This window comes from Aquila chrysaetos, chromosome 2, assembly GCF_900496995.4.
Source record: "Aquila chrysaetos chrysaetos chromosome 2, bAquChr1.4, whole genome shotgun sequence".
Lineage (NCBI taxonomy): Eukaryota > Metazoa > Chordata > Aves > Accipitriformes > Accipitridae > Aquila > Aquila chrysaetos.
The window spans coordinates 75,890,585-76,034,763 of record NC_044005.1 but is presented as its reverse complement, the minus strand read 5'-3'; the positions used below and the strand labels follow the sequence as shown (position 1 = coordinate 76,034,763).

At 41.2% G+C, this 144,179-nt stretch overlaps 3 protein-coding genes and 1 long non-coding RNA gene across 9 annotated transcripts; 1 reads left to right on the top strand and 3 right to left on the bottom strand.

The window, feature by feature from the left end:
- Positions 1–23: 23 nt before the first annotated feature.
- LOC115337704 (cytochrome c oxidase subunit 7A2, mitochondrial) lies at positions 24–4,172 on the bottom strand. Its single transcript, XM_030006116.2, has 4 exons — positions 4,020–4,172; positions 2,708–2,797; positions 1,118–1,202; positions 24–239 (listed from the first exon to the last, which is right to left on the bottom strand). Exons 1-4 carry the CDS (start codon positions 4,035–4,037, stop codon positions 181–183), a joined length of 252 nt encoding a protein of 83 aa, XP_029861976.1. The 5' UTR covers positions 4,038–4,172; the 3' UTR covers positions 24–180.
- A 5,718-nt stretch (positions 4,173–9,890) lies between these two features.
- On the bottom strand, positions 9,891–22,786 carry TMEM30A (transmembrane protein 30A). Its single transcript, XM_030006073.2, has 7 exons — positions 22,370–22,786; positions 16,742–16,858; positions 15,994–16,101; positions 14,814–14,901; positions 14,204–14,347; positions 12,302–12,508; positions 9,891–11,409 (listed from the first exon to the last, which is right to left on the bottom strand). The coding sequence occupies exons 1-7, from the start codon at positions 22,667–22,669 to the stop codon at positions 11,216–11,218; spliced, it is 1,158 nt and encodes a 385-aa protein (XP_029861933.1). The 5' UTR covers positions 22,670–22,786; the 3' UTR covers positions 9,891–11,215.
- Positions 22,787–23,026: 240 nt separating this feature from the next.
- On the top strand, positions 23,027–25,326 carry LOC121232523. The gene is made up of 3 exons (XR_005931116.1): positions 23,027–23,349; positions 24,330–24,476; positions 24,746–25,326. It is a non-coding gene; the product is annotated as an uncharacterized LOC121232523 (long non-coding RNA).
- A 4,310-nt stretch (positions 25,327–29,636) lies between these two features.
- FILIP1 (filamin A interacting protein 1) lies at positions 29,637–139,425 on the bottom strand. 6 transcript variants are annotated; one of them, XM_030005979.2, is made up of 9 exons: positions 139,055–139,423; positions 110,891–110,959; positions 110,612–110,752; positions 94,315–94,593; positions 75,898–76,071; positions 73,600–73,778; positions 45,567–48,372; positions 38,291–38,514; positions 29,637–30,462 (listed from the first exon to the last, which is right to left on the bottom strand). In XM_030005979.2, the coding sequence occupies exons 4-8, from the start codon at positions 94,585–94,587 to the stop codon at positions 38,308–38,310; spliced, it is 3,639 nt and encodes a 1,212-aa protein (XP_029861839.1). In that variant the 5' UTR covers positions 94,588–94,593; positions 110,612–110,752; positions 110,891–110,959; positions 139,055–139,423; the 3' UTR covers positions 29,637–30,462; positions 38,291–38,307. The 6 variants fall into 6 exon arrangements, with proteins under 6 accessions (XP_029861839.1, XP_029861844.1, XP_029861834.1 ...); XM_030005984.2 differs by lacking the exon at positions 110,891–110,959 and having other exon boundaries at positions 38,457–38,514; positions 139,055–139,424; XM_030005974.2 differs by lacking the exon at positions 110,891–110,959.
- Between the last annotated feature and the right edge of the window lie 4,754 nt (positions 139,426–144,179).

The following is a 144,179-nucleotide window of genomic DNA, read 5'->3' as shown; positions in this document are numbered from 1 at the left end:
ATGATACAGTACAGACCACAACACAACGTAAAAACTGCTTTATTGATTGCAGTTAACATGTTACAATTAAATCATTATTCCAAGCATTAAGCTAGCTGCTTATAATAAGTATAAGCTGCCACTGGAGTCACATGGAATTGGACGAAGAGATGCTAGTCACTGAGGCGTCTTGAACTGGAATCATTTCTGCTTCTTGGGCATTGAAGCGACAAGCAGCTCGTAAACAACATAGGCTGTTCCTGAATTAACAGACAGAAAAGAAGTTTTCAGAATGGTAAACAGAATTCCTTTCAAGTCAGCTTGCCTTTCCCAGTTCATTCCAGAAGAAATATTGACAATAAGCAGCTGCAATTCAGTCACAACACATTTCCATAGCCACATCTCAATGATTATTTTTTTTTGGCAATTCATATTTTAGAGAAAAAAATCCTTAAATACCTCTCCATAGACTGCATAAAAATAAAGAAACAGGAAAAAAAAAGGGGAGAGGCATGTTTGTAGAACCTACACAAATGATCATAAATTAACGGTTACTCATTCTCAAAGTAACTGAACTGAAAATCCATTAGATCAACATATTTAAACTAGAGGCTATTACAAAATTATGTCACAAGCAACGTAAAGGTTAAACATATACAGTATCATGAAGTTTGGATATATTCTGCTAGATTTCACAGTACGCAAAACCTCAGCACAGCAAGTATCACCTAGCACTAAAAGGAGTCAGGCTAGTGAGAAAACTGGTATATGTATGTGCTATAATTACATTTTAGTCCTTTTCAGAGTAAGCTTTCTAAGTAGTTCTAGTTTTCTCTCACATCATACATGAATTCTGAACGAGTATTCAGCCCATAGTACAATTAGTCAGGGGGAAAAAAGCCATCTGAAGAGCTAAATTTGAGAAAGCACAAATAAATACATAGTACGTCCAAATGTGGGGTTTTTTCCCCCACTCTATGTGCATTTTGCATGTTCTAAAGAACAGACTAAAGGAACTGCATAACTAATTTACAGAGGAAACACCAGTCATGTTGGAGATTGCACCAAAGAAAAAGTATTTTAATATTAGCACATTGGAAATTGTACCAAAGCATAAATATTTTAGTATTAGCCTTACCAAAAACTGTAAGACCCATGGTGAGTCTATACAACAGAGCATCCCTTAAACCACCTTTAAGATGCACCGGAATGCCATTATCCTCCTAATGGAAACAAGTGACAAAAAGAAACTATTTAAATACAGTTCTTGCAATATTGTGTTAATACAACTAGAATTACGCAGAACAAGAATTACTTCCCCAAAGTATTTCCCCAACTTACAAAAGATACTGAACCTTATTTAGATTCCACTTTTTCAAGCTTTCACTCTGGAATCAGGTGATACTAGGGTATCAAGTGATATACTAGGGAAGTATAGTAAATGATGTGCACATTCATTTCTAAAGCAGTGACTGGCAGATGCCTAATCACTTCTGACACCAGTTGCCAGCCCCCTCGGCTGTACAGGATATAATTACCATCCCTAGAAACTTCCCATCCGTCTCCAGCATAGTCAATCCCTGCTATAGGGAGCGACAAGGGGAGGAGCCTCTACTGCCAGCTGGTGTCGTACAGGAAATTGTTTTGCTCCACCTGAAGTAAAACTCCTAGACACAGACCCACACGATCTTTACCCTTGTCAGCAAGTTCACGCTGCTCTGGAATTCAAGCTGGCCTCCAGTGCTGGTGACCCGCAACCCAGCCCAGCTTAACTTGCTGCCCCACAAGAAAGGAATGGGAGGAAGAAGAGATACGCCTAGAGATCTCCACCAGCAGAAACAAAACCTCTGACCTCACCCATCACCAACATCCCATTTCCCCTTGGCTCGCAATGAACGCTGTCCTCCTTAGGCAGTGTCCCAAAAAGACTGGCTTTCTCTTTCAGGGGAAAGGAAAGCAACAAGACACAAACACTATTAAACTGGGGCTTCTAATATATTTTTTCCCTTTCACATCACTGAAGTCCAGGCTAATCTATCCTCAGTATGAAGCTACTGCTCCAGGTTATGGCTCACAGTTGGGAGTATGTTCTTGAGTATCCACTGCTTTGGCATCTGAAGAACCACTAGTTCTCACTAGGTGGCCCTATCAATCAGGAAGAGAGTAATTCAGAAATTATTTTTAAAGATTCAATAATTTTCTACTAGTGAATCCAATCCCTTAAGACCTTTACTGTTTTCATAACTGAGAAGTACAATAATATCACATCCTCATTAAGAATTATGGGGGTCATCTATGAGCTATGAATATAACTGTAACATTGCAGGTTTAACTGTTCACTGTACTTCTGACCTCTCACTTGCTGTTTTTCTCTATTTGGTCTTAGGACATACTCCCCCATCTCATCTCATCTCATTTCAGAGTACTTTGTCTTTATCTTTGTACAGTATCTACTACTCATAAGAAACTCAGGTACAAATCATTTCACAGGGTAAAAAAAACCCCTAAAGAGTCAGCAAGTCAAGTATGCATGTACAAATACTCTTAATCTCTGTAGAAAATAACTGCCGATTTCAAACATCGTAGTCATACAACTTATTTCAAGAGCTCACCTCAGATGTAAAGAGGACTTTCACCAGTTCTTTAGAAACAAAATGTATGCAATTGTGATCTACTAAAACCTTATTACTCTACTAACATCATTCTACTGTCAGTGCTCACTCAATACCTGAAAAAGCTTCTGCTTCTCATGAACTCTATTTTCAAATTGCCTGCGTGAAGCAGTGCTTATGGTCCTCTGGGAAATTTGGCGAAGACCCTGAAATAAAAGATAAACAGTGTTTTTAAAAGGTGACATTTTTCAGCTATATCCACACTGGGTAGAAACAGTTTCTTTTATAAGTAAGATAGAAGTGGAAGGTACAGGAAGAAAGGAAAGTCTTTAAAAAACAAACAAACAAAAGTTCACCAAAGCCCACTGGTTTTGAATTCAGTCAATCTTTCAACAGACTATGTAAAAGACTGACTGACTGGTTACCTAAAAAGGAAAAACTCAGGAAAATTACTTTCAGTAAGATACAACAGATTTATGGATCTGCAGCATAACCATCACGACTAGCATCCTTTGGGGGGAAATCTTGACCTCTGCCCCTTAGATCTCAGTTTTAGTCACCATTTGCCGTGTCTGGCTCTAGCGATGGGGACAATAATATTTAAGACAAACATGCTTGTGCAGACAAGGATCTTCTGCCATAGCTGCAGTTCACCTGCTAGCCACCAGCACAGGAACTTCACAGGGCTGAAGAAGGCACCCCCCCACACACACACAGAGTTTAAAGACACATACAGAGTTTAAAGACACCCTGCTGTGTCCTAAGCTAGGATCTGTTTCCATAGTCAGATCATACGGGTGCTCCTTAGCACAGGTCAGGCCACCAAAACCAACGATCTATAATTCTTCCGATGGCTCCAAGTCTGCCTTCGCTGACACGCCAAGTCTCAGAGTGAAGAACCATCCGCACCTCTAAGCTGCCAGCAGTCTCCTTCAAGCAACACTGATAACATTGATTCTCTCCCCCAGAATTACCACCGCTAAAAACGCAGCCACGGGGCAAACATCCAGATGACGCAAGCTGCAGGTAACAGAACCCCATACCCCCTCCCCTCACCCACTCCCCCAAAAAACACGGTATAAAATTTATCTCCTCACAGACGGGCTCAGCGCACCCCGGACCCCCTGACTCAGCTCTCACCCCTTCAAGTACCTAACGCTCAGCACTAGGTGGAGCGAGTGGGCCAGGACCTGAAATGTAACACTGTCGTGTGTGTGTCCCCACACACACACCCCCGCAGCCCCTTCAGCAGCACCCGCCGTTAGCGGGGCCTGCAAGGGAGTCACCGGGCGGCCGAATCCCGCAGCCCGGCCGGGCACCGACAGCCCCCGAGGGACCCCCGCCCGGCTCGGCAGCCCCGCGGCGGGCTGACACAGCGGTAGCGGGCTCCTCTCCCCTCCTCTCCCCGGCCCGGCCCGGCGGCCTCACCAGCAGGTTCCGCCACATCGCTGCTCTTGGTCCCCTCACCTCCCGCCGGCAACAAGGGCAGCGGAAGCGGAAGCAGCTCCCCCCCCACCGACGGTACCACAGAGGCAGGTGCCCAGAGCGCCGCCGCAAAGCCTACAGCGCCGCCTCACCCCGCCAGCCGCGTCAGTCCTCCCGGCGGGGGAGGGGAGAAGATGGCGGCGGGGTGGGCGGAGAAAATGGCGGCGGGGGCGGGGGGGAGAAGATGGCGGCGGTGTGCACCGGCGAGGAGCGGGCTGGTGGGTGAGGGCGTACCGGCCGCTCTAAGGCAGGCTATTCCCCTCCTCACGCTCCTGCCACAGTCTTTCGCGGTGCCGCAGCGCAGAAGGGTCCCCGGCCCGAGGCGGGGGAAGGCAGCGGGAGGGGGCCGCTGCGCAAGGAGCCGTCTGCGGGCGGGTGAGGGGGGTCAGCGCAGGCCCCGCACCCCCTGCGAGGCAGGAGTTTTGTCCGGTGGTCGGTCCGATGGGGCGTTCGTCCCGTTTGGGACGCCCGGGAACCAGAGACGAGCTCCCCACAGAACCGCGGGATCCTGTGGCTGCCGGCCGCTTCCCTGCCTCCAGAGGAAATCCCTGAAAGAAACATCCCTCCGAGCTGCTGCGTACAGATTTTAACATCACCTTTCATTAAAAACTTTCAGAGGTGCGGGGGAGGGCTGGAAGGGTGTCCCGGGAGGGTACCACGGTGGGTGGATTCTGTTGACATGGACTCCCCCGAGGTCCCCTTTGGCCATCACTGAGGCTGGACGCTGAACGGGGCAGAGCCTGGGTCTGACCCAGCCGAGGGGTCTTGGACCCTTGGGAGAGATGTGGCATCCCTGGTTGAGGCACTACACAGAAAAAAAAAACAAAGCTGAAACGTGCACCTGCCCCCAGCTCTGTTAGTAGCAGCGATACGGAGCACTGGGCCTGTGAAAAGAAGAAACCCCAACTTCAGTTTTGTGTTTTACAATATATAATTGCAGACGGTGAAGTAATGCCAGATTTGTATGAAATGCAAGCCCGCTTGATTCTAAACGAAGATTCTATTTGACCTTCAGGAAAGTGCTCTGAGAAACCTGTATTTCTTCTGCATTGCAGATCTAGCCCCGTAATTGTGTCTTCTTGTGCTTCAACCTTAGGCTGAAATACAATGCTGTCAGGAACACTATTTCCCGGCTTTGCTGCAGTTGCAGTGCACTCAGTTTTTGGCATTACGCTGCTTTTGCACTGATGCCAAACCTCATGATGAATAATGTGTGTCAAACACAGCAAATTAGTGCTCAATCTAGTATGGAAATAACAAGGATCGCATCTCAAAGCACAGCACTTCTCAATCTGATGAGCTGCCCCAGAAAAAAACTAAAAATGCAAAGATGAAGAGGTATTTATAGGTATAGTCTTAGCTGAGTAGAATATTAAAAATTCCATTTAGAAAGCATAGTCATGGAGAAATATGTGTTGTAACAAAGGAGGAAATTGGATGCATTATTTAACAAATAGTTTTCAAACACTCAAGCAGTGCTATTACAGAGTAACACTTAGAATACATTACTACTACTGCAAGATAGATTTCCATTCATTCCTCTTGCAATCTTTCATCTTACAAGTGCATATAATATTCCTATTCTGATTTTTATATGCTCAGTTGTATTCAGATACTGGTAAAAGGATCATAATCCCCAGAGAAATTATTATTGCTTCATTTCTGCTGTGTGGACTATTTCCTGATAGAGCTGAATCTGAGCTTCAGTGCTATTGTTTGTCAAAACACACTTTACAACAGAAAGGCCATACTTAAAAGTTGTCATGTGGGTTACATACCAATCAAAGCTACAAGATGCCTACTCAGAGCAAGCACAGCTGGGGTCTTCAGTGTTGATTAATTTATGAAGAAATGAAAACTTGAGGGAAAGGGAAGTGGCAACTTGCCACCTCAGGGTAAGGGTATTTCACTAGAAACAAACTCAGACTGCTTTTTCCTAACTAGATAGAGTAACTTTTGCATGTATTGTATTGAAGAATAATAAAATTGTTAATCAAAACTCATCATTAAACAGTTTTGTTTACGCCAGAATGAAAACAGGGCTGTTAATCTATATGTTAAAAAGCATTCAACACAAAAAAAACCATTTTACCTCTTAAACCAATAACAGCAGGGTACACAAACCCTGCTAAAGAGATCACAGAAACAACTGAGTTAACATTCAACCCAACTGTGGAAGTGGAAACCCTTGGTGCAGCAGGAAAGCTGAAAATGAGAATTTTTTAAACCTCCTCCTGAGTCTTGCCTGCCCACTGGTTTAATTTTTTTCTTGCAAACAAAATAATTGACTAACCCAGTTAAAACCTATATTGTGTCTGAAGAGAAAACACACTGTATTCTATCTTAGTATAACCATTTTCCAAGTTGAGTTGTATAATACACTGAAGTTGCATTAAAAGAATGTGCTGACAGAAAGAACAAAGATTTCTTCTGAAGTTTACAAGCGTCTATTGTGAAGCATACACTAACTTCAACCACGTAACTCCAGTCCTCAGTAGGTAAGCCTGGGGACAATCATATTTTCATTTATTCCAAGAATATCACAGTCCAATCTTTCCCATTTTCATAACAGAATTGATGAGGTCATTAATTACATTCCTGGCCCTCCAACACTACTTAAAACATCTCACCATTTTATTTGGCAAAATTTAGGCACAATCTTGGGTACAAACTCAATTAATTTGTATATAACTCCAGTATTCAGTTTGCTTGAATTGTTTCTTTCACGTCATCTTTATCTGAAATCAGGCTCTGGTGAGAAAGAACTCCACCTACTTTCTTTCAAAATTCTTTTTTTAAACTTCTTGAGCTTCATTTATTGTTGACTTATGCTTTTATTCCTCTTTATTTTATTCCCAACAGGAAATGAGAAAGATAATTTTCCAACTTCAGACCTTCTAGCAGCAGTTGGTATAACTCAAGGGATGGACAGTATTACTTTATTTTCAAATGCAAGCTGAGCATGTTTGGAATAGGAGGCTTACAGGAAGGTAGTTTCTTATTTGAGACTTAGGTCATGTAAGGATCTGCTAATTCTTATCAGGCCATTTCATAATGGACTTTAGTCTTAATTGAAACTGTCAAGTAAGATTAGACTTCACATTCAGGCACAGAAGGCAATACCGTGATCAGAACAGATTCCGTGAGCTAGAACATAGGGTATTTCTACATGAAAATACTTCTGCTGATCTGAGGAAAATTTACTACTACTACAAAAAAAAAAAAAAAAAAAAAAAAAAAACTTTTGCAGCTGGGCTTTATACCTCAGAGTCCATTTTCACACTGCTAGAAGCAACCTTTTCCATATACTGGCCACATTGCTAAGAAGAGAGCAGGAATAAAATTGGCTAAGATTTTCACATTTTTTCTCCTACTTTGAAAGTGAGAATTTTTGGCAGGCTGTTCAATAAATACAGACAAGTATTTGATATGTGGAACATTATGGGGTGTTGGTTATTTTTGGGTTTGGTTTGTTGTATTTATTTTTAAACTCACTGACTAGGTCAATACAAAACCCTCATGAGACTGGCTTCGTTTTAAGATTGACATCGCAGACCTTCCTGAAGGCCTTTGCATTGTTGCCCTCTTCATTTCTAACTCATTATAGCAAGTTAGTTCAGTTACAGGGAACAACCCCAGGCAACACAAATATCAAACTTCTACAAAAAACTAACTTACGAGGTACCAAGCATAGATCACAAATTTTTCAGGCAAGATCAGAAACCACATTCTTGTCATGGGAACTTTGAGGATCGGAATCATTTGCAATGCATCCAGATTACTCTATGGTTACACCCTGTTCTTTGTCTTCAGCGGTTGCATTCCAATCAGTAACTTTTTTTTTTTTTGTAAAGTAACTGTAGGTACATTCTCCTTTAGACTTAGTCACGTTTTTCCACCAGACACTCACTCACTTCAACTCAGTCTTGGACATCTGTCCGTCTACAGACATTGTAACCCTTACTTTCGCACTGCAAGTAGGGCATCAGAGAGAAGTAACGCCTCCTGTGAATCCAGTCCAAACGCCAGCCATGTTCATCGCTCTGTTTGATGGATTCAAGCAGATACATACGCTTGCAGATGTTACTTGACCCTAGACTGTCATGGCCTTTCCTCCCACAGAGATTTCTATAAAAAAAAGACAAGGCTTGCATTCTTCAAGGTTTAATTAAAGCAAAACCATGCTGCTGAGAACCTAGTTTCAATACCAGTGTGACCTTGGAAGGCAAAGGCTGTGAAGGATCCTTCACATTCCAGTTATAAACTGGTAACTCTTCCCTCTGACTCAGCAAAGCACAATTGACAGCTCCCCAAATAGCCCGATGCAGTTAAAAAAAATACCTGAGATGACAATCTGCTTTGTTACAGGGATGTAGATTTTTTATGAGAAACCATAAGGAAGTTGGTTTCACACTAGAGAATTTGTTTGGAGAGCTCTTGCATAAGACAGGGACATACCCTAGTTGCCCAAATTTCTGTCTCCAGGAAAGATTCATTAATAAGCAGACCCTCGTAACAGCAGCAGCCTCCAGAAAACTTGCAGTCTCTCACACTTTGGGCACTGCCTCAGTTGGGTAAGACCTGGAAAACACCTAACCGGCACTCAGAAAGCAGAGGCATTGCTCTCTGTGTTTTTGAGCCTGGTAGTGAATACCTGTGAAGGATGCCACTGAAGTACCAGGTCACAGGTGGTCAAATCCAAATTCAACACATGACACTGAACACTAGGACAGTGACACTGCCCTGAGAAGTGTCAGACAGGGACGCCGTGGTTTCATCTTTCAACACGGCATATATGGGCAACTTGTAAGAAATACAAAATCTAAGGATCTCCGTAGTTCTCAATGTGACATCAAGACAAACGAGCGTGAGTGAAGGAAGAGTTTACAAATTTGACCTAGTATTTTAAGCTCTTATAAGCATTTTAAGCTCCTCAGGCACACTGTCCATCAGGCATAGTGCCTGAGAAGTATTTACTGCTACAGGCTCTCAGAGAAAAAGCTTAATTGTAACAAAAACCAGACAGCAATTCTCATCCTGGTGTACTTGATTAAGAAGATCAAAGCAGCACTGACAGCTATAGTCAGTAGAAAAAAGGTAAGGCACTGAAAAATATTTTAAGGTAAAGAAGGAAAAATACTTTGTTTTTAATTTTGAACACAGCCCCAAAAGCAGCATTTCCTACTTGGAAAAAGATAAGGATTATGAATGAAGCAGAATATATTTGCAATTCAAGTGACAAAGTTTAAAACTCTAAAATATTTTAATAACCAGTAATTGGGAGACATCCCCTTGCTCACTTACTGCATTCTGGACTAGCAGCTACTCTACAGGTGAAAGCCAGTTTAACAGTTTGTGTGAGTTTTCTGCCTTGCAACATACAAAGGTACATACCCTTATTCTATAATTCCAGCAACACAGATACAACACTGTAAATAAAATCTTAAAATCTTTTGATATTTAAAAGCCCTGGGCTGCCACGCTATACTATGCTAACAAATTATTATATGGAGTTACAGAAAGCTAGCACACTGGAAATGTTGCCTCATTCCATAGTTTATACAGACTTGAACTGCTAGTTTAAAAAGATTACACAACTAATTCAGTAAAAACGGTCATGTGTTTATGTGATAAATCAGTAGTGTTGTTTAGAGCTGCCTACAGATTAAGCTACTGGACCATGAATAAACAACTTGTAACAAATACGCAATCCCAGAATACAACTCACTTAAACTGCATTCACACTTAATAAGAATACATCTTTTCATTCAGACGAAAATAAATGTACATTCAAGAACAAAATAAAATCTCTTATTAAACGGTTTGCAGAATTTATTAGGTCTTTTTTAATATACTCAATACTTTATCAAGCTAGTTGCATATAAAGTGATCTCCACCATATACATTACAATTTCTGTGCATCATCTAAAAAAAAAAGTAACCAAAAAGTAATATTTTACAGGTTACAGTTAACTTTTAATTAACCTAAAAGTGAACCCTTCTGTAATTTGATTTAAGACACTAACCCGCACATTGCTTCTAACTGCAATATTTAAATTAGGTTTCACAGCAAGCTCAACCTGCATTTCAGTAAAAAGAGGTCACTGCCATCTCAAATTTTGAATTTCTATAGTTTACTATCTTAACACCGCAAAAAATTAATGTGGTGTTCACTCCAAATAAGGAAAAAGTATATGACAATTCCTTTACAACAAAGCCTGCTCAGAATACACATGCCTCAAGAAAAATAGGAAACTCCTTCAGTAAAAGGAATTCACCCAAATTTGTGAACAGAAAAAACATTTTAGGTTCTTCTTGACTAATGCTTGGAGCTGCTCACAAAAAGCAAACCCAGCAAGGTAAACCAGTACTGGATATGATTTAAAGCAAAGAAAATTAGAAAAAAGCAGATTCTACCTGCAACAAACATTTCCCAATTTAAAACAATCTTTAAAAGGGACTCACACAGATAATTAACCAACAGGTTTTCTAGTATTTTCATAGGATGCTAGTTTACTGGCCAGGCACATATATTGTAAATATACAAAGAATCCAGAGTGCTGAAATTTACACAGCACTTAAAGGATTTAACATAACAGAGGTGGGTAGGACACAGGAAAAATATTTAACAACTTATATAAATATATTAAAATCTCACCAAGAAGAGTAAGAGCCCATGCACACAAGACAGTAAATTGAAAAAACAAGTATTTAAGACTTGACTTTTCCTTTCAACAGCACTGACACCTGAATTCCAGAAAGTTAACAATTTACAGTATCTTATAACAGTCTTTCTCCACACAATCTATATGTACTGAATCATACCGACATTACACAGCACATGAACAAGCAGCAGATGCATCAAGGGAAGAGGAGCTATATGCATCATGGGGCCTGCCCAGTTAGAGGCAAGTATCAGAAAAATTGTTTCTGACATAGGCAGAGATACAATCAATATAGCTAATTGTATACCCGTCATTTTCAAGAGTTAATCCACAGTATGGGAAAGGGGAGCTTTAGATAAAAATTATGTACCCAGTCTCGGAAGTGACGGAAGCAGAGATTTATCTTTCAAAAACTGCGTCCATTCTGGACTGGCCTTGATGCACATGCAGTACATTTGTTTTCAGAATGCAAGATTAATTGGGAATGTCTGCACTAGTGTTTCGATTTCCATATTTGTGATGGATGATCAGCAATACAACTCCTAAGAAGAAGCATATGGACCCAACAGTGATATAAGCAATTCCCAGAAAGGGATTTTTGCCTCCCATCCACGAGATGGTGCTTAGAATCATTCTTTTTCGTCCATCAAAACTGTGTACAGGATAATCTGAAAAACATTTAGGAAAACAAGCAGCACGTTTCCAAATCTAGCTTTATGTGGTCAGGCACATTAAAATCTTGGGTCATTTCACTCGGGTTCCAAATACAAACTGCTGCCTTTGAATACTGGAAGTGCAAATATGAAACTTTTAGGCTAAGACTAATCTGGGCACTGTCAGCCACTCCAAGAAAAATGCCATGTTAGGAGATGTTAACCCCTTTTTAAGGGAAGAGTAAACGCAAGATTTTGTGGGTTTTTGAAAGCACCTTCAATAAAGTGAGGGAAATCTAAATTTTAATTCTTGAATATATTTTAGTAGAAAATTTTATGTTCATTCAGTTTTATATGCACTCCCCACAGTTTTGCAGCAAAAGAAAATACTGCAGTAGCTATTTAAAAATTATCATTAAGTGCTTTTGAATTTTAAGAACTCAGTAACTATGACAACCCTCCTCCTCTTGTCTCCTGCACTTCTACCTAGTCTTTAGTTTGTCCAAAATAGAATGACAGACCCCCACCTGATCCATAGCTCTGGCATTTTTCTGACCTCCAAAGTCAGTCTGCCCTTGATTACGTATTGTCATTACACCCTGAAGCTAAAGTTCTCAATTTCTAGGCTACCAACTACCTCTGTTTTTTCCCCTTTTCCTATGCTTCTCTCAATTCCTTTACAGCACCCAAGCAATCTGGTTTCCCTCTCACTATGAAGGTAATAATTCTATAAAAACTTGCACAGAAGTAAAAGATTCTCACTACTAGTTTTCAACCACAGCTCAATACCATCTTTTTTTAGTGACGGTAAGAAAAAAGGCTAGTTCAATTTGAACTTGCACAAATACATGCCCATGCAATCCAGCTAAGGCCCTTAGCCGCTTTCAAAGGTTTTTTCAAAGGATACTGTATGCAATATCCAAGGAATATTTTCCAGCCTGTAAGGTAGGCTGTAAGTTATCCTTCCTTTCAATGAGACGATACAGCTTGCGAAACGTTGGCAGAGCAGCAGTACGCATCCACACAATGAAGTCTTCATTGATAAAGCCATTGTTGTCAGGCTCTGAGTCCAGCATATACACTGGCTTGGGCCAGTTTACAGGTTTTGTTGTGCCTAGGATTAAACAAAAATAACAACAATAGGTATTTCAAATACAGGACTAAGTAACACACTGGGTCATCAGAATTCATTCTAACTCTACAAAAAAACATATTAACTTCTAAACAGTATGAACAGACAGGTTGGCTCACTACTATTGCAAGACACTGGGCTGTTGAAGAACATTTTATTTTACAGCATTTAAATAGTAGCACATATCCATTTATTCGCATGACAGCACTGTCCATTTGTTTAAACAAATTTGCCTCCCCTACATATTTATATAAATAGGAAGTCTTGTCTCAAAACATTACTTAGTGAGCTAGTTCTCCATTATGATGGTAGCTCCTCTGCTCACTTGCTCGAGTTTGACTACCACTTCCTGGACCATGAGCAAATAAAGTTACGTACAATATTTTAGATGATGCCATACTAATGCTTTTGCCAGTTTTATTGGAAATACAACTCTACACTGTATTAGGATAAGGTATCTGCTTTTCCAAGGGTAGCATCACATTGGTAACATGTAATTTGGCTGTGACCAAGCAAGAAACCCACATCAGGTTTAACCTGAAATTATTATATACCTTGCATAAACACACACACACCCCTTAGAGCCCTGAGGAAGATTCTTTTCAGACACTAGTAGCCAAAGAAAATTTTGATTTACCAAACTGTATTTAACCTAATAAGTGAGAGACATCAGTCACTTCTAATCACAAAAAAGAATCCGATTTTCAGAAAACTTTGCACAATCTAGCAGTAGAAACATTTAAATGAAAACTCTGTATGAAGAGTTTGATTAAACAACTGCAGGATTTCTTTTCAAGTTAAATCCAAGCATTATAGCACTTGTGCTGGTGTTGGCTGGGATAGAGTTAAATTTCTTCAGAGTAGCTTGTATCCTGCTATGTTTTGAGTTTGTGATAAAAACAGTGTTGCTAACACACCCATGTTTTATTTACGGCTGAGCAGTGCTTACACAGCTTCAAGCCCTTTTCTGCTCCTCAGGCTGCCCTGCCAGCAAGTAGGCTGCGGGTGGGTTAAGAGCCTGGGACGGGACACAGCCGGGACAGCTGACCCCAACTGAACAAAGGGATATTCCAGACCATACAACATCATGTTCAGCAATAAAACTGGGCAGGTAAAGGTAGGCAGGGGCTGCCATTGCTCAGGGACTTGGTGGTGAGCAATTGTTTTGTTTTGCATCACTTGTTTTTGGGAGTTTTATTTTCCTCTCGCTTTGTTGGTTGGGTTTTTTTTTTTTTTTTTCCCCTTACTTTTTTTTTTTTTTAAATTGTTAAACTGTCTTTATCTCAACCCACAAGTTTTCTCACATTTACTCTTCTGATTCTCCCCCGCATCCCACTGGGAGGAGGCACGGTTAGTGGTGAGCGGCTGTGTGATGCTTAGTTGCCAGCTGGGGTTAAACCACGACAGCAGTGCACATATTAGGCTTTTCTCAGTATTCAAGGCGGGGAAAAAAAAAAATTAATTATTACAGTAAAGGTAAAAACCAAACACTTTCACATGAAATTTGCAGCTTTCATTATTTAAAGACAACCTTTCTAGATAGCAGAGTAGTCCTTAGCTTGGATTTCTTCAGAGAACCACAATATTTTTAATTAGCATGTTCAGTAAAATGTTGTCAGTGAGGTAAAACTCACTGGAATCAGAATGTGTTTGAAGTGGTTTGTTTCTTTTTTTTACCTTGGAAAAGTGCAGTTAAGTTGTTTCCATCCCCTGTAGGATTCCTGAACTTTACATTTTTATCTGTCCACCACGCAATGCCTTTTTTAATCAAAGTAATAGGAGTCCTTGTGTCATTATCAATGCGGTATAATTCCAATGTATCTAAAGAGAAAGTCAAATTAGAAAACCAGCTGAAGAAACTTTCATTAGACAGATGATCCTGATAGGCAGTGAAACAATTACCTTCAGGAGAAACAAAACAAAAAAACTCGACAAGGCATTTATTACCTGCCTGCCACAATCAGAAGCTGTTCTGTAAGAATCAATGTATATCAGATAGCAGCGTATTATCCATACATGCTATCTATGTTTCTACTCCACACCAGTAACAGCTTCTCACAACAGGTATTTCCATCCTTTGTACACTATCAGCTTAAATTAATTCTCATAGCAATTTTGAAAAAAGCAACAGCAGTACAAGATATTTATTTTATTCTGAACAATGAAAAAGTGTTAATTCAAAACAAAATGCCCATGACATCTTTACTCAGAAAAATTTGCAACTCAACACAAAACATACACGAGATCACAAAAACACCTAAGTGATAGCTTAGAAGTGTTACCATACCATTAAACATACTGTTGGCAATAGCTCCACAAGGAGCAATGGGCTTGTCCTCATTTGTGCGGTAAGGCTCACATTCCTTACTTGGATTCTGATAGTTAGAAAGAAAAAACGCAGATGAGTCTGTGTAAAAAACCTGCTTTTTACTACAGTACCTCAGTAACATGCTCATCCTAAATGTACCACAAAATAATCTTTTCACAAGTCAGGTTATTTACAACTACTTCAGCATTCGATACCAGTTAGCATGATTGATTTTTCTTTTACAAGCAGGAATAAAATCTAAATAAAACATGAATAAAGTCAGAATCCCATCATGGTCATACTAAAAATAAGGCTTTTCTTGGAAGGTATTAGAACTTTTTTTCTTTTATCTTTTAATAGAAACAGTTTTCCAACATGAAGTACTCAAGTATTCTTTTATTGAAGGGTTGTTTTTTTTAAGTATGCATCAGTGTTATAGAAAATAAGACTATAATATGAAACCAAGCATAACATAAAAGGCAAGAGGTTGCAAGGACTCCAACAGCACATCAAAAATGCAAGCAAGAAAAAGCACCCCCCCAGAACCCTGTGTCAGTCATCAGATGTAGCCTCCTGAAACTTGCCCCTTTTTTAAAGTTTACAGGTGAAAAGGGAGAATCATTCTTGCTGAGGCAAGAACTTAACTGTATTTCCACTCCTCATAAAAATTAGGAAAAGGAGAGGTTTGGCCCTAAACATTACAGAGTGCCTTGAACAGAATACACAGTACTGATATTTTCCAATATCGCTGATGTTCAATATTGAACAAGAGTCTACAAAAATGGATGCATTTAGCTGCAATATCCAAACCAGGTGCTAGGTAACCAAGTATTATTTTATACTGAAAATGAAAACTTCAGACAGAATGGATACAGATAGATACTACTGACTGAAGATAACATGGCAGTTTAAAACTATTCAAATTTGAGAAGTGACTGAAGTGGTGCATTGCTGTCTGCTTAATGAAATGACTGACATGAAATTTTACAGTATTTTACACAGTTATTTTCTGTAAACAAAATATGAATTCCTTATGGTTGTCTTCTGTTATGCAGAAATTCTAGTACCTCGTTATTATTAAAATAAATACTCTGCTATGTGGCAATTTATGCAGCATCAGAAGTTAGTTGCTTATTAATATCCAAGCATGAATACCTACAAGTAGCGAACTGTTATCTCCATTTAGTTGGCTGTCATCTCGAGATTTCACATAACGACGATGGTTTTGATAGAAGTTGGAAAGTCCGTAATACATGAATACATTGCTCTACAAGAAGCAAGATGGGGCAAGCAGGGTTTTAATTCACACAAAACTAAAATTTTAACCTCTTAAACTCTGTATTTACTTTACAGCAACATCCATAAAGTAGGAGCCTCAATTCTTTCTTCACACTGATATGTAAGAGTACTATCCTAATATAAGCTGGCATCCTGAAGTCCAACACTGTAAACATACCATAAGCTATATGAATGATACTCACCAGCACTAATACCAATGCCTATCTCGTCCGATGTTAAGCACATAAGCCTCATTATTTGCCTCCAATTTGTCAGAAACCACTTATCTGGCATTTCCAACTCTTGCTGAACTGAGTTTTTCCAAGTCAGGCAGGAATAGCTGACCTACTCACCAGCTATAGGACACATACAGTAAATCTAAATGTGTAAAACACAAGCATTCCATTTAATGTTGTACATTTCCAGATAAACAGAGGCATTAAAACCCATTTCATCCCTGCTACTGAAAAGGCACACAAAAATCAGATCCATGTTCATAGGAAAACTAGAAATAATCCTTTAAAATAGAAAAAAAAAAAGTTATGACTTAAGTGACACAGCTTTCCTATCAATTATTAAATAAACCAGATAAACTGTTCTAATTTCACTTTGCATACAGGATAGCATACCTCAAATGAATGTTCCAGTGTGAAATTGATGGTGCAAGTACAAGGTGGTGTGCTGTCCCAGGATACATTTAAACATTTGTTGCAGGGACTAGAAGGCTCCGTTCCTGTATAGTCAATCTATAACAGAAAAAAAAAGTCATTAATTTACAATGGAAGAGTAAAGAAAATTGATTAATAAGCCAAAGAGTTGATGTGGCATTTATTTTGCAATCTTACACCTCAACTCCAAAAGCCCATTCAGGATGATCTCAAGAGGTCACTTCCAACCTAAATGATTTTGTGATTCTGTCTATATGCTCGATTTCAGCCTCAAACAAATTTTAACACTGAGGTGGGCCATTACTGCTGGGGGAAAACAAAACAAAACAAAAAACAGAACAAACAAACAAACAAAACAAAAAACCACACCAAAACACAAGCAGCAGATACTCCTGACAACATGATGTTTCCAAAAACACACACACACCATATGACAAGCAGATCTGAGCTTTTACATGCTTTCCAGAGAGGTCAAATTCTTAAAAGTCTAGATACTTAATAAAAAAGGTTTGCATCTGAAAACTTGCTTTGCTGACCATTTTAGCCATCTAATTAGTCATAAGATTAAAAAAATAAAAATTTTTCTAAAGAAATTAAAATCACTTAATGCCCAAGAAATGTCCTAAAATAGGGAAGATGAAGACACTAGTACTGTTTTAACAGGAATGGTAAAATACCAGTAGATGGACAGGAAAGATCATCAGTGTTAATCTGGCTTATACAATATTATCTGTCTTGAATAGTGTAGCTCAAAAAAAGCCAGTATTTGAAATCTGTACATACAGGCTACGTGGACAGTATGCATAGCATATCCTTAGCAGCCATGAGCTCACCCTACGGCCCAAGCCAACTGAAGTCGCTTGACCACATTAGCTCGCTCACATGTGTAGCTCCAGCATGTGAATGGCAGGAAATAATTAACTTGGGCTCAGCAGGCTAGCTCCAAGTGTAGGAGGAGAAAGCTTCCATCTGCCTATAAACTATGTATTTCAACACTTACTGTGAACTTCCTATTTAGAATTTAGACTCAAATTGGTGCAACATACACCAAGTTATGGCAACAAAACGTTTAACAGCAGTATCATTTAAACTACAACACCTGTATAGTTTTATGAAAGGCTGCTGCAAATGGTTTGCCCTGATTTATGCTTGTAGTGAAATGCATTATCAAGCATTAAGAGTGATTTATGATCTGTCCCAATACCTGTATTAAGGTTAGCTAAAACAAACATGCAGTTTCAAGGATTCAGGGAACAACTGAAGCCTCTTTTCCTCTGGATCTTCTTCAAGGTCTCTCTTCCTGCGACTTCTTCGATATCTATTAAGCAGCAACCCTTCTCTCAGCACTTTTATTAGTACCTGCTCTGCTGCCAGATTTCTGACAGATGAGACCTACACCTTAACGAGCCTAGCTGAGACAAGTCAGCTTCAGAAGCTATTAGCTTGCAGAGAAAGAGGATCACATAATCTTTGCTTCCTTTGCTGAACAAGATATTGAGTTTATGCTGATCTAGAAATAGCACTGCTGCAGCAGTCCTGAACAGTTCTGTTTAGCTACAGCAGACAGACAGACCACCACTGCTCTCAACAAACAATGCACCTCATTTGTTCAAGGCTGACTCAGTGAGGTTTTCTTCCTGCTAAAGTAAGCTTAAGCAAGCACTTCCTTCAGAAAGAACATAAACCTCCATATTCTGAGCCAGTTCTCCAGTGTGTAGAGAAGTTTTATATCAAGAACAAACTCAAATACTCCAAGGCTGCAAAAGATCTAAAGACTTCAATTTTAAAAATATAATTGACTAAATTCAGTGGAGCATGAAACTGACGTATGTTGAAACAGAATCATGCTTTTGACCACTGCTATCAGCGTCAATGCTATCCAAGAGCTTTCCTGTACAGTAACTGCCAACGCAAGTGGTTTTTTTCTGCATCCACATTTATGGGTTACATTCAAGAGAGAGCTTATTTAAAGGGATAGAGGGATCTGTCTTCATCTCTCGACAAAATAACGAAACCAGGACTTTGAGAACTGAAGGACTGACTTTGGGGTCCGTGGCAGGAGCCCACCTGACCCAGCGTTCTGTCCACATGGATGGGCCAGCAGCTGAGTATGACAAACGCACACAGGGTGAGCCCTTCCCAATAACCCCTGATCTAAGGACATTGGGTATATCCAAGTTATCCGGCACCAATGGCTTTTCAGGCTGTTGATGTCTTTCCCAGTTGATTTACGTGTTCGCAGTACAGAAATAACGTAACTATTGCATCTACATATTCTCCAAACAATTTATGATTTTGTAGAGTTCATATGCTGTCACATATTTATAACATACACACTACTTGGCCACTTCTTGTATAAAAGGCATCCCGTAACTCTGGTCCTCTTTGCTATCCCTCTCTGTAGGTTTTAAGTTTTGTTATCATTTTTGAGATGGGGTTACTGGAACTGCACACAACACTGAAGATGCATGCAACAGTCATGTACTTGCTTTCCCTTCTTCATTCCTAGTCAAGCCTTAAAGTCTATCCGGCTTTTTAACTACGACTGTGCATTTCACAGCAGCAGCCGTAGCACAAAGCCCTCTTTCCTACACAATTAATGTTCCAGATATTCCTCAATTTTTATCACATATTAATACGCTCTGTCAATGCTTCTTATCCATTCTAAAAAAAAAAAAGAAAATAAAAAACCAGGAAATACAGAACTCTCTCACATTTACACAGCTGATTCTCATTTTTCACCCAAATGAACTATTTTCATGATAGACCCAAGATAAATGGCTGTTTATACCCTTTGAAACAGTGAGAAAATGCTAGAGAAAAAACAACACAAAAAACCTATAATTCTAGTACACTTAAGTTGTTGGAAATCTTCCACATTTGAATTCAAGAGAGCTTATAACGGAAATCAATGGAAAAGCTACACTTTGCTGCTCAGTCCTTGCACCTGTATGAGAACAGCAGAGTTCACAGAGATACTAATGGCTGCAATATCTAGTTCCAGGAAAGGATAATGTGAACTGTAGATAAATATGTATTTCAGGGGCTTAAATTATACATCCTATTCAATTCCAATACACTAAGTTTACAGGCAGCTATATATATATATATGTGTGCGTGCATGTATGCACACACGCACACATATATATGTGTGTGTGTGTATGCACACACGCACACACTTAACAAGTATGCTGCTGTCTAGAAGGTAGGTGTAAATAACTACCTCTGCTTCCTCCCCCGATTACATTTTTAAAAGAGCTTAGTCACTGCACCTAGCTTCTAAATGTCTTGTCTCCCAGAGCTAAATTTACAGCTATTGGTGAATAACATTTGGAGGTTACTAACAAAAGCCAGCATACTAAGCTGGGACATATCTCAGCTAAGCATATAGGTGATAGCAGTGTCTTAAAGTGCATCCCTCAGTAGTGTTCACAGCCCAAATGTTGATCTGTAAAATGCTACATCTACGTTTTGTTGCTGCAACTGTAAAGCCTTTTTTGACTGAAACTTTTTTCTTCCAAAATTCAGCTGCCATTAAAATGATAACCTCACTCGCAGAACTTCTGCATTGTAACACTTGATAAAACACCTGTGCAGATCAGAGAACAGAAGCCAGGTTTCCCCATTCTCACCTGCATACCCCGACTGGCTAATCATACTCTCTCGTAAGTCAAGAACTCTGTCCCTCCTGCCCTCACAAAAGCCTAATGATCTGACTAAGGAGAGCTTAACGCGAGGTGGATGATACCAGACTGAACCCACACAGTAAAACAAGCAAACGAACAAAACGCTTTCCAATCCTGAGTATCTTGAAATTAGAAAGGGTAGAAGGCCAGCACCTGCCAGCTGGTTTCCAAATATATATGGCTATGACTGCCTTACATATGCAATCTGATCGCATAGGGGAGCATCAGTCATGCTCCCAGCTCACCTATGGATTTTCATACTGCATGTTAGGTGGGAACATCTGGTTTTTGGCTCCTACTGGAACTTATCAGGAGTACATGACTGAGCTGCTAAGGAACAATAGCGTATAAAAATTCTGTATACGCATACAGCAGCAATATAGGCATAAGAAGTTGCTTACATTTTTGGACTCATGAAACTCTCTTACAATCATTATGTTCTAAGACTTTATATTGCTTTACTATGGAAATGGCTATTATAAACACCATTGTCAAAAAAAAAAAAAAAATCAGAGTTAGCACAGATTTTTTTTTTACTTCTCTCCACTGGGTGTCCCGTTGAAAATATGTGATTGTATTTACCTTAAATATGACTATAACATGACAATTTAAAAGTCTATATGTCCATGACAACTTGGCAATGTTCTCTGAAGCACTAGTGTCAATCTTCAGATGTTCTGCATACCCTCAAACCTTGACACAAGAAGCAGTTGCTTTTCAAAAATACGCTTATGTACAACCTTTGGACACTGTAAAATACACTTCAGCTTTGTTTTTTTTCACTTCTGCTTTTCTCCTTGACTGGAATTTTAGTTCTTAACATAAAAGGAAAGTGAACCTTAAAATGGTTTTCTTATAACATTGTTTGCATCTTAACAGAAATATGAAAATATAACAGCATTCACTGTCTGCCTCAGGATTTCTTTAGTTAATTGGGCTTCACTGCCACATTGCTCCCACTACCCAAGCCACTGTCTTGAACACTACTTATCTGAAAGTGACAGCTTACTCTGATAACTAGAATGACTTGATCCACAAAAATTCATATTCTCCAATATAGCAATTCAGCAAACCACCACGCATTTTTTTTTTTGCTACAGTCAGCCTTGGTCACATTAGCTCACTGAAACTAACCATAGCCATCAATTTGCTTTTCAAGGCTGTCCCTAAGCCCTTTGGGTTGCTTCCTTACAACACAAAGCGATTCTGTTAACGAATGGGCCTACGTGTGACAGTTTAGTTTTCAGTTAACGCTCAGCAACTTTTCACAGCAGCGGTGTGGCTGATTATCAGATGTAAATGATTCAGTTTTTGTAAGTATAATTAGAAAAAGCCACGCTCTTCCACCTTTCTTTCCAAGTTCACTCTGGTCTCCCACAGAGCACCTAAAACGTTAAATCCCTACTGCACTCAAGAGTTATGGCAATACCTTCGCCACAGAGTTTTGCCCTGAAACTACAGCCGCTCTGGAAGATTTAAAGGCGTCTAATTCACTGCCACAAAGCGATCCCAAGGGTGATGCGCCTACTTTCAGAGAACGAAGCTTGCACCGGGCCGTGCCGGTTAACTTCCCTGGCAGCTGGCTCAGGAGCGCCGGCAAGGCTGACAGGAGGGCTACGAGCTACGCGGAGGATACTCCGTGTCTCCTGGGGGTCGCTGAGGGATGGTTCGGTAAAGACTACCGGCGTCACACCGGGGACCGGCGGGAAGAGACGGCGGCAGATTTCCCAAGGGGGAGCCGCCCGCCGACTCGCGAACGCCGGCCCGGCCCGGTTCAGCTCGGCTCCCGCCGGGGCGGCCTCCGCGGGCTCCCAAACCTCCGCCCCGGCCCGGGCAAACCCCCCCCGCGGCCCGCCGCTGCCCTCCGGCGGGGGAAGCCCGTGTGGGTGTCCCCGCCGCCCACCTCGTACTCGCGGATGTTGTTGGAGGTGACGAAGATGCCGATGCCGATGGGGATGAAGATGAGGCCGATGATGAAGAAGGCCGGCAGCACCGTCCCCGCCGTCAGGATGGGCTGCCAGGCCGGCAGCCGCTGCTGCTTGAACGCCGTGTTATCGGGCTTGCGGGTCTTCACGGCACCCCCCCCGCCGCCGCCACCACCGCCGCCGCCGCTGCCGCCGCCCACGGCCCCGCCGCCCGGCACCCCGACTCCCCCCGAGGGGTGCCCGTCCGCCTCCTCCTTGGCGCTGTAGTTGACCGCCATGACACCGCCCCGGCCCCGGCGCCGCCGGCGACACCAGCAACCCCCGCCTCACAGGCGACGCCCGGCACGTGACCGGGGGCCACCGCGCCTGCGCGCTGGGTCCGCGGCGGGCGGGCGGGCGGGCAACGGGGAGGACGCGCGCCTGACGAAGCCCCTCGAGGCGCGCGGCTGATGACGCGAGCCCCCCCGTGGCCCCGCCCTACCTTTCCCGGTGGCGGCGGCGGCGGCGCCGCGCGTGCGCAGAAAGGCGGCTGGGGAGGGCGAGCTGCGCCTGCGCGTTTCGCCTCTCTCCGCCGGCCCGCGGCGGGGGCGGGGCCAGAGTCGGGGGGCGCATGCGCAGTAGCGCTGGGCGGGAAGGGAGCGGGCGGGGGCGCGGTGCCGCTGAGGGGCCGAGGGCTGCCCCGCTCCCCGTCAGCGTCCCCGTGGCTCCGGCACCGGTGCCGTCACTTTCCAGCTCCCGCGTCTCCTGCCTCTGGTGAGGCAGCTAGGTGCCCGCCGGCTTTCCGGCTCTTTGCGCCCCGGGCGGCGGCCATCTCTGAGGGGAGAAGGCCCGGGCCTGCAGCCTTGTCACCCCCGGTCAGTGCTTGAGGGGCTGCCTCCCCCCCCGCCGCCGTCTTCTCACGGCGTCAGAAGAGGGTTGCTGGAAAAAAAGCGGCATCCGTTGGATCGAAAATGGAGAAGTGAGCTTAAGCTTCCCGCTCTCCTGGGTAGAAACAGCATCAGTGCCACTGTAGAGGTGTAATAATACAGGGCAATCTCTCAGCAGTTTTAAGAGCTTATCTTAATGAAGCCACTCATACTGACCCTCCCTTCTGGGAGTTGTTTTGCACTGCCTTCCTCCTCCATTGCCAGGAGGTGCGTGAGTGAATCGGTGCAGTGCAGATATGGATGTTGCTGTCGGAGTTGCTGTCGGAGTTGTTACTTTTCGTTTCCCATAGGAGCTAATCTGACTTCATTAAATAGTCACCTTGCGGAAAGCAGTGTGGGAGTGTTTGTATCCCAGAATACCTGCTTTATCAGGCATTGCTCAAGCCAATGCAACATTGCAAGTCCGTATTTCTCATTTTAGTGGCACTTTTACATTAAAGCATGTTTTGCGAGGATTGTGTAGTCCTTCCTGTATAGAGTGTGGACAAAATCCACTTTCAGCAACTATTTATGTATTCACTTGCTTTTAGGAAAAAACAATTAAAACTATTTAATTAAGTAACTTCATAAGCATGTAATCCAGTCTTAAGACTTTTTAGCTGCCTGTGGAAGTTTCCCTAAAATAAATGCCTTTTAGTTCTCTGAAGAATCGAGAGTATGAACAAAGACCACTGGGGGGAGCAAATGACTTGTGCAAACGCGGTTTGGCTGCGGAGATCCAAAAGACCTCTTCATGGACAGCATAGGAAATTTGGACATTTGAGCATCTAAAATTTAAGAACGAATTTGGTGCCTAAATAATTATACAGGGTTCAAAAATTAACCGTATTCCTTGTGCTAAAGCTATATCTCATTCCTAATTTAATTAATAATCCTTTCCATTATCTTGTGTGCTCTACCTTCTGCCTGTCATTCCCCCTAGCTAAGTCCCTCGTCCCTATTATCACCCTTTTCTTTATTAGCATTTGTTTTCAGTTGCCACCTTCAGCTACAGTAACTTTTACTCCCACAGCCTCACAGAAAATCCAGTGAGGTGCAGCCTGGGATCCCAAGGGAACAAGACTGCTTGTAAACCTGTGCTGTGAGATGGCAAGGAATTTCTCTGGCAGCAGGAGAACCGAGGGGCAGGATCGGGAAGTTGCAAACCTGATGCTGCCAGGTATGAGACGACTGGCAAGAAAGAGCATGTTAAATTTGTGTGGGAATCCGTTCTGCAATGATTAACTGGGCACAGGCACTGTCTGCTGTTGGGGAATAGCCACGGTGGTGGTGCGGGGCTGTGGGCCAGGTGGTGGAGATGCTGATGTGGTACTAGCATTTGTGTGAAACAGGCAGAAGAACAGTGGGGTGCTTCCTAGGGGATCTTGCCGAGAGGGCCTCAGTCAAGCAAACAGGTTGATGTGAAAGTTTTCCTTCAAAAAATTTCAGAATGACCTGCAGGGGAGACATTTCACCGGGGGGGCCAGACTAAATCCAGTCCAGGAAAACCTCAGATTCTGTCCAATGGAGATGCGAAGAGCCCCAGAACTTTTTATGTGCTGACCTGCTCCGTTTGTATCAAACGATGTGCTAATGTAGCCGTAGCCAAAAAGGCCTAGGATAAATCTGGGAAATGTGGAAAAAAAGGAGAGAACAGGAGAATTTCCTCCTTTCCACCCAGTGTAATCAGCTGCTGTCCGATTGTGAACTGGACAAGGGGTGGTACGGTACTCATCCTCGTGGCCAGGTCCTGGTGCGGCGATACGTGTTGCCATATTGACAAAGCAACAACTGAAGTGAGGTGTCTGAACTGATCTCTGCTTGCTATTCTGCGTGATGTGAAACAGAAAAAAAACTATTTAACACATACAGATCAGATCCACTATTAGCTTTCTTCAATTAGTTGTATCTCAGGCCGTATGTTCGTCTGTAAGCTTGGCCTACGTATACATGTTGCACTGTAACAACCAGATTAATTAGAAGCATGATTTTTCTATTTACCAAAATAATTACTTCCTCGGTAACATAACTGGGTGCAATTGCAGAGTATATCTTGCTTCCGTTCTTCAGAGAAATAAAGAATATCAGCATAAATACTTCAATATATTGGTTTTACTTTTTCACTGGTAAGCTAAGGCCTTGGTTGGATATTATTTCACAGTTTTACACTAAGGCAAACTCATTTATATCCAGGCAAGTGCAACCAACAAATTTCATGTTAATGAAATAATACAATGGGGTGCTGTGCGATGTAGTGCACTTCACATTGGTTTGTGCAGTTATAAGACAAATGGGTACAGAAAAAAAAGAAAAATACTTATCAAAACATACTTTTATAATGTTCCTTTTTTAATATGTGGAATGGCAAACTGATTTATTAGGCATTCACCTAGGAACGAGTGCTACACGGACATATTACATAGTCAAGGCCTCAGTGTGTTACATTTTTAAGGCAAGGAAGAAGCAAATATGTATCAGACTACCCAAGAATAAATGCTAAAATTACAAAATTTTAAATTGAAAACTGAAGTCTGATTTCAGGCAATAAAATGAGCCTTAAAATTGTACAAAAATTAATGTATTGTAGTTAATCTAAAAGACCACCAATTGGCATTTACTTTTTAATTGTATTCCATTAAGCCCCCAAACTGATCTTCTTCTGGCGGTTAGCTCTATCACATTGTCCACTTATTTCTAGGAACGATGTAAATAATGAATGCTTTTTAAAATAAAATCTAAAGAAATAAAACGTTTTGCGGTTAAAACCCCTAATATTTAGAACAGGCAAGGCAAATAAAATGCATTAAGTGCCAAATAGATCATTTCAGGGAGCAAATCTACATAACTTAAAGCATTAAATACGAAGTTTTCAACTGAAATGTTACTGTTCAGAAGAAGAGATAAACCCCAGTGATTCACAGTAGGAGGTGGCACAGTCAGGGCAGTAACCTCCATGTTGTCGGTTGTTTGCTACATTAGAGATGGTTCTACAAAACAGGCAGTTTTGTCTCCTCTTTGGTCCAATTATGTTTCACAATGAGGCAAAATGAAAACTCACTGGCTCTAGAGATCAAAGCGTTTGAGATTTTTTTTAATAGATTGAAACGTATTTTATCACCTGTAGTTATACTAACAAACAGAAGTCTTTCAATCTTCTTTAGACAGTAAAACATCTCTTTCACTGGTTTTCAATTGCTTAAAAGCTACTGATCTTTGTGGAATTATTGCTGGAGGTGTCTTATCGATATGTCCTGTCCCCCCCGTTAAGGGAAGGTAAACCTCCAGGGTGCAATGCAGTGAATATGCAAGGAATCTGTTCCATAATAATTCCCTAAGCAACACGGAGGGTGGAGCAGAGGGGAGATGTTGCGGCCAGGCTCTGTCATATCACGGCAGGGATGGGGAACTGGAACTACTGGAACAAGACTGGTAGGTCCCTGCATTGAATCCACTGAAGCAAGGAGGTGAAATAATGGGGGTCCTGTCAACCTACTGCCCTACTTCTGATTTATGTCGTAAGTGCCCCATTCTGGAGTGGTGACATGCAAAACCATGTCCTCTGGGTGAACTTCGCTCATTATAATCTCATCATAATACCAAAACACACCTCCGTCCCAAAAACTACCTGCCTCCGAGGTGTGACCACCCCTCACTGAGCATGCGCTCTGAATTTTCTCTAGCATATACCTTTAAAAGTAAAGTGAGGCGATTTTACACCAATCATAATAAAGGTATGTATGACTAGAGTCACTCAAGCTCCACCTTGAAATAAGAAAATAGTATAAAAGGGCTTAAGGGAGGAGGAATGTTAGGGAAGACACCATCATGGACGAGTCAGGAGGACATCGCTGACTTCTGGGATCAGGCAACGGGTTGAACGTCTCTCCCCCAGCAAAGGGACGCCGATTGGGTAAGACTCAAACCCTTGGTTATACCGAGTGCTTCCCCGGGAAACTTAGAAACCTCTATAGAGTTTTTCCATCATTCAGTGTGCTTGTAGTCGACCATATTATTTGGACGTGCTTTGCAGCCTGTATTTATCACCGGCAATCCAAAAGAACCTGTACTCCCGTTGCTTTAATATACCATACTGTTCATTAATCTACCCATGATAGTTCATTGAACGCAACCAAACTCCTTAAGTCTGGCCATTCTAGTGCGTTCAACGTGACTAAATTGAAAGTACAGTGCGCTATTTGTGCATCCGTAATTGTGATAGTTCAATATATTGAATGTGACCAGACTTACAGTGCCGAATTGGGCATCACTCAGAATCTGAGCCTAGCCACCCCCAGCCCCTCTGACACCTGAGGGCGTTTATTTTCTGCCAAACTTGTTTACGCCTTAACACAGCAATGTCTGTAGCCCAAGGTAGCCTCTACGTTGTCTTAGTCTGAAGGCAATTCCTGATTACTTCCTTTAAAATGACAATACTTGTAGAAATTAATCACATCTTTATATTAATAGATTTCTTCCTGAGTGTCCCCAAAATACAGGCTAATTATGTGGCTAATGCACTTTCTTTACTTACTTGCTTTAGATTCATATCCAGATTAGGTAATGTAAAAAATTGACCAGGAACATAAATGCACTGAAGATGAAATACACCTGTCAAAGCACCCTTTGCACACGTGAGTTTTACCCTCCAGGCATTTCCATGAAATACTTCAGCTGCTTGCCATGTGTCAGATCAGAATTTATTATTCTACCTGTATAAACCATTATCAGCGATGAAATAGTGTATATCACCATGGAGCTTTTATGACCAGCGTTGCCAGACTCCTACTCCAAAGTGCTGCAGTTCATCAAAAATATTTTAAAATCTAAATGATTTCAAATACACCACGACTGTATTTATGCTTTAAACAAACCTTTATTTTGTAAAGCTTATGAACTTAATGTACTTGTGAAACCGTAAATGTTTATTTGTTTAGGAATCGTAAACCAGAAGGGGACAACTTATACATATACTCATACTGAATCAGCTTTATATTAAAATCTATACAAGGAAAAATATTTTCTACTTTGATCGGGACCTTTTAAACCTAGACTCAATTTCAGAATAATATTTTATTTATATCTTACTCATATTTAAAAGCTGAAGTTTATTTCAGGCGTGTCACTGTCACTTTCAAATAGCTGGCAATTTTATTCCAGATGAGCTCAATGTAGTTCTTAACATGGATAGGTTTTGATTCCCAAGTAACGCTTTGAAAATAGAAGATCTGGGTCATTACAATGTTCATTCTACTGCGCAGTAAATTGAAATGTGGCACATACTAAACTTAATTCACCTCAGCTGTATTACGCTCTGAAAGCTGGAATTCTCGCCTCACTCTAAAATATGATCTACAGACACAGCTATGTTATTGGCATACACTGTCTGCCATAAGAAAGAAAAAACCCCACTCCTTAAAAAACTGGATGTACCAGCTGAAGTATAAGCTGTACTGACAAAATGACTCCTTTGCAAGGGTAAGCAGCATTTATTTTGATTACTCAGTATAGCTGTATTAGCAAACTCTTTATAATGCAGATCAACTCCAAGAAAGTTTATACAGGTCCCAGAATATCCTGCTTCTCTACCATGTCAGCGTTTGCTGCAGAACTCCTATCTAGAAGGAAAAGCGGCTCCCATGAAGATCAACTTGACTACAGAGCAGTGCGATATTACAGCTTCAAAGATGAACTGACCTCATCATCGCAGTGGGACGCCGAATTAATGCACTCATTCTGGTGTCTCACAGCGTATGTCCTGCAAGCAACACCTTTTTCCCTTCCAAAAAGTAGCTTCTCCCAGTAGCTTCTGCAATTAAACAATCTGCAGGATTTTAAATATGTGCCAATGACTTAGATTAAAAATAATTCATTATGAAATGTATAAGAAAAAAGACCCTGCCTGGCCCGTATCCAGCTTTATATGTAATTCATTCAAAAATCATTTTAAGTGTAGCTGCCACAGAACTCTCTGGATGCTATTTGCAAAGCTACAGCCACCAGTGTAAAATGGGCCCTTCAGGGTATGGCAGAGTGTGCGGCCTCTCTTTGACACAGTGCTACCAGCCCAGGGCTGTTCCTTCTTTCTGATGGTACCAGTCAGACCTCTCTGCCAACGCAGCGGAAGCACAAGGTTAGAAGCTTGAAGCCGTCAGGGCCTTGGCGATAGATCCCTCTCCGCATCTGAACATCTGCACCAGTTTTACTCTGTACAGCACTGGGATACCGCAGTGAGACACCAGTCAGAAGAAGGAACTTCAAAGCCATACATTCTGTCCCTATAAACAAATACATACGAGTACTGTCAACCTTAGGAAACTGGAGTTAAAATTCAAACACTTGATTACATTTGCATAGTTGTGAAAATTTATTAGTTACAGTGTAATGAAAATCAACTTTTTTGGTACAGGCAGAAGTAAAAACATACATTATATAGAAAAAAATCACAGCTTTAAAAACTGGCTTACATTGTTTAAAATGAGTAAATCTGGTTGTATTTCAAGGCATTGGACTTTAATACTTAATTTTATGCCAAACCATCACACAGTGCAAGAAATATTCTGCAATAGTACAAATTCCATACAGCAGTCTTCAGAGTATTTAGTCTCACAGAATCTCATGGTGGCAAAAAAATGTGCTGAATATTTTTCCATTTAAACACAAAACATTGCCGAAGTTAGTTTTTTCTTTCTTTACATACTCTCTATTACAAAAATATCAAATTGCGAATTTGACAGTGTATTCTACAAATAAATGCGCCATGGACGACAGGAATTGCAACTTTGGGACAGTTACTTTACAAAGTGTATTATAAAAATAAATTATATGGCAAACATCAAACAAAATCAAGCACGCGCCTTAGGCTTTGCAAATAAAAGTGAAATTCAGCTGGCAGAAAGACTGCTTCTCCCTCTCTGACTATGCACTTTCAAAGTATCAGCAAGGCTCTTCATTCTTAAAGCTCTACCAAGAAAAAAATATATAAAACCTAATGGAGGCAATAAATACTTCCACGAATAATCAGTAGCACAAGTGACCCTGGTGTTGATGGTAGAAAGCTTCTACAGTGATCCGTCCAACTGGCGAGGAGGGTAGTGCACACGGAGAGCATATAGTGGAGGCGGTAACTCATCTGGAGTTCATGCGTAACTGGTGAATGATGACACTCTCTAAAAGAAAAGATAGCAAAACATTTGGTTTTATGAAACTGCAAATACGTTACAAGTTACTTTAAAGAAGAACAATTACAATGGGAGTGCAAAGCATTTTTCTTCTAGAAATGTCTCACAGACTTACTCTCACATCACTGGTCGATAAAAACTGTCCTGGCTAATGCTACAAAGGGAAACCAAATTAGTACCAGGCTAGGGCTCAGAGGCCCTTGGCTTCCACTTCAACGTCAAGACCATCATTTGGTCGTCCACGGGGAAAAAGAATAATACAGCTGAATGGATTAAACCACAGGGACACCAACGTTCCCATCCCACGCCAGAATCAGGTAGAGGAAGACCTGGAGTTGGGTCTCTTGTATCCTGTCTGCGCAAATCCATCATGGATCTGCTGGCAATTCTGAAAAGGGGATGAGGAAGAGGTATGGGGTCATTCCTCATTTCTTACTTAAATGTGGCTTAGAAACCTATGCTGGGTTTATTCAGCAAGTCTGCTTGAATTTTGCTAATGACTTCAATGGGGATAAATTTCAGCCACAGCGTGCAAAACTGAGAGTTGGCATTGTCTTTGAAAGGCTGGGTTTAACTTTGTCCTGTGTGTAATGTAGATCTCTGATCCTGATTAATCTCTGGGCTCTTCTGAAATACTAATGATTTGGTCTTATGTTCTTCTATCTATATATACTGCTCTTGCAGGCAACTTTGTTAATATAGGAATTTAGCTATCAATGACATTTTTCTCTGAAAAGGTGTATTTTATGCATTTCAAATAATATAACTGTACCAATGCTAACTCAAAACATACAATTATACATTTTCAGAAATACTCATTTTCTTAATCGAAATTATTTTTCTTAAGATTCCTTCCTAATTGTCTGAAGATTTTTCAAAATTTACATGACCCAAGAAATGACACTAATCCCGTCATTATTCCCTTTTACATTTTTATTGACTTCTGCCTTTGTCTGCTTCCTAACTAATATTTGCAAGATGTTTGGTTAAGTTACACTGTAAGAAGAAAGAAAAATCAAAATGTTTTCCATGTATTCTTAATGCCAGAACTTTGCCACTAGATGGCAGATTCCAGCGATGCTCTTCATAGTGAATCACAAAAGCAGGGCTCAGGCAACATGCAAGAAAATATGTTAAGGCAAATGAACTAATAGAATTTCCCAAATAGAAAGTATTTCTTTTCCATATCATTTATCAATAACAAAGGATTTTCAACAAGATATGTATACCAGTTCTACCAAATGTGAGCACCGAATGTGAAAGAACCAAAAACTACAGTAAGATTTTACCTTACAACCAGTGCTGTTGTCTAACTTTAAGCTCTTGCGGTATATGATGTAAAAAGCTGCATTTACTTAATATCAGATTGTAACCTCAGGCCAACTCTCCCATTAACTTCAAGGGGAGTCACATGAACTCCATCTGGAACAATTTTTTTCTTAAATTCACTATGCACTTTATATATTAATACGGAGTTTAGATACAAAATTCTAAAAGCTGAATGGGTAGCAGAAAAATATCATGCTCCTTGTAAAGACTCAGTCACTGAATGAACAGCAAAACTATAGCAGGTTTCTGAATCAGTCTTCCTCCTACAGACCAAATATAGCAATTATGCAGAAAAGAGTAGGAGAAATAATTAAAAAATCAAATATTATTTCCACTTCTAGTATTCATTTGTTCATTCATTTCGCACACATGTATACATATGCTCTTAGTTTGTCCATCAGTTGTTTTTATTTGAAATGCTTATATATATATATAAAAATATATATATTATATACACACACATATACACACACACACACACTCTAGTTACTAAAAGAGGTGTCTGAGCAGTTATTAAGCTAAAATTATAGTAGGGCAGATTTTGTCAGAGTTCTGTCGGACCACCCTCTGTAGGAATATGATTATATCTGTAGGATATGATTACATAAATTTTTCTAGGGTTACAGATGTGAATATTTCAAGGACCTATGAATTCACTTAAACAAAACTATTTTAATGACAGGAAAAGAAAACAAAGTTAATGTAAAACTGCTAATTCTGCTTTCAGTCCCACTGATGTAAATCAGAACTTCTCCAGGAAACACATCATTAACAGCTGGTCTATGAAAAATACTCGTTTATATAATGAAGCACGTCAACTGACATTTTAACACATGAAGTTTAATTTCTTCTTACAATATAGAAAAATGCATGTACCACAGACAATGCGCGCCCAAGCAACAGAGGAGAATCATGTATCAGTATTTCTATTTTTAAAATCCTGAAGAGAGTTTTTAAAGCTAAGACCCATTCATACCTGAGTGATTCATACCTGACCCTCAGAGCTGATAGCTCTGCATGTGAGAATAGTTAACCCCGATTGCATCTTCCAAAAAGCCAAGTAAGAGCAGTGTGTAGGGAGTAAGATTCAAAGTGAAGTTAACATCTGTAATGAGAAATGTTGCATGTAGTTTTGCCTGAGCGAGCTCAGGCAAAATTAAGGGAAAGAGGGTAACTCACACTGACATAGGGGAGAAAAACATTCCCCTAAATGAAAACAAGTTCGAAAGATGAGCTCACAGAAACTCCTGCCAGCAAACTACAGGTTTCAAAGCGACTCAATGAAATCGGCCACTGATGTGTGATGGGAACATATAATTGGTCTGAAAATTGTCCTCACTCTTGCAGCTTATGCCAAGCACCTAAAACCCAGCAGGACAGTAGCTTGGTCTCTTTAAAGACATGCTCTTCCACATCTGATCAGAATTACTGAATATTCATGTAAATATTGAGGATGTTTTAGAACACGTGTAGCATATGTCAGGCAGTAACATATGACTTGGCATCCAACTGGCATGAATCAACATATTAACGTGACTTTAGAGATTACTCACATGATGCTAATTACTGTGTGCTGTAAGTGGTTTGAGATTTACATATGGTAACATGCATATTCTATGGGCATATTCTTGAGAGTCACACAGTGTTATTTGTTTTTTAAAAAATCACACTAATGGGTGTCACGAAAGGAATAAAAGGTGGGCAAAATAAGTCAAAATCTCTGTTTTTCTTCTATTATTTACTTAGCATGTTTACTGATCTGAGAAGCTCCCCCCCAGCCATTAGGATTGAAGTTCTGTGCTCCCTCATTTTCAGTCACACTTACTTAAATGTACTGCTGTGCTAATGACTACATTAGCAATACGCACATTTAACAGTAATTCAGGTGATGGGTTCTAGTCTGGGGAACACAGTGGAAAACTTAGTAGGAACTAGATTTAAAATCACAGAGATCATCTGGAGAACTGAGGGTGCACCTTCTCAGTCCACGTGTGCTGCTCATGAGTGGGTTGGCATTTTCCTCGGTCTTCCCCCTCTCCACCTTACTGCTGGCCTAAGCCAGATGTTCCAACTGCTGGGCTTGAGTTATCACGACTGCTTATATGGTCACGCAGTCAGCCAGAACAAAGCATCTCTCCAGCTGACACTGAATCCTACCAAAAATACAAAGATCGGTTCTCAGCCAGCTCGGTTCCTGATGAAGCACTGTAACTATCATTATTACTCTGAGTTGCATGCATTTTGCTACTGAAACTGTTCCACCTTGTTAAAAAAAAAAAAATCAACACAGAGAAAAAGGTAAGAGAGAGAAAGCAAGAGGATGACTCATTCTAGATGATGACCTGCGCAGAGGAAGGCTTGGTTTCTGCATTATAATCCAGTAATGTAGAATACACAAAAACCCCTGTAAGTAAAGGCCCTAATATTTTCCTACGGATTGGTGTATCAGAGTTTGATTCTTTGGTGCCTAGTAAAATCTGAGGTCTGAACAAGGCTTGTCCTTGTGGTACCTCTGACATCAGTCTCTTGTGTTCATTCTTTGATGTTGTATGAAGGTGTATGTAGCTCAAGCTACATTCTTCTGCGCAGTGGGGCACTGCTAAGGTTCTTGCTCCTCTTCCCTGTTGCCTTTTCATTACACTGGAAGAAATTCTTATTCTGGAGACCCCTATTGCTTTGTCAGATTTGGGTGAAATTGGGTGATGTGTTCAATGTTATTCATCAACGAAGGACAGATGGAGGGATGGATGAACACAGACACTTCATCTTACAAGCCTTCTTTTCACAAAAGGCCAGGCTCAAAGGCAGCCTTTGGAAGAAGGACCAGAATCCGGGGGGTCTCCCTCCTCCTCTTTCGATATCCTGACCACTCAACCACCCTATTGTTTCTGCTCAGTGAGTACTGAAGCCCTCCACGCAGAACAGCACAGCCTTTACAGGAGGGAATGAGAATGCCACCTTCTTCCCCCTCAGCTGTCAGTGCCATTGGTGAACCTGGCTGGAGCTGATGTCGGTTTGAGTCTCCTCAGATACCGGTGAGAAGGGGGCACTCGTCTCCTGCCGTTGAAGAAAGGTTTCACTCAAATGTTTTTAAAACAAGCAGCACTACCCCTACATTTGTGTGGTATTTGATCTGCTAAGAGGCATTCATGATTCCACAGTCACTTTAAAACAGCCGCTGGTTTCCTACGCCTGCCTTCTTTCTTTTTCTGCCCCGAGAGCCTGGAACTAAGCTATGTTAAAGCTAGCCTTTCTGCTTTTTGCCAGATTCCTTTTAGTTCAGATCAGTTCCCCAGTTACATTCAAACAAACACTTGTGCCAGCTCAAGGGACAACCACATGGAAGCGAGTACTTTCTTGGCTGGAGGTGACAAAGACAGGACTACAGCTTTTGACTCCAGTGTGGGGTTACATCTTGACTTTAAGTGACCATGAAATTGTGGCTTGACTTAAGGCCCTGAGAAGAAATACAAGAATACCTCGATTATGGATCTTGATTAGGTTCAGAGGCTGCTGTGCTAGTTAAGTCACAACTGAAACACTGACTAGACCAGGGCAGTGGAAGAACTTCAGGAAGATCTTCAGGATGCCTCTGGGGCTTAGGCACCGTCTTTAGACTTGGTTGTCTAAATTGCTTTCTGGAGCTGACCTACTGAACGGAGGACCTTACTGTAGTCACTAAACATAACTGTCTTCAGAGTCAGAGGAAATTCCAATATAATACAGTCACACGTCAACTTTTAAGACTTCTGAACTACAGGCTTTCTTTTTTCTTCATCTTACCCTTCTTCTACCTTTAAGAAACAAGAACCTCGGGTCAGTTAAAACAGATGTTAAAAATGATTAGTACAACTAAATACCTATTTTTAGTTAACGGTTAAACCAGTTGCCTGATTCCAACTGTCTAGGCTTCTGCTATGGAGCAAAAGTTCCTTTCTGTTGTGTTGCCCATGGGAAAAATAACATGACCCTTGGTCTGACCTGTCTGGAATTTCTCGAGTCCGTCTCATGAAATCCTACTGACTACAAGAGTAATCCCTGGCTTGTGCCTGCAGTTCTCGTTCAGTTGCGCTAATTTCTGTGTCCTGGATTTCAGGTACGGTAAGGCTGGCTTGTTTCTCCAGGTGAATTAGCTTCTTAGATCTCAAACAAAACAAACAAATTTTCAACCACAGGCACACATAGAGTATTGCCTTGGGTATAGCAACAGTTAACTAAGGAACTAAGTTTCTTTGAAACAAGGATCTGAAAAGGAAGGCTTAAGGCAGCTGTAGTTCATCACTGTATCAAGCCACATTAGCTTGGGGCTCATGTTCGCAATATTATTTAAATGACTGTTTTGACCTGAAGACTTGCTTCAGTGCCAGTATTTAGAGTGAATATCCAGCAAAAAGCTCTTAATAATGTGTTTTCTTCAAACATCTGTTGAAAAGTCTATGTTACAGTACGAACAGTAAGATCTCGGCAACAATTTATTGACAAATCAAGGCTTTTAAGTGATAACAATTAGTTGAGAGGATCTGATGTATTTCTGGCACAGTAACTCACATTGCTGGCTAATTCTAGTTTCCAAGTTTTATCTGAAATACTGGGAAGTGAGTGTTATGAAAATGCCCCTAATATGAATCTGATTTTCAGATGTCACAGGAACCAGAGTCTTAAAATTAACAGGTATTGCAGGTGTTACACGTGTAAAAATTGAAACCTACTTCTTTTTTGATGCAGCAGCAGCTTTTATACCACAGACAAAATGCCCTTCATGTGAATAATAAAATGCCAGCTTTATGCTGGGATAATGGCCATATCTGGATCTTAAATTGGAGAGCAATGCAAAGTGCAGACTGAAGACTAAACGTTGCTTGGACTGACTATAATTTTGTTGACCTTCTGTGGCAGATTCTTCCATCAAACCTCTTCTCCCAGACAGAAAGCCATTTAATATTTCACCCACTGGTGCATTTTCTTTTCTGTGAATTGTATTTATTATTTATTGGTGGTCTTCCTGCCTCGCCTTCTGAAAGCTATTCCTAATCACTGGGTCCTTTACAGCTTGCTGTGGTGGTTGAGGTATTGTAAAAGCTTTAAAACCCTCATTTATCAGTCTGCTCGGCTCCATTTCTTTTCGTTGTGACTTTCTTCTGTGGAAATTGATCACTTAATAAAGACACCCTTTAATAACTTCACTGTTATTAAATAAACAATCATAACAATCATCAGCATCCACACCATTTCCATGCTGGCACAATTCCGTAAAACATGCTTAAAAATGCAAACATATAAAGGAGGAAATCACAAAGAGGGAGAGAAAAACGATGAATTGTCATGGTATGGTGAGGCAGTCTGTATTTAAAAGAAAATATTTCAAACAACTGAGAATTGAGAGTAACTTCCATACCAAACCCTATCTCTTTCACTGTCTGTACCTGAGCTGTGCCTTTAAATAGCAATTTCTGCCACCAGCAGTCTGTGCTGACTTCCCCTCTAAGACAGAAGGATGCTTGGCAACTAAGGTTTAAATATAGCACAAGTTCATCCAAACAGGAACACTGAAAACCTAGTGAAGTCAATGGAGTGACTTGCTTCAGAGCCTTTAGGGGTCTTTGGAGCAGGCACAGATGGACTATATCGATTTTAGCCAGACCAATGTTTCTCAAGCTTTTTCTAAAGACTAAACACCTTTTGGCTCCCTTGCCTTCATCTGACCCCTGAGCTGGCAGTACGTGTAAGTAAGCTGGCAGTGTGTGTAAGTCAGGGACCTGGTTGTAAGCACTGTCTACAAGTGTTAAGCCCCTCTGGAAGAAATAAGCTGTTGCTTAGCACTGCTGCTGCTGAACACTGTGCAACCTCCCTACCCCCTTGAAATTTGTAACCGCCTTGAGAAAGCAGCTCACCACTGAAAAACACTGATTCGGATGGGAGACTCCTAGAGAGGACTGGTCACACGGTGCCCATCCTTCCTCTCTTCCCCTCCCTCGGTCCCGCACCTGAGGTACTAGCTTTCATTAAAACAGGACCCCAAGTGCGCTGCCTCCTGGCACTGCTTCCCTAGGGATCGCGGCATCTCAATAATGTGATCACAGGCAGGAAGGGAAGTGCCCCGTGCAGTAGTGAAGGTGGAAAGTGATCCGTTAAGGTGGAAGACAATCTAGTAAAAGTGACCAGATTTCCTTCGATCTATTAAAAAGTGACCAAATCTATCATTAAGAATTCCTGAACTACATTAATAAGCTAGTGCAGTTGCCCCATTCTCACTTCCTAGGCTGAAGATCTTCCTGGCGTACAACTGCCTTTTAGATGGCTTTTTTTTTTTTTTCTTTTTTAAACTGCAGTAAGAAGACAAAAGGATGCTGTTACTTAAGTAGTCAGTGCACACACTTATTAGTTTGTTTAAGTGACAGCTGCAGGACTTCATTAGTACGGGCAAACGTGAGCAACTACACAGACAGGGGGCTGACTTCCATGGTAGCAGAAAACCTGCAGAACATACCCCCTGAGCCACCGCCATCAGCCCTGACCCCCGCCCAGGGAGGTAGAGCTGCTGGCTGAAGATTTCTTCAGTTCTATTTTCATAGACTGAGTCTCGGCACGAGGCTCGAATTTTGTCACATTTCCTGCTCCTGGGGCTGTCACTACTGGCTTTCCTGCTTTCATACCTTTTGACACAGGAATGCGAGTGGGTGTAGGTCTCGGGGATGACCCATCCTGTCCTGTCTGCAAAAGAGAGAGAGAGAGAGAGAAAGGACATGAATGGAGGACGTTTTCTTCTCGTATATGCTCATCTTATACTTTTCATCGGTTCTTCATTTACCTCTCAAGCAACAATGTCCCAAATCACGCCTATTAGCAAATTAATGTTCACATTTGGAACCTGGCCATAGCACATACTGCTAGAGTAGGGCCAAAGGTACAGTCGGGGTCAAATGAGTGTCCCAGAGCTGAGGTCCGGTGTTTCGGACCAAGATGTCATAGGGATGGGAATCCCTGCAAAACTCCGATTCCACAGCACGACACAGTGCAGGATGGCTTTAGAGGCTACCGAAATGCTAGCTTAGCTGTCAGACAGGTACAATATTAGCATCTTGCACAGACTAGCATGGGCTCTCAGAACCGTATAGCCACGTAACTGCTGTATTTTCAGAGCTGGGGCAACATTTCTCAGCATTATAGATAAAATAGAACTTTGCTTCCCAAAGTATGCTGGGGCCATGGCTGGCACCACTTATTTCTGTACCGGGAAGCGTAAGGGACTGGGGGAGAGAGACAGAGCATTGGATTTCCTTCTCCTGTGGCTGTGGGAGGAGGGATGTGGGAGAGGGCTCTCCCCCTCCGAGCCCTAGCCACAGCTTGATGAACTCTGGTGAGGGTGAAGCAGGGAGCCCAGATTTCCAGGGATACCTCAAGGCGGTGCAGACACGGTCATTTTACTATCCCTGCCAGTCTGCTGCCCTGGACAACAGCCTACCAAGCACACTTAGCCTCAAGTTTGAGGACTTTAGAATAAAAAAAAAAAAAAAAAAATGGCCTAAGTGGTTGAGGACCCAAGCATGGGGCTGGCAGACCCAGCACAGCTCCTACCAGGCGTCTGTGCCCTTCTGGAGCACCAGCTGGAGGCCAGGCCAGCTATCCTATAGCTTGGGAAATGCAATCAGTACATATGCTTAGGCAACTGAATCCCACTGTGTAAATGCACAAGGAGCACTTGGATATGACAAAAAGATTCAAAAGGGCCAGCTGCTATTTTCTGTCTCCACTGGCCAGATAATGTGGCCCGTACTCTGCAAGGCCAAAACTGGAAGCTACCCCTTATGGACCACAACCTAAAGAAAATACTTACAACCATGACAATTCTGAAAGGAAAATGTGTTTTATCTTCTGCAGTGTACAATACAGACACAAACGTTAACGGTGACAACTTCAGTGTCTCAGCTGAATTTCATATGTGACTTTTTTCTGTTCAGATAATGAATGAAGACTTTGATCTCACAAAAGAGAACACTTCTCATAAGATCCTGGAATCCTAGCTAGACCCATCTGCTAAATCACTAAATTCTGCAACTTACGACATGTAAGCAAAATAAAACTAAACTGCTGAAATAGATTGGATTAGTAGATCGCGTCAACTGCAACATGTATTTGCACATTTACTTAAAAATGCTCTTAAAAAATGCTCCACAAAGGAGCATTTTTCTCTCTCGAAGGATTTCCAGCCAGTAGCATCAGAGCCTTCTGTCTGCATCCTGAGTATTCAAAGCAAAACCATTCCTTAATCTTCTAAGAACAGTTCAAAACCCCATGTGTACACAAAAAAAAATCACAATTGGAAAACTTGAATGCTGTCTGCCTGGCAGGAAGGAAGCCATTTTCAATAACTAAAAGCAACATTTACAATGGCAGTCTAAAGGCTAATATGGAACTCACATGTAGATGTCAAAACAAGTTAGGCCCATACAATTCTGTAGGGCAAAACATGCAAATGCATTCCATCAGCCTTGGAAAATATGTCAACATCCCAGGGAACCCAAATGACAAACATCTTGTACTCCCTGAAAGAGCTCCACAGTGTGTAAACATGAGGCAATCAAATGAAGTAGCTGGAATCTCAGGCATTTCTTCAGCTTTATTCACATGTAAATTATTAACTAAGGATTTGGGCGCTTTCAAGTTACTCATTTCAAGCCTAAATCACTCAAAAGCACTTTGAAAAGAACTCTAACTTGCTTTAAATTTCTTAGTTGCCTTCCTTACGGCATACTAACATGTTGATCATATGGAAGCTAACGCCTGCTTCACACGCAGCTGCGAAAGCGGTTTGTGTTTGCTAAGTGAAATGGCACAAAGGTGGCTCTTCAGCAAGCAGTCCCCTTTGGCGAGAGTGCCGGGGTACGCAGCAGAGGACGCGTCCGTAGCGTCTGTGGCAGAGAACCCACACGACTGTCTGTCTCTTGGTCATTTCGTCCAAGAACCAAGCTCTAAGCAGTTCCCTCCAGCCCCGTTTGTCTGTAGGCTGCTGTCTTCTGGTTGATACAGAAATGCGGCTCCAACCAGAAAGCCAACTCGTAGGCAGCCGGCACGGAGCGCCCGAGACGCGGCCCCGCGGGACACGCAGAGTGACGCTGGCTGGCTCTGAGCTGGCAGGACGTGGTGCTGGAACAGCACAGGGGGCCAAGCGAGGTTAATAAATACATTACTGAGAGTGAGATAAATACATGCAGCCGCTAAGCTGGTTAGGTTGATAATCAACACTCACTGCAGACACTGGCAGATATATTAAGCTGTAAGGTTGGACAGTCCCATTAAAGGAAGAAAAGCAATTTGCATGTACAGAACATTTAGCATGTTTTAGTGGTTTATAAAAGATCCTGCTTAGTGCATTTTATTGACATACAAAAAGCGTGCTTTCACGCACACATTCACTTTTGGAATATTTTAATAACAAAGGTGCTTTTTCAGCACTTGTTCCCGATCAGATGAGGGACCAGCTTGCCCTGGACAGAAATGGTTCGGTTCGGTGGCTGACACAGATATCTAGTGCAATTTGAGATGCCCTGGGCTACTCAAGCTGTCTGCACAGGGCTGGTAGATAAGACAGAGGACCCAAAGAGACCTGCAACCTCTGATAAAGCAGCTGCAAGTTAGGTAGGCTACTTGACAGCACTTAAAATGACACTAAAGAACTATGTTTAGGCTGAAATCCTGAAAGGGTGGGACTTGAGATCTAGTCAATACAGCCAGTGGAGCCCAGTGGGCAATTCAGCTCACACTGAAGCTAGCGGAGTCTCCGCTGAATCACCCTCCAGTCTCCACGGAGCCAGCACACAGGCTCAGTGCTGGCAACGGGACCGATGACTAGGGGCTGACTCAGTTGCCCGCACTGAGGCATCCTGTGCCATCTGAGGTATCCCGTCAGCTTCTGCTGCAGAAAGGTACAGGTCCGTGTTATACGTACCAGCCTGACGCACGTGTCTCAACTGCCACAGGGCATGCAGAGAGCACCGTGCACCTTTATACGGGCAAGTGAGCTGACCCCTGGATCCCTAGTAACTCCAACAGAAGCTTAGAGCATATATGGGACACGTACAAAGAGCTAAATTTAGATGCCGACCTCAAACTAAATGCTGCCCAAATGAAAGTAGCCTTATAGCTGCTTTAACGTGTGCCCAGTTAGCTCTGGCACCCACCAGCCTTTCAGCCGTGCCTTGCTGCCTCCGTCACAGGACGCTCTGCATGGTTGGTGCCGTGCCACTCACCACGCTGGCTCTGCTGCAGCGGGGATTCCCTCTGCTCCCTGCAGATTTGCATGTCACCGGATTCGCTCTGTACCCTGGCAGCATAAACAGCTGGCGCTGGATGCCAGGCTTGTAGGAGGTGGGGAGCACAGGGGTGAAGGGATTAATAGGACTGACACCCATCCTGGTAGCCACAGAAGATCCAAATTCACCAGCAATCCTACAGCCAAATGTAAGGCCTAAATCAAAAAAACAGGATATAGGCACCACAGTTGTTTTTTTTTCCCCAAGAATATTTGCTTTTATTCTGTGGGTTTTTTACTGTAAACTATATGAACTGTCCTGGGAACAGGGACTTGGGCTAATGTGCTAAGGCAAGACTAACAACCAGACTACAGTTTCAGGCTCATTTTGGTCTGCATATCCTCTGGCCTCATAGTCTTGAATTTTTGGCTGTGCTGTGGTCCAACTGTAATAAAAAATTATCTGCTAGGTCTGCTAGGGTAGTCCGAATATTTTCCTGGGAGTGGGTTTGACTCTAAGCAAGCTAAGGAGGACCAAACCCCATTTTTTCCACTTCTGTGGTAAAGACCCAAACCTGTAGACTATCATATAAAAGGCAGTTACCAGCTTACGGTTTGGTTCTTTTTTTTTTTTTTTTTTTTTTTAATCAAAGTGGCAATGGTTCTATTAAATGCTGAATTCAGTCCAGCTAGTCAAACAGTCTCCATCACATCAGCTCCTGCTGTGTAGGCTCCTGTGAGACTGGACTACGCTGGGTGGCAGCGCTGGTGTGACAAAGCCAGCTGCTCGGCAGCTGTGCAGCAGGCAGAACATGAAGTACCTCCAAAACTTTTGGGTCCAGTGATTTCAGGTGCCAGTGGAGACACAGTCACTGACCGGTGCCTTTTTTGGTTCATCTCTCTGGTTAAATGCTCAAAAATTTCCCAAGTTCTCCTTCAGGTGCCTGTGTCTTTCTTTGGATCAGGGTCTCATTTTATCTAAATCAGAACTGCTGCAGACTCAGAAGAGGGCTTCGATCAGGGGAATATAAATCTCTAGCTACTCTAGAGCGTGTGTATGTCAGTATAAATCAACATAACCATTACACCCCTTAATCCATGGATTCATGGGTTTCAAAAATCATGATGGTCCATCTTGAAACTATAGTCTCTGGTTTTGGACTCACATATGCAGGCATACACCACAGTTCAGGCTGAACCTTTAAAAGTGCCGTGTGTGCATCTTAAAATTAACTGCACCTGCAGTACTGAAGATAATTCTATAAACTCAAACTGGAAGAAGAGTTAATGTTCTCCAATATGAAAACAGTGACTGCAAATTTGTTATAGCAACAGATGAGAGCTAGGAGTCTCAGAATTATTTTCCCCTTTGTAGCTTGGCACTGCATTAGTACATTGTACAAAGCATCTTGTATGAAGAGAGTTAAGAAAAAAATTAAAACCAGTGAGCTAAGAAAGCAGCTGTGTATCAGTTTGTCTTTGATTTTATGAACTTAACCCCTCAAAATTATATCAATGTTGGTTTCTTCCAGGTTTATGGAGTAAATGATCACAACTTGTTTTTTCTGACTAGGGGTATTCAAATGTGTTCGTAGGCATTTGCAAAACAGATGGTGGATATACAACTTCTATTTTTTTTCCACGGGGTTACGGAGGATAAGGCACGTTTGGGCTTGTTCGATGTTCCCTGCTCATCTGACTAGGGACCTTAAAAAACAAAGGGAAGCACAAGATGAAGTAAATCTTATGGTTGAACTATTTTCCTTACATTCCAAATCAGGGAGGATGAAGTGAAGAAAGAAGCCACTTTTTAACTAGATGAAAACAAAACAAAAAAATTTCGGCTGCCACGGTTCAGTGCATCATCACAGTAGAGAAAGACATCTAGTAAAAAAGAATGAGGAACTCTTAAAAAAAAAAGCTTCCAAGCTTCTGAGAGACAAAGGAGCTTGTAAATTAATTAATTCAAGACTTTTTAAGAAATGAACAGTTGCCTCTAGTATGTAGGAAAACACTGTACAGTAAAGTATCTACAATACATTATATTTGTGAGGGTAGAGAGAGCGAGCACATGTGCAATCCCAAATAGATCTGTATGACAAATGCAAGTTTTCTTAAGTCAGAGGGCTTAAATGGGAACGGCAGCCTCTCTCCAAAAGTGTGGAAGTGTATCTTAAATACACTTTGACATTTCAGCTTGGAAAGAGATGGCTGAAGAGGCATGTTGTAGGGGTCTGCAGACTCCTGAGCAGCATGGACAAATGAACAGGGGATGACTATTCAGTATTTGTCAAGATACAAGAAAGAGGCTGTAAGCAATGAAGGTATTGCATAAAAGGTATCAAACAAAAGAGCATTTTTCCCAGAGCCCGCAAGTGAATTCACTGCCCCCTGATGTTGTGGAAACAACAGTATAAATGAGTTCAAAAAGCAATTAGAAGAATAAATAGAAGAAAACTCCGCCACGGTCTATTAAACACAAAGATGTGGCTACAGGCCCTGGTTCAGAAAGAAATACCCACCTATTGCCAAAAACTGGGAACAGACGCTGAGGGAAACATTACTGTGTGTTTACCCACTTAAAATAATCTTCCCCTAAGCATCTGCTGCAGGCTCTGTCTAGCTAAATAAGCTTTTGGACTAATAGAGTACTGCTGGTTTTCTATTTTGGTTAAATTCTTCTTTCCAGGGTATTTCCAACTAAAGCAATGCAAAACCATGTCCAATAATAAACCTGGGGGGAGGACTATCAATAAATATTGTCCACTATGTTTAAAGACAGAGGCGAGAGACTGATTTAAGTAAGAAAAAGAAGCTGGGGTACCACCACAGAGGCACAGAGAGAAAGATGCAAAAAATATGTTAGAGGAAGCACTATTGTAATACAGCACTTACAGAAGTTGAGAATTTCAGAGGAACAGAAAGAGCTTTACTACTCCCTGGCTGAAAGAGGCTTGGAGCTGTAAGCAGTGATACCATGTCTGCCTATTTATTCCTTTGGAGTTCAGTATTATAGCAGATATTAACTGAATTATAACTATAATGGGATTATACCACAGAAATACTATCCTGCGTGATCAGACTCTAAAGACCTGCCAGCTGGGCCAAAAATCATTATGAGTTATTTTCAGAAGTCAGAAATTTCACTCACCAAAACCAAAAATAGTTTCCCGCTCTGTCACCTCCATCATTCTTTGTCCCTCTCAGTCTCTCACTTGCAATTTTACAGGATTGTCATTACCAAATTAACTTTAAAGGAACTTTGAAGGGACCTCCTTTGAAAGTTACTCCTTTGGGAGATAATGCCAAAAGTACACCAGCATCCAACACCGGTACAAAAATATATGAATCAGGTAAATTCTGATTTTATAGTTAAGCTTGTATCTGAAACAAATACAGGGAAGTCAAGAGTTCCTCCTCACCCCACCCATTTTCCCTGCTGGTGTCTCAAACCCAAACCATGGTTGCCCTTCTCCTTACCATGAAGACTACATCATGAGGCTACACTGCTTACCACTGACTGTGTTCCTCGGGTGGAAGACGTTGTAACAGGCGTTATAGTGATAGTACTTGTCACCTTGCTTGCTGCCGGTCGCGAGGACAGGTTGTTCCGGGGCGATCGAAGGACGGTACCGGTCACAACTTCTTTCTCTGCTGCTATGTTCACTGGTCTGACTGTTATCACAGGACTCGCACCATCGGGTGCAGCACTGGGAGAACGTTTAAACTGGGAACCCAAGTGGATGTGGATCTTGTTGTCTTCTGTCGTAATAATGTTGGCGTTGGCATTGTACTTGCGGATTGGAGTCGGGACAGTTTGTTTTTCTGGTGTTACTTTGAAGACGGCTCTTCCCATGGTCATATCTTGTGATTGCGGAGAGACAGAGATTTCTGCTGGTGCTGCGGATGTTGATACTGTCATAATCTGAATTGGCGATGTAGGTCTGTCGGTAAAGGGTGCTCTCCCTCCCTCTGGGGACTTTTCCCTGGAGAATGTTGTTATAGTGACTGGAGACATAGAACGATCCGGGCCCATGGGGCTTTCACTGCCTTTTCCCTTTTGTGGCATAACGTTTGGAGAAGGAATGATGGTTATTCGTGGCTTCTGATTTCCCAAAGTAGGAATGACAGTGGTACTTGAAAAAAATTCCTCTGAGGTTGGACTGGTTATCTCCAAAGTAGCTGTGCTGTTCTCATGGTCTGGTGTCACCCGAATATGAAGAGGTTGACCCTGCTTTGGTGAAAGGACAACCTCCCCGGGATGCGCTGGACTACCATGGGTTCGGGCTCCTTTGTCAGGAGTTGCCTGAGCCCCAGTTTCCCTCTTTCTCATCCATGGTATCCAAGATTTCCTCATTGCAAGTTCATTCGCTGCTGGAGGATATCTCTCAAGCACTGAAGAACGCTCCATGGGTTTTTTCAGACCTACCTGTCGCAGATTGCTCATGATGTGATTCTCCTCCTGGAAGGACTTCCTTATAAACACTGCTGGAGTTTCTTCTTCTGCTGCTTCGCTACTTACAGCATCTGTTTGCACGCCAGTGGACGTCACGGGAACATCGACCATTCTTCGTCCATTTATGCTGGGCCTCAAAGCACGGCTGTAACGCTTAGAAAGCTCCAGTTCTCTTGTTAGGTTCAGAACTTCCTGCCCCATGCTCTTGTTTTTGTTTTCTTCTTCCATAAACCTTTGCTGCAGAACTGAATAATCGACTTGGAGCTGAGAAAGCTGGTCTTCTTTGTTCATCAGCTCGTGGATTTTTTCCTTAAGAGCTTGAACTTCTGCTATCAAATCTCTGCTTTTGGCCTCTTCCAGACGAAACCTGTGCCTCAGCTCTGCCTCCTGGCTCACTGCTTCACCTTTTTCTATTGCTTTGGTTTTGGCAATCTGGAGTTTCATCTCCTCCAGCTGTTGAGAAAGAAAGTTAGCTTTATCCTGCTCTGTCCTAAATTTCTGCTCTAGCTGATCATATTCATCTTCTGTCTTCATCAAATCTCCTTCAACCACTTCCAATTGTTTGAGACGTTTCTTCAGTCTTTCAATTTCAATGGTAAGTTCTTTAATCTTGTTGTCCTCATGACAACCATGCTCTGGTCCTTTCCTGGTTCGACCTCTTGTAATTTCTCTTTCTACTTCCTCCATACCATCGATTCTTTTCTTTAACAGATCAACTCTACAGCTTAGTTCAGAGGATTTTTCTTCTTCACTTCTCAGTCTGCCAATTAACTCATCCCTTTCCTTTGTCAAACTAGACACTTTCTCCTCCATTTCAGATTTCAGTTTCAAAAATTTCTTACTTTCTTCTATCAGTTTCTCTGTTACATCCATAACTTTCCCTTGTTCAACTTTAAAATTCTTGTTTAGACCCTCAACCTTTTTTTCCTCCTGTTTTATTTTTTCCATCATATTTTTTCGTTCATCAACCAACATTACAGTAAATGACTTCAGCTTTGTAAGGTCATCTTTTAAGCTTATTTCAGCCTTTTCCAACTTGCTTTCTGATGCCTCAAGGTCTTTCACTCGAGTCTTCACCACCTCCAACTCATTTATCAAATCCTTAGTCAAATTCTTTTCTTTCTCCAAGTTTAAGTGTAGCTGGGTGCATTCAGACTTACTTCTACTGAAAGCCTCTTCCAGCTTCTCTAGTTCTGACATTCTTTTCTGCAGTTTCTCCACTTCAAGTTTCAACTCTTTGCTATGGTGCTCTTCCTCTTGCAGTTTATTTTTCAGCTCTTTACACTGGGATTCAGTTTTTGTGATCTCTTCATCTTTCCCCTCCATTTCGAGCACACGCTTGCGGAGGTTTTCTACTTCTGCCATTAAGCTAGAGTTCCCACATTCCCCTTTCGCTATTTTATCTCTTAGTTCTTGGAGTTCCTCCTCAGCTTTTTGAAGATTTTTGTTAGTTTCTTCTAGCTCCTCTATTCTGCGAGTCAACCCCACTAGCTTAAGTCTTAGCTGTCTATTATGTGACTCTTGATTAGCCAGTTTAGCAGTCATCTCCTCATGTTCTTGAGAAAATGATGATGTTTTGTGTTCCAGTTCCGCCTCTAACTTCATCAGTTTTTGTCCATCTTCTTTTGTTTTTGCACTAATAATTTTAAGCTTTTCTTCTTCTTCCTTTAATTTTTGGTTTAAGTCCTGTATTTTCTGGCTTTGTTGACTAAGTTGTTCAATATGCATTTGTCTTTCATCCACCAGCATGAGTGCAAATGATTTGAGCTTGACTAGTTCTTCTCTTAGTTTATTGAGTCTCTTTGTGTGTTCCTTCTCCTTCCGGGCTTGATAGATCTTCTCCTGCTCAAGAAGTTTCTTCAACCTGAAACAAGTTAGAAGAGATGCATTAAACTAATATATATATATATAGGTGTATTTCTCTATTTTCTAAGTCACCTTCATTTTATCATTTTTTTTTCATTAATAACCCAGGTAGTCTTTCAAGAAATAACTACCTACTACAGTTACGTTCCCAGACCTAGTATTTTAAGTTACAAAAGTTAACTGAAAACTATATAAAATCATCTAGAAATCTGAAAAGCAGTGAAATTTTATACATGTATAGATAGCAAATACATCAGGTTTTAATTCCTTTACATTTATTTCTCTGTTAGGATGATGTTGGTAAAAGTATATAATATCCCAACAGGACAGGTGTATCTACTCACCAATCCATTTATACCAAACCTGTTTTACAAGGTGGATTCCTCCTTATGTCTTGCACACATAAAAATGTGTAAAATCAGATAAAAAAATGAAAACTAATTTTTATATGCAGCCATACATAAATGGATCAATCCTGGTTATAAATAAACCAGCAGGACAGAAGATTACATGAGCACACAACTGATAACCATCTGGGCATCACAGGCATAAGAAATTAGCAGGAAGATAAATTTGCCAGCACAGTGACTATTATGTTAAAAAGTTTCTTCTTCCAGGCATATTTCCATTATCAATAGTAGATTCTGTTGACTGAAAGGGTCAGGCTAATGAAACCTCTGGCTACAGCTAAACTCAGCTGGAAAATGCTCTTCTTTATACAGTCTGTAAAGCTGTATTTTCAGACAATATAAAAGCTCGCAATACACAAATTAGCTGTATCATCAGAAAGATAATGAAGACCTACATTTTCCAGCCTTAGCCATGCAACATTTCAATGGAGAAATTAATAGCAATGTAAGTATTTTATATCTGTGATTTATATTCAGGATATGTTGACATCAGCACAGGAAGTTCCTGCACATGGTGTAAGCACAGATTTATGAGGATGGTGATCCTCAGCTGACAAAAAGGTACAGATAACACAGGGATATATCCCCTACTAATGTAAGAGCCTTATTGTAAAAGCAGCAAATACAACTTAGAAAAGACACAGGTATGCACACTGAATTTACTGTGAAATGACATGTCTTTCAAACCACTGTCAAAGTACTTGCAACTCCCATATCCCCTATCCAGACACATGTGATGATTCAAATCCACTTGCTTTGCTTACCCTATGTCTGAAACTTTTCAACTTCTTTGCAACTGAGACACGCGGTGAAGTGATAATAGCAGAGCAATTTACCACCTGTTAACTAACTTGCAATAACTGGAACATCTATATCTTAGCAAAGATCGACTTTTAGCAGTATTTTTATCTTAAATGCTGGACTGTAGATGGTAGTGGGTGAAGCACCGATCAGCACTCTGCTGACCCAGCAATGAAGTGGCGCAAAGAGCTCCGGGGCACAATGTCGTACAAAAACGATGTCTCCCGGAGCCCTCACCTGAACTCTAAACTCATAACAACAGCCATATTAACTTGGTCCTCCAGCAACTGTTAATGTTTCACTCCTTGCTCCTCGGGGACCAGAACGAACAGGAACTGGAAAGAAAAGCTATAAGAAAAGAGAAGGAAGTCAGAAAGCAGAACACAGGATGCAGTAGGTAGGGAAGGAGAAGGCTGAAGAATGCATTTGAAAACATGAGTCGGATAGGATGTGGGAGTAAGAGAATAGTAGGAACCAGCGGGAGAGAGAAAAACAAACAAACCTTACAGCCAACCTTGCTGGGTCACAGATTATTCTCAAAAAAATCTCTTTAGTTTTGGCAGCTCTTTGGAAAGGACTGAAAAGGCGTGCTGGTGGATGCCTCATTATGGGTCAAGTTAGAATGTCAAAAGGTAAAAAAAGACCCGCTGCCACTCACAAAGCATGCACTTTTCACACTGAAGAAGGAACTTTATTAGCATGCAATATATTCCCTGGCTGCTCTATCACACTGCTTCATGCAAAAGTTTCTGCCAAGAACTCTCCGTCGTCTCCCCCAGGCTACATTTTTAAAGACATAGTGTGCACCTTTCCACAAAGGATTATTTGCCATGACAGAACGGTGTGCCCTAACCTGGTGGTGCTCTAAATGACCCACCTCCCAAAGTCATGAACTTATATACAAGAATAAGAGATCTTCAAAACAGACAATGTTTCCAGCCTCCCTTGTCCCACAGGAAAATTTTAAGGTGGCCCCTATAAATTCAAAAAACAGAAGACAGCATTTTGTTTTCTTTCTAACAAACTTGCCACTTGAAAGCCCATCTAGAGATGCTCAGAAAACTGCCTATGCTTTTGAATTCCTTGGCTGTTCATAAAGGGCACGTGTGATTTTCACCCAGCAGTTGCTACAGGTGGTACACAGCAGCCAGGCTGCTAAGCAGCGTGCAAAACAATTCACTGGCCCCACGATTACCTGAGAGTCTACTGGGGAATACTGCCGAGAAAGCCACTAAAAAAACCCACCCAAATATCTGTTAAACTACGACAAAGAAACGCCAGGGATGAGACTGAGTAACAGGAGAAGAAAGCACGTTAGCACTGTCACTGCCTTGCTGTACCTAGCCTGGCCCTTCTGGGAAAAGCAAAAAGAAAGCACCGTAACTTGGAGGTGAATTTGCTAACATGTCCGTGCTGAACAAGGTAGGAAGCACCGTGCAGCATTTTATCCTGCCTCAGCTTTTACACGGTGAAACTAAACCGGCCTAAGATTTGAAAAGTGAACTTCCACAGAAGATACTTGACAATACTTGTGTTTTCCATGTTCAGGGAAACTGCTTCTAAAATCTGGTTCTGAGAAGGATGGATGGGAAAGCAACATCCAAATCTGTGCAGATGCCAAAGTAATAAACAAAATCTACACCTTTTCAGTGTTACTTCTAAACACTAAAATAAAGCTGAGTTTCAGCTTGCTCCCGCTTTTCCATCCTTGTACAACTCTCATACCTCAGTGGTTAAACTGGAATTTCAGCAGGACTGCAAGGTGGTGATGTCCGCTCTTGACCCTCACAACTGATTTATTATCAGGCTTCTCATGTGACTGCTGCTGCTGATGTTTGCTAAGTAAGGCAGACCTGCATGGGCTCCGATGCAATGCTGAAAGCACGTCAGACTCACAGCACGTGTGTCTTCAATGTGTTATCCAGAGCAACTGCACTCTGGATTGTCAAGAGGTTGAAAGCACCTGCATTCACGGTCAAAATAAGCAAAAAAGAAAAGAAAAACAAACAAACCAAACCCAAACCTTTAATAATGAAATGTGGGGCTAGATACAGCCAAAACGCTGACAAGCCAACAATTTGGTACCGCCGGTCCAGTCCCTATATTTGCTGTCTTGGTTTAGGTTTTTTTTCAGAGATGGGGAGAAATATTTGGATACAATTGGATAATCTGCATTCATCAGTAAGATGGCATCCAGAGCACAGCAGGGAAGCAGGCCGACCCGCTCCAGTTCCCTGTGGAGAGGGGGACCGTACCGCCGCCTCCTCTGCGGACAGCACTGCTGAGGTGTGTGCAGCACCTCTTTTCCCCATGGGTTACCACACGTATCATCACGTCAGAACGTGCAGCCCGCGTCGTTCCCTGAATACATGGTCTTCTGCTGCCACGAGGGTCCAGGTGGTCTCTCCCTCTCCTTGCTATCTGTCCTCCCCACGGTATTTGAAGAACAGGCGCCCTACAGCTGTCCAGCATTAAAGACGATCACACTCCCCCTTGCAGTCCATTGGATAAATGAAATAGCAAACCCGTAGGTATGAGTATGTGCAAACTGTTTACTGCCTCAGTTAAAACCAAGCACCTCAGGACAACGCCGTTCCCTGATTTCGTACCACAAAGGAAGATGCCTGGCTGGCGCGGGGCAGGACGCTGGACTAGAAAAGCTGCTGACGCAACCTTGCGTGGTCCCTGCGGCATCAGGGAGCCGCGTCTCCTGCATCCCTCCACAGAGCGCAGCGCTAGCTGCTCACAGCCACGCCGGGCAGCGCGAGGGAGGCCTGTGGGCAGCCACGCCGGGGAGTTAGGAGCGTGAAAACTTTGAACAGCCCATCTCAGCTTGCAGAGCGGGCAGGCACCGGAGTGGAGGAAGAGCAACTACGGGCTTCGTTTTAACCTCCTTCATCAGTGGCGTGCTGGAAGCAGGAGGAAGGTAACCAGCCCCGCCGTCCTCCTTCCTTTGGGTTCAGTGCTGAAGCATTTCATTGCACAAGGTCTTTGTGCTTCCCCTTCCCTCCTCCAAGCTTTGGACTGATCATCAGGAGCACGACAGGATGCTGATAAGTGCTGAACCCTATCCCTCCAGAGATGTGGCTTGATTTCTTTTATTATGGTTATATTCCTGTGCTTTGTCCTACCAGTTCTGACTGCCTTGCTCAGGCTGGGGCTAATCACTCCTTCGGGTTTGGATGGCAGTTTTTCCTTAAAGCAAACCTGGCCAATGCCATACTTTTTTCTCCCCCCTCAGCTACATGCCAGCTGCCAGAAAGTCCAGTTATCATGTCAGTGTATTTGTAAGAGACAGTTCTGGGTTACGGCATAGACAGAGTTTGTAAAACAGCACATTGGGTATGTTGGGAAGAGGTGTCCAACACAGGCAGGGCTTTGGTCTGCTGCAAGTGAGTCCCTGAGTTTGCCCCGAAGGGCAGGTGACAGAGGACACAGATGGCTGTATCTCCTCCTTCCGATGAGAAATGCAGGGTGGTTGAAGGGCTTCTTGCTGGAGACTGCTGGTTAGCCATCAGTGTGGTTTAACATTCTCTTTAAGGCTGATCAATTCATTGAATCAATAAAGCTACAGACCTCGCTTAACCACATACATACATTGCTTTTCCTGTTTTGTTTCTGCGTATGTCAAGTTCAGTCACTGAAATGCAAAGGAGGAACCCCACAATACCATTTTCACAGCGTCTCTTCTCAGACCAGAGCAAGACTTCAACATGAATTACAACTTACAGCTGGAGAATAATGTTTTCATGTTTTTGAAAGACATCGCAATAGTTTCATACCAGGAAAGCTCCAATGGGCATTACTGGATTTTAGATGGCATTTATTTTATTTGTAAATAGTAAAAGCAGTGGCAGCAGCAAGACCTTAGCTAAAATAAAGCATTAGTTCTTGTCTACATTTGCAAAAGAAATTACAAATAGAGGTGAATAGACATTTTCTTGTCTTCTGAAGGATCATAAACTTCATGACTACATTTGAAATACAATAAATGTAGCAAACTGGGAACTATAAAAAACCTGCTTAGCAATGATAGCTGATAGGAGAAGCTATTCACCAAAGTGGCTTACAACATTTTAAGAAAAAACGAAGAAGCTTCAGTTATCGGGGAAAGATGCTCAGTGATTTCCAAAAACCCACCTCTCCCCTCAAAAAAGCATTCACTTCAGAATGTTTCAAACAGAGCATGAAAAAGTGAAAAGCCCCCAAAACATTTATTGAAAGTTATACTAGTGTTTGCATTGCCCTTTCCATTTATACTTCCATCAAGATGCGAAAACACCACCAACGCTCATGCGACCTTTTCCGTCTCTGGCATAGAAGTGGGCACTCACCTACGCGAGGAAATCCTGGCAAGGCAGGGCAAGCCAGAGGATGACCTGAAAGGACACGAGCTGCCCCTGCGGTTTGCGTACGAGTGAACATTTTGGGACCACATTTCAGCTGCGTTGGCCTGAGTTAGCTCCCTGCTTTGCAGGCTAAGCCAAGCTTCCCAAGGTGTCTCCCAGTGTCTAATGAAGTCCCCTCACAGGAGGGACTAACGTGGAGGACAATCTGGAGAGAGGTGGAGAGCTATTTCCCCTGCTATCCAGACAGGGGCAGCAGGTAGAAGGAAGAGGATGGGAAGGAGGGAAGCAGGTAAGGTCTCTGGAGGACCTTTTAACTAAGTTCGTGTACAGCCTGGAGGTCCACAGAGCTCCTCGTTGCTGCTCTAGGACAAAGCCACGGCAAACGTAATGCTCCTGTGGTACCCTATTTTGCCATTTAAATTCCAAAAAGTTTGTTGCGATTGGATGTAATGACCTCTATCCTATCTTGTGGATGGCCAGTTAGTGGGGCTTAAGAGAAGCACGTCAAGGAGGACTTGGTCACTCTAAGGATGAGCTGATTGATGGCTGATGAAGGCTGCTTCCTCCCTGGGGAGCCAACAGCATTTCTGCCACTCACACAGCAATCCCAAGGAAGCACTGGGAAAGCAAATGCCTTCGGAAGCTCGTCTTTCCACTTCAACCCTAAAGAGTTTGCTACTGCATATGCAGAGTTAGAGAGACTGGACAACTTCCTAGGGGCAGCTAGAAAGCTGCTGCCCATTAAGTGATGTGAGAGGCTGCTTGCTAGAATCTTGGGACAATGAAAACCAGCAAGAGGTGGTTTAACTTAATAAAGGAGTTCCCTCTTCATTTTTTTTTTTCCTGTTTAATGTACAACAGCTGATTTTGAAGATTATTTTTACAGCCGCTGGGAAATCCTGCACATGTCAGGACTATTTCTCACTGCTTCTGTGTTTGGGGCCAGGCTGAGATACCCAGAGGCTGAATTTCACCAATTCTGAGCACTTACAATTTCAGCTAAAATCAAAGAGAGCCAAAAGGCGGTCAGGCTCTCTAGGAAGCAAAACAATCAGGCCTAACACTCAAGTTGGGCAATTCAAAATTAGGTAACACTTTCAAATCATCAGCTTCAGTCCTTCACTCACATCCATCTCAACTGAGAGAAGAAAGATGTAAATGAGATCAGACCCCATGGCAAGAAAAAGGATAAAGCACATCTGTGTTACTTTCTCCTTTCTATCCATTAAACTTTAAAGGCAAGGAACAGAGACAAATGTTTGAATGACCTTGCTACAGAATTCCCGAGTTGCTGTTCAGTTTATCACAGGATCAACTCTGAAAACAAATAAAAACTTGGAAAAAAAAAAAAAGTTATCAGCTCTAGTAACTCTAAAGACAAACTTTTGTGGCTATTTACTATACAAAGTTGAAGTGTAAAAACCTGCCTATTCTTCACTGCTGAATTAACTTTTGAGAAGGGATTGTATCAAATTGTATCAAAAGCAAATTAATATTCTTGCTACTTCAAAACTACATGACAGTTCCCAAATTATACTGAAAGAAAGAAAACATTTTCTTTACTTATGAGGACACATTGCTTGTCTTCTACAACAATTTTTTCTTCCTCCTTTTGTTTCTAGCACTGATTCTGTAAAAGTTAAAATCCACTTAGCTGAAAGTAGTTCATTTGCGTTGAAACTGTCTCACTTCAACTGAACAGTGACTAAAGGCAGTATTTTGGAATAAGAACGCTTATTAGATTCAGTGCCCCAGCACCTTTGCAGCACCTTGTTCACCTAAGAAAAGCACCAAAGATCTTAAAGAACACGAAACACGAGCAAAACCCGTTCAGGCTACAAAACAGCATTACAACGGGACGGGCACTTTTTTCCAGCCCCCCAACTAAGATATCCACATTAATTTCGCAGGTCAGAGGAGGGGAAGGGGGACGAGCAGAAAGCATGCAAACAGCATCTGTGAGAAAAGGAAGCAGCAGCAGCGTTCAGCTGAGAGATGAATTTCGCCAAACCTGTTTCCGAGCTGCGGTTATCCTTCCCTGACCCCTCGATGCGCTGTCCGGGCGAGGAAGCCCAACCCGCAGCACAACCCCACCAGGTGCACCTTCCAGGGCTCCGGCCAAACATTAAAAATCAGCTCCGGGTCTCTCCGGCCCCTTAGCGCTGTTCTGCCCCGTCCAGCCCGGCCGGAGCCGGAGCCGGAGCCGGAGCGGCGGAACGGGGCTGCGGCGGGCGGGCTGGCGGGCGTACGCCGGGCATCCCGGTCCCCCCCCCCCCCCCCGGAGGCAGACCCCGCTCCAGCCTCCCGCCGGCGCCTACGCTTATGCCCAGTCCATTAACTAGTGAAGTGCGCATGTACAAGAACAATTAGCACCGCTCGAATGGAAAATAAATAAATAAGAAAATCCGAATGACCTTACCTTATAATAAAACTTTTTTTTTTTTTTTTAAATCATTAAAAAGGAAAATTTTGCGGCAGGACAGACCCCGCGCCGGCTCAGCGCCCCCCCCCCGCCGGAGGGACGGCTCTCTCCCGTCGCTGCCGTGCCCCCCCCCCGCGCACGGCAAGGTGACGGCTGGGCCCGCCGGGGCGGGGGGGGCCGGGGGCGCAGCGCGGTGCCGGAGCAGGGGGAGGGGTGGAGCCGCCGCCGCCGCCGCCGGCGCGCCTCGGCGGGGCAGGAGGGGTGGGGGGAGTCGGACGGAGGCGGTGGCTCGCTTCTGGCAGCGCTTCCTCTTAGCCCCGCTTTCGCGGAGTTTATTATTGACAGCCCCCTCCGGGGTTACAGTTTATAGGTTAACGATTAAGAGAGAATAATTTGATGGCGGAGAAGCCTTGCGAATTGCTTTCGCTTAACGGAACTAGGATGCACAAAAGCCATGCTTCCCAGCCCGGGCTGCCAATTCGTTCCTCTGACTCAGGAAAAGTTGCTCTTGCTTTTCTCTTGTCCTCCTGGGGTTTGAAGTGACAGTGCTACTGTTGGTGAGCACTGGCTGATCTGAAGATCAGTTGATAAAGGCATGAACACGTGAAGAAAATCCCCTGTGGATTTAATATACCTGCGTATTTGGGTTTGAAAACTCATGCGTAGTAGCAAGGCTAACTCAGAGAGTCTGCGTGAGGTCTGAAAAGCACCATTCTGCTAGCTTCCTGCATTAAAGAAGTCCTAAATCAGCCCTTTTGTTCCCAAACCAACATAAAAGGATTTGGGGATTCCTTCTATTTACCTGACGATTCCCTAGATTGCCCACGGTCACCTTTACAGTCAAGGGGAACTAGAAACCACTCTTTCCTTTCCCTTCTCCTTCCCTTTCTCCTTCCCCTTTTCTTTCCTCTTTCCGTTCCCCTTCCCCTTCCTGATCACCTTCCTCTTTTCTTAAGAAGCTTGTAATATCCAAAAGCACTGAAAGCATATCATGTCAAATATTATTATCCACAAAAAATGGACCAGTGTGTGTTTACATTTTTGAGAAACTATCTAATTTTGTGTTCTTTCATTATTTTTCTTTAGGACCCTCTCCTCATTCAGCATGCAGGCTGGACAGTGCTCATTTGAAAAGCAGGTGCTTAATGATTGATTTTATGCTCTTTATTCAAGGCCCTATTTACCACACACTCTTCAGACTCTGCTGAGAACAAAATTATTCATTTCTGGGTGGGAGAAAGAAGCACAAAGGGACTAGGGTTTTGCTTGGGACCCTGCTCCGGGGTACACAGGATGGGGTTTTCAGAGCGCTGCAGGGTGGGTGCTGCTGCGTGTGCTCAGATCACAGCCCCACTTGCCTCTAGCTCAAGAGCGGATGCTCCAGATTCCTGCACGTCAGAGCCCAGATCTCCAACAAGCTCCCCAGAATGAGAATCAGTCTTAGAGAGAAAAACATTCACAAGCCATGTAAATTAGCTTCACATGACTTAATTAGCACCATGTAGGAAATCCGTCACACAAACTCACAGGGGTAGAGTCACATTTTCCAGGGAAACATATACCAGCCTTAATCATTCTCTCTCTTTTTATATTCCCCTACTCATTTACTAAATACTTTCCAAAAGATGATGTTGGGGTCCTACAGAGAAATTGTTGCCTCCTGTGTGCAAAGCTGGTGCATCTCAATATGTTTCTATTTTTCCAGTGTCAGACGAAAGGTTTCGGTACGAAACTTGTGTTTGATTATGCAATTACAAATGATCACATGCATCAAGCAGACAAATGTTCTGCTTAATCTACTTACCCTGTCCTTTGAAATCCTAATAACTGTTCTGGTAGAGCTACATATTCTTTAAAAAGAGGAGATTGCACGCACAATAGCAAACACTAAAATAGATATCCACCATCAAAATTTAATGATGTGGCATTATATTGGCACTTAGGGAGATTGTTGGAAGAGTTTAGATCCTTTAGATTGCCTGCATAAAAGTCTGCACTCTGAGTTAACAAAATAATTGATAGCAATAGCAGGTTGTCAGCCTCGAGGCAGTTTGATACTAGAAAGGCACAGAGCACTTTGCAAGCGAGTTTCAAAACTATCTGCTGACAGACGGGTTTGACTGTGATCAGCAGCTGAGAGCAAGGCTCTGCCCCGCCAGCGCTGCTGGCTCTGCAGGAGGATATCTGGTCACACACCCCGTCCCAGCTGGCTCTGGGCTCTGAGCTCGTTGTACAGCTCGTCCCAGTCCTGCTGCACCCAGCATTCAGGCCCAGGCTCCTCCTCACCTCTGCACTCTATTTCTAACCCCCACCTCTCCCAAATCCGCAACCCTCCTAGACGTTCCCTCGTATCTGCTCTGGCTCTTCTTTCATCCGTGATGCCACACTTGGGCCAGGCTGGAACTGCAAGCGACACATCTTCCCTCATCTGTGTTTTCATGGTCTTGGCTCAGAGCAGAAATTTCAGGGATGTCAAGAGGATCCTAATATTTATATTAGGAAAGCAACTTTGAGTTTGTAGCAGTCAGCTTGGTACAGATGTGACATGAAGAAGGGAGGGGACACTGGGGGTGCAGGCCAGAAGGGATCACCTGTCTCACAAAGTCCAACCACTCACAACCACAGCAGCTGTGCAGTGGACTCCTGCCCACACCACAGACCTCAGAGGATTACCTCTACCCATCACAAATTTGGCAGCAAAAAACCAGCAGCCAGAACTATGACGTGTCATGAGAAGACCAGAGGGTGACTGAGGGCATTGCCAGTGTCCCTACGTGTCAAGAGATGTGTTAAAGGGAATGCCCGGAGGACGCCACAGAGCCTGGCCCAGTCTAAGCCACTGCCTCTCGCCCTGGTGCAAGCAGAGTCGTCAAGAAATGCGTGGTGTCCTCCAGAGGATGGCACATCATAAAACCACAGAATGGTTGAGGTGTGAAAGGACCTTGGAGATGTCTAGTCCAGCCCTCTCCAGGTCCAGTTAGAGCAGGTTGCCCAGGGCCTGCTCGGCTTGAGTCTTGGACATCTCCAATGACAGAGACATCACAACCTCCCTGGGAAACCTGTTCCAGGGCCTGACCAACCTCACCTTGAAAAAAATCTAAATTAGGCTGGATCACTAAGACAAGGCGATATAAAGTTGCCTCATGATAGTCACCAGCGGCAACTGGGACCACCAGTGATCCCCAGAGGGGACTTATCCCAGACTGCCAGCTCCCTCAGCTTACTCTGCAACTTAGAAATAAAAGCACAGGGAATGTGATCTAGAGTCACTGAAGTTGTCTGGATGTGAGCCAGCAGACAACTGGCTGCAAGACTTGGTAGAGAAAGTGCAGCGTGGTAGTGGTGAGCTTACACACCTTGCACTAGCTGACATACGTCTGTACCACCACCAGACTTCATAATTAAAGTATTCTCCATCACCAGTCCAACCACTCCAGGTACCCACCACTATGGCACTACCAGAGCTATAGAGGACATCACGTAGGATGTCACAGCTAAGGTAAAACACTCCTTTATCAAGAGTATCTTCACTTTTAAGTCACGTTAAAGGCTGGGAAACTCTAACTTGCTCCTCAGAATTTCATTAATCTTTTTGTTTATGCTTTCATTGGGATGAAGTAGTCCAAGAAACACATTCCTAAGTAAAGCAGCACTTGCAACATTGTGAGAACAGATAAGAAAAACACCAAGAAATAAAAGCGGGGAGGGAATAGATAGGAATCTCAAACTCCACCTCACCTCTGAAAGTCAGAAATTGTACTGTGCATCTGGCACAGTTGTCTGCTATAGAGGAGAGTAACCGGGAAGCAAAAGGTGGAATTGGTTTAGCTGTTTAATGATGTGCTAATAGACTACACATTTCTTTGATAAGTTGCTCCCTTTAAAAATTCACTAAACTCTGAACAGCAATGGATTCCTCTTGTGGATCTTAGAGACTTGTAACAAATGATTGCCTGATTATAAAATTCTCTGTAAACAGGGCTTTGTAACCTTTCCAGCAGACCGCCTTGCTCTCTGTTGGCTCTTTATCTTCAGTGCAGAAACATATGTAACGTTTATAGCGAAGGCAGCGCTTGCAACTCTCTCCAAGTTCTCTAACATGTTACGAAAAGCCCAAATATTTCTGTTTTTGCAAAACAAAACTTTTCCTAAATTTGTGTTTACTTACATACATGAAAAAGTATACTGTGTTGCTTGCCAGACTTAATTTTTTTTGTTTGTAAAACCTTCAAAGCAGTGAAAATCTTCCATCATTATTTTGGTTTTTTTTTTTCTCCTTTTGGCAAGTCAAACTCATTTGGTAAGTCAGACCTGTCCTCCACTTTCTACTTAGCCAGTTGCCTACTCTTAGCGTAATGGGTATTAATGAGTTCAGTAGCATCTTGATAGAATGTGAAAACTTTGAATATTGCAGGAGGGGAGAGGCTGATTTTAATTTGCTGCTGAAGATACAGTGAACAAGGTGATCCATTGGGCCTTTTGGAGACAAATAAATAATGGAGATAAATACAGTAAATTCTTGAAACATGACTGTAGGAAAAACCTGAGAAAAAGACTTCCAGTTGGACTCTGTGCTGTTATATCTCAGGCAATACATTTTATATAGCATACGTCATGCACTCTAAGAAACTTCATTTGGTGAGCTGCACTGACAACTGGCTTTGTTCACCTTTGTTCTTATTTGAAACAGGTTGTTCCATGCAGCTGTTAAAGAAACCGTGCACGCACACACACATGCACACACATTTGCACACAGGCTTTTTTATTACTCCTCAGATCTTTCTAAGTCAGTCATGCTGCCTAGATTTTAAATTCTTTTTCTCTTTGCAGCATGAAAATTGCCCTACATTAGGATCTGCTGCCTTTTATGGAAGCATGATTCAAAAGTTTAACCAAAGTATTTCTGGCTTTGTTTTCCTTTTCCACTTTTTTTCCCCCTTCTGGTTTTCTGCTTTCTTAATACTTGTGTGTATCCTTTTGATCTCTGGGAAAGCTCAGTATCTCCAATACTGGTGGATCTCCCAGAAGTACAAGTGATTACAGCTGAAGTAGAACCCATCTATGTCAAGGGTATTGTTTTTAAGTATGATTTCATCATCATTTTGTGAATAAGCACCAACAGTGTCATAGAAGCAGGCTGTGGCCCTTTGACCAAAGCATCTCTGGAGTCAGGGGAAAAGGTGTCCAGGACCTCAGAGAAGTGCACACGGCAGGATGGTGCCTTACTGCCTGCTGTGGACCTGCCATTTTTAGCACTGGCTGCTTCACGTATCCGTGCTTTATCAGAGCACCCCACTAATGCTGTCTTTACCTGCTCTGGTCTCCACCCTTGTTTTTCTAAATTACTCACTTTTGATGTGCTAGGTGTTCATGTGGAAAAATGACGTTGAGGAACGAGCTTGAGGCTTTGAGGGCAGGGAGAGCTGTGCCTGTTCTCAGCTTACCAGGAGAGACTTAGTCTTTTGGCAGTGTCTTGGCCTTTTTTGCACAGCCTGGGTCTGGAACATGAATTAAGCCTGACTGATTTTCACCTGTGTGATGCTTTTGTTCTGTTGGCAGCTGGCTCTCTGTTGTTGCCCCTTCTGCTGCCTCCCCCTCACCTGACTTCTCTGACTGTGGGTTTACAGAACAGAAATACTCCATCTAGAGATAAGTCACATTTTTAAGCGTGACAATAAGTAACTCATAAAGAACAGTGGTGAATATTCCCTTACTGGAAACTGACAATCAAGGCAGAATTACTTTTTTCCCTAAAGTGTATCATCTGTTGGTGCAAACAAGTTCTGGGAAGTCCCAGTGCCTGTGCTCTACTGCATTAAGCAACATCATCAATATGATGCCTTCTGCTTCATTTTTGCTGTATTGTTCTTTATATGTCTTCTTCTGCTTGCAGCTCGGTCTCTTTTCTATCTTCTCTCTTCACCATCATTTTTCCCTCTGTCATCCACCTGGAAGGCTCTACAGTGCTCTACTTTTGCCAACAGCTAGTTCCCCTCACCACTCCTTCTGTTTTCATTAATCTCTTAATTCAGATCCACTTCCCATATTCTTTGTCTTGTGGCTGCCATCCCCTGCCCTAAACCCGCCTCTTTGCTATTCCTCATCCTTTACCTTCCAGTTCCATCAGTTCAGTTCCTGCCCCATCGCTCTAACTCCTGCTGACCTTTTCTGGACTTCCTTTTTTTTTTGTGCTTCTTCTCACTGACCTCCTCAAAGCAAGGTGATCCAGTGACTGGGACTGAAAGGCACCTGAGTCCTGCATCTAAAACTAAAGGTTGTCCACCTCACTGCTTCCCATTTGATACACCACTGAAAGAATGTATTTGATAGAGTGAATAAAACAAGTGGGCAGGAAAAACAAGAGAAAACAGGGTCCAAAGAATCTCTGCTTTGTTTTAGCATCAAGCAACCCAAGTGATGGTGTCTGGAGTCACCATGACAGGGTCTCAACATGGGAAAGTGTTCAAAAAAAAAAAAAAAAAAAAGAGTGAAGATGTTTAAAAACTGGATTTAGGAAGTAGCATCATTCATATAATTGCACACACTGGGCTAGTCAAGCGTGGAAAAGCTCACACAGCTGTACAACAGCAATGCAGCTTGAGAGTAAGAGTCTGCTCAAGTGGAGTCAATATAAAAACTCCATCTCCCTCAATGCAGGTTCTCAGATTTTCTTAGAAATACAGGCTATGTCTGCACTGGTTTATATCATATTTGGCCACCTCAGTCACAGCTTGACATAAGGATTAAACAATGCACACTTATAAAAGTGGAGAAAAATAAATAATCTCATGAAGATTCCTTCTTGATTTTTAAACATGACTTCCTGTGAGCACTGTATTCAGTGATTTAACAAATAATGAATCCTTAGTAAAATTTTCAAATGCTGTAAAAGAGCAGTCAGCGGCTGCTTTTATGAGCTAAAGAGAGACTGATGGATTTGAACAACATCAGCACTGAGTAATCCTGGCTGTCACACCACATCCTAATATTCTGTGTCCCAACCGTCAGTCTGAAAGGCTGTGAAGGTATTTCCGTTAATTTTCATTCCAGGACCCTCAGCTCTTGCCCTGAACACAAAGGAGCACACAGCTGCCCACCGCATCCATCTCACAGCCCCACCGTTGCCAGTGCTTTTTGCCCCTGTGTTCTGGAGGTGCAGCATCAATGGACCCCCCCCCCCCCCCCAAAAAAAAACCACAACCAAACCCACCACAACCCTGAAAAAAAAACCCAAACAAAACCCCCTACACCTACACAAAGCTTTTCTACTACCACATAGCTAATTACTACAGCTCATGCAATTCTTAGGTTTGCTGCTTGCATTAGAAGATTTGTGTCTATTGAGAAGCAATTGTAGAAGAGACTGTCCCCACAGTCACAGCCCACTCACCGAGGGGCTAGATTCTCCCGAGATCTGAGCCTGCTATTTTAACCTCCTGCTTGTAGTTGCTTAGAGCAAGATCCAAAAAAGACTCACACAGATTTTTGGAATGCAATTAATGAATAATTTAAAGAGGGACAGATAAAAAACCCCAACCAAACACCACCACACACATAAATCTGAATGTTCATAGGCACCTGATTTTTGGGCAGATCTGTATCTTGGTCACCCAAACTTGCTGTTGCACATCCTTGGAAGTCCTATCATCTTGCCTGAGCTGAACATCATTCTCCACCTGAGGTTATTTGTGCCTCATGAAATACATGTCTTTACACACGGAACAGCGAAGGGCTTGTTCTGAGGACCAGGGAGACATGGGCTGACCACAGCCATTGCACAGGGATGGGAGCCATAGGTGCTTCCATTCAAAGGAAGAGTTGGAAGGGGGCTGCCTCTTGCACCAGCGCTTGTGGACTGCATTACTTGCCCAGGGAGTGGCATACCTGGTTTTATTTCTCTCCTCAGGCTGAGATAATTCCAGCTTGCGCTACCTCTTTCCAAGATGATGTCCTGACCACCAGCCTGTTCAATGTTTGGATGGCAAAAGGGAAGGACAGGGAAAACTTATGTACCCAGATGGAGAGCAAGCAAGGAGAAACCGGGCCAGTTTCATACAGTAAGTGTGAATTAGAAGGTACTCTTCTTGCGTCTACTTGCCTTAAAATTTCTTTCTGCCATGTCTGTGTTGCCCTCTGAATAACTGCAGGGCTTATGCATCCTGGCCCTGTTGTTTTCTAATCAGGTATTTGGTTGTCAGCTGTTGACTTCCACTGAGCATCCTTGCTTACAAATCACTATTATTTTTTAAATGTTATAGTGACATAAGTGTAAATGATACCTCACACACAGAGAGAGGCAAAATCCGTCTGCAAAAGCTTGCAGCCTCCTTGGTAGAATCAATAGGCAATACTGACCAAAAATAATTCAAAATACAAAGGCGTTATTTGGCTGTAGAAATTATGTAAAAATAATGTAGTAATAAATTATTATCATCATAAACAGAAATGCATATAGAAGTTATATAAAAATATAGTCATACAGGAAATAAATATTGTTGATAAGTTATTTTGCTGGAGAGCAAACTCTTATCCAGGAGCTATACCTTCACTCAAGAAACTGCTGAATGTAATACATTTTTATACATATATACTTCTACAGGTACACACACACACACACACACACACACACACACACTATTTTAACATTTTCGGCGTTCCCACCCTGGTTCTCATTAATCCCATTAATCAAGAAGAGCTCTACTGACTTCAAAGGAATTGCAACAATGCCAGCTTTGTGCTCATAAAATCCAGCGTCAAGTTGGCATTTTTACGGATTAGTTATTTCCTAAGACCTGAAGAAGCTGGATGTAGACGGCTCAGTGTGCTAATGATGGGCACAAAGCAACGCTGCTTGCCACCGAAAGCAAGTTGGGCCAACAGTACTTGGTCTGTCAGGTCAGGACATGAGCCAGTCAAACCAGGACACACTCTTCTCCATCGTAGGATTAGCGGTGCCCACAGAGCGTGAGCTGTGCAACAACAACTGCAAGCAGCAGTGCCCTATCCTCCACACCACCCGCCTGTCTTTCACCAGTATGGACACTGTTTTGCCCCTACTGTTTTTGGAAACCAGGGTTGTATCCCAGCCAGTAATTTGCAAAATGAAAAAATGTTGAAAGCTATGCATCATTTTAAAACAAGTTAAGTCATCTAGGAAAAGCCTGATATTTAAACGATGAAAGAGAGTATGTCTATCCCTTTCCAGTTCCTCTGAAAATAAACATTTTAAACGGAACTGTACAGGAACTTTCATCCTGTAATATATATACTTGTCACCAAGAGATACTTTTTCACTTATGACATAATTGCTATCATCAGAAAAGCATTGCTGTCACTCTGCTATAATTTAGCCTCATTTTCTGCTGATTTCTTTATCTTTTCTCATTAGGGCATTACATATTCAGCTACGTTACTATTAATCATTCCCTAATATAAACAACTGGATAACAGAACTGTGTGAGTAATTGATTTTTCAGTTCCAGAGCTGAACCAAAAATTAAATAAGAATTATCAAAGAAAAAAAAAAGCTTTATTTTTCTCTCTCATTCAAGTGAAAAAAGTTTCATGTGGATTTCAGTGAAACATTTGTTCATCTTGAACAAGTAATTTAATTTCCATCTTTGTCATTTTAAAAAAAGCACCACATAGAGAGGACCATATCAGGGCACTGTTCACCAAACCAACAAGTGAAAAATCTTCACTTTTTGGAAAATGGAGAGACCTGGCCCAGTGAATTCCTGTGTCTGGGGGAATTTGAATACCCAGGCACTGACCTACAAGAAGATTGTCATCCTTTTGGTGAAAAGAACTCAAAAAGTATGTGACTTGTAAAAGTGGAACAATTTTACCTGGGAAGAGTGGGAAACAGACACCCCAAGAGACCCAACGACATGCCCAGGAAGGCCTCCTCAGAGAGGTGGGTTCAAGTCTCAACAGGTTGACGGGAGAATTGAAAGTCTCCCATGGTCTAGGTGAGTGGCATAATCACAGGGTTATTTGATATGGTTTTTTGACTAGCTGGTCTTGTGAATTAAGCCACTAGATTTTCTTTGATGACATTTATAATAATTATCTTACACCCAAAATGGCATTTTTAATGAGTTTTTAAAAAAATTAGTTGAAACAGTAGCTATGGCAACATAATATTATAATCACAGGTGCTTTACAAATATATGCTGAATTATACATTTTGCATTCTGCATTTCTTCCCCTTCACAGTTGCACAAGCTTTGGCAAATTTCACAAGATCGTTTGGTTTGGATTTTTGCACCACCTGGGTTTTTTCTTCTGCCTTAAGATTTTCCACATATAAGCCTTAAAAAGAAATTAAAACTGAAACGATGCAAATATAAAACTCATTGTTGGTATTCTCCACTGCTGGTGGAGATACTGCAGGAAGGAGAAGGGATGCACAATGTAGCACCCATCTTGGGAAAGAAGATGGAAAAAGCATTACATCTGTTTAGGGTTAGGAAAGCTTCTATATAGGCTCACTGAGTCAGAATAACCCCCACCCCAAGTCAGATGACATCTTGAGGTTCTTCACACAGCTTAGTGGGAGTTATCATCTGACAATGTAGAACAGGTCTTGAATATTTGTAAGGCATTAATCAAAATAGTAAGTCTTATACTTTGCTAATCAGTCTGTACATCTCTGCACAGGTAAACTTCCATTTAAACATAAAGCAAATATCCAACATGTTCAAGCTTGAGTGACTATTAGCATATATTTATACTTGTAAATAAGTGGCATCTATCTAAATTTTTTAGAAATTCACTGAAACCTGGCACTTCAACTGAAATCTGTTTCTAATCTTTCTGAATGAGGAAGCAATTTTCCCTACATGACCCCGATTCAGTTCTTGTTTTCTTTGCCTAAAAAAATGACAACTTAGAAAGATGGCCTCAGTAGAGCTGTGAACTGATATTTATTTCAGTAGTATAATAACTCTGAAACATGCCAAAAGCCCCTTAAATTGTTACCTATTGCACCCTGGACAGAGTTTGGGTTCGTGAGTAGATTTTGAATGAAGTAATTTTTTCCCCCAATCTGACCCTGGGAGCATTTGAATTGATGATTTTAGCAAGCAAACTTGCTAGGAATAATGAACTACATATAGTTTTGTATAATAATTCTCTCTCAAGGGCTGTGAAGCTGATGCCTACTTAGAAAAAATTTTGGAAGAATAGCTGAAACAACACATGATGCCATTTTATATAATCCCAGAAGTGACTGAAAGACTGGACAGTTTTGAGGACTATCCAAGTGTGAAGAGATGGATTTGGATTAGTCCCAGCTCGTGGCAAGCCTCACATTGTATAAGACTCACAATACTTTCATATTGTTTCTCCACAGTCCGATGTGGCTGTTCTTTCGTTTTTAAATTACCTTTGGAGCCGTTTTGTTGGAACTTGGGACCATATTCATTAGTTAAAACATAAACTTCGAGCAGTCGCTGTCTTGCAGTCAGCTAGAGCTGTAAAACAGGACCTGCAAAATGGATGATCTTCAGATTTACTTAGCTGTGCAGAAATGGTATTTGTCATTGCCAGGTTTTTTCATTTATTTCTTTTAATAGACTACCACAGAATTTGTGATCGGTGGTCCTGTCAATATATTACATTGACAGAAAATAGCCAGTGTTTCCAAACCATACAGATAGCATGTCAGTGTAAAAGAAAAGAATAAAAACTGTACTGTGGCCCTTGTCTTCTACATTATAAGATTAAAAGTTTAGAGATGCATTTACTGAAAAGTAGGCAGAGAGTGACTCAGTGCTCTACTACAGCCAGTAATGTGCAGTAAGATGAGTAACTACTGTATGCAATGGTGAATTCCCACAGTCCCATTGGGCTGGCTTTTCCTTTTTTTGGGTCACAATTTGGAAACCAAGACACAGAAACAATCACCATATGAGAAAAAAGTCAGAGTACAAATATGGCTAAGAACTCTTGGAGAAAAAAAATAGCAAAAATCTTTCTGTAAAGTAACTTGATTTCCAGACTTTAAAGGAATCACCAACAGGTTACACAGTTACAGGCCAAAATCTGTGCTATATGTTTGCACCATACACCTCACCCCAATATCTCTGTATGGGGTTATTCTTACCACAGAATTTGGCCTTAAACTGGTAAATCGCAGAGATTTATTAGCCCTGAACACTTCATACTTTTGGCTTGATTGTTCTCTAAACAAGTAACTGATGGATACTCTGCCCTGCTGTCTTCCTGCCAGCTTCTTTATTTTACAATCTCCATAAAAATCAAGAGAAAATGCAAACTGGAAAGGTAACGCAGACAAAATCTCCAAGCTATGTCACACTCCAGCCTTTACACTTGCTTTGGTCCATGAAATAAAGGGAAACAAAAAGGCAAGCACTTCCCAGTGAAAGGTTTGGTGCTGCCGTCTCGTGGGAAAAGGGAGAAGGGGAGCTTTGGTAATAAAAGCAGAAATGCAAAAGGGAAAAAAAAAGATTTTCAAAACTTGCTAACATCAACACTCCCATTTTTGTTTCAAGACGGCTGTGTGCTTTATTGCTCGCAGATCAGTTTCCTTTGCAGGTGATGTGGGCCCAGAATTACATCACCAGCAGAGCAGCCAAGAGCATCTCGGTGCCAGGATGACCGAAGCCGAGAGGAATGTATTATCACAGACCTCCGAGGGACTTGCCAGTGCATTCCTTGCTGGGGGTGCTGCGATGGGGGAGGCAGAGAGGAGACAATTTTACACGAAGACTGAAAGGAAACTTTGTGGAGGAAAGATCTGGGGTCACAGTCCTGCTGTCTCCTTTAAGCAGATCTAATTATGGCCATGTACTTCAAAAAGAGGGTTTAACCAAAACCAGATTTAGCAGGGCACTGCTTAGGAAGTACAGACTGAATCCTTGGCCTTGCCTTTGAGGAAAATGCGAAATGCTTCAGCGCACTGGGAACACTGTCGATGTGGTTGTAAAGAATAATTTGAAGCTGCAGCAAGGGAAGCAAGAGCCAGTTTAAAATCCTCATCACTTCGATGAAGTCTTACAATCAAATGTGACTAAACATAATATCGATGCTTTCAGACAGACAGTACTTACATTAGATACTGGGTGTGTGTTTACTGACACATTGTGTGGTGGGGTAAAAGAGTCTCGGCAGTCTCAGGGATCTTGCTGGAAATGATCAAATTACTCACAAAAGACTTGCACAGATCTCCCTTAACGAGCTCCAACAAAGCCTTTCTGCCACATCGCACCCTCTATTTGGCAAACCACGTCCCATGCATATGAAAGCAACTCCCTCCTCCCCCCGTTTTTGAAGGCTTTCAGGCGATTTCTGCCATCCCTCCTGCAGGACAGGCTCAGTGGTCCTCACCAGAAGCCTCTTTCTGAACCATTAAAATCAATGAGAGCTTTCCAGCGCTTTTAATAGCAGCAAAATGTGCTGTCAACAAATGGGATTAAAAGAAGAGTACAAGACAAATTGTTCAGAGATTAGCACCTCTAAAAATGTCAGGATTTTAAACCCCATCTCCTAGGTCGATCAAGAGGTCGAAGCAGTGCCGAGGTTACAGTGAGCTCTCCCCTTTTCCACCAGAAGAAAAAGCCCTGCTGTTCAAATAAAAAAGTTTATAATTGATCCTAAAGATTTCTCCCCTCCCTCTTCCAGTTCCCTAAAGCAGAAGGCAAGAGGGCTAAGACTAGGCCGAACAGAAAACAACCGAGCACCTCTTCACATTAAGCCTGCTTTACACCAGAGCTTTTTGGGGTTGGGATGCTGCTGCATGGTCTTCTGCTCTTCAGGTGTTCACTGCAAGCCACGTTGTCAGTGCAGCTCCAGTCAAACCCCTCATTCTCCACCTGCCGGACCAGAGACTCCTTACCCCACCGACTGCCACCAAAGGTCTCCCTCTGAGGGGGCCCAGGGGCCTCCAGCTCTTCTCCTTATTCCTCCAGGAAGATGGCTGCTTTTGGACTCCCGGGGATAGGAGATGCCCAAGGACAACTTGATGTTACGGAACCGCAGCAGAGATAGGCAAGCGTGGAAAAGGGGAATTTTCATCGAATCATAAAAAAAGAAAATACTATCCCTAACTTTCAAAACATTCCCATCTTTAGATATAATTATAGCATACTATAGGGAAATCAGCAAAACACTTCAGACACCATGTCTGTGGTGGTCTTCCACTAAAAGTACCAGATTTCTTTCATCTCCATCTGGCAAACGGTTGTCACTACTCTTTTCCTGTAACATGCCAACCTTTTCCACAACCTTTCTACAGCTTAGTTGCACTTGGTGTTGCAGAGCCAACACCAACAGTCAGGCCCTCCAGCTTTCTCCATTTACCCCTCCTAGCTGTCTACATTTTTAATATCCCCATGTACAATTTTGTCTTTTTTATTTTTTATACTTTTCATGCATAATTATTCTTGACAAATCATGTTTTCCTGTTACTTTCTTCCTGTGCAAGGCTGAAATAATTAGTCCCTCATAGTGACTGTTTGCTTTCATATCATGTTGTTGTGGATGGATTAGAGACAATGTATGAAAGTGTATGTAAAAATATATTCCAAAATAAATACATTAAAAGAGTGCTAGAAATACATTAGAACTGAGGTGTATTTCTGCTCTTAAAGAATTTCCCTTTTTATCTTGTTCAAACTTTCACAGGACAGCAAAAGCAGATGCGGCCTCTAAAAGTTGGTGTGGACAGCAATGGTTAGGAAAGATTGGTAAAATACTGTGAGGAAAGAAATTACTCAAATTACTTAGATCCAGCACAGAAATTATTACTGCTCTCTTTGTACCAGACTGCTGTGAGATGGCCGTCCCACAGGACTGTTCTTCCTCCTGCTCACCCTGTCTCATTAACATTATAACTGCGAGTGCAGCGGAGTGGCTGACGGGCAAAGTTCACCTCCGTGTCCCTTTTCTGTTTCATGGAGACTACAAGTCTGTTCAGCTCTTAATAAAATAACCCTAAGGCCTCAAAGCACCACAGTAAAACAGATTATATATATAGTGGTACTCATAAAACAAGAATGCCTATGCAGGACCCTAAGAAATGCTTTTGGGCAGGTCAGTTCTCTGTCCCAATATGCAGATTAAGTGATTATGGGAGGTTTTTTTATGTTTTAACCTATTGCAACTTAATCTTTCCACTACAAACTCTTTCTTTTTGACAAAAATCTATTGCTGATTGCCACTGTGGGACTTTCCTGAGAAGTCATCCCATCACCCTCTCTTTCGCTGTGAATATAGCCCTCAAAGGATACTACTTCCAGTTTTTAATACCCACAAATATGTGGGTGCAGCCTCAGTTTCATGTGCACACAGCAAACAAAGATAAGGAGTTGAGATCATTTAAGACTATACACTAATGAGTGGTTTCCAGCCCATCCTGATTTTGCTAATCTGCTCTGCAAGTGATCGGGGAGGAGGACCCTGAAGAGGGATGGACATGCACGCTTCGTTTTCTATGTTTAGCTACCTGCTATGTTCTCTGCTTGGTTGCTACTAAACTTGAAATTAATTTCCTCATTAGTGCCTTAGACAAACAAAGTGGATTAAGTAGCAAACATCAGGTTTCTGGTGTCTCTCAACATAAATCAAGAGGGCTTCAGCACTGCAATTCTCCCCCCCACCCCAGGCACCAGTACAGAGGCACTGGCAACTAAAGCCGCTGGATTTAGTTGCTCTTAAAGATCGGCTTTCAATAGAAGTTCAAACTCAAATTCTGCTTTCTTTATTGCTGTTTTTCCAAAAATTGTAGAATGTGGAAAACCTGAAGTTTAAAAGACATGAAAGAGCAGGAAGAGTATGAAAAAATGCCCACAGAGATGGGACTTGGTATCTTAGCAGTAGTAATGTGAGACAGAAAGCTCTTTAATCAGTTCATTGAAGGAAGTCAGTTCAAAACAGGTCATAATCTTAGGCTATTTAATGGCCTTCACGAGTTGAACTGGAATAATAAGAAGACACCAATTGTCAAATTAAAGTGAATATAAAATGTAAAGACAAATGTAAATGGTATTTTAATACCACTTTTTTAGCATTTTAGTTGCCTGCATGTCCACACATACAGGGATACTGAGCACAGAGAAAAAATGGCATCTATGAGAATCAGATGTGAAATTGCTCCTTACTTGGAAATACAACAAATTTTTTATTTTCTGTTAAGAGAATCAAATTGCTAAGATGCAGAAGTATTTTTGTCCTTTAAAGTTTGCTAATCAACCCAAGAAAACAGAGACAAAAAAACCCCCAGCTATTTAACCAGGAAATATGGTCACTGTAGCTCATGTGCCACCTACTCAAAGTTGGCACTGAACTGAGCTCAGGAAATACACTAAACAATTTAGCTCCTGGCTTTTTGCAAATGTCTGCCACCAGACTGTGGTTTCCTCAAAAGCATTTCTTCTTTGAACTTGCCGTATTTTTCTCAGAGCTTTTTTTTTGAAAAAAAAAACAGAAACATTGTGGATTGATTTCAAGCAGTTTGGTACGTGCATGAAAATTTCATATTGAAAAACTGAGGCTGTTACCGAGTGCTTATTCTTGCTGGTAGGTGCTCTTTCTTTTCTTAGAGACTCAGAGAACAAATTACTCCAACAAGGAGGACAAACACTTGAAGAAAAAAACCTGGAGAATATGAGACTGAGAGATAAACTCTGTAGATAGTCCATCGCAGACTGGGCACATTTTAAAAAACATGAAAATATTTTCTTCCAGGGGAACACAGATCTTGCCTGAGGCATGCATCTTCAAAAATATGAAAAATAACGCAAATGGTTTGTGACTTTGCCAGCCTAAATGCGTGGGGCATGGCAAAGCCCCTACCACTTGTGTGCCAGTATCCTAATGTGTGTTGTGGTTTTCCTTACCCTGTCCTCCTGCTGTGACAAACAGTGCCCTGTCCTTCACAAAATGCAGTGCTTAGCTAAGCAAGCCAGCCCCAAACTTGGCCAACATAAATAACATCTGATCAAAAGCTACCAGGAGGTGAACCCAAAATGGGTATGAGTAATTCATAACAAAATCATGCCTTAATTCAAGGGCACACTACAGGAACATTCAATGGTATTCCTCCGGCTCTAGACTTGCACAGTAAGGTACTTACTAATAACGTGAGTGGACCGACATTTACAAATGGTTTACACATACGTTTAGTGTCATTTAAACACAGAAAATACCAGACCATGTCACTGCTGAACCACAAGCACTGGGACACTGGGGATACTCTTTGCACCATCTCAGGTACTCACCTCTCCCGCTCCTGTTCCAAGAGGTTGGTAAAGTCATCGCTCTTGTTCATGTAATCTGTATGTTTATGTTTCTCATTTTCTAGCTCATAAACTGTGCGGCGATGGCACTTTTCTGCCAACAGGAGCTGTTCCAGCATGCGCCGATACGTCTCTTTCTGCTTTTCCTCAAGTCTGTCCAGCTGGATTGTAGGAAAGGAGAATAGACTGTTTTAAAGGTCTCCTTGCTTACTTCATCTGATTTATTAACCAACAATGTTGTGTTTGGTAAATGCAAGTCCCATAATTTTATGTCTTGGGCTTTACATAAAGCAGTGACTAGAAATAAGAGTAACTGTCCTGTAAAAGTAATGATTTCTTTGGACAGCGTGTTTGCAATAAACATTTGCGCGGTTTTCAGATACACAAAGGACAGAACTCCACTTAGTTTTAGGGTAACAAATAATATTGTTGTAGTGCAGAATTTCCCCTGTGGTGAGGTGCTGTGTACACTTTCCTCATTTCACACGGGAAAAGCTGTAGCAAATGCCAGGGCAGGATACACGCCCTCAGACCCTGGGAGGCTGAGTTCACGCACCTATATGGGGACTAGACACCTATATGTGGAGCGTAAGGTGTAAGCTCAAGGCTGAAATTTGAGTTATGCATCTTCAATGCACCTGTAGGACTGCTGAGATAAAAAGTCTAAGCTATTTAGATTCAGCACAGAGTCAGTTTCATATTAACAAATACAATTCATTATAAGCCGTAGGCTTTTCCTCTCAGCCTGTTTTTTGACAGGAATTCCTCTTTCTTTATTAGAAACACTTTACCTTTTTTGTCTTCTGGGTGTTTTTTATTACGTTAATATGCCAATTGTTATTCAAACAAACTCTAAGGCCAGGGACGTGCGTCTAAAACGTTGCCAGGGCACTCTGAAGCCATCACGGCTATTCATGTTGCTCCTTTCACCGTTTCTTGGGAGCAGATGACAAACACCATCCTCCTCCCTGCCGAAGCAGCCTGCAGCCCTGGCATTTCTCTTCTTGCCTGCCCCTGGCACGGCAGCTGGCAGAGCCTGCCCTGCCCAGTTCCAGCCCTTACCCTGTGGGAATTGCATCTTCCTCCTCCCTGGCTGCACGGGGCAGCTGTTGTTTCACAGGGTGCCTCAGCAATCTGAGGGAAATAAGAGAGCAGGAGGACCACGGCGATTTGCTCTCCAGAAGTTGACCACAGCAGTCAAAGTAAAGCAGTCATTGCATTTTATAAAGGAGCCAGGTTGGGTTCAGCCTTTGAGAGTAGATCCTTTGCACTTAGGAAATTTTGTCACCATCCTATTTTAGCTCCAACATAACCCCTGTGGACCTACACATGATAAAAGTTTTACACTGAGGTCCCTATCAAATTATCAGCTTCTTTAGACAAAAGCCCTGCTAAGCTCTTTTAATCTTGTTCAACAGTATTTCATGCATGCTCCCACATGCTAATGTTTACTTTCCTTATTTACTATCATCCCCAAAATTCCAGAAGATGCTTCAATAAGAATACACAGTATAAAGTTAACCTGTGGTAGACACAATTCCTGGTGAAAGAATTAAATGTTCTAATAGGAGGAACGATGAAAATTTGGACAGGCACTACAGTATATTATATTGTATGTTGTTGCATGCTCTTTCTCCATGCCCTGGACTGTTATGAAACTATAAACATGAGCAGTGGCTGTTTATTTTGGCATTCACCCTGGCCTCAGACATTCCCAGGTCTATTCTACATTCATTTATTGCTTAGATTTTAAAGCAAGGGATCAAGTCCTACAGGTCTCTTTCAGGGGCTGAACTGACTTTGCAGTCCTAGAGCTTAAGTGATGTCAAATGATCGCAGATTTATGATCCCATAAATATGGTCAAAGTCAATCTCTGAAGGTCTTCTTTTCCTAACTACCCACACGATAGTGGTCTAGTATGCCAAGAAAATCAAAGAGTGCTTACCAGTGCTGCAAGCAGTAGAGGTTGGAGCCTATAATTGAAAGGAATTTAAAAACCAGAAATGTAACACCCAGAGATTTTGTTCTTGCTTAACGGCACCAGCCCTAAGGAGCATACAATCTCTTTATTGTTTGTGTTCAAACCGAAGACTTTGCTTACAACCTATTCTGCAGTCGAGTGAACAAGAATATTCAATTTTTCTTCAATTTCTTGACATTTGTACAAATGCTGTGTTATCCCCTTGCATGCTTTGCACACATCCAAAATATGTAGAGTCTTACTTCTGGTTAGGATTCTGCCTGCACAGACATAATGATGTAAATCAAGAAGTCATTACCTCTGAAATTGGTTTCTCATACACGTCTTCCCCTATAGACTTTTCTTGGGCAAGGATGGCGTCCCTGTGTAGCACTCGGAGCACGTTCTCTGGAGCTGCAGACCCATAATGAGCTTCTAAAACTTCAGGTTTGGTTTTCTCTGTCTTCAGCATGTGGATCACATCCTCCCTTGCCTGTAACATTGCAAATCACTACCATAAGCCAACCTATTAACCAACAGGGAACACAGGGAAAATAGGGGCATTTCATATGTACAGACTGCATACATAAAAACAAAATAAATTAGAAGAATGCCAGGGTGCCCATGCAAATATAAAAACTTTGGGAGATATCAGAGTAAACATGATCTGTGCAATCCAAATGTTGTCCTTGTAGACATTAATTATTCTATTCCTGCCTGCCATTACATTTGAATGCTATGAATTTTTATCTGGGTTGCAACTATAGCCAGGGAACATCATTACTCTTCATATACTTTATCTTATTCACTGCCCGTGCTGTTCTCTGACTGAGGTAAGGAGGTGAGTACAACAAAGAGCACAAGTGGGCTGAATTAATATTTCTCAGACAGCCTTGAATCAAGTATTTCCTAGTCATTCTCTACCTGACTTTATGACCAAATATTCTCTTCAAGTAACTTTTAAAATAAAGTTTTCTAACTTTTGTTTGTTTAAACAAACCCCTAGAACCGTTGCAGATGCCGGCTAACTGGCGTAACTGGTGGCAGACCCAAAGAGGCTGAGCAAACCCTCCCGGCAGCGGAGGAGGGCTGCTGACGCTGGAGCAGGGGCCGTACCTGGGAGCAGTGGTGCTCCTGTGGCCACGGGGAGCGCGGGTCCCAGCTCCTGCTCCCTGCCCTGGGTGGGAGCCCCCAGTTTCAGGCAGCACGAGCAGGCATCTGGGCATGATGAGACTGCTCTGCAAGGCCACCTGGCTATGAATAAGGGGCAATTTAGGGCTATGCTGCGGACAAATGCTTAATCCTGAGCTCTGTTTCTAATGATACTCGCCAACATCTGTTAAGCCATCTGTAAAATGAGGGCAGGGCACTTGCTTGTCCTTCAAGGCAGGTTTATAAGGCCATGATCCAGGCAGCAGCTGTAAAAGGTACAAGTTTTCGGTGGGCAGGAGGGACCTCCCCAATTTCCCTGAAGAGCATCTCTCCCACAAGCTCAAAGGGAGGGAGGGCAGAAGAGTACAGGCATCAATTTTTCTCTTGCCTGCCCTTCCAACACTCAACCCATGTGAGCTTGGGAAGCAAATTAAGGGCTAAGGAAAGGTTCAGATATTTTAGGAAAAATCCCTTGCAAATCCTGCCCCTATGTAAGCAATGACTGTTTAGGATTTATGAACTGACCAACGCTTCATGCTTTTCCACAGTGTTCATAATGGCACTCCATATTATCCCTGTAGCAAATCTTAAATCTTTACCTAGTACCACAGAGGCATTGCAGCTCTACAAAACCACCTGCTTTTAAAGTGAGCAAGGAAATAATTTCAGGAAATGGTAAAGACCCTTTAATCTTTTTTTTAATAAAAGAGTAACACGAAAATAAAACCAAAAATGAACTTGAAGCAAAGATCATGCCACCCAGTTGAGAACTAGCCCAATTATAAACAGCTAGCTGTAGGGGCTTACTCAGTACATTTTGTAACCTTAAGTAAAAGCTTTGTGCATGTCTGCAAGATACAAAATACAGACTGGAATGGTATTAATGTTGTTTCAGCATGAGTGTGGGAAAGGTGCATCACTCATGGATGTCAAAACTAAAAGTGAATTATGTGGGCTATTCCCAAAGAGTGCCAAAAGAGCATGTGCACCTCACTACATCATGCCGCGGAAATACGCCACTCTCAGTACAGGAAAAATGTTATTTTAGGAAAGTTTTAGACAGGTTTGAGAATATATCATTTTTTATAGCCCTGTAAAAATAATAGTTATCTTAGTGTCTTCTTTACTATGAGGCCAATGCTTCTATATTGAAGAAAAAGCCTTTAAAAAGTCTAATAGCATAGCATGGGACTCCAGGGGGATTTATAAATATCCAGATTTTATGATGTGTTGTCTTAGGCCCTTTTAGGAAGAGACTGTTTCGGGGTCATATCTGTATCCTGCCCCAATGAATGAATTCGGTGTCCCGCTGTGTGCCTCGCAGCAAGGGCCCTGTGCCGCAGGCTTGCTCAGGGAGAGCACTGTGCAAAGGAACCACCGAAAGTAGCGGGATGAGGGAGCAGCCCCCTTCTACCCCAGGCACCAAGGGCCACAACCAAGCATGCTGAAACCTCGATTCACTTTGGTCCTGAGCACAGAAAACTTCAGGCCCCACACACCCCATTCCTCAGGGAAGGGCACACCTTGGACCCTAGGCTATTTGGGAAGGGAGGAGGATGAGTTCATTCTCTCCTGTTGAAGCTGTTGGGCCTCAGATGGCATAATTAAACGTTGACAGGGCCAGGCAGAGCAAACAGAGACAACTCGGGCTTGGTGATATAACTCTATGACTTGGAAGAGCAGAGCTGGACTCCAGTCCCTGCAATGGTTATTTAATACAGTAATAGCTGACGGAGGGACCGAACGCTGCTCCTCCCAGCGAGTGCCCCAGCTCCTGCTCAGTTGTGCACTGCTGTGCATACTTTCCTTCCAGACTCATTAGCCTTTAATCATCGATGATTAAAATGCAGCAACTTTAGCAGGAGGGAATAAGAGCCCCTGAAACAGCTTATAACTTGCCAGCTGAGAAAGGTTTCTGGAAGCTGTGAGTTTGGGTCCCCCGAGAGCCAGAGGAAGCCAAGCCAGGGGAGTGGGTGATGCTAAATGGAGGAACTGGCACCCCAAGCAGGAAAGAAGGTGCCCAAGCTCAGTTCAGAGCTTTGAAGGAAACACCTATTCATTGCTTCATCTTTAAAAGGAAGGAGTGACACACTTAGCTCCAAGGGACAGGGCAGGGCTGTCAGCCCTGAAAATCCTTCGCTACAGCCCAAGGGGACGGTACCCAGCCCAGGGACAGGCTGGGTGGCACCATCCCCAGGATGCAGGCAGGTCCCCGCTCACGTACCCCTTCTTGGGCACCCCACACTCTGCAGACACTTGGAATCTGGATCGCGTTAGCATGGCAAGGTGCCTTCTGCCTTTTCTGGGCTTGGCCATTGCTCCCATCGTTATCTTTTCAAGGGTATCAGCTAATTCACCAAGTACTCTGTTTCAGTGTGCTTATGATAAGAGTTTGTGAAAAGCAAACTTACAAACAGATACTCAGGTTGCTAGGAAGCATTGGACCAAAAAAGGGGCCTCGTGCTAATAATAAACTGGAGAGAAATTTGCTTTCATTTGGTCAGCAACAAGCCCCAGCAGAGGAAGATTCTAAAGTGCAGCTAGCCTAGGTCGGAGAGGGGCCCGGGCGACATCCTAACCTCCCATCAGCCTCAGGATTTGCAAACTCCAGTTAGTCTCTCTGAAACTCCTCAGGATGATATAGAGGGAAGGAGCTGAAGCAGCAGGTCTGTGTAACTCATGATTTCGTGTTTCCTCCAAATGACTAATTTTCCACTGAAACAACTAGAAGAGAGCTCAGGTAGAGATGTTTTCTTTCAATGTATAGTGAACAACTATCACTATATTAAACTGCATGATATAGACCATTTTCAGAAAACAAGACAGAATAATCCTGTAGAGTAATACTTGGGCTACTTCAACACACATACCTGGAAAGATGTATGAGAGGCTCAAAGTGGGGGGTCCTAGCTAAGAAGAGAGAACCATACCGGCAAGCTATTTCTACTGATGGACATCTACTGTAGGTGCCTCCCTTGTCTCAGAGCACAGTTAGCATAAATCATAAGCTAGGAGACAAACACAAGGAAGAGATTTCAAATTGAAAGTAAGCTTGTATATAAATCCCAGAGGAAAGTTGTTAGCTCTTTTGGTAGAAGGAACATGGTGTGTTTGGCACAGGAAAGCCATCTCTCAAGTCCTTTTTTTCGTTTTGTTGGTGCTCTGATGAGAGAGAGTATTCAGGCATGAGAAGACCACATATTGCAACAGCTCGTAACACAATGAAACTTATTTGCGTAAGTCCAGAAGACTGCAATTAGTCAGAGAAGCTCTTTAAAGTCAAGACACAGAACTGACAAAATACATACATTTACTTTTATTGGTTTTTCATTACTTAAATTGTCCTACAGAAAACTCGAAGCTAACTTTCTATCTATACTGGTCGGATTGTAGGTTCTTGAAAATAAACAGACTTTTCTGTTAATAAAGTTCCCCCACGTACCTGATTCTCTAACAGTAGAAGCAATAAAGACAGATAAATGAAGAGGCCACTTTTACCTCTTAGTAATACTCTAAAGGCAAGAAACACAGAAGGCCAGATATGTTGAGAGGAGTTTTTCCACACTCATTTTCTCCAGGAGCAAAGCCTGCTTAGAGACTCCCTGTCCATCAAACTCATAGAACCACAGAACAGCCCAGGTTGGAAGAGACCTCAAAAGATCATCTGGTCCAGCCTCTCGTGGGTAAGGAAGCCTAGATGAGATCATCTAGCACCATGTCCAATTGTATCTTGAAAACTTTCAGTGATGGGGACTCTACCACATCCATGGGGAGGTTGTTCCAGTGATTGACTGTTCTCACTGCAAAAAATTCCTTTCTTATGTCGAGATGAAGCCTCTCCCAGTGCAACCTATACCCATTGCCCCTTGTCTTCTCCATGAGAGCCTCCATCTTCTTTGTAGCTGCCCTTTAAGTACTGGAATACTGTGATGAGGTCCTCTCCGAGCCTTCTCTTCTCCAGGGAGAAAAGACCTAATTCCTTCAGTCTTTCCCCATAGGGCAGGTTCTCCAGCCCTTTGATCACCTTCATGGTCTTTCTTTGGACCTTCTCCAGCTTGTCTGTGTCTTTGTTGAATTGCGGGGACCAGAACTGGACACTGTACTCAGTTAACTCCTTCAGCTGTCCCTGCTGATAGAGGAACTGCAGAGCTGAACTGTATCTAAGCCTTGCTTTATGCTTACTGGAGGTGCCAAAGTCTAAAGGCTGATGACCTCAGAACTTGAGTACGTCCATGGAGGGGCTGAAGTGCCATGGAGCGCTGCTGTCCCCCACAGCTTTGCCCACTCTCCTTTTCCTCCTCTCTACTACCCACTGATTAATGCACTTACTTAAGATGTGGGGTCTGGGTTTCTACCTGGGAAATACAAGACAATGCTCCCCTCAGGAGTGCGTGCTAACCAGCCAGCTGGAAGGCTGACGTGAGGCCACTCTTTGCAGGGCTACCCTGAAACACTCACTTTTTGGCAGAATAAAAGAGAAGGGCTTTCTTTTGCTCACTGGCTTGAGCAGAGCAGGGGTCTGAGTTCCAAACCTCACTTTACTACATGCCTAGTAAAATATTTAAATGATATAGAAAGGATGTAAAGAGGTCCCTGCATAAAATTGAAACCATTTAGGAAACAATAGCATGACTCTGCTGCTTGTAAAAGGGGACCGGCAGCCTAGCAACCAAATTCTTGGTCAATGGAAAGACTGTTACACAAGCCCAGCGTTCGGACGTGCTTCCTTCTCGTGCCCTGCCCTGCCAATTTACTACAGCCCTCTCTCCCCATTCCCACAGTCTTTGGCCTCTCCCTTGAGACTGCTAACAAAACTCAGCACCCACTAAATGGGGAATTTTTGCCATAGGCCATTTGTCACCTGGGAAATGGGACTGAGCTGACCAAACTTGTTTCATGTAAGGCATCTAGTAAATCGGAAAAAAATTTCAGTTGTATTCAAGATGGGCTGAATAGAATCAAAGTAATCACTGTCAGCTGAGAGTAAAATCCCACTCAAGATCCTTCACCAGTGCATCTCCTAAACTCTTCCCCTGACTTTTGTTTGTAAGTAGCCTTCCTGCAAATTCACAGCGTGTGTCTCTCGAAATCAGTTACCAGTAACTATTTTCTTCATAGGTCCATGTTTGGAGCCATCTAAAATACATCTAACTGCTTCAGAGCAATCTAAATATTTCAATAACACGATGACAATCCTCTCAATTAATTGAAACAAGTTTTGAAAATTCAGGAGCAGGAGTAGTATTTACAGGCATACACTTATGTAATATTTGGAAGACCTGATATTTCCAGCTTTTGACTATTTCTTTTCTATTTATCATGACACTTTGTTATTCCTGCACAAGTGAAAGCACCAAGTAATAGAGGTTTAATGTTTATGAAGTCATATTTTTCTTGCCGGTGATTAATGGCAAGAAATAACTACCAAACCACGGACAGGAACCTTTACTTCTACTTGTGTTGCTGTTACTTGCATTGCACACAGTTCAGGTTATTTATAGTGCAACAGCTGCTCTGTACTGCATCAGAAACTAGATAAGGTCACAGGTTCTCCATGTAATGTTGTGGTCTTACCAGTGGCTGATTTCCTAAATTCCAGTAGACTTTACAAATGTTTCACCTAGAGCTAACAAACATCACAGTCAAGGCATCCTTCTGAGGGAGATCAGGAGGATGTTCTCACATTAGTTTCTGTGCTGTCCAGGACAAGCTCATGCTGCGTCAGCGCCAGGGCAGGAATAGTCTTATTTCTGAAAATTCCCATTAGAGACCTCAGAAGGTGAATACCGTGTGCTTAGTTTACTTTAATGAAGAAAGCATCTTCAGGCAGGTGTCTGCAAAACTTTCTAAACACTAATCCCTGTTTAAACTCCGTAACTTCCCTTCTTTTCTTACTTAGGAGGAAATTCAAATAATTAAAAGGAAAGTGTGCTTTCTTCATTTTGTGTCATGATGCTATGAAGATGAATAGAGAAAGTAATAAAAATTACCCCTGCCTACTGGAATGACATTTTTGTTAAAGGCCTGATTCCTCAAACTATCCCTACGTGCTGCTACAAGGACTGGGTAGCAATTTGTCTTCCAGGTCAGACGTACTTAGTGTACAAAGCATGCTTCAAAGCTGGGAAGTTAGATGTTCTGTTGCATCATACAAAGCTCCTTTTTGCTAAAAACTCGAGAAATATTTTTCTCTCCTATACCAGATGTCTGAAGTAGCCTTGCTTATATCATTCAGTCAGTGATTCTAGCCATGCAAAATGCTGGCTAATGACATGTATACATAGTTTTTCTTGCAAGGAAGACTCTATACAGAGTCTGTATACTCTGTACAGCAAAGCCTTTTTCTTGCCTTTCATTTCAGCTTAATTTCCTAATACTTGAAACTGTGGGATTCACTTGCACAAATTTCTTTGAACATTTCTGGACTCGGGTCTATGTACGTGATTTACTTTGGAGATGACTTCAGTGATGAAAAGTGACCACTGGTGGTTTTGTACAAAAGTTTAGTGAAATATATCCAGAAATGCAAGCGATCCCTTGTGACTCTGGGGATATGAAACAGAATTGTCCTGTCTTCTCCACACCATGCAGAACTTTCTGGCCTTGTATGAAGCCTTTGGAGCTACACAGCGTATTTCATTTTGTTGTGTGTTATCTTACAGTGGTAACAGAAATTCCTTCTAAAATCAATACTGGAGGAGAGGCACATGATAGACCAGCTCATCCACTGCACAAACCCTCTGAAGTGGCTCCAGAAAAATTACATCAGAGATTAATGTGGCCTCTTATGTTTAAAAAAGTCCATGCTAAAGATTGCAGAGCTGAGGAGAAGCAGCACTGAGCAATGTATTACTTCTTACAGCAAGCTTCGAAACAGATCAAATGAGCACTAGAAGACATCTGTCTGTTATTTCCTGCCCACACAGCTTTGTTCTGCTTTATTGCCAGAGAGCTCCATGGATGATGTCACTTTTTTTCTGAAGAAAACAGGCCACCAGAGCCTTTCACTGACATAATTAATTATCTGTAGTCTGGGCCACAGCCAGAAAATTCCCATGGCAAGGCCCCGAGAAGTATTAACTCCACACTGCTTGATGTTTTCAGAATTATTAGGGTCTGGGATATCCTGTCTTTCTTTTCACACTGAAAGAGTGCTTTGCTCAATATTATTGAGCAGTGGGGCAGTTACTGCAGCATATAGAATTACAGTGTCATGATCCAGTCAGCACAGAGAGACCAATGCGAGGGGTCACTGTCAGTTACATGCATGAATCTCCATGTTGGGGATATGCTCTACATGCTTCAGCAATGCACCACAGTGGCTAAAGCCACTATTTTGGGTTTGCCATATTCAGTTATATAGTTTACGTCTCAGCCAACATTAACCATATAATAACATTTTGCACATGACCTGAAGCCTGGCAGCAAGTAGAGACCACAGATTGATCCAACTAGCCAGCACGGAGAAGAAGGAACATCTGTTAAAACACCATTTTGGACACCTGAGCGGGAAGAAACATTAACAACAGCACACAGATGACTATATTCGCAGTTCAGGGCAGTTTGCATCCTAACAAATGAGGTAATTAACAAAGCAACTTTAGGTTTTTTCTCTGACCAGCACTAGTCACCACAATGCTTGCAAAGGCAGAGGAGAGCTCCCTGGTTCAGGTACTCCAAATCAGACATGAAAACCCAAATGACTAAGTCCCTATTCTGGTTTATTCATGCTAAGGAAATAATCTGCAGTTTTCCATATCCCAGGTGAATGGTCAATCACGAGCTGCTACAGCAGTATAGGAAGTCATTAAAATTGCAGCACATTTCCCACACATTGAGGTGTTTTTATATTGCTGGAATCATGTAGTAAGTTGCTGTGTTCCTTGTCTAACCGCAACTTATTTTGTGATCAGTTAGCACCTCTTTATGAAGAAAAAAAGATGACAAATGAAACAATAAAAACAGAAGAAGCATTTCTTTTCCTCTTTCTTGTTATCACCTTGTGTTATCATTTCCCCCTTAATCTTATGTTAACCAGTCTGAACCAAGACTCAAGAGATCCATGCTCTGTTCATGGACATATTTCGCATGCTTCACACACAAAATTAACCTCACCATGCTCCAGTTTCCATTCCATAAAGGAAATAATACTTCCCAGGAACACTGTGAGATTTAATTCATAAGTATATATAAGATCTAGGTACTAATGCTATTAATACTACAAAATATATGGCACTGACATCAATATAGTTGCTCTACTATTCATTTTCCCCCATTCATTATATTCTTTTATTTCCTCCATGCTTATGTACTTCTATACTATCATCCAATTTGTTGAAATCCATTGGAAACTAAAAAGTATCTTCATTAGACATGTAACTCAGGTTGCCTAAATTGCTCTTTGAAAGTGCTTCATTGACTGAATAAGGAACTGAAGCAGCTGAAATTTGGTGCTGTGGCCTGAACTTCAGGGAGGCACTTGAAGCTGCTGGTGTAAGTACCTCCCCTCCAAGAGGAACAAACCTGCCCTGGTAGTTTTTTCCACAGTGATCTAGCTGTCTTATGGCATGAATGAGCACGCGTGGAACAGGACGGAGTGAGAGACAAGCTGGTGCCAGCAGGGCCGTAGCTGTCAGGATGAAGAAGCTCAGAGGAAATCCTTCTGCTTCCTCTGCGGAGACGTGAGCATAACTCGGAGAGGGATAGCAACAGACGTACATGTGTATACATGTGTAATAAACTGTATACACAACTTTCTCTTGTCCAAGCATTTTGTTGGCTTCAACAAGCTGTTTTTCAGTGCTCTGTGCTACACGGATGTGCATTCAAGTTACTGATGATTGATGAATGGGCAAGAACAGTAGGACTGCATTACAGCGAGCACTTACCAGCGTAGCCAATTATTTGAACAGAGGAGTTGTCAGAGGAAATGAGGGAAGTGGCGCGAACTCTTAGAGTGAAATAACTTAGAGAGGGTGGGCAATGAAAGGCACAGAGCGAGAGCTCCAGCCATGCCCACGATGATGCCCTCACAGCCTCCTGCTGTCTCCAAAATCCCCCTGATCCTCCCCAATGCCTGTCCTTCCCCTTGCCCTCCCCAAGCCCCACTTGGACATGCTCTCCCCTCTCCATCCTCCAATTGCATTCCCAGGAACGATTCTAAAGCCCTTCAAAATGCCATTTTGCCTGAACTGCTGAGACTGCCTGAGCCAATACTGGGGAAACGGGTTTTCATTATGAAGCTGACCACATTAATACTTCTGTTTGTGACTTGTTTAAACTTTAAGGTGACAAATGACTGGAAGTTACCATGCAACTGTACTTGGGTTAGTCAGTTCCACTCATTTTGCTGGTATGGAAGAATTGATGCTAATTTTTTTACAAAGAAAAACAATCATTTCCAGGATAAGAAAGACTTCACTTGCAAAATCCAAACCATTCCTGTCTTAGGAAAGGATTTCCCTTCATAGCGTCTCAGCAGTGCATCATTTTGGGTGCTGCATGTGCACAGCCCTCAGAAATAAGTCACTGAGTTCATTTTATTTTATGGATATCATACAAAATTCTACATTGAAGACAACAATTTTGTAAAGATGTGGCAAGACACAGGATGTTCACTAAGGCCAGCAGTTTTCTGTGGGAAAATGTTACATTTCTCTCATTTTAGTCAACCAATAGGTGGAGCCTTTAACCCTAGAAAAAAGACACTTTCTCAGATAGCCATGTTCTAACAATTATTATATAAAGACTTATATTTGCTTTTATTAAAGCTCATTTTGGATGGAAAATGATCTGTTTTGCTCTCAAGAGCTTATCTGATCCTCAGCTGGAGCACAGGAGACACAAACTTAATAAATACACAACTGGGGCAGCAAAGTTAATAAAAACAGACTCAGCTACAACTGCAATGTTAAATTAACAACTGGTGACTCAGAGTACTGGACAGCATTATGACACATAAGACATATGCTCATTGCAAGCTCTCCCAAGAATCCCAGATATTTTAAAGCCGAAGAGTCCATGCATCTAGCATTTATTGCAAAAGAGCTGGCCATGTCCTCTCCCACAGAGTGAGCCTTCTCTCAAGAAAATGAGAAAAGATACAAGCTTTCTCGTCACTCTTGCACTGAGTATACAATTTCTATTAAGTAAATAAAAAAAAAAAAAGAGTCAAATGACATCAGTTGATTAAAATTATTTTTAAAAGATTGCAAAGGAGGATCAGTTAAAGACACTGATTCCAATGGGAACAAGACCAAAACTTAAAAGTTGATCGGGGACAGTCCTTACTGTTCTGTTTTGGACAGAAGACCAAGAATTTTTGAAAAAAAACCCAAACCAAAACCAAGTTGCTCATACTCTTCCCTCCACTTTAGATGAGATGTTCAATAGATCAGAGACACCTGCCAATTATTCCTCTCTCTTCTAACCCTCCAAGCCTATATAACATGATAGATGTAGCTCTGTTAAAATATAGCTCAGGCATTAACAGAGAAGGATGTTAAAATGTCTTTGTGAAAGTGGTTTTCAGCCTACAGCTGTCCAGTGACAACGACATTTTATTGAGGATAATTACTTTGAAAAACATAATTCTAAAGCAATTTTATTACCAAAGAGATGGCTATCATCACTATGGTTGATAGTACCACAGCCCTTAATTTCAGAGGGAGCAGGAAATTGCCTGAATAGCACAATTTAACTATATTTCAGTATACTGTCTTTTTTTTTTTTCTCTCTCATAAACCAGCAAGGTTCTACTTTAAAATTCATAATTCCGAGACTTGCTAGACAAGCCCTGCTTACCTCCCATGGCATCTCCTGCACTTCACACAGCAAGGATTGCAAGCTATAGAAAAAAAAACATACTATTCTGTACAAAAATTTATCTCTCGTTATAAATCACTCAATGAAAACAAAAAAGAGCATTTGTGGTCTGAAGTCTATCCTAACTTAATTTTTTTGTCCTGCAAAAGCCTGCTTCACCAGGAAAACACAAACAAACAAGGGGTCAGTCAGAGGGGAGAGAATTTTTAACAAATTGTACTGATACTCTTATGCCAGATATTTTCAGTGATTTTTTTAGGTTCTCATTTTGCTACAGTGTGGTTACCATATTTCTCTTCATTGTCTTGCCTTTTCTATGTCCCTTTTCCATGTTTATAGCTTGGCTCCATTTATCACTGTTTTATTCCCCCTTTCCTTACACTCTTTTTCTTCTATTGCCCAACCTCTTTCCTCTCATTCCATTCTCCTTAAGTCACCTCTCCCTCCTCACATTAACCCTGTCTTCTCTTTTTCCCTGTAGCTCTGTACATGCCAAGGATTTTCTCTTAGGGAATTTGGATTTAATCTGTATGATATGCTCAGAAAATCCTAAACTATTTCAATCCAATTAACAAGACTTCACAGTTATAAACACTTATGCAAAGCTACTCTACATGCACTTTTCTCTGGCTTTACCTGTTCTTTCCACTCTGGCTCCTCTTCAGCTTCTCAAACTGTGAGATATTGCTAATGACCATTTGAAAACTCCTTCTCTTCACTCTGTTATGTACTCTGTCCTCCAGTGCCAAGGCATCTTGTCCCAGCTTTCTCTTCTGACTTTAATATTACCCAAAAGAAACACATTTGGTTTCCACCCACCTATCTATCCCATATTCCTCTCTTGAGCTTTCAGACAGCTCAATATTTAATAATACTAATGCAAGAGTATCAAGAAAGGCACTGAAGAAAAAATATAGGAGTTTGTATGGTGTTTTTAACTAAGCAATACCTAGGTGGCTATCACAACATTTCAACATCTCAGGAAGTCAAGTTCAAAACAAAAGCAGTTGAAGGCTTTACATGAAAGTTTACACATTGCAGCAAGAAGAAAAAGAGACAGAGGGAAAAACATCACAGCTACAGCTATAGAGTCAAACTCTCTGGCTTATATCAATCAGACTGACAAGTAATGGGAAGGCCAAATAAAGCCATATCAGCAGAGAAAGGGAAATATTAAACTCAATGTACAAGGCACCAGTGAGCTCTCTCCTACTGCACTGTGTGCAGTTCCAGCTACAGATGTTAAGAAAGATGAACCCAGGATGTAACTGGCACTGATCAAGGGGTGATGGAACATGTGGAAAGCTTATTTTGCTAGAGGAAACTAAAAGGATGTGGCACAGCTAGCACAGCAAAACAAAGGCTCGGAGGGTGTGAGACTGCTGTCTACAAACACATCAGGCATTAAGCAGTAGGGAGAGAGGTAGGCTTTTCAAAGAGTGATCAGTGTATAGCACAATTTCATAAGGGTTTCACTGGGCAATGACAATTGCATTAGAAATTAAAAGAGAGAAATTTTCTAAACATTAAAGCCTTTCAGTTCTGGAACTGTTTTGTAATAGGAGCAGTCAAGGTAAACAACCCACCTAATCTTAAAACACAACTTGATAAATTTATGACAAAGGTTAAGCGAAGTGGTTGCCTAAAGAATTAGCTGCTGGGACTTGAGAAACAGTAAAGAATTTTCCTTTCCTTTACATTTACAAAACTTAGTTTTCTGATAGAAAGACAGATGGTAAAATACTAAAATACCTTTAAAAATGTTAGAACGCAATAGGTAGTATATCACCTATACCCATGTGGGTACCTGTTAAATGAGTTTGTTAAGAGAGAGGTTTTCCCTCGTGGCAGGATGTACAGCCACTGTTATCTAAGTGTTTCATAAGGACCTTACCAGAGAGAACAAAACACACAGCCCTTACCCACCTCTGCTAACCCTTCCCTGATACACCCAGGTCAAGAAGAAAGTCTTACAGCCCACCTGAAGGTGAGCCCCTCCTGGCTCTGTTGGATGAGAGAGCTCCTTCCCTCCATGATTACCCTGCTTCAACCATCAGCAACCAGTCCCCCATACCTGCCCTACAACAACCCTTCCTGCAGCTGATGAAGCCACCAGTGCGATCTGCAGTTTGGTAATCAGTGGCACAAATGCAATTAACCTGCTAAACCCAGGCTGGCAGTCTTAATCCTGGAATGATGTTTTCACTAACAACCTCATCAGAGAGACCAAATCAAACTGGACATGATGAGAAGTGTTGGCTTTGAGCCAGGACCAGAGATACAAGGGGAGCACACCTTCACACCTTGCCATGGGGTGTGTTGCCTGCTGCTCCCCAGGCAAGGGGAGATATCCTTCCTGAGGAGCTATCACTCTGAAGCCTTGCATAAGCACTCAAATTAACCATTAAATGCAGTCTTAAATAAATACAGATTAAAGGAAAGGGCTTCTCTGACAGTGGAGTCATTTGGTCTCTCCCCTTGAAGGAGGGATGCTATGCAAATAGTTTTACCTCTGAATATCTGCTACACAGTGTTTCCCTTCAAAAGTCAGTCTGAACCCAGTGTTACATTAGACCATTTGGAAGTCTGAAGACTTCTCAGGAATTGCAGCTTGTGATTATTCTATATATAACATATAGTATACATACTGTTCTCCAAGACATCACATTTCACATATTGCCCATCCACATCCTCAGGCCTGCAACAGAGGAAACGTACAGCTGATACCTTAACATGTATTTCATTTACACCCCATAGATGCCCAGCTCTGAGGAGCAGAGCTCTGTTCCTCCACAGCACCAGGCTCTCAGGAAACATTTCCCTCAGCCCTAAAGCGTGCAAGGGAACCTCAACAGGAACGAGTGTCTGAGCTGCAGTGAATGAATGCCATTTCTGCACTAGAGAAACACAGTAAAATGCCAGCTGTAATAAAGGCCTCGAGTGGAAAAGTTGCTCCTATTTAGATTGGTGTGAAATATAGGAAACTGTCTCCCAAGCTTAAATTGTCACCTAGCAATAGGCACAGAACCTGGCTAAAAAATTATTTTTCTTGCAAAACCCAATGGTTTGCGGTGGGATGCTGTCTTCATAAATGTACTTTTATTATTGTGGGGTCTTTTTCCAAACATGCAATGGAAGAGTGAATGGTAAACATGTATGAATACTGCCCCTCATTTCCTTTTGGGCCCCTAATCAGGAAATGTTGAAAATCAGTGTTGGTATTGTTGGGAGATTAATGGCTGCTGCTCAGAAAGTGTACAGGGAATAAATTGCTGCCAGGACAAATACATAGGCCATTGGACAAAAATCTGTGAACCACAGATATGATTATATCATCATTGTAAAGATCCACACTGCCTGTGTTGCTCTGTAATTAATAATATCCACATGTTGGTTTGACTGAAATCACTGTAACAACCAGGCAAATTAATGCCATGCCTTCACGGTCCAATTTATTCTACTGGTGTTTGAAGTTTTCTTTTCAAATCAGTTTTGCAGTATTTAAAAATTAGAATTTTTTTCCCCAGGTATAGGAAGAAATCCTTCATGGATTTTTTGCCCCTAAATGTTCGATATGTGTTTAAAGACCATGTAATCACCGGGTTTTTATATGAGCAGTGAGATCTCACAAGAGAAAAGACACTCCACTGAGCTATAAGGCCTCTAAAATCAATCCCTGTCATCAGTTCATTTGTTTCCCACTCTCCTTCAGAGAGGTTGTACTTAAGAGCTCTCCTGCCATGTGTGTTGGGATACATTTTCATCGCCCCAGCTTCTGTATACTTTTTCTCCCCTTTTGTTTTCTTACAAAATAAGGCCTAGGCTACGGTGACCTCAGACGTTTATGAAAACCTTTCCTTCTCTATAGTCAGTAAGTGCACAGGGCCCAGCCAGGAAATCTGACGACAGGCAGAGCTGAGTCCAACTTGGCCCTAGAAGCTAAAGCGCAGGCAAGCTACCTGAGGTCATTATAATTCAAAAAAAAAAGACAAAAAAAAAAAAAAGACATAAACATCACTGCTAGGGCATGTCTCCACAGTTTACTGGCATGTTGACTTTCAAAATGAAGAGCTGGGAGGTCAAGTCCCAAAGTAAGGACTCAAAATTGATACCGACAGCAACATGGCATGGGTCTATGTTTGCTATGTTGTTAGATTATGCGAGTAGTGAACTAAGCATGTGAAGCATATGTATACATTACCAGTTTACTCTGCTAACCCCATGGTTGTCATGACCAGCTTACTTCCCATGGTTGAGCTCACTGTTTGGGGTTTACAAGGCAGCGTCACCGTGCTCTGCATTTGGTCATGCCGGCGGAAGATCCCCCCTGCTCATGGCTGCTGAGTAAAAAGTCATGGTATTTTATGCCATTTTTTTCTTCAAAAAATATTGGATCTCCCTACAGGTACAGCCTGCTGTTATTCTCAAAACAAAATTTTCTTACATGTGCCTATATAATCTTGGCTTTGCCGGTATTGAAATGGCTTCAAAATAAACCCACAGTCTGATTTGTCAGTCCAACAAAACGCCAGCCAGCCACCAGAGATGTCCGAACAGATCTGAAAATGAAAAGCCATGAAATGACTCAGTGCATTAGGTCACTGTGACAGCCAGGAGGTAATACCAGAGTATTTACTTTGGCTGGAGTCTTCCTTGGCTCATCTCCGTTTGTACTGTCAAAGCCAGGCTCTCATCTCAAGCCAAAGTGCTGTAGCTTGCCCACTTCAGTAACGGTTCAACACAGGTACCAGGTAACTAACTAACTAAAATGGGGGGTTTGAAATTAAATTAAAAACTCTTATGGAATAAAACAAATAATAATTCTCTTCCCTGCCTGGCAGCAAGGAGCAGAAGAACAGACCCACTCTACGGCTACCAGTGTGGCTGTCCTCACAATCCTCCCGTGATGTTGGGAAGCTTTAGTGGTGCCTAACATCTCTGTGGGGTCTGTATGTATGAACATCCCTAAAAGTACTGTCCAGGGCAGTGGGAGTATCATCTTGGTGAGGATTTTCAGCCCATATTATGGTGCAGATGGCAGCTATCCCCAGCATCACCATAGGGGTAATGAGAACATGGACAGTCCTTTAAAGGTTTTGTAACTCCCCCACAAAGTAAAAGACTATGGTGAAGAGCCACATTTCCGTGTATTGAACAGGAGAATTACTCAGAGATAAGAATAAAGACCACATTTATTGCCACCCAGGAAACATTAGTGACTTTCTTCACCTCCCCTTTCCAGACCACAAAGGTGACTTCAGGGTAAATCTTTCTGAACAACATGAACATGATACATTTCTAATGAGGTTTGGCTCTATTCACCACTGAAGCTGCATGCTAGCTCCATCTTTTAGGAAATGACATATACAAGTTTTTGTATAAAGTAAATGAAGCACTATAAATATGGATACTGTTCTGCAATGATAGAAGGTTTTTTCCTTTGCAAAATTGCATTCAACAGATTTTCTTGCTTTTTTCCCCAGTGCAAAATGACTCTTCTCTGTTTTGTGACAAAATTACTAAATTTGGATGCGTATTTCCTGAAACTTGAAAGGACTTTCTGACAAGCTGAAGGTAAATTATGTACAGGAAGAGTGATACTTAATAAGATGAAATTTCAGCATTGTGGTAATGGTGCAACTCGGGTGACTCATATACCGAAGAAATTAACTAATCACCCCCAAAACCATTGCTTCTCTTAATCAGGTAAGATGGTAACAAGTCCAAAATGAAAGTAAAAATATTATGAATGTGGGTTTCAGGGAAAAAGTAAAGCCTCATACGAAATGCTAAATAATGATGGTTAACTAGAATAAAGAGATTGAAACGTAAAATGTTTTCACACAGGTTGGGCACTATTTTTCTGCTTGTCCATGGATTCAGTGAAAAACATCATTAAAGTGCAAACAGAAGAATGTATAGATTTGTCAAGCAGTCCCACCACAAAAGGGGATAAGTTTTGAAAAGTCAGAAGTCTTCATACTGACTTTTTGAAATACCATGTTTCAGCTCTTTATTTTGAAATCGCATTTTCCCTGAAGGCTGAGACTCCCAAGATCTCCGTGATTTATTAGCAATTGAGAGAATCCTCAAAACTGGTTCTAAATTTGGGGGATGTGAGTTAAGCACAAAATCAGGCTCTCTGCCATCAAGGACTTACTACTGGGCTGAATAAACATGCAAATCAGGACAACTGAGAAAACTTTCGAGCGAGCACTACTCCAAGAAATAAAACTAATGGGTCTTTGCAAGGCAGGGAATGTGCAGAGTGCTGGAGGCCAGGTGGGACAGGCAGAGCTTTGGCTGAGCCCTGAGCAACATCTTGAATATGCAGAAGGTCCAGGGGCCATCTTAAGTCTTTTTTTTCAGTGTTACTGACTTGCAGATTTGTCCCTTGAATATTTGCATTAAAGATTATAATTACACTCACTATATTTGCTTGCCTTTTTCCAAACTGATCCATCTGTGGTTGTTTTTTTCCTCTTTTTAAGTGTTTGAGACCTTCAGATCCCCCTTTCTCTGTCAGTTGTGACAGGTGTTTAGAATTTCTCTTGCTTTGGTAGCTGCAGATAGAGATGGTAAATAAAGCAGTACTTAAAACTGTGACTATCCTGTTAAACACCAGCTAAACACTGCTCTCTCCTTATGGTCCTTTGCCTTAAATTTGCATGTCACTGTTAGTTGAGCCCTGTACATCTTGGACAACCTAAAAATAAATAGATACACAGAAAATATACTAAAAAAAAGATGTTTAATTTACCTGCAGTTCTCCTTCCATTATACTGAGGAGTTTTATCAAGTCCTCTTTAGAAAGCTCTATGGACTTCTTGTTCTTTCGTTCAGTAGGTCCAGGTGATTTTGAGTGCCGTTTGACAGTTGCTGAAACCATGACCTCATCTTCCTTCTGATGAGGTTTGTTCTTTTTCTTGGCATCCTCCTGAAGTTTTTCATTCTCTGCATGGCTGATGACAGGCTTGGAACTGGAGAAGTGCCCGTTAGACGAGCTTTCTCCACCTTGGTTTCGGGATCTCATCCCTACCTAGAAAGAAACAAACATAGAGATGCATTTATAAACAAAATTACTTAGAAAAAGCTGCAGTGGAAATACTGCCTTTTGGAAGAACAACAAACTTCTTAAAAATGAAAAATACTGTCATGTTCAAGAGATGGTGGTAGAAGGCTCAACCATTTCAACAACTCTGTGTGTGGCAGACAGTGAATCCAGGGCATTAAGTATAAATTTAACAGAGTCCTAAAGTAAGGGTAACCATCTTTTTCAGCATGCCAAGATGCTGATATGAGTTAAAATGTATGGAACTTAAAAGTGATACAGAAAAATGATAAAGAACATTTTCCAGTGTTCCCTTTCCTTCAGTCAACATTTTGATCATTCACAATTCATCAAAACAAAGTAGGTTGTTAAGTAGATCTTATTTTAACATGAAGTTTACTTGAGAGACAGGAATGCAATTAAATTTTAGAAAAGCATATTTCTTGAGTATAAATTCTCTATGAGAGTGGAGTGACAATGCATGACAAACAAAGGTCACTCTATACTTTTTCCAGAGTGAAGCAATGGTTTTATTCCAGGTAACCAAGAAAAATTGAGAATGAAGACTAAATCAAGTGGTAAACTCCATCTTAAACTAAATACTGCATGAGATTATTAGACAGTAAGTGCCATAAAGGAAAGTTGAAAAGAAGTTTGAAAAAAAAGCACAGAGGGAGTGAAACCACTAAGAAGTAAATGGGCAAGATCAATGCAGTCCTTCCAGAAGATTAAGGGCTTCTCCAAAATGTCAGGTCATGGTTATTGAATGCTCACATTTCTGCCCTCTTAAGCACCTACACTGCACTCTTAGACAATGTCTATCCTAGGAAATTAAACAGTGACAGCAAATGTTCCTGAGCTCTGGCACTTGACCTACTGTATTGCTAAATTTTTAGCATGCTCCTTGGCACACTTCAGGTCCAGGCAAGCTACCAGTCTGCCAGCCAGTTCCTGGGCACAATTCAGGAATTAACCCAGCTCAGGTCCAGATGCAGCCACCCTGTTCTGGAAGAGAAGAGTGTTTAGTAGTACAAGCATGGCTGGATTGTGCCGCTTGAGCCTAGGGGCAGAATGGGGGCTCTGGCCCTGTTTAGTTTACGAGTAACATAGCCTTGGTGTCACACAAAACATAGCTGTGAAAATCATCCTTCCTGTGTATTATCTTCCTCAAACAACAGTCTTCTCTGATTCCCTCTGCTGAATGCCATTCAGCAATATCAAATTAAACCACTGGCTCTTATCTTCAAATCTTTCCACAGTTCTTCTATTTCTTACCCATCAGCCCTTTTCCAATTGTCATCCACACAACACATTCAAATAAAATTAGCTTAATCTGCCTGTCTGTTCTCTTCTCCTATGAACATCTCTTTCCTTTATTCGCCCTTGACCCTGCAAATTGGCCAGGGAGGCTGCTAGCCCTTAAAATCCCACTTACTCTGTAAGGTCTTGCCCTGAGTCACTGACTAACAAAGGCACAGAAGACAGTATGGGTTCATCAGTGTGTATTTCATTACTTATCATTATTAAACAGATGTGCATAGGATACTCAGACATGTTTATATATGGACCCATGTTGCTATCCTGTCACCTTGCTATTCTGCCACCTTCATATGTTATGTTGAAGTAGGTTTTTGTAATTATATTCAGTGTTTAACTGTCAAAGACCTTGACTGTTATTTGTAATCAAGGTATTTGTCATACACAATACAAAGGCAGCAGTGAATTTAGTCTTGGTTCACGGCCAAACTCAGATGTAAAAAGTAAGTTGGTCTCCTAAAAGTTGGATATTCTTCATCCTACTTGAAATTGCTTGTATAATAGACAAGGGAAACCATCAGGAGTTTATGTTGCCTTACTCCAATTTACTTTTGTATATGGTCATATTTTCTGGTACCTTGATTTTTTACTTAAATCCGGTTTACCCAAGATAGTCTAAGAATACTAGAAAGCAAGATCTGCACAGAGAAATATCTAGCTTTAGATCAGCTACAATTTGAACAGACAGACTGAAGAAAGCTGAAGGGTCTATATGTCTGAAACTTGCCTAGTTTCTATCTATAGGTCTAATGAATAATATTCCACTGCTTCCAAATCTTTTCTCTCACTTAAATTCATCTCTGGATTTAGTTTGCAGCTTGTTCATTAGTCAAGCAGATGCTTCTCAACATCACTAACATCACTTTTCTGATAAGGATCTCAGAGCAGCAATTCACTAGCAATGGGGCAAAACCTAAAATACATTGACTAATCAGCTTGGCTAATGTTATGCTGGGCCTGCTACGGCTTGCTACTTACTTGACTCGGGCCAGTGTTATAAATCTCTTGCTCACATTAGCCCTGCATTTTGGTAGTTTCACACTCAGCAGGAAGATTGTCTTTTTATTATCATTGGTTACTCATGTCTTAACTTCATTAATTCAGTGGAATTCATCCAGCAGCATAAATGGGGAGAAAATTAGACCCAATGTTTTCGAGTGAGAGAGTTTCACGATGAGATTCCTTGCATTGTAGGTCTGCTCCTTTCCAAACAATATGTGATACAGGTATACAATGGCCTTTAACTTCCTGAATGCTTATGCAGTGTGTTTTTCATCAAACAGTTTGGATTAAACACATGAATTACGCTTCCTAAAAACAGATCTCCATTATAAGCATGAACAATACCTGAGAACCTCAGGAAATCTTTTAGGTCTCAGGTTTGTAATGGAAAAATAAACATTGTACTATGTTTCCTCTCAGATAGGGCTTTTCAATTTGTTTAACTTTAATGGGTTTTAAAGTTTCCAACCATGCTTCCTCTCAGGAGAGAGCACTCGGGATTCAATCTGTCTCTATTTTCTAAGTGTTTCCTTCCGAGTCCCTGTGGGCCACAGCCTCCAGCCACTTTCATCTCTAAACCAAACCTATTTTTCATGGCTTACAGTGAATGTCTTCATGGCTCTAGAACATCCTACATGTTTTAAGAATAAATATTGCAAGCCTGTCTTACATATGTTTTCCAGTGGAAAACAGATTATTACATTACAGTGTATTCTGCTTAATAACATGCTGCGTTAGCGATTTCTCTATAGTAAGATGACTCAACTGTTAGACCTGAAAGGTGCACAATTAATTTTAAGTTTAACTCATGACTAGTTGAGACACATCATCCACCTCAAGCATTGCATAATCAACCAGATGCACTTAGCTGGATATGTTAGACTTCATGAAAGGTGGTGTGTCACCCTGTCACATCATAACTCAAGACAGTCACTTTGATCCATCTGTCCCTGTGGGAGCTGAGATAACAATTCATGAAGCCATGTAAGGGCTGAGTAGTTGACTATATGTTTATAAGTGTGCTAACAGAGAAATAAGGAATGAATATTTAGAGTGTGCTTTTACTTGATGTAAATAAACATAGGTCCACAAAGGACAGATGCAAATTTATTTTTTTTAAAATTCATTAATAAAGCAGCAGAGCAGCTTAACCAATTGATCTGGAGTTTTTTATCATCTAGCTAATTAGGGTATGATTGTCACTAAAGGAACTAAAACTTGGCCTTTTTAAAAATTTCTTTAACACTTGTTGATTTATTTTGCAGCATGTCTTACATCACAGTAAGTGTGGCAGACAGTCTGTCGCTCTCAGGGACATTGCCCCTAACAGCCTTTCTTTGTGTAAAAGCCTGCCAAAATCAGTGTAACGCTAACACCTACTCTGTCTTCAGTTACAATGTTGATACTTTTCCAACATTTTATCCAAATGCAAAGGTGTTGTGTGCTGAAGCCAGAGATGCAGGTGAACTCAAGCTTAAATAGTGACAGAGAGGGCCAAAGTTCTGATATTCACACAGTAATTTCCAAGGAGTTTAAGGGCCAAAATCAGCGACATGATCCAGCTGTTGTGCAGTGCTCTAGGAATACAAAGCAGCTGTAAGGATGACTGAGTTTTAATTAGAGCAGCGTGAAGTAGCCAGAACATACCAGTGATCTTGGCTGAAATATGGTGTGCTGGAAAGGAGTGCTTAGTATTATCATTCTGGACATCCATCTGTATTTCTGACGGTATCATGATAAAGAAGAAAAGTTTCTGACCAGTTGCACGGCATTATTTCGGTATGCAAATACCAAAATCCCAAAACTTTGCCTATCTATTGTTTCACCAGGGTTCCAAAATTGATTCTGGGGACACTGTCAGTCTAACACTGGTAACAAACGTCCTCCTGCTGTCTGCCCTGTTCACGTCTCTATGTCTTACAGTATTCCTGATCTGCTGAAGGGATTGTGTTCCCTGAAGAAATAGCTGGTATAATTTATAATGACTTTAGCATCTAATATTTAACTCTACTGTTTTTTGGGGTTTTTTTCACCCCTCAACGTATTGCATATTAAACTGGAAATCTTTCTTAACAGTCTTCAGTCAAACAAGAAGTCTTTATATGATCAGTCACCTTGATTTCGACATTTATTGGCTACTCGTTTCAATATGTGCTCACAGCATTGGTACTTGGCATGGGAACTCTTCAGCTTCTCCTCTGTTTCACTCGTTTGTTGAGCTTTAAGCACAAAGGACAAATGCTATGATTATTTACTTGAGTCTATATTGTTGTTCTGGGCATGGGTCCTCTGGTTTTCACAAGTTAGCAATCCACACAAGATTTTATGAAATAACCTTTATGTTAGTTTTACTGACATCAGGAGGAAATCTGTGAGGAATTTGCTGAGTAGGATGTCAGGAGAGGACAGGCTGCATGGTGTTCCAAACCTTTCCCCCATTGATGGCAATTTGTTCTCCCTATAGCTCTTGAAATGACAGGTTAGATTAGGCTCTGTTACTAGTGCTATTAGAATCAGATAACGCAAGTTCTTTGAACTTAACATGTAGTACCTCTTGCTAATTGGACATGCTGATTTTGGCTCTGCAGTGCTTTCCTTAATAATAATAATAATAATAATAATAATAATACACACGCACACACACAAAAAAGTTGATTTACAGCCATGATATGGTTGTTGCCTTTGGCTATAAATTTGTAGTCTGGAGTTCAGTTGCAGATCTAACTGATTAAGATATCACATGAAAGTGCTGGGTTTCTGACAGGCTAACAATGTATTGCAGGGTCGGTGCAATTGGGTTATTAGTGAGCCAAAACTGGAATTGTTTCTCAGCTGTGGCTTTGGGAACTGTATTTTTCAAAGGCACTGCTGTGCAGGCATTTGGAGTGGAGCAAAGCGCTGTGCAGAAGCGCTTGGTACACAGGGGAGATTGCTGAGAACTCAGGAACTGAGCAAGCCAAATCTCTGCCCAGTGATTACCAATCAATGTATAGCACCAGGAGTGAAAAATAATATAAATATACTCAAAATGGAGACAAAATCATATAAAACCTCCACCAGACCTGAAACACCCCATAAATGAGGAGGAGAGCTGGAAAATTTTTAAAACAGTGTCAGTCTGTATCTGCAAGTAGTAGATACCAAGAAAAAAACACTGAACAAAAATACAAAAAAAGAAGACACCTTCTCAGATGTCAGGAAGAGAGGAAGATAGAGACACCAAATTGACCTTGTTGGCTTAGAAGTCCTCAGCAAGAACCACCCCAGATGGGGATGGATGGCTTTAGCCCCAAGGGATCTGGATAGCCAGAACTAAGGCTACATGGCCTCAGTGGTGTGGCTTTCCCAGGACAAACATGTAGACATGCAACTGGTCACACCACTTCAGAGACTGATTAAAATGATTAGGTTTATTATTATTATCAATTATTCCAGGCTGGTTTCCTGGACTCTGCAAATGTTCGTTATTATTGTTTATTCTGACTTGAAGAAATAAAAAGGAATCATGCTACCAAGAGGTTGTCAGAGGACCAGGTAGGAACTGATGGCTGCATTGTGCAGAGGTGCATGCTGAGCAATGCTGCCCAGTTGGACTTGGATGCTGCATGAAGCAGACATGTGGCAGACTCCGGACTGTGTGATAGCCGAACAACACTGTGCCAAAGGAACGCAGACCTCATTCTTCATTTTGCTTTTGTAGATGACTCCAGTGTTTGTTTCAGTCATGCTGGTCAGAGGAGAATGCTAAACCAAATGACTAATAAGGTGAAGAATGGAAAAAATATCTACCCGTAGCAATTCTGGAGTTTCCTGTATTTCTAAACATTCATGCCTAGAGCACTAATCCATTCTGCTCTCTAACCCTCCCCCAATCTCTTGCCCTTATATGCATCATGACTTATCTGCAAGAGCAAACAAGAAAAGGTCTTTGTTCCTTCTGACAGTATTATACGTTACCCGTGTGCTTCTGTGAGAGCATGTGTAAACTGCTTGCCCTTGTTGTTGGAGTATTGGCACTTTATGGATACTTTATGGATCAGGACAATTCTCTACTCCATAAAGAGCTTGAATAACCAAGCCACAGGGCTGTAATTCTTGTACGGACTAGGAGAGGACTTGTGGCTAGTCTAGCTACATAACACCACTACTGCCTTCATCCTTTCACCTGGTCTGCTTTGCAGTGCTGGAAAAGCATTTGTCATACAGGCGTTAGGAGGAGCAACGCCCAAGCACACGTGCTGAGCCCCATGCACTGAAGAAGAAATATTCATGTCATCCTGTTGACGCTGCCTCCATAGCAGGGTTTGGACCATCTGCATTGGAAGTACTGCTCTGTGGGCTCCCTCCCACTCCGTAAGCCCTTTGCCAGATGCAGCAGATTGGGCTGGTCCCTGGGCTGCACCCACTGCCTGCGCTCGAGCAAGGAGGAGAGGGCATGGCATTGCTCGGAGGAGCCCGTGCAGGAAGGAGATAGTGCCCCATGGCAGACAGATGTCATGGTGTCTCCCTCATTTTGTCATACCATACACGTAGTCTCATCCGTGGAAGAAACTTGAGTCTTTTTAATTATGAGAAAGAAGAATTTGTCCCCATTAAGAGTATCTGACAAAAATGCAGTGACTGTTTTAGATGTAAGACACAGATAATTTTCTTTTATCAAGTCACCGCTATCTCATTATTACATAATGTATTTTGGTGAATAGAACTTTTGTTTTTATGCTGCTTGCAAATAGTGTAGAAAACTAGCAACGTTATAGCAGACACACTTGTTGAGGTACAGCACGAGAATCAGCAAAACCTTTTTGCTTTATCAAAGATTTATTTTATAGCTCCTGAAATTGATTCTTGTAACAGTGGAGCATAGTAGCACATGGATTATATTCACCAAGCATTATCTCAACAATAGTTCCTTTGCTTGAAAAAAGAAATGGGAGGAATAAGCATAAATGTATTCTCAAGAAGAAAAGAAAAAGATTTCTGAAAATTCCATATCGAGGTGCCATTCTGAATACGTATAATCTGCATGAAAGCAGAAAAGGATTTCACAAAACTAAAAGAGGAAAGCCAGTCATCACTAAGGCAGATTTATACCCCTTTAACACCGTTTTCTTAATTCCAAGATAAACTCTCCTCAAGCTAAATTATGGCACAGATTTACAAAGAACAGAGTTTATGCTGGTATAATTCCATTAATTTTGTCATTTTCAGGAAAACTTGTGGTTGCAGCTGGAATACTTTTACTTGAGTAATGCATGCTGACCAACTAAGGAGTAACATAGACTTGTTTCACAAAGATTCATGTTTCCCAGGCTTCATCTGGAAAAACATCTTGGATGCATGAGGCATGAGGAATGATAAGCTATTAGATCATCATTCAGTCAAAAAAATAAACTTTTATATATCACTCTACCGATGTTTTGATTACTCTGCTTCCCAGCTGCCAGAAAGTACAAACGGGAGTCATAGAGAAGAGACAGCTCAAGTAGCTGACACCACTAGACAAACATGCCACTAGGTCTGATGAGGGTTTAGATATTTATTCTCCAGAGTGGCTGTGTGGCTGAAAGGGACTGGCCAGGAGCAAGGTAGGTGGCAATAGTGCTAACTGCCTGCGGTGCAGCCTTTCTAGCATGTTTCAGCTGAGCTGGGAGACATGGGAGTATGTTGGTTCCTACTCATCCCTCTTCCCAGCCTGTTTCCAGCCCACTGGAGTGTCCTGTGCCCAGGACTACTCCTGATTTGAAGGAAAAGCATGGATCCTTGGAGGAAAGAAATGCCCCTGCTTTCTGGGGCCGTGTACTTTACACCCAGCTGATGGAGCATGTCCCGAGACACAGCCAGTCCTTGAGGGCTGGATGAGCACTGTGCCCTATCATGATTCTTCACATATTGTTTTACAGCTTTCTGCCCTTTTGAGTTATGCCATTTCAATTGAAAATCAAACTGTGAACTTCACATGAAGATAAAGCTAGCACTGTCACCATTAGTTTCAGTCCAAACCCACTAAACATTTGTTTTATCACCTGACAGCCAGAACGTGCCTGGAAAATGATAAGAGAGGTGATGCAGATTAGCTGGCCTACCAGAGATTTTTTTGCTCCTGCAGATAAGTAATCTTTGGTGTTAGGTAAGCATTAGTCATTTCTTTTTGTTGACAGCATAGAACCAAGCTGATAACCTGCAGGATCAAATATACTGTGGACTTAGGAACCATGCTGTACCTCTTCTAAGTAGTTGCTAAAGACCACTGCTCCTATAACAATGCGTTTTCTCCTTCCAAGATGGCAGGAAACTGCTGAAAGCAGCAATAGACAGGAGCAGGCAGATAATCATCACAGCTCTTGCCTCTGAGTCCCTTGTCCCTATCCTTTCAATGACCAATCAAAATACCTAAAACTGATATATCACTGAGGGAACGCAGCATGGAAAGTAAAGTCATTCTGTCATCCTTGCAATCCTACTTTAACCTAGGAATGGACCACAGGGCAAACAGGGAATGCAATCAGGAAATGAGGAAACTAACTCTTACTAGCTTTCTACAAAATATATTTCAACTTTTCACCTTAAAATTATTTTTTATTTCAAAATTGACTTGGATTTTAACAAGTGTGAGACAAGACAAAAAGATAAATGTCCCAAAAGCAAACTTGAAGCTTTGGGTCGAGGGAAGTATTTTGCTGTCTCTTGCTGACCAGACGTGAATCGTGAATCCCGTATTCTTTTCGGTAGCCATGATTTGCACAGCTCTGATTTTGCTGAAACCAGTAAACAACTATAGCTACATTTTACATTTGACTAATTTATCGTTCATTTGGTTTCTAAAAATAACAAAAATAACAAAAAATACTCACGATGTAAATACCCTTACATATTTTACAGCAAAGGGAAAACAAATTATACAGAGAACCTGTATCTTCTACAAATATTGTCTCCAAGAGACAACAGTGTAAAAACACATCTGCAGCATCTCAAATTTCAGCTGTCAACTAAGGCAGGGAACAAGTTCCAAATCTGTCTCAGTGACTCCTTTGTAGGAAGTTTCGGTTGTTGATAGACACAGAGTACCAGCTTGCACATGAATGCCTGGTCGTTTGGTGAGAGGTGAATTTAACCCCCTCTGTTAGACTGGGCTGCCTTCCACCTCCCAAAAGGTTCCTCCTCTGTGAAGTTTAACTGGTTTCAAAAAAAAGAGTTAAAAATAGTCTCTGATACTAAACCTGCCATTGAGTTTCACTATCAATTTTGGTGGGTTTACAGTAATTTTTCCCATTGGGGGAAAAAAAAAAAAAAAATTCTCTGGCTGCATGTATACTGGAGATTAACCATGTCCAGGACTGCTCTCTGACTGTGAGGCCAGCTGTCCTGGAAAATCCTTCAGGCTCTTAAGCCCTCTTAGCATCCATAACATGCTGGCTGCATCAACACTGCCCACTGGGAATTGCTCCTAGCCCATGCTGACTCCCAAAACACACTCTCAAATGGTTCAGGAGGGTGTTAAGTGGCCTGGCCAAAAGTGTGCCGGGGACCACTCCAACAGTTTAATAAGACTACAGACATTCACCTTCTAGTATCTGTGCTCATGCCCTGGCACTGTTTAGTTTACAGCCTTTCCTTTCCACAGCCTGCTCCTTTACAAACAAAGGAAATGGAAAACTAATCAGCCGTGCAAAGGGAAAGTGCAATTCACCATAAATACACAGTCTGCAGAGAGAAAATAAGCAGAGGGTGGTGGGAAAACAGAAAAGAATCTGTATTTTTTCAAGTAAGTTAAGTCAAGGCATGCAGAAGTATATTAGTTATTCTAGAGGCGTATTTTTAAGTGGCTACTGAAGGATGGTCTGGAGATAGAGCAGTTAGTTCAGCAGGGGTCAGGAAGACACAGGGCAGCTGAAGCAGAGAGAGAGGTTGCACAACATCCCCACTTCACACCAGGCTTCTCCTGGCTTTTGCTGGGCTTGGTGGCACAAACTTTGAGCTCCTCTGCTTCATGTCACTGATAAGAGGACTAGCACTGTGAGGCTCCAGAGTGGCCCTTGCATTATTCAAAGCCCTGGCCTTCACTTGTCATTACTATTTGTAAAGAGGTAAAAGGAAAGGAGAGTCTTACTTCATTCCTGGCAGTGCCAGCCCAGTGACTGTCATTATTTCCCAGTAATCCTGCAAGCTTTCCACTGACTTCAGAGCTTGTGGCAAAGAAAGTAAAGAAGTAAATGTCAGCCTGATTTAAATAATACCAATGCCTCACACTGACAGGGAGCAGCACAAAAACCTGCAGATACCTGGGCATTGAAAACCGTCTCATCCACAATAGTAGCTTTCATTTATAGAAACCATATTTCTGTGCCTCTTCTAATGTCTTGGTTTCAAAATCCCTAGACAATTTCTTCACTTGAAAAGAGTGAAGTTAAAGAGTTATCCTGCATCTACAGGTTGAGCTGGTTTTGATCTTTTTTTGAACAGCCTGTCAATGTTAATCTACTCAAATCTTCACCTGGCTTTTTAGTTCAGAGCAGAATGTGACACTAAGCTGAAAACACAGCATGGGTACTTTGAGTAGGGAAGGAAGAGAGGAGGAAGAAGCAAATACATATCTCTGCATGGGCTTGGTCTCACATTAACATAACTAAAATTACCTGCTGCCCGATCCAAGTTGCTTTAATGTCTGTGACTTCTTAAAATCCAATTTCAACAGGGATCTAAGTGAATTGTGTTTGTCTTGTTGCAACTAGCCAAACACCCTACCTTACTCAACTTTTTAAAAAAGGTTGAATTTTCCTTTTTTCCACTAGGATAGAGTAAAAAATTCTTAGCTGCTTTTCTTAGAAAGTAATTTCAATTCAGAGCCATGGAAAGATATTAAAAAGAGCTCCTACAAATGGAGTGGGTGTTTTACAAGCCTACATGAAGATAAAATCATCTGCACTGGCACAAATTCACAATGTTCAGCTTTAAGTACCTCACTTGTGTGACTGAGCTAGGAGTTTAGGTTTCATCCATAATCTGCAGTTTCTTTGAAATGGAGCCCGAGCTCTCTGAGGCTATGTTAAGACTTCAGGCCTATCCTTGTCCTCAGTCATGCAGCTCCAGTGAGCACTGCTGAAGCCTGCCATGGCTCCTGTCTATCAGGGAAAGCATCCCCGGATTTTCTTTCCATGGAAAAAGGTGCTGGGCAGAGGGTGGTGTTGCTCTAGCCTGCCTGTGAGAGGACATGGCTGGAGGACACTGCTGCATCCTGCCCCTGGGAAGTGCTGGGAGGTCTCGGTTTTGCCCCTCTGAGCCACCACTGACCTCTCTAAAGAGGTTGTGCCCCTAATTTGGGCACATCAGTACACTGACTGATAAACTGGCACTGGATCCACAAATGCATCATTACAAAGGCCAATTTTGCTGTTGGGTGGGGAGGCAATAGCAGGTGTTTGGCACCTTGTTATCAGCATCTGACACAGTGCCACACTTGGTGGCAAATGTTAGGACATGACAGAGGCGGTGGGACTGCGTCCACCCCTCACAATCCCTGCTATAACCAAACCTGCCAACTTTGTGTTAACGAAGTCGCAAACTCAAGTGGCTTGGGCTGTTGGGATGGATTTTCTACAAGGCATCAGCGCACAGACTGCTGCCGCAGGGACGTGCTTCTGGCTGAGAGGAGCAGAGAACCCTGTATTTCTAAAAAGTACTGAAAAGAGTCAAAAGCTCACCCTTACTGAGCTACCTAACTGGGAAATGAACTCATTTGACTCTCCAGCCACAACTCCTTGTGCTGAACTCTCTCTTTGGGAGGAAAAGTGGAGGGAATTTGGCCGTTATTGCCCAAACCAAGTAATTTAAGAAACAGCAATAAACAATGGATCTATGTTAGCTTTCTTTTAGTTAGAGCAGGTGAAACTAGAAACTCATTTTGAATAATTAAGGTAAATTTGAAAAAAACCAATCATAAAATTTTCAAGTTCCTATTTCCTATCAGGAGGTGGATGACAGAAAAGCAATGTGGGTCTCAATGTTGCTGAAGGGAATTGGTTGGTGGATCTAAATATTAAGGCATCACTAGATCTCTCAATACAAATTTAAAAGTCTGATTTGACTTTTCACAATAATGCCAAGAAGTTTGGTCATCATCCAAAAAATAAAAGAGGGGAGGCATATACAGATGGTATACTGTCGTGGTAAATCAGGTAAGAAAGCAGCATATAAATAGAGAAACGACTGTTTCTTTTTATTTAGTGAAAAACTGTCTGAACCAGCAGTTATGTAATGTCTCAGCATTACTTATTTACTTAAATATTTTTCAGCTGCCTTCAAGGAATTTTAGGTGACTGAGAAATTACTTTGGGTTGCTTCTCCTGTGCATGTGTGGTGGACCCATGGCCTTGGCAAGGACCTGCTACGGTCACATCTTGGGGCCGTGGGGAGCAAGCCGGACCCTGTGCTGCCCAGGCAGCTGCTTTCTTAGGTGTGAATGCTAGTTATGGTCAAAAGCTTAATCTTTCCTCCTGCCTCTGAATAGCTCAAAATGGTATTGTTACTGCTTTTTAGCTTCTCACCTGTGGTTTGGGAAAAGGAAGATTAACCAGTTTTCCTCCTGTGAGGATGTAAATTCACCTCTTGTCTTATTGAGGCGCTATGTTTAGTTATCTTAAGAAACAAGATGTAACAGAAAGTATTCTCACATGCTCATTTCACATTTCACATACTGTTTTACTCCCAGTGAGAATAAACCTCACTCGGGTTTCTATCCCCAGTGACAATGTCTAAGTGAGCTTTGAGTACCACCTCTTTACTCTTAATATTCCCTGCATAGGCCACAGATAAGAGCTCTTCCTTATCTGTATTTGCCCACATGCACACTGCAGGAATTTCAGAGGTGAAAGAGTTTTTTTCAGATCTGCCTAGCTGAAAATTAAAGGTCAGCTCTCCAGAGCACCCAGTAGCTGACTGGTAAGCACAGCTGTCCAGAAAAAGTAGGCTCAGACTAACCAGCTGAGTCTCCGCTGTAGATATACTGAGAATACTTCACAAAGCTTTCAGAAAAGTCAGGAAAAAGTCCTCAAGTTGAATAAATATTTCCTTACTGAATTATTAAGAGTATTTTATATCTTTAAACCTGAAAGACTCTGCTAAACTAAATGTAATTTGAGGAATACATACATTTGTTTTTATAATATTTATCAGCTAGGAAACCAAGTTAATTTCATCAGTTCATGTACATTTCTATTCAGTTGCACTTTCAGATTTCCTTTTATCAGCACAGTGCTTTAGGATTTGTATATCACTGTCTCAGAGAAATTATTAAACTCAGTCAAAACCCCCAAAAACTATTTGTCTCCATATTAAGTTCTGTAACTCATTTAATCAAAGTTAATTCCAAAATCTGATACCCTACTATATCTTTTAAATTCATCCCGTACAACATCGTTGACTGCATGCCAAATAAACAACAAATTTAAAAAAAAAAATCAGTCAGCAGTTTGTCAGTCGATTCTTGGACTGCAAAACTGACCTGGTATGAAATGGCCATATTTAGAGAATCTCGGTACAGCTGGGAGTTTGCCATGTGCTTGACCTAAGGTAGCTGTCATGCTTGCAAAAAAATCTTTATTATAATTGTACTTACTGATACAAATGTTATTACTTTTTGGCATCAAGAAAAACCAAAAGCCTGCAAGGAAAAATGCTTGGCAACACATACCAGCGTGGTAGTGTGGCTCAGCTGTAGCACCGGCCTTCCAGGCACTAGAAATCACCAGGCCATACCCCGCAGAAAGCAGCAAACACCAACTATTTGACAAATCTCGGACTTGAAATAAGCATATGTGTCAAAGACAAAGGATTATAATTAGAGGGACAGGAAAGCCTAGAAAGTAAAAGCATTGTCAGAACCCAGCATTTAGCATTATGGCACAGATGACATGAACTGGTGTGCCAGCAGCAGGCTTAGCTCCCCTGCCCTCTGCTCAGCCAGGGTATGAAGTAATGTTGTGCAAACAATTTCTGCAGGTAGCCAAATACATGACATTATCTCTATTTATGTAAGCAAGAAGAAGGCTGGAGAGTTCTGTATAAACCCTTGTCACTGACTGATCTCTTATACCTTGAAGATGCATTTCATAGAATCATCATAGAATGGTTTGGGTTGGCAGGGACCTTAAAGATCATCTAGTTCCAACCCCCCTGCCATGGGCAGGGACACCTTCCACCAGACCAGGTTGCTCAAAGCCCCATCCAGCCTGGCCTTGAGCACTGCCAGGGATGGGGCAGCCACAGCTTCTCTGGGCAACCTGTGCCAGTGCCTCACCACCCTCACAGGGAAGAACATCCTTACATCTAATCTAAATCTACCCTCTTCTAGTTTAAAGCCATTACCACTTGTCCTAGCACTACACGCCCTTTAAAAAAGTTCGTCCCTGGCTTTCTTGTAGGCTCCCTTTAGGTACTGGAAAGTTCTAAGTACTGGAAATTTCTAGAAAGGAAAAAAACCAGAATTGTTCTTCCCATTGTATCTTCAAAAAGCTGAAAAGTGCAATTTTATTAGGCTTTCTGAAACCTCAGAGAAACTTTTCCAAATGCCTATAAAGGTGGAGGATTAAATAAATGGTTTGTTGAAGTAAGGGAACAGTTATTGGACTTCATAACACATGCATATTTTTAAATAAAAAAGAAAATACTGTGTGTTTTTTTTAAAATTTGGTTTAAAAATTCCATAACTAGAAACACATCATTAGCAGTTTGTACTCACATCAACTTTGTATCAGAGAAAAATAATGTTTTGTTTGTGTAACATTGTTAGGCAAAATAGTAACTATACAAATTTAAGAAAGAAAATAATTTATTTATGCCAAGTTAATGGAAATGAGCATTATGAATGACAATTTAAGGAAGATTATATGATGTATTGCAGGTTTCAACCAAGTAAAAATAGAAAAGCTATACAAGCCATAAAAATTGCACAATGTACAACTTTCAGTTCCAGGAAGATTGTGTTTGCAATCCTTGACTACAAATGGAGTTGCTTTCTGACTGTTGAGATAGAACTTCTGGGGCCATAATTAATATAGACAATCCCGAGCTTTCCAAATGAGTCAGACATCTAAAAATATGATATAATATTGGGCTTAAAGTTGTGAAATTTTTATAAAATCAGTTATTGATTGCCTTCCAGTTTTTGAGCTGGGTTCACAATTTCAAAGTATGTTCCAGCACCGTGAACCAGGCATTTTAAAAATGGAAATAAAGATCACTCTATAACCAATGTGATACTAGCAATAGGGCTTTTAAAAGACAGGCAAAATCCCAGATGAATATTGTGAAATACCCATAAAGTCATAAAAGTCAATAGGTGCCTGCTGAAGAGTTCCTCATTACGCTAACTCATTAACTCAGGATGCTTATTATTAACTCATTATGCTAAAAAATTTCAGGGAAAATAATGTACTATCAGGATGTCCTTGGTAATCCTCAACAGTCCTTGAGGGCTTTGACAGCTCTGCAATTCAGATGAGCCTTTGAAAGACAAGAGATGACATAAGTCATTTTGGTCACCTCCTGGAGCTGACATGTGCAGAAAGCTCAAGCCTTGTTTTCCAGCCATGCTATTGCAACGGCATCTCCTGAATGTTATTAATTTAGGAGCGCAGCTCTACCTAGAAGCTCCTGCATGTCAGCTGGAAAAGCCCGTGGTGTGCAGTAATACCTGTGTCGAGGGATGCTTCCAGAGCAGGGGCTTCGCTAGAATCTAGGTCCGGAGGGGGGAGGAGGGAGTCGAGGGTGGAGGTGTCCCTGTGCCATTGCTCTGCTGCTCCCACCTGAGGCTGACTGGGGTCCCTGCTGCTCCCTAGAGAAAAGATAAGGCTCAGGGGCTGCACACGAGGACAAAGCGAGAAGCAGCATGTTCTGCTTGCCCTGCCTGCCAGCCAGCAGGCCACCTAGAAAACACAGACTTCCAGACTTAAAGTGGCTTGAAAATACTTACATTTTTTAATTTAGAGATTCCCATTTACTTCATCCATGTGTCTCCAAGGCCATGACACAGCACAGCAACCTGAAGAATCCAGAATACACTGGGCAATGTGTTTGCAGGTATGATACAGTATACCAACCCAGGTAGTAAAACCTCGCACTCCTGCTGCCTCCTAAGAGCTGGTGCCACAAGTCGCAGCTTTCTGCTTTAATTCAGCAATCAGCACCAAGTAACGCCCTCCATCCAAAAAAAACCCCAGCTGTTAACAAGGGAAGGAAAAAGCTGGTAGGTAATGATGTGCTGTGTTCCTCATTGAGTAGACTACTTTTGCAGAATATGTGCAATGCAATGCAATGCAATGATGAAATGACAGCAGAGAAGTAACATGTCCAGCTTGGCCCATCTATTAGTCACACTGCACACAGTCTGCAGAATTCTAGCTGCTCAGTGAGAATGCGTGACTCCCTTGGCTGGCCAAGCTGGACAATCCGCAGCACAGCAAGAGCTGCAGACCAGTTTCTTTCACAGCCCACAAAGCAAACAAAGGAAGGCTCGGGACATGGTGACAACTCCAAATACCATGGAGGTATAGCAGACATGGAGGGAACTGGGAGCATTGCTACTGGAAAGCTGGGGATGTTGCAGGGCATAAACGGAACAGAGCTGTAACACTGGAGGGAGGCAAGGTTTCATGTTGATAAAAGCTCATTTATGCATTTGATTAGTTTGCATATACGAACAGAATTTGAATTCACCTTGTGGATTCCCTGAATTCTGCCCTGACCTTCTCAACTGTGCAGCACGATTATGGTACAAGCAAAGTTTGGTAGGTCAAACCCACTTCAGAGACAGCTAGCATGGAAAGATCAGAGCCGAAGGATCTGAGCAGTGATGTCTCCAGGCAGGCTCAGTGGCAGGACTGGTGGTGCCAAAGAGCTTCTGAGGGATGTGAGACCATGGAGGTCTTTCCTTTGGCAAAGCATTTGGTCAAGGAGAACATGGTGTTCTGGAAAGCTGTGATCTTTTTAAAGAAAAGAGTAACAATTTTGTTCAGCTATACAGGCTGTCTGTTATTTAAATCATTTATATAGTTCTCCTAACAACAATGTAGTCATATAGGGACAATACCATTTAAGGAATAAAGCAGGACTACTACTGTGTCTAAGTTAATAGCAGCTAGAACAGTGTATGGCACATTTCCCCATTATTTCTTAATAAACTGTATGTGAATTCTTGCAAAATAGTAAATACCAACCTGGTATTTGTAGAATTTTTTTGTCCTTGCTCTGAATTGAAAGAATGAGATTTATTGGATTATGAACAACAGAAGGATAGATAAAATAATGAAATCTTAACCAGCTGTAATCACAGTTAAATTGGTGCAAACACATTAAGTAAAACTTGGCTTTATAGGAAAAAAACCCAGATTATTTTATTGATAAATACTTTAATTTTCTTGAAAATTTGTTTAGGAAACTTCAGTCTTGAACAGCTAGTTCTAGGAGAAAATTGAGCAATTATCCATCTATTTATTTATTAATAGTAGAAAGTATTTCCTACAAGTGCAAGAATTCAGGCTATCAGACTGTTACACCCACAAGCTCTGAATCACATCTGGCATGACAGTTTACAAGAAGAGATAATTTGTATGAGGCACATGGGATTTACAGAAATTAATTCTTTGCCCTACAAAAAGTTTGTCCTTCAAAAAAGTCAGTGAGAGTTTTCTCATTAATTTGAACAGAGGAAGGATCAAGACTATTGTCTTTAAAAGTTAATATGCAACTATCTAGGGCTAATAAAAGAAAGTGAGCCATATTTTGGCAATGAAGAGCTTTATTTTCAGTGCAACTCACAAAATATAAGAAACAAAGAATAGTTTTCTGTCAATCAGCTCATACTAATTATGAAGATTACAAAAAGGGTGGACCAACGTTTAATGGGTCAAATTCTGACCTAATTTGTCTTGACTCTTCTGAGTTTAAAGAAGTTACTCTGGATTTTTGTCAGTCTAAATGAGATTAAAATCTGATGTACTGAATGCAAAAGAAGTGGTGGTGTTCACGATTTGCAGAAACCTTGTTCACAGGAGACATGGTTTAAAAATAGGCCCTTAAGAGTACTTTCCCTCCGCTATATATTGTTTTAAAGTCATCTTACAAGTGTAGTAACTACACCTAAATCTTCCCAAGTGGAAACATCCTGGAACACAGTTAGGGCTTGAGTAATTTAGATCATCTGATGTTTTACCAAGCAGCAGGATAAGGTAGATGTTTTGCAAGATTCTGGAAAACCTTTTTCTTCATTAAACTTTAAAATATCTAGAGATAATATTTATGCCTATACATGTCTTATTCCCCACTTTAACTAAGTGATGCCACAGTAAATACAGTGAGCAAAAGAAACAGTCAGGATAAATATCACTGTATTTAATTAAAATACTTTCCATTACACAACATTGTGTTGTACTGAAAAGCCCATGGGATTTTGCCACTGACTTGAATAAAGCTGGTATTTCACTCACAGCCATCACACAGGTACATCAAAAATGCTCCTAACCACCTGTTAGGCTAATGAAAGAAGCAGCTTTACTTGCAGACTTTGCCTCACTAGCGTCGTTAACCTAACTGGGCTACAATAACATCACAGCCCTTTGCACAGCAGGATGCCTCTTGGGCTGTTTTTTCCATGCTGGTTGTTAAGAGTTTTAATCACATGCACTAAATAGAATCATTTTTGTTTGTTACTCTCAGTGCAGTAATACGAAGCTATTGATTCTCTGTAGATTTGTTTTGGAGAAAGCCTCTCAGCTTTCCTCGTTCACATACCCATGCCCCCTTTCCCCAGACACACCACGGATCAGGGAGCAAAACTTAGCAGAAGGAAAGCCGACGTTTTCTTTGGCAGGTCGGCCAAGATACCCTAACAACAGCTTTGACGAAAGTCCCCATCTTTCCAGTGATCTACAAGCCTCAGTTCCCAGGACCCTCAAAGGAACAGCCAGGGAAAGCAAAGAGCTTTCGAAGCTGATTTTCACTCCCTTGCAGTTTCAAGCTCCAGCTGTCACAATGGGGATAGTACAACAAAGGGCAAGTCCTTTTGGACGGACAGTCTGGTGGAGCACTGTGAAGGTCTGGCTATGCACAACTTGTCAGAAAAAGACACAAACTGAAGGTGATTTTGGCAAGCACCATACACCCCACCGGCATCACTGGAGAAGGCTTCGGGATGCATGAAGGGGTACCTACTTCCCACGGCCCACAAGCTACCATGAGGGCAGGTGGCGTACAATGGCTTCCACTAGCAAATCAACTATTTGATGACGACTATTGCTGTCAGAAATGTTCGTTAGAATTACAGTTCCTTTTAATTTACAGTCAGGGCCCTGAGGGTCCAGCACCCCATGCCAGCCCCCCTGGGGCCATCAGTCCCTGCCCCAGCATCCCCGCAGCAGGGCTGCTCTCCAGCTCCCCACAGCCCACAGCCCTGCCTGGCCATGGGCCCCACCAAGCTGGGCCCACTTGTGGGCCCACAGCCCATCCCGGCCTTGGTCCATCCCCAGGGAAGTGCCTGATGCTTAGGGCTGGGGTTGCCCCCCAGCCCACTAGTCCCCATGGGGATTCCCCCTGCTCCCAGCCCCCAGGGAGCAGCCACCCATGCAGTGCTCTGACATGTATTTCCTTAATTGTGTATCTAATTGCTTGTAATCACAGCTGGGATTCCCCTTTGCTCTTGCTTAAGAAATTGCTTGTATTTTAAAAGCTTTTCATTTTCATTGATCTTCGTATGTGCATACATTGGCTTAAAGTTGTGCTTCTCTTTTCCTACAGTGCATTACAAAAGCTCTTTTTTCCTTGTGCTACAGGACAGAGAAAAGCTAAAAAAGAAATCACTGAGTTTATTCCTGAGAAAAGAAGGATTGTAGAAAAACGAATGCCCCCCCCCCCCCCCAACCCAACAATGTCTCTCCTCCACACTAACAGAGGCATCCTACACTCCAGTGATCGTGGCCCCAAGAGCTGGGATGGCAGGGTTAGCACAACTGGGGAAGAGTTTCTGTATGAAGCTACCCTTGAAACTTGATTGAACTATCAACTCACTAAGGATTAAAAGTAAAACAGCTAAAAAAGATTGCTGTTACAGTCTTAAGAGCTGGGAGTCAGGAGTTTCCTGGAGTTTTCCAAGAAGCTATGGCACAAGGGACCAGGGGATACTGGATTTGGCCAAATATCCTTTTCTCTGTGGTCCTGGGAGGTAGTGAGATCAGTTGTCCCTACATTCTCTTCTGCTTTCCAGTGGCTCACACCTACAGGAGCACTCTGCAGAGCTAACGCCAGGGAACCAACCCCCTGAACACTGCCACTGAAATTTCTTAAAGACAACATGTGAATGCAATTGTGGCTTCTCCAGGAAAGATTCATCACATACTACACAGTGTTCATAGGAATTTTCTCAGTCATTGTTGTCAAACAAACTTTAAAAATGCCAGACCCATTTCTTCCATGATTACTGTCACAAATCTAATCAACTGCATACTATGCTGGCTGAAGGTCTCAACCAAATCATAATTTTCATTGATTTCCCAGCTTTTGATTAAAACCCTAAAACCTTTCATATAGCAATTTCAATCAATAACTTAGGAAAAAACCTTACGTTATTTCTAACAAAGATCCCCGTAGAAGATTTCAAAACCTTTACTCAACCTCCTAAATATTTGGCACAGCACATCCTTGCAAGCCTGAAATTATTACACTGTTTGTTATGGTTTCTTTTATTATGCTATTATACAAGACTGTTGTACCTTTTCATTTGTAGCACATTACCTCAGACTTGTTCAGGTACAAAGATGGACTTCTAGGATGATCAGGGGAATAGAGAACCTATCATATGAGAAGACAGAATGAAGAGCTTGGCTTGTTTAGCTTAGCAAAATAAAGGCTGTTAAGGGATTCAGTTGCTGTCTATAAATATATCAGGGAGATGAGAGAGCCGTTTAATCTAAATGACAATGTTGGCAAGGAAACCCATCAGCACAGATTGGCCAGAATTTAATCTATGCTAGAAACCAGAAACAGGTTCTCACTTGGAGCAATGAGATTTGGGAACAATTTTCCAGCTGGAGTAACAGCAGCAAAAATCTTAACTGCACTCACGGTGGAACTTGATAAGTTTATGAAGGGGATTATAGAATGGGATTCCTGCAATATTAGGACAATAGATTTGATGACCCTTTAGATCCTTTCCAGTCCTGTGTTCATGTATAAAGCTATAGAATATCATGCAGATTCTGTAACCTTCAACCATGCATGCTTCAGAACAAGATATGCCAGCATATTTTATATGTTTCAAGCTGTTTAAAAACAAAACAAAACAAAACAAAACAAAACAAAACAAAACCCCCAACCAAATAGTTCATTTTATTAACTGTATTTGTTCAGGGTGGTGGTAAAACTTAAATAATTTTCTCTCCCTCAGTGACTATAAATTCAACAGAACCCAAATGTATTACAAAATAAACATCTTTTACATTCAGTTGTCCATCACTGAAATTCCTAAGATTATTGATAATTAGTTCGACTTGTCCTCTAGCACTGTTTAAGGTTCATTACAAATTTTATACAAAATTTTATCCATGACTTTAAAACCTTTGCAGCTGAAGTTCAACTGTTATTTACGGTATTCTGCTCTAAGCTATAAATTAATTAAGGACAAGTACATTTTTGTGCTAATGCATTTTATGTTGGAGGGTATCCAAAAGATATAGCCAAAGGAACAGAATTATGATTGTTTCTCATATACTTTGGTCATAGCATGGGTTGTCCACGTGAGAGGAAAGACATTTTGTTAAAAACAGAGCCATTTGTTTTTGGAGATACTTTATAGAACTTCAATTTTTTTATGGTTAAAAGATTGCTTATGCTGAGCTTGAAGTAAAAACCCATGAACTTCTACAAAGCAGAAAACTTCCTGGGTAAAAAAAAAGTTTGGAAAAAAATCTACTTTCACCAAAAGCAGTAAAATGTTTAAACAAAAATCAATCATTTACAAAAAGTATTTATTTCTCAATGCACACACATACACATACACACACGGAGAGCCCCCCCAAATGGGATGAAACTATGGCCATGATGGAACTATGCGTATTTTCACTTTCCCGTAACTCCTATTTGAAATTTTGATATAAGTATTAGCACACTATCTTCATATAAAGCGTACTAGCACAATCAACACAAATTTTACTATGGAGATGCCCAAAACATTACTATAAGATACAGATAATTAATAGTATCTTAACCTGATTCACTCTACTCCCACCTAAGATGGCTTCATAAATATAGTAACAGTTTTGCCGGTTTTGTTATTAGCAGTTCGCTTTCTTAGCCAGTGAAGTTAAAAATCTCTCACCAGTTTCTTGGGAACAATGCTAATTTCAGCTCTTCAGATTCAGCATTAAATGCGCAGGAAGAAAGGATCCAGTAGAATGGAAAACATCTCTCCATTGTCATCAGTTAATGGGTGGCTTAGGACCTGAATTACTGACTTCTAATGTCTTTTCCTACCTTACATAAAAATTCTTTTGAAAGCATTCTAAGCTTCTGGCTTTAATCAAACATGGTGAAAAGAACCCATTTACATATGTGTTCGTCTACATAGCTTTGCATGTTTTTTTTTCATTTTAATTTTGTTGCCTTTTGCTTTTACCATATGCACATTCACTCAAGCATTGTGAAGGAGCATCCATCCATCTTCTCCAGCCTCTTCTTATGCAACATCCTTCCTTCATGCCTTCTTTACACTTTTTTTCTCAACTAAGCAATCACAGTTTCACTTTTGACTCTGACAATGCTAGTGATTTTCATCATAGCCTCAGTTTCTATTCCCATTATATATTTTTAAGGATTCAGTCAGAAGAGATATGCATTTTTCAAGTTCCTGATTTACCTCAGCAGTCCACATGATGTATATACATCAAACCAGTCTTGTTTCCTCCTTAAAAACTGCTACTTTTGTCACAAGCAAAAATATTCCTTGACTTGAACAGAAACTGTCTACGTGCTCTGAACTCTTTCAGGAACAAATTGGTCATGAATAAATGGAGACTGATGAGTTTTCAGAAGGCTGACGTTCTGAAACATATTTTCATACATGGTGGGCAATGTCCTCACTATTTTTAAGAGAAAACTTGATCCATATTCAAGAGAAAAGTTATATACTTCCTGATACTCGATTCTGAATTTACACATCAGTAATTCAAATTTTTTTTCAAAAGGTGCTCCTTTGATTTGTCAACATTTATTTGCCATCAGACTGCTAATTCTTAACTTCTTCCTCCCAAACTAAAAGTAACATAAATCACTGTGTCACCTACTAATTTAAAGCATGATGTTCAATCTCTTTTCCATCATTTTGTAGTAAATAGAGCAATGTAGTTCTAAAACAGTAACATGTTGAATTATGCTAATCTTCAGTTGAAAATTTACAGATTATTCTTACAGGCTCGTGCAAAAAGCCAAGGTGGTTAGGCATTTTCTGCTTTTTTTTTCTCAATGCTTAATATGTGCTTTACTGTGTAAATAGACTGATTTCACCAATCCATAAATTAAATCATCTCCATGTTCAGTGAAAGTGGCAACTACTCAGTGCACTGATTTAGACAAGATAAATTAAGCATGGCTGCTATGCTCAGCAAGAGCTGACCAAAACACAGCACTTAAATGTGCTTGTGCGATGGTAGGCCAGGTTGGTAGTAAACAGGAGCCTGTATTTTCTCATGACTTCTCTGCTGTTTATATGGAATAAATTAGTGGTTGTGGTGGGATTCCTAACAGACGCTTATTCACATAACAAAAGCACCATGGTATCTTGCATGCAGATCCTGTGCAGAGCTGCCGAACACTGACAAGGCAAAGATCATGAACTTATTTCACAAGTGAGTCAATGAAGAAGTGTCGGGCCCCTGAAAAGTGTCTGAGAAAATCCTAATAGGCCACATCATTTTGTTCAAGTTTGTTTATCAGATACAAGAGATTACTTCACTAAGGAATCTCCAGCACTGTAGGTTTTAAGTCTCCATTATGACTAGTTTAAGTATAGTAGAGCCTCCCTAAGGACTGCTGGTTTCTGTGCTCCTCTGAAATATTAGGGAGGAACAGTCTAGGGATGGTCAGATAGTTTATGGTACTAATTCTAGATCTATACCCCTGGGCAACAATTTCATGTGCAGGTTTTTTATTCATTTGCCATGAGAGGCAAACCTGTTCTCAAGAATCTCGAGTTTTATAAGATCATTTCTGTGCATTGTGGCAGCCAGAGAGTGTTTGCCTTCGCCCTTCCATGCTCGTCCGCAGCTCGGGGAGCTGGGCTCTGCAGGGCTCCAGTGTTGACTGCCTCTCATCCCGGCTGTGTCTGGGAAGGAAGCAGGAAGGTGGGTGACCTTGGCGTCTTTCAAACCCATAGAGTTCTAGTAGAAAACCAGTTTGTGCTCCTGTCATGCCCTGGCACCAGCTCTCTTTGGCTGGTTATTTTTCCTTTACGTGGGCTTTGAAGCAGTCTCCACCAACAAACAGAACGGGGTAGTCCTTCACACACTCAACAGCAGATCTGCAGAAAGCCTTGTCCATGGATGCAGAAGTTAACTTGGAGGGAGACAGTAGAAATACTTGGAAGAAATACTTATGATCACTAACCAGATAAACCATATCAGGTTCCGACAATCTCTTAAACTATAGCTGGACAATAGCTGGAGGCAGGGAGAGTGCTTAGGGGAAGTTTCAAATCCTTGTCCTGCACTTGCTTTCCCCTGCTAGCTGCTTTCGGCCACTAGTTTGTGTGTTGGTTGTGTTGGTTGGTTTGTTTGCTTGCCCAGAGCAGAGCACAAATGCAGTCCCCAGCTGCCACAAATTGTGCTGTGGAGTTGCCTGCAGTTGACTGAATTCCAGGAGTTGGCACAAAGAGAGTGCAAGGCTTAAACCTCACCTAGGGAAAACTAGGCAGTGGCTGACTACTAATTTAGTAAACTTCTCTCTTTTCATCTGATTGCTTATGACAGGACATGGAGCTACAACTGAAGGACTTGATGCTTAGCTATTTTAAATTACTATGGCTTGGCTGGGGCTCTTGAAAGCAGGCTTCTTTACCCCACTGTAGTTCTGACATGAAAAACGTATTGTTATCTCACTGAGGATGCTTTTATTGAATTGTTTTGAATGTATATGTTATGTTTCCTTTATTGTCCAAATGCGAAAGACTTCTATTTTTAGAAGAAAAAACTGTAATTCATGCCCAGCAACAACACAAGCTAACTGTATCCTCAGCTGAAGTACACAAAAATCATAATATCTCCCAGCAGGTGCTCTAGAACTGGCTTATGTTAGTCTTAAAACACAAAAATTTGTTGTCATTACTGAGCAGTTCAAATGAGAAAGCTGTTCCTGCAAAACAGTATTTAATGGGCCTGCAAATAAGAACAGAGCAGCAGGGAACTGCAAAATGTTATCTCAAAAGCACTTGCCTCACCCTTAAATCAAATCCAAAATCAACTCTTCCTATGGACAGAAAGAAGGGCAGAGCATGCTGTTTGTCACTGGGCATGTGAATGAGTTGCATGCCATGGCTCAGATGTCACAGCACTCTTTTCAGTAATATTTTTAAGCTTTCAGTAATGCCTCAAGTACCTAAAATTAAAGGTGAATATCTTGAACAGCAAGGATCTTAATCTTACATATATTTAGAAATTTATGTTTATTAATGTAACAGTTGTTCCTCAGAAACTTTTCCGCTGAATTAGTGCTGGAGTTGCAAGTTTTTAAACAACCTGTATCCAAATTTTTGTTAAGCCAGAAAGACTATTTAAGATAAAAGTATTAGAAACATAAATTACGTTTTCAGAGCTGCAATTTAAAACAGTATTGAATTGCTTCTTAATTGCAGAATAGTCTGATATCTGAAATCATTAGCAATGTTCATGGTGCATGTCACAACTAAAATTCCACATAAGCATATTTTTAAAATGATCTCTTCTTTCACTTAGCCATTTTGTTCAAGAATCTCCTTCTCATGGATGAGTTTGTAAAATATGCATCACTCAAAGCTCTGTAAAGAATGCAGCCTCTGCTCTGCTTTATGTCAGATGATTTCATAGCTCTTGGAGAAAGATTTGAACAGGGATGTTGGCAGATAAAAGTCCTTTTGGTTTGCTTTAAAATTGTGATATATTCATTTCTAATTTTAACAAAGCATGCATTGTACACAGGGCATTGGAAACTTATGCAAGAAGAGGGGGGGTCTTTTTTACTTCATGCTATCACTTCAGGACAGAGTTGCCTCTCAGGTTCTGCTTCACTAACAGGAGGAACAAATCCTGGGGCTCTAAGGCACCAGCACTGTCCTTTCACAGGAGAGGAGGGCCAGGGGATTCAGCCAGCATCAAGTCCTTATGAGCTGCTGCAAACCCCAATGCTCTACTTCTGCATGGAACAGTGTAGAAAGCCCTGCATGGCCTGATGTTCCCACTACGTAAAAGTTGTGTGGTCCATTCTGCGGAAGCCAAGGGTTCAAAGTAGTTATTTGAATTTCTGGTTGGTTTGTTGGCTGTTTATGGATTAGCCATTGATGCATCAAGAAATTCTTATTATTCTCTTCTCTGACAGAGCTTAGAATTGCCTGTATGAGTTTTTTATGTTATTCATTGAACTGCTGTTCAATAAAAGACAGTCCTCCAAAACCACATATGGTTAAAATAAGCTTTTTTTACTGGCATGTTTTTCCTTGGTCACGTTTCCTTTTGAAAAGGAGATAGTCCTGTGAAACCCTGTGCACAATTGTGCCTGTAGCTCTAAGCACTGTTTGTCCATGAGGAACTAAGAAGACCCAATGAAGTGTTATTAGCTTTGACTCATCTGACCAAAGTATCATCTGCTATGCTCATTAATTACAATAGTTCAGGTGGAAACATTGGTCCCCGAGCTTTATTCAAATTGTCTGGGTTTGGTTTTTTTTACTCATCTAATGAAAAGAGAACAAGGAAACAGACATTTGAAGCAGAACAGTAGAAAGCAAAGGTGCGTGCAGAGGAGATACTAAAATAATGCCTAAGGAACCAACTCAAAAAAATCAGTTTAAACATGTGTCACAAAATTTTTTCCAATGCTAGAATTTTCCAGCGTTGGAAGTTCAAAATATTCTTGGAAAGCAGTCACTCTTTCTGTAATCTTAGAAAAGTCTGATTCAATAATAATAAAATATATCTTTATAATGCAGAAGGGGTTTTATGTGATTGTTCAGATGATCCCAGGCATTTGATGTGTTCAGATGAGTATGAAATGAGGGTTATGTCTAAACTAGTAGATTAAACAGTGCCAGGGCTTGGTCAAAATTTTGGCAGGGACTAACCAGTGGTCCTCCTGGAATGGTTCAGGAATTAGCCCTGGCTGGGGACCAGCCTAGCCAGGGGTTGCCAGCTTGGACATAGCCAACCTGTCTTGAAGGCTAAGAAAGTTTAATAATGTAGGTATGACCAGCCAGTAGCAACTGGACTGAAGGTCAGAGAATCAGCATTAGCATTGTCTAATTTCCTGAAAACAGACATAGCCAAAGCGCCACCCATAAATTCTTGACAGTTTCTGTATGGCCGTTGCCACATTGCTTTCAAACAAGGATAAAACTGTGAGAAGTGGAAACGTGTATTGTTGCTCTAGAAAACTGCAGCAGAACCACAAAGCCCTGATTTTTGAGAGGAGAGCAAGGAAATGAGAAGTACTCAGACAGATGGTACAGTCAGATGGAATGAATTCGTGAGGGGGAGTGCAGCAGAGAGAAGAGGAACAACAAGCATGGTAAAAATATGGGAATAGCAGCTGCCATATCTGTTTCTACAAAAGTAAAGCAGGTTGAGCAAATTGCCTCAGGAGCCTGCCCTGTGCCCAGATCCAAAGGGAAGAAAGAACTAAGACACCTTTTCAAGGAAGTGTAGTGCCATGCAGATGGGTGAGGTTGGACTCTGCACTGTTGCAGTGGTTAGAGAGGGATCAGAGATGATCACTTCCAAAGCTCACAGCTGGAAGATCAGCTGAGGTGGACACTGGGACCCAGAGAGAAGTCCAGCTCGCCTGGCAGGCAATGGTGAATGCCAAACAGAGCAATGACACAAATCTCAGACCACAGAGAGACATGAACTGAGATAATTCTGATTCCAAATGAGTCAGCTGAAGATCCGGATAAATTCCTAATAAAAGCATATTTACACTGGCAAAGTGTCATTGCAATTGTTGATTATTCTCTGCCTTCCCGAAGGCAGTGTTTCTATCCCACGGCAAGGGTGATGGACAATACCTATCACTGGCAAAGAGATCCTGACTGACAGGTACAAAGGTTTCATACAAGGGCTTGTCACAGAGCTATTCCTTCCCCGTGTCCCTCCCTAGCAGCACGAGCAATCTTGCTGTCCACACATTTTTTCCCACTGTGGCATAGGCTCTGCTGAGGAAATACTGTTGAAACAGAAAAAACAAGAGCCTTCACCTCATTTCTTGCACTGTAGTGCTGTAGCATCAGATGAATAAGTAACTGTGGGAAGATTATTGCTTAACCCTGTAACCCTGAGACGGAGGTGCTTTCTGGAAATGGCATGTGCACAAGCTAGCTGCAACAGGCAAGATATGAGGAACTGGGACAGCACCAGCATGTGTAGGCTATTCTGAGAAGTTAGCTACAAATCTCTACCAGGTATCCTTGGTGCAATACTTTTTTCAGTGGCTTTTAGCCTGGCATAATTTTCACAGGGATGGCAAAAGTCAATTCACTGCCACAGAGCAGTTCCCTGGCGGAATTTCAGTAGATCACTCTGGAACATGGAGACATTAAAGCTGTTCAGCAAAATGGTTATGGGATTGTTTTCACATGGGCAAACAACAATTTTCTCTCATCTCATTCTTGGAAATGCTCAAAGCATTCTAGTTGAAACTTCCAAAAACAATTCAGACTCAGCCAGACATCCAGCCTGAACAACTGAAGTTTGGCAAAGCTGTAAACAACTGGGCTTCATACAAGACTAGATTTTTTAATGAAAAATGTCAGGCAAACTTAGATAGGGTTCTTCTTATCAGCTGGTTCTGTACTATGTCTTCTCTTCTACGTCCCAGCTTAACATCGCATTGGTAAGTCAACTGGCATACCTGACTTTTAATATAGCATGTAGTATCTGTGCACATTTATACTTCCCCTTTTCATCTATTGCTAATTCTCAGTTGATTAGCTATATTTTGCTAACACAATGACAAACCTTGAGACTAACAGAAATCCTTCAAATGCCTCTATTAACAGAGTTTCAGGTTATTTTCTAGATCAGAGAAATCTGTGTCAGCCTCACAAAAGCATCTGGATGGAACATCTTGATTTTTCCCAGTTTTCTCATGACTTTAAGGAAGGACTCACAAAGAAAAGCAACTGAAGCAGTTGACTTAGATCAACTAGTTCTCTTTCTAGAATTAAACAGATGAGACTCAGAATGTGCCTGTTGATAAGACTGCTTATCAATAAACCCATTCCCTCCCTTCTATATTCAAAAAGAAGCATTTTTAAAGATGCTAAAAATAAAAACAGAGGTTTTATCAAATAAATTAATATGTTTTTGTTTGTAACTGAAACATCAGAAGTAGTGTCTTTTCTGACTTTCACTACCTTATTCTCAGTGGATTTCATGGTTTCTTAGAGAGTACATGAAAAAAGGAGTTGGTCATGATTGGTGAGCTGACACACAGCGCATTCTCAAAGATGCCCTAAGAAATTTCTAAATATTCTTTACAATAGTTTCAGCCAAACTTGCTAAGTTTTTTCCTTTATTTGATCTGCAAATGACCTCTTTTGGCAGCACCCTGAAAATATACAAAAATAACATAACGTCTACAATTTATGTTTTCCTGCCTGCAATGCTCTATGACAGCATTTTTAAGGTGAACCTGACAGTCTGCCAGACTTTTCTGCAATGTCCCTGGGAATTTTGACCTATTAACTACAATGGAGTTTTAATGCAAGCTTTTTAAGGCAGGCTTGTTTCCATAAAGAAACTGTTTCGATTTTAGGGGTTACGCAGATGAAATGCTACTCCTCAGAGTTGGAATCCAGAGGATCCCACTGAACTGCATGACAGAATTGCAAAGTTTTTGCATTCCTTGAGAAGCTTGTAAAAGGAGAGTTGTACAAAAGAAGACAAAATAAAACAAAATTAAAATACAACACTAGGTATTTCTTAAACTGTCAAAGGCTACATAATCTAGTATCATCACTGGACTCACAGAAAACCTAAGTTTGATGCTTTCTTCATAGTATAGTGACACGATATTATTTATTTGTTCTGGTAGATTTCTTTTTCAATGATGGCTTTGTGCTGGCTTAGGTTGTCTCTATGGAGAGAAATGGGAATATGAGGTTAACACCAATATTCTCCAGCACTTAAATCAGTTCCTGTGGCCTAGAGAAGGGCTGGGACACCTGGACACTACCTATAAAGGCTCAAGGATGTGCTTTTCTCCCTTTGCCCCTGGTGTTACAGCTATGCATCCATCCTGCTGCTAAGGCTTTGCCCTTTGGGGATTCCCACCACAGGGGGACTGGAAGCAGGACAGTCTGATTAGAGCTTGCAGCTGAAATTATGCTGGGCAATTTCTTCTAGTAAACTATTCATCTCACCTAACAGCATGGGTTTGAGTACACTGAAGCAGATTTGGGTCAAATTCAGTATGAAGTTTCAGTGAAACAAAAAATGAAAATGGAATGTATGAACTGCAGAAACAGTTCCTTTTGCTATTTCCGATCTTTTTTTTCCCCACACTAACATCACAAGAAGTCAGAGGTACTATCAAAGTGAAGCAGAAAAATGATGAGAAAATGGTTTCTCCGCCCTCTTTTTCCACATATCCAAATTCCCTGTCAAAGCCCAGCAGTGTTTTAAGTTCTTACTATACACAAAGAAACTGTTCTTCAAACTGTCTGCATGATACAAAATGGGTATTTGAATACAAATGAGTAAATTTTGGGTCACAGGGAGTAAGAACAACTCCATGATTTTGCATGTAGCTTCAGGTCTTCCCAAGTGTCAGCTCTTGCTCCGGTGAATATTTAAGTATTTCATACAAAGTAGACATTTTTTTTTCTGCAAAGAGAAAAGCAGTCATCTCAGAATACCTTGTATTTAAAGTATTTTCCTGGGAGGTGGAAGACTGTGTTTTAATCCCTATATTGTAGCAATAAAGTATTCTAACCTTTTCCTTTCTGGGTTGTTTTGGGTTTTTTTCATGGTCCCAAACTCCCACTTGTCTTCCTGTTCTTTAAATTTTGCTAGAAGAGCCCCATAATAAAAACAGTATTTTGCAGTCTAGTAAAATATTTAATCCAAACAAAAACTAGTGTGCCTTACTGTAAATCCTGAAAAAATATAGCAAAGCATTTATTTGTTTTTATTTTTTAGATTCAGCCATCAATCAAAAAAGTACATATATATGCACAGTCTTAATCATAATTAATTTTCCTGGGAATTCCTTGGAAAGACTAACTGAGCAATGCCTCCTTCCCACTTTTCTCTTTGGGTCTCTCTCTTACATGCTGGCTATTTCTGAAACCTGTCCTCCACCACCTTTTTCTCCTTGCTTACAGCTTCAGAGGTTTAGGGGCAGAACTGGGAGCACTGTGAATATTCTTGTTTTCTCTCTGGGAGGAAAACAGTGCTGCATTTGTGAAAAGTTCCTTTTGTGGGTGAACCACCACAGTATTACTGAGTGATTGATTATTACATGAAAACTTTTATGACCAAGAAATCAAAGCCTGTTTCCTAGGGGACTATACATTAAGATGGATCAAATATTTTTTATATTGACCATGTTAACAAATATAACTAAAACAAAGATATAAGGTGACAACTAATGTAAAATGTAAAATATCAATGGACATATTGCATAGCTCTATATGCAATATTATTTTTATTGCCAGATTCATGTGCCTATTTTCTTACAGCATGGGAGAGGAGATGAAGGGAAAGAAGAGGAGCTGTTGCTGTGCCATTAGCAACCGTGGGACAGCTGATGCACTCCCCCAACACATGACCTGACTGCAGCCCTATTTCTGCTGCTCCATTGCAAGTGACCAGTATGAATAATTGCATAGTTACAGAGTTGCACTGTGATGCAGGTAAAGCCACAAGGAAGGCAGAATTTCAGTCTGAGTAAGGGAGCCTTGACATAGGGTTGATGTTGGGGTGAACTGAAATGTTATCTGTCAGCTGTAGCTGTCAGCAAAAATATTAAAGAAAGAGCAGCTGCATCATGCCACAAGCAAGGGAGTGGAGCAGTCGTAGCTCCAAAATAGACTTTAGAGTCAGACAGAGTTTTCTTTTAATGAACCCTAGTAATAGTCATGGACTGTTTATTTTCAAACCTGCTTTGAGCCAGTTGATAATGCTACTGCTTTTAAAATGTTTTAAACAAATGCTTGAGATGCAAGTAAAGAAGAGCTATTTAGAATAGGACTTACTGAAAGGTATGTTACTACTCCTATAAAATGTAATTTTTCCTACTAATTATTTTCAGCTTCTGTAGCTTTAAATTTACCCTTCCCATTTTAGTGTATAAGTGCTGATAAAACAATAAAATTGATATGACAATAAAAAATCATAACCATGTTTCTCAGCTGGAAGAAAAATTATTGGCTTATTATAGCTTCTGTAACATTTATTCTTCCTTTTCAGAACATTTAATTAATAAAATACTAAGCTACCCTGAAAATATTTATTAAAGAATAACATCTCACAGTCTTTTTGGGTTGCCATTAAAGAAAATAATAAGCAGCAGTCTCTTCTGGATCTCGAATTCCAAGATAAATGTAATAAAGCTTGTGGCAGGGTGTTATTGTTTACTGCTTGGAAAAACTTATGCAACAGCAGAATACTGTTCTGATTTTTTGAGCTGCTGCTAATGAAGTACAACCAGACAGGGTACATTGCCATGAGTCAGGAAATCTGGATGTTCCTGGACAGAGGCCAAGGGAGCTTAGACACATCAGAGATGTGATGTATATGTATCCTCTGGGGGAGATACACTGAGTTGTTTTCAAGCATCTCAAGCTGCCTGATTCAAGAAGCAACCAAATGACCACCCTGAAATGAAGTTACTAGCTGTCTGTTTCTCAGAGTCCCTTGTTTTTACACCAGGAAAACAAGAATGAAGTAGGCTGTCCAGGGGAGCTTAGAGATTAGATATTCGGTTCAGCCTTGAGACAGTAGGTCCAAACCTGAGGGTTTAACTTTGTTCTTTCACCATAAAAAGAAAGAAGAAAAAAGAAAAAAAAAAACCCCACAACACAAAAAAAGAACAAAACAAAACCCCCTAAATTGAAAATAAACCCTGATGTGCTACAATCTACTGTGAGACTTTAAACAAACCTTTTGACCTCATGGTCTGCTAAAGAACGTCATGACTTTTTTGTAAGAGAATGGGTGCTACCATTGTACACATGGGGAGAAGCTCCACTCTCCACAATGCTAAATCGTTTGCTGAAATGCTGCTATGTTTCTGTACAGCACTACGGTACGTATGCAACTCCCTAGCATTTTTTGAGCCTTCGAGATGTTGTTACTGTGGGACCCTATTTTTCCAGTGATATTAACTGGTTTCCTAAAGCTAGTTGGGATCACGTAAAAGGGTGCCACTGGTTTCTTTTGCTTTCCACTCACTCCCCTTTCTTGCAGCTTAACATACCACCCCAGGAGACTAATTTTTCACTCTCCCCTACCCTTTTTTGGTAGGTGTGTTTTCCTTATCTTCCTACAACCCTTCCCTGCATCATGCCCCAAGGGAGGACTACAGCTTTCACTGCCTCTCCCAGCAGAGCAGGATAGCAGAGCAGTTTTGTCCCTACGCAGCCTGTGCTGGTACACCCAGGTATGTGGGTGGCTGCTTGGACTTCCACATTTCACACCGTTTATCAGGGCAACCTCTCACAATAAAGACCTGACCTCCCTTTCATGAAATCCAAGGAAAAGTCATTTATTACCCCATTCTTTTCCCCCCTAGAAAGGCTCTCAAGTAAACTAAGAAATATTTTCCAGACCTCCTACTTTGATCTCGACTGGTTTTGGGCCCCTCTTTGCAGTTGCTGCTGCCGTTACACTGTGGCAGGGCATGGTGTGATAGACCTGTGTTGCCTGTGATGGTGTTTCAACAGCTGTGGCTGCAAACTTTGGCCTGCCTCTTCTGCGTTGGGGCACATATGCGAGCATGGGACTCTGTCATGCTCTCGGACCCACTGTCCCTTCTGTCTACTGGCATTGCCAACTGCACATATTCAAAATATTGAGATAATCTTCCAAAGTGTCAATCTTCCTGTGTCTCAGGAGATTTTAAAGCAATACATCATGGCATCAGATCATCTAGAGCTCATAGACTTCAACTCTCTTGAAGCCATCGGGACTGTTTCTTTCTACTTTTCTCTGGTTTTAATTGAAGCTGAGAGTCATGTAATGGCACCCTAATCCCTAGGGTAAAATCCTTATCAAAAATCTCAGTTGCCAAGAGAGTCACCTGAGCTGCCACCATTGCTTTAACAAAGCAGGCAGGACTGGAGACCCTGGCTGCTTGCTGAGCCTGCAGGAGACAGGCAGCACCGCAGGACATTTCTGTTTTCCAGGCACTCTCCCCAGCCAGTATGTGGGGTTCCTGTGGCCTCCCCCCAGCCCCACAGTGGCTCCAGGGCTGCCCCACCACCAGCTAATTTGGGCAGTCACCACCTGCCCACTCCTTCCCTCAGAGACCCTTTTTCCTCCAAGCTGTTTTTTTCCCTAGCTGCCTCCTTCTTGTACCAGGCAGCTTGTCCTGAGCATTCCCAAAATAACAACAAGCTCACAAGCTGACAGCACCATCTTTGCCCTATGAATTACTTCTTGTACAACTGAACCTGAGGGAATGGTTTTGTTTTTCCTGAAACATCTTAGTATTGGCGCTAGTTTGGTTTCTATTTTGGTATGGTTTTGTTCTTGCAGCTTCCTGGTCACATCTCTGGTCCTCCTCTTTCCTTTTTCAGCTGTGCTTTACCAGTATGGTTGATTTTTTGCTACCCACAACTCAGGGCACAGCTATGCTTCCCTCTGGGGAGCTCCTCTAAAAATACATATTCTTGTCATTCAGACTAATTCAACTTCTTTTCCTACTTCACCCAGCAGAATCTGGTTTCCAAGGAGGGCTATTTAAGTCTCCTTATTCAAAGCTGTTGACATGATGTTCAATACTGCAACATCTCAGGGTGTCAAAGTCACTACTATATTTATTCTTGTAACATCCCAGGTGTTATTAGAAGTGTAGAAGTAAATAACTTTCAGAGTCATACAAGGAGTCACTGATGTGAAAGCCAGCCATTTAACCAGCCTTCCTCTCCCTGAGTATGATACCTAGCACCTCACATTTTAAGGTAACATGATTTGAAAGGGATAAACAACAAAATTCAAACATGGCATGAATATTTTGGAGAGGAAACCTGAATTTATCGAAGTATTTCTGATTAATAAGCAATCCATCAGATGTCCTGTCACTCTTGCAGCCCATTCCCTGCAGTGTGATTTAGTCTTTGTTTATACAACTAATGCTGGAAATATCTAAATTAACCCTCCCTTTGTGCAGTTATGCTTGCTTCATTTTTAGATACTCACTGCCATCTTGGAGAGATTTTTTGAGTTGACAGCGGTATCCTGTAGAATTGTTCCTGCTCTACTTATTCCTTAAAAAACTATTACAAAATATTGTGTTGTGTTCATGCTATTCATTGAACACTTATGTAGATTATTCAGTTTATTTCTGATATTTTCCTGTGTTTCCTTTGTGCTATCTAAGCTTAGGAGACACTCATTACACTGTCTATAGCTAACATCCCATATTTTTCTAGCACTTCATTAGTTCTCAAGACCTATGGTGATACAAGTTGTGTGGTTGGAAGTGATACTCAACTACCTAGTATCACTGCAGGGAATTTGTTTTCTTGGAGCCAGGCAGCTGTGTCACTGTCACACGTCCTCCTGGGCCCCCAAGTACCACAGCAATCCTGTTGTATATTTCCATTTACAAATAGATCAAATTCTGTATCAAAAGTACTTACACTGTACCCCCTCCATCTTTCTAATAAAAAGCTGTTCCAAAATAATTTGGAGTTTAAGAACATGTTCTCTGAAAGCGGGAAAATCAGTTCAGTTATTTTTTTCTCCAACCTATAAGCTACTTTTAAAACTACTGCCTATATGGATTCAAGGCAGGGTAGTTAAGGATGCTGTTATCTGGTTAACCTGTGGTTTAGAGGCCCCTAGCTTTAAAACACCAAGCTTCCTGGCCTCCTGCTGAAGCACTTCTTGTCTGTCCTAGCCCGTTCTGGAGTCTTTCAAAGCATCATCCCTTCTTCCTAAATCTCACTAACTTTCTCACTAACTTAACCGCCACTGCAGCATATGGCAGCTTTTTTTATTAAAAAAGCTGCAAGAGTAATTTGTATGACCCGTGTGTGTGTGCAAGTCATACTAGTTCCTCAAGCTCCTCTCTGCAGCAAGTGCTGCCTTTGCTCTAGATGAGTACAATGGGATCTGAGACCTCTGTACTCCACCAGCTGTGAGGATTCCCTAGCCTTTTTCCACTCATCTCTACTGATGATGACAAAATTTTATTTACAGTATCCAGTTTTAGGAACGTTACTTGCTGATTCATCTAAAGAGAAGACGAATACCTGTCTTCAGTTGTTATTCTTAATAGGTATGAGAAATCCTGTATGGAAAGACTCCCTGCCATATCCCTTTGAGTGCCACAGGGCCACTAGTTTATCCTTGCTTCATGCTACAGTAATCACCACCAGGTAAATTTAGATGCTTCCACAACCAAGGGCTTTTCTAAATCAAAAGAGCCTAAGCTACTCTCAGGTTAACCAGAACTCCATCTAGGAATCCTGTTTGCCATATGTGCATCATGCTCTGTTCCTGATTAGGATACAATTGGAAAGAGATGTTCAGTAAGAAAAGTGAACTCAGCAGTGGAAGCAGTCTCCAGGGTTTCCTTCCTCAAAAGCAGCATCTCTGTTTTCCTTCCTTATTTGCTTATTATTTACAATCTCAATGCTAGCCTTTCAGCTTACTGGACTACCTGGAAAGACACAGATAGAATATACTTAACCTTTTTTTCAGAATTCTTTTGCAGAAAGATGGCACCTTAATGGCATCCTAATTCTAAATGTTTGGCTTTCAAATATAATGTGGGAGGGAGGAGGAGGGTGTGCATTCTAAACGCTGGAATAAACGAGGATAGAAAATTACATACAAGATTTTTCATTCTTACTATGCTTATTTGAGGATATAACACATCAAACATAACAAAATCAAACAAAAACCCCCTACAGATACTGCTTCTTTTGCAATTTTGGAAGTGCCAAAGGCCTGTGATTTATGTTACTATCAATTGTCTCTTCAGCCATCTTTTATTCAGCATATGGATTTCGATACACTGATTATCATCACCAGCAAAATATTCCTCAGCCAGCCATGTTCAAAACAAATTCTGGTTCTGTAACTCCATAAGCGGCACGTCTTATTGAGAGGACATGCTACTGTGACCCTGCCTTTTACTATTTGCAATGTGATGCCTTTTGTGACCTGAATTCTAGCTTCTGGCTCCTGCTACTTGATGCGGCAGTGGTTCCCACAGCCAGCTGCCTCGTAACACGTAGTTCCTCTGGCACTCAGGAGCTCTGTTGCCATGTGTGTCCCTCCGTGCAGAAGGGACATCTTGTTCTGCGCTATGTTTGACATGCTTGAGGACATCTAGCATGGCATCGTTCCCTTCCTTCTGTCTCCTGCCCAGAGTCAAAAATTGGAATGTTTATTTTTCTCTAAAGAATTTTATCAGATTGAGGAACTGAAATCCTTATCTACTGGAATAAAATTCGTGGTTTTTATTACAGAAGTCCTTGTAGAAGAATAGAAGGAGGACAAATAGGACACTATAGAAGAACTACTGTAACCTTTACCTTAAAAGTTAGATCCAAGAGGTTTTGCAATTACAGATGGTGGGACAAGTGAAATTTTAGGAATAAACATGAATGACAGACATAGGAATTGAATAGCTTTAGCATGAGAAATATATGCTTTTTTTTTTTTTTAATTTTAGTCAGCCCAACACCAAACCAGTCATGGTTAACCACATGTGCTTTGCCACCCTTACATTTATGTCCTTGCTTATGGCTTTTAAAGGGATTTTTTTTGACAATCTGGATTATACATTTTAAAAGTAAGAATGTTCTTTGAGTCACATAACTAGGTAGTGTGAGGTTTTATGAATACCCTATCTACTAGATTCACAAATTTGAACTTCAGAATAAATTGTATATGTTTTTCTTTAGTGTATACTTGTTGTCACAGTAACTGCAGTTTTCCCAATAAATGGAAATTGCATCGTTTCCTTAGCATTCAGGTTATTGCACTGAAATAGCACCATGAACTCACCACCACTTCTCCCTTCCTGTTGTCAAGCTAGATCTCATTTAGTTACAGGAACAGGCACTAAAACAGGTTAGTTTAGATATGTGCACATTAGAAAGCTGAAGCAAGTCTGCTTAGCCCCATTACATCCTATGACTCATGCATGTGTGGGAAAGACCTTATTTTCACAGAGATCTCTTAGATAAACAAGGCAAGTTGGCAGCAATTCGATTACACTGATGTTAGCAGTCTCCTGCTTTCTGTTGCGTTCATTTGCTTTATATTTTCTGAAAAATGCAAGCAGTCTGATAAACTCTAATGAAAATTCTTGTACCAAGAACACAGGAGCTTTCATTTTCAAGTACTTTTTTTTAATAGGAGAACCCTTAAAACCACTTTCTAAAAATGCTTTTCTGTTATTACAATAAAATCCATTTTTTCTCAGGTTTTTTTTTTGAAGTTTGTTAGTGAAGCTGTAGCTCTTGCTATCCACAGCCATAACACACTAATTAGCTAGATACCTCCCCCTACCCAAACGTACAAGCCTCTAGATACTGTGGACTTCAGATAGAAAATGGATTTAGCCTTCAAAATATTACTTTTACATATGCACTGGAACAAACTTTTGAACAGTATAAATCACAAAACATTATACTGTTTGACACCATTTCCCCAAAAAGGAAAAGCAAAGAAAGCAACCCTTACTGTATTAAAGACCTCTTAAAGTATATAATTCAAGCTGGAAAAGTTTATTGCAAATTCATCGAGGTTTTTGCTCTTGTTCTGAAACCCCACCAGTTTATATTTGAATGAGTCTGGCCACGTTATAGATAATTAAGATTGTAATTGCCATTTTATCAGCTTTGAAATGAAACTCATTTGGACAATGTACAGCAATCTTTTAGATTCACACACCCCTTTGCTTGTGTCAGCTAACAGCAACTAGACGGGTTGCCCATTTAAGGGAAAAAGTACAAGCTCCAGCCTATTTCCCTGTACTTCAGATGTGTTTGTCCCACTCCTTCAGCAACGCATTCTGCCAAATGCCAAAAAGCATTTCTTTTCTTACAAAAGGCACACACACGTGTGCACATATACGCACATTTCTGATTAAGTTTCAGCTCTTACAGAGCTGCAAAGTTAAGAAACTGGATGTTGGAATTCTTCATTATCTACTCAGTTCTCAGCAATTTTCTATTAAGTGGGGGGAAAAAAAGCAATGCCATTTCATTGCCTCAGAACACTACTCGCTAAACAGCCCAGGATAAATCATGTATTTTAGCAGCCGTATATCTATAGAAGAATGATTTCAAAATAAAATGCAATTAGCTTTTAGGATATATGCTTTTAATTATAGAAATTGTCTCTTTCTCTGTATTTGTGATGCGTGTAAACCATTTTGGAGGAGACCACAATCTATATAATCTTACATATCATCTTTAGAGCTAGCATTTGCATGCCTTACTTGTGGAAAAGATTTAGAGATATAGTCCAGCCAAAGCAGAATGAGAATGATAGGGCAAAGCCATCTTAAATTAAAAAAAAAAAAAAAAAGCTGCCCCAATCTAGGAAGACTTTGTATTTGCATTGATATTAGTACTTATTTTGCTATGATGGTAAGAATAAAAAGTAATACAGAAAGTGCAGATTATCTGCAGAAGCTGGAGGAGTAGGTGAAAAGACCCAAAATAAAAGGAAAAATCTAATCAAGTATCCAGAAAGGCAAAATTTTCACAAATACATTAGGCATCACACAACCTTCAACATGATTAGAGACTCCTACTATCTCTCCTGAACAGGAAATAGGCACAATTGTTCCTCTCCTTTGGACACCAATATCTCAAAGAATAACTACAGGACTGTGTTATAAAGGCTTTATTTTTCTAGTGTCACTAACTTGGTACAAATACTAGCTACTAAATGAGAAAAAGAGAGGTTAAGATATTTCAATTCTTTATGAAATAATTGTTCCCTTAGTTATCCAATATCCTCCAATATCAAGAAAAGCCTCTATTCTCCAAATAATTCCTGGTATTCTGTATAAAATTAGGAAACAACTTTCATTAGAAAACACTGAGAGAAATGAAAAGAGAAAAGGCTAAAAATGAAAAGCACCAGAATAAGATGATGAAGCTGAAAAGTATAGGTGTTTGTGCTTCTTGTAAAGAAATATTTAAACTTTTCTATACAACAGATTATCATTATTTTATCACATACACTATTTTATCTTTCTAGCTTTCAGTTCTTATCTTAGGTTTTATATACTAAATATTTTTGGTGAAATAGGAAGATTATAGCTCTCTTTCTCCAAATGGCATTTTAGACATGTAGAAGGACAAAACCCCTGCCCCCAAATTCAGTTTATGTATTAAAATAGTATGGCAAACTGCAACAACAGACCTTCAGAAAGGAAGGGAAGAAACAGGAAATTAGAGAAAAAGTAAAATGTCTCTTAGGAAAAAAATTATTTGGACAGGAATATAGATGATCCATTTTGTTAAATGCTCCTGAAGGGACTGGAAATTTATCTGTTAATTATTGAACACTAAGACCTGATCTTATTAAACTCAAAGGAAATCTCACCCTGAATTCAGTGGCATAAACCTGGTCTCTGACTCAGTACAGCTCTGAGGCACATTCTTAATTTATGCCTGGGGGCACATCAACTGAGTTAGATGTGATTACCAAAAGCCTTAAATTAAGCATGTGTGGAATCTGTGCCAACAGAAAGATCCTGTATCAGGAGGAGTTTTACTGATACACCTGTATCAGTAAAAAGCTTTTAGTATGGAAATAGCTACACTGGTGAAATTGTGACCCAGAGGAACAAAACAGGGCATACTAGTAAAAGTAGATATTTCCTGATATGCTTTCTCCACAAGTTGCTTCCACGAAGCACAACTATGTCTTCAGGAGTCCTACCTTGGTCGACATAGCTGTGTTAGTAGACAAGTCTAGTCTTTCCATGACATTAGTGTCAGGTGCTACAGTGAGAGAGGCACTATAGAAAACCAACAACTTGTATGTCATTAGGCCGATTTCAAGCTTACTAAAGCCAGTAGCATAGACGATGGACTAGTGAACACCAGAGCCGAAGGTCAATAGCCTACCAGATATGAGCAGGAGGAGTATGGGAAAATCAGGCAGATGTAGGCAGAGACAGAACAGTGCTAAGCTTTGAAGATGAATTTCAAGTCTTTGAATTTGATGTTAAAAAGAACCAGACGTTCTATAAAGAGATTGAAAGACTGAGGTGATGACAAAACACTCAGTTAAGATGATGACTTTAGCTGTGGCTAGATTGGTTAAAAGAGGCCATAAATTACCATTTTGCTGTAATGAAGGTGAAAGAACAAGCCATAGGCAGCATCTGGAAGTGGATTCAGATTGGGAGGAATACACAGTCTTTAGCACCATGAAAGGCACCATTCATTACACAGTTAGGGGAATATAAACAAAATCAAAATAATACATAAGGGGGAAAATAAATGGGTATGCTATGTCTACTGGTCTTCCAAGAAAATCTCTACAATGGAGTGTATCGCCAAAAGCTAAATTACTTTGTGATTTGATATAAAATTGAGCTTGGTTTCACTGTAGTCATTAGTAGAATTGGCTATTCTTCAAATATGAAACCATCTGTTGAATAGGCACATTACATATTCCACAGATTTGATTGGAAAATCCCAGAGCCTCTTTGTGGACACCTGTTGAGCAGAGTAATTTTAGCCGCCTCCTCCATTTTGAAGTGGAAAGGAAGACAGATGTATGTAAAACCACAACTCCATGTGTTAGAGTTGGAAGTTGCTATCAGGCTGTTCAAAAGTCACTTCATTTGATAGCATTCAGGCTAATAAATTTGCCTTTTGCTTTTATTTATTTATTTTATTTATTGTGCAAGAAAAGTAAAATTTTATAACCATACATTATGCTGAGCAACAACTAAAACGCAAAAGCAGTCAATAAGTAGGATAGCATACAGATTTTGTCATCCCTATGTATTCAGAAGGTCAAATTTGCCATTTCTTGACAGTTTATTATTTGCCAATTAACTCAGTCAAAATACGAAACAGTAATTTTCACTCTAATGTCAAGATGACAAAAACTGTTTTAGTTCTCACTGTACAGCTTTCTTATGAAAAAATAACTTTCTCAGGATATACCTATATTAAAAAGTAATACCAAAGTTTCCTTTTGAGATTTAGGATACCACAGTGCTGTAGTAATTCCACAGTAATGATTATCACATTAAATCACGGCCACCAAAAAGTATTCCTATCTAGTGCTTAAGTAGTGTGCCCCTTGCTATGAAATAAAATGTAAACTATATTATCTTTCCTTTTAAGAATTTTCCTCCATCCTAGTACTTAATTTATCTTATTGTTTCACAGGCAGTTACATTCTCAGCCACGAAGTCAAAGTTGCTTCAGAGTATTTTGATTTCATCCAATCTGTAAGCATGTCACCGCTAAGATGTGGTATTGATGTCATTTATATAGTATGCAGGGATGAAACTAGAATTATTTAGCTAAAGCAAGACCTTCTCATCCTCCTGAGGCAGTCCCAGAGTCCACAGACTGTGTCAAACACCACAGACAGTCTGCGTAGACTCAGTCAGTCCATTCCCTCTTTAGGACAAATATTTTTCATCTGAGACAATTCTACATAAATCTGTGAACAGGGTTTTTGCATGGGTTAAGTACATTCTTTTAATCTTTGCCTTTGTAACTGAATTCATACTGCATATGAATTCATAGTACATGTTTTAAAAATTCATGCATACTAGATTTCTTTTGTTTGGAGAAAATGGCTTTAAAAGATGGGGTGGGGGGGATTCATTCTTCAATTGACCAAACAGCTTTTGTAAGTTTAGACAAAAAGTAAGTCGTACTAAGCAATTCCTCCCTTAAATTACATGACCATTATGGGACCATAGGATATGCATTTCCAACAGACAAACAGGCTTCCATTCTGCTGTCAGGGTAAAGCATCGGAGAACTGGTTTCTCATTTATTTTGCTAAAAGAAACACACACTGACGCAGCTTAAGCACACTTGGGTACAAGAAACATAAGGTCAGTCTTTAGGATGGTTGCATTATACAGCTAATTAATCTAGAGAGATTAATATTTGTTCTATGTAAATAAGTACAAGAGGAAGAACCAAGAGCTGTTGTCACAAGGATAGTACGAAAGGCACCAGGTGTGCCTGTGTGCTAAAAGTTAGTAAGGAAACAAAAAGTATTAATGTGCTAGGTAACAAAGTATTCAGTTAATTCAGTTACTGAATGGCTATTTCCTCTTACTTATAACACAGGCTGTCACTGTTTTTAATAGTTGCTAGACTATCACTGGTAAGGGATGATATGTATTCTATTCTTAAATGTTGGTTTGTCGTCTGTCAGCATGTAAGCAGATATAAGCAAAATACATGTCAAAATCTATACAGATTTTTTCATATTACTACTAGCTACTTGATTTTGCTTATTCTAGGAAATACAAAATTTATTTAAGCCATGTTTTTCTGTGATGAAAGCGTAAAAAAAATCTAAAACTGTTAACCCAGCTTTCATCTACTGATGTTTCAAAATCATGCAGAAGATTGTTCACAGAAGAAAAGAGACAATAGTAACTACAAAAGAAAATAACTTCTTCTAAAAAGAATGCATTGAAGTGGTTAGCTCAGTCTTACCTGTCAGCAACACGAACCTAGGAATATATCCTTTACACCGCAAGACTGCAGTAGCTCGTCCCACAGCACTACCACAGCAGTAGACTGATCCAGCCCAGGAGAACACAAAGAGAGAAACTTTTCCCACTTTTCTAGGTCTACCAGCAGCTGAAGTAATGAAGGAAATGGGGTAGAGAACAGAAGACCGGAGCTGCTTCTCACAGAAATCCCAGGCAGGAGAAGTACGAGGTATACTCTGTCTGTGTCTCACCCAGACTTTTGTTTAAAAGTTTTTTCAACTGTTGCTAGGTGGTGTTAGGCTTTGGCAGTTTAGTTCTCAGATTGTATTTCCCCTCTTCTGGTCTCTTCACACAGTGTTACAGCAATGACTTTGTTGAGCTCAGCTCGCTTGTGCTATATTTAACCAGTGTTCTCAGCAAGTCAAGCCTGTCAACAGCTGAGAAGTTTGGAGCAGGCTTTGCTGAGTTCCTCAGCTGCTGAATTATCAGTGGATGTAGCACTGCACAGCCCAGCTACTACATTCACTGAAAGATTGTGGGGAAACTGTCAAATCCTTTTAAGGGCTTCCAGTGACTTCACGGGAGTAATTACTATTTAAAGCACTAAGTACAAGATGTGTATTTAGGCATATATTTTAGACTGCTAGAGAAAGAATACTTGTGTTCACAGCAGATGAGTTCAATTATTTATACAGTGAGGATTTTCCTAGGACAAGTAGGAAGTTTATAATTTGAAAGGTATGCACTTCACTTGAGGAAAAATTACACGTGGGGAGAACTTTTTGCAGCATAATTTTTTAGAGTTTAAATATATTAAGATGACATGGAGAAATTAATGAAAGGCTTAGGCTGGAAAGTTTTCAGTGTGATATTCATTCCAAAGACAACCTTTTTCTCCTAGACCAAGAGCTTTCTACAGTAATTCCTACTCTGTCTCTAAATCTCACTGAAGAAGAAAAGGGAAGCCACACAAATCCCAAGTTGTTTGAGATGAGTATTAGGAACACATTACTCCAGGGCTGTATACATTCTGAGGTATCCACACTTGCTTCTGGATCTAATTACTGTCCCTAATTCTAAGCCATAAGTCTCTTAATCAACAGACCAGCAGTAACACTGGGCAGCTTTCAGCCCATAAACCATCATGATATCAAGATTCTCCAAAGATGTTGCAGATCTCAGACTCCAGAGCAAAGTTCTACCACCTCATGGCAGAACAGTCCTTGTAAATGTCTCTGATGAGAAAAATTCCTTACCACAACAACTCTGTTCTCATCTGAGCTGTGCTTCAGAGTGAAATGCAAAATGGGCCTCCTTTGGAAAGCTTTTCCCTAGTGATGATTTGCAATATTCATCTAGGGTTAGATGAAGAGGAAGGAAAGAAAGGAGAAAGGGAAGAAAAAAGTAGAAAGATGCTAAAAAATTTGCTTGTCAATATTTATAGATGGAGGCCCCCCAACCTTTCAGAGCAAAAGAAGGTTCAAGCAAATCATAACAGTACCCTTCAGTGATGCTAGGTCACTGTGCAAATAGTAGGATGGGTAGTGAAAAGGTATCATGCTCCTTGTGAAAATTTCAACATGCGGGAACCTAACTGGCCACAACTATATGAGATACCAGGGGTTGAGTACAAGCCCTTACGGGAAGCAGCTGTAGGATAAGCTGTAGCCTGGTGCTCTAACCCTGTCTCTGGAATGACTTCTACTTGATCTGTGTTATTATCTAAACAAGCAAGGAACAATGAAAAAATACTTTCATTCCCAAGGAGCTTATAAGGAGAAAATGAAGTGAATATTAGGTATTATGTCAAGTAACTGATATTTAGACATTGATGATACATTTATAAATGCACCAAACACTTCCATCATGTCAAATATATTTTATTTTGGAGACCAAGTAATAATCACTAATTTCATGTTGTCCATTTCAATATTTGACTTGGACAGAATAGCTAGAATGTATAAAAATGGAAACACTTCTATTTTACAGAAACAGCTATTTGGAAGATTATTGTAGAGACAGATAATATATTGGCACAAATTTTGGTGTTACATGCTTACGCTTTGAACTGAAGTGAGTTACGTATATCCACATTCTAAAAAGAACATCTAATTTTGTTCCCTCATATAAAATTGAGGTACTCCAATCAGATGAGTAACATTTTGACTATTCTGGCCTTAACTTCTTGCTCAAAGTGCAATATTAATAGTACTTTATCCATTCAAATATAATAAATCAGGCAAACAAAACAATTAACTTGGCTCATAAATCTCAGAAAACCCAAATGATTCTCAGTGTTTCTCTCCCATTAGTTAGTGGCACATTCACTGAGTGGAAAACAATACAACTTCTTAGGAGGCAATCTCTGCTGCCAGCCCTTGTGGGTGGGTTTCAATAGTGACCTGCTGATGCAAGTCTGCTCATTCTTGTACACTTGCAAACGTACTCCCCAGCTGTGCACCATAGACATTAATCCTCTAATACAGTGGGAATTTCAGCAAAAACTTTGGGGAAAACAGAAGATTTTGCAAGTGAATCGGAGAAAATGTAAGGACTTCCAGCATAGGAAAGGGTGTAATTACTCTGCATTACTGGAAGTGTAAACCTTTTAACTTTATGCAGTATGAAAATGGTTCACATCTAAGTATTCCCCCTACTGAATGATGAAGAAAATGGTTATAAATAGATAGGTTGTGGATGCTGGGGAATAAAAGAAAAAACAGAACCACAAAAGAGACTTTTTAGTTTGGCATCCTACATTGGGTCCTAATGTCAATATACAGCATCATCCTAAGTCCTAGTGTCGTGGTTTAACCCCAGCCAGCAACTAAGCACCACGCAGCCACTCACTCACTCCCCCCCCACCCAGTGGGATGGGGGAGAAAATCGGGAAAAGAAGCAAATCCACAGGTTGAGATAAGAACAGTTTAATAGAACAGAAAAGAAGAAACGAATAATGATAATGATAACACTAATAAAATGACAACAGCAATAATGAAAGGATTGGAATGTACAAATGATGCGCAGTGTAATTGCTCACCACCCACCGACCGGCACCCCGCTAGTCCCCGAGCGGCGATTCCCCGCCCCCACTTCCCAGTTCCTATACTGGATGGGACGTCACATGGTATGGAATACCCTGTTGGCCAGTTTGGGTCAGGTGCCCTGGCTGTGTCCTGTGCCAACTTCTTGTGCCCCTCCAGCTTTCTCGCTGGCTGGGCATGAGAAGCTGAGAAATCCTTGACATTAGTCTAAACACTACTAGCAGCAAAACTGAAAACATCGGTGTTATCAACATTCTTCTCATACTGAACTCAAAACATAGCACCGTACCAGCTACTAGGAAGACAGTTAACTCTATTCCAGCTGAAACTAGGACACCTAGTTACATCCTACAACTAAGTCTAAAAGTGACTTTCTTATAATTTCTGATAATTTTATTATCTCTTAATTAAGCAGCCAAGATCCTAGAGTCCAAAGTAAATACTTGTGAGAAAATTTTTAATGGAAGCCAAAGCTCTCAGCATTATTTCAATCAAAACACCAAAACCCAGAGCAATGCAAAGCAAAGGGGACAAAATGTGGCTCGAGAGAGTGAACAAGAGCAGCAGCAGGACCTGTTGTCATTTTTGGAGATCATGTTAGTCACAAATACAGAAGAGGGATTGTCACTGTTCACATGATCATATTTCTCTGTACTTACTTTACTAGAAAATGGAAGAAAAATTTTTATGACCTCAGCTGCTCTAAAGAAATTCCAGGCTTGAGGCAGAAATTACCGGCAGAAAATCCATGGGGTTTTTTTTAGAGAAGATCAAAACAGATGTCTTCTCCTGACCTTACTGGTCCTTCATGACCTTAAAATGTGTGCCTATAAATAAGCTTTTTCTGGAACACATACAATAGTATTACTATATAATTTTTATCTCAACTATCCATCAGTGTAGCGTACAAGTATATCTCATTCTCTTAAGTCATAGTGGCATCCAGAGATACAACCTTCTACCTTTGTCCTTTTCAATTATTTTACAACATAATTAACTGGACCAATACATGAGAAACAAGTCTATCTAAATCGGCTTAGAGTTTCTTAACTGTATGTCTTGAGGGGCTTTACTATGTGTATAATTCTGTGTGAGCAACCACTGTCAGTTCTTCATTAAGTTGCTCCTTAAAATGCATTGAAGTAAGAGTCATCAGTATTTTAGTTTCTAAAAAATTAATTTTTCATTTGCTTGAATGGTAGTCCACCAGTCTTCTGACACCCTGCTTTTGTAATAGTTATTGCTCACTTCCATAAAAGCTTTATTATTTTAGATTCTGCTACTGCTTTTAGCTTTGTTTTGGCTTTACAGCATAACTTGTGCTGCATTACAGTATGTTGGAAAGGAGGGTGTTTGATCACATTTTGATTAATCCGATCTTGGCTATACCCCCTCAAACCTATATTTTGAGAGGGTTAGGTATTTTTTTTTTCATTTTTCCAGATACTATTGTCACCTCATAAAAGCTGATATTGCTTTTTAGATATTAGGTCTGCTATATCTTCAAGTCAAGCACCTGCTTTTTTAGAACCAAAGGAAAAAAACACATTTCTGCCATTTAGCTCATTTCTGCCATTTAGCTCATAGATTTAGTTTAATTGTCTATTTTATAATCTTGCCAAATTAATGAGACTAAAAAGACTTTGTGATGTTCTGCAATCCAAGTATTTTCCCAGATATGTAAATTCTTTTCCTAAGAAAACCATGTAGAATTAAAATTGAACTGCATAATTAGCACTGCTATTTATATTTTCCTTACACTATTTACTCCCTTTTTTGACATCTACAAAACATATGCCATTAATCTTAATTTTGCTAGTGGTAAACATGTCAGATACATAAAAAAAAATCAGTGCCTTAAGATCCTTGTCACAGTCACAAACCTCCAGGAACACTTACTGGAGTTTTATAGTCTTTCCTGTAATAGTTTTGCATGCTTTATCAGTGAAATAAAAAAACAGGGTGTCTCATTTTGATTCTTGATCTTGCTGTCTTGATCTATATTCTGTCTTGAAAAAGCATTTTTGGCTTTTTTTTTTTTTTTTAATTTTAATGAAAGAAACATATTAAAAGACTTGGCCA

Coding starts and splice junctions, on each gene's coding strand:
- LOC115337704 (XM_030006116.2), bottom strand. Junction 1,203..2,707: donor AGAAGCAGAAGCTTTTTCAG/GTATTGAGTGAG, acceptor TGTTTCCATTAG/GAGGATAATGGCATTCCGGT. Junction 240..1,117: donor CATGGGTCTTACAGTTTTTG/GTAAGGCTAATA, acceptor CTGTTAATTCAG/GAACAGCCTATGTTGTTTAC.
- FILIP1 (XM_030005983.2), bottom strand. CDS start 94,587: ATGAGATCCCGAAACCAAGGTGGAGAAAGCTCGTCTAACGGGCACTTC. Junction 76,072..94,314: donor TAATGGAAGGAGAACTGCAG/GTAAATTAAACA, acceptor GCAATGTTACAG/GCAAGGGAGGATGTGATCCA. Junction 73,779..75,897: donor ATGAGAAACCAATTTCAGAG/GTAATGACTTCT, acceptor CCTACAATCCAG/CTGGACAGACTTGAGGAAAA.
- TMEM30A (XM_030006073.2), bottom strand. CDS start 22,669: ATGGCGGTCAACTACAGCGCCAAGGAGGAGGCGGACGGGCACCCCTCG. Junction 16,102..16,741: donor CACTGGAACATTCATTTGAG/GTATGCTATCCT, acceptor TGCTTCTTGTAG/AGCAATGTATTCATGTATTA. Junction 14,902..15,993: donor GAGATAACAGTTCGCTACTT/GTAGGTATTCAT, acceptor TCTAACTATCAG/AATCCAAGTAAGGAATGTGA.